The sequence below is a fragment of the Staurois parvus genome, unplaced genomic scaffold, assembly GCF_062004578.1.
Source record: "Staurois parvus isolate SC_StPar_1 unplaced genomic scaffold, SC_StPar_1.0 ptg000165l, whole genome shotgun sequence".
Lineage (NCBI taxonomy): Eukaryota > Metazoa > Chordata > Amphibia > Anura > Ranidae > Staurois > Staurois parvus.
In genome coordinates this window covers 19,523,388-19,650,075 of record NW_028317961.1, presented here as the reverse complement: position 1 = coordinate 19,650,075, position 126,688 = coordinate 19,523,388, and the positions used below count along the sequence as shown (strand labels likewise).

General features: G+C 42.7%; 1 protein-coding gene and 1 long non-coding RNA gene across 3 annotated transcripts; one reads left to right on the top strand and one right to left on the bottom strand.

Annotated features, from left to right (window-relative positions):
• Window positions 1-19,743: 19,743 nt before the first annotated feature.
• On the bottom strand, window positions 19,744-31,543 carry LOC149462940 (uncharacterized). Its single transcript, XR_016312559.1, has 3 exons — window positions 31,465-31,543; window positions 30,996-31,107; window positions 19,744-20,127 (listed from the first exon to the last, which is right to left on the bottom strand). It is a non-coding gene; the product is annotated as an uncharacterized LOC149462940 (long non-coding RNA).
• On the top strand, window positions 29,276-117,082 carry LOC149462939 (cyclic GMP-AMP synthase-like). 2 transcript variants are annotated; one of them, XM_089676285.1, is made up of 5 exons: window positions 29,276-29,600; window positions 52,855-53,080; window positions 98,413-98,655; window positions 105,559-105,655; window positions 115,976-117,082. In XM_089676285.1, the coding sequence occupies exons 1-5, from the start codon at window positions 29,364-29,366 to the stop codon at window positions 116,385-116,387; spliced, it is 1,215 nt and encodes a 404-aa protein (XP_089532411.1). In that variant the 5' UTR covers window positions 29,276-29,363; the 3' UTR covers window positions 116,388-117,082. The 2 variants fall into 2 exon arrangements, with proteins under 2 accessions (XP_089532411.1, XP_089532410.1); XM_089676284.1 differs by having other exon boundaries at window positions 98,410-98,655.
• The last annotated feature ends 9,606 nt before the right edge of the window (window positions 117,083-126,688 follow it).

The following is a 126,688-nucleotide window of genomic DNA, read 5'->3' as shown; positions in this document are numbered from 1 at the left end:
CAACTTTTTTTATAATTATATATCCAATCTATAGTTCTTGCCAATATTACCGCTTTGTAATATCTTTTAAAGTCTGGGAGCCCTAAACCCCCTCTTTCTTTCCTCCTACTCAACAGTTCGTATGACAGTCTTGGTTTTTTATTCCTCCATATGTATTTTGTTATCAGTTTCTTAATTATTTTAAAAAAAATCTCTGGGAGTTTAATTGGGATCATTTGATATCTATATATGATTTTTGGTACTATTATCATTTTTACCAGATTAATACGGCCCATCCATGTCGGGGTTCCTCCCTCCAATCTTTTTAACTCGTCTCTAATCTCATTTATCAACGAAATATAGTTTAATTTATATAGATGTTTATATGAGGCTGTAAGCTTTACTCCTAGATATTTTATATCTCTGTCTTTCCATTTAAATGGGAATTCCTTTTGTATTTTTTCTTTTTCACTTTTTAAGATGTTTATATTTAGAATCTCCGTTTTTGTTGGGTTTATCTTTAAGTTTGATAGTTCTCCATATTCCTTTAATAATTTCATTAAGTTTGGAAGTGTTATCCTGGGATTTCCTACATAGAACAGCAAGTCGTCTGCGAAAGCAGCAACTTTATGTTCTGTGTCTCCTATCAGGATTCCCTTTACATCTCTATTCAGCCTTATTGTTGACAACAATGGTTCTAATGATATAACATACAACAAAGGGGACAATGGGCATCCCTGTCTTGTTCCATTTGACATCTCAATGGGTTCTGAACTCTCCCCATTTACCGCAATGACCATAGAAGGGTATCTGTACAACTTCCCTATCCACTCTCTCATCCTAGGCCCAATACCTAAGGCTTCCAGAGTATCTGTCATGAATCTCCAATTCACTCTGTCGAACGCTTTTTCAGCATCTATAGAGAGTAACACCACCGGTTCTTTTCCCTTTTTGCTCTTTTGGATTAACATCAATGATCTTAACCCATTGTCTTTTCCCTCCCTCCCTGGGACAAAACCCACCTGATCCTCTTGTATCCATTCTGGCATTAGCTCTTTCAATCTATTTGCTAGGACTTTTGCATATATCTTGATATCGGTGTTCAATAATGAAATAGGTCTATAGCTCGAACACTGTGAGGGATCTTTTCCCTCTTTTTGTATGAGCACTACTTGGGCTTGTAATGATTCTCTTCTTATTTCCATCTCTCCACCTAGAGCGTTCATATAATTTCTAAGTTTTGGTATTAAAATTTCACTAAATTTTTTATAATATCTGGCTGTATATCCGTCTGGCCCTGGGCTTTTCCCCGACACTGACCCCTTCAGAGCTAATTTTATTTCCTCCTGTGAGATATCTACATCTAGGGAGTTCAGTTGGTCCTCACTTAGTTTTAGTAACCCTGCCATTTCCAGATATTTCTTTCTTTTTTGATTTTTCTCACTTTGTATGTTTTCTACTCCTTCCAGGGGACTTATATTATACAGTTTCCTGTAATATTCTGTGAAGGCTTTGATGATATCTTTATTTGAATGCAACATATTTCCTTTAGCATCTTTTATTTTTTCTATATAATTTCTATTTTTCTTTTTCCTCAGGGCTCTCATCAGATATTTTCCAGGTCTTTCTCCCCATCTATATCTCTCACTCAAAACTCTGTTATATACTTTTCTCCTCTCCTCTTCTATCACTTCTTTCAATTCTTCTTGCTTTTTTTTTAACTTCGGCTCTATTTCTTTTGTTATCCTGTTCTTATGTATTTGTTCCATTTTACTTATATCTTCTAAGAGGTCACTCATTTTCTCCCTTCTTTCTTTTTTCTTTCTTGCCCCAATTGCCATTAATATTCCTCTTATATATGCTTTGTGAGTTTCCCACACTGTGGCTGTTGATACCTCACCTGTCTCATTCTCCTTAAAAAAGCGTTCGATCTCCTGCCCTATTTTCTGAGCTATTTCCTTTTCCACTAAAAGTGTCTCATTCAATTTCCATCCCAGCCCTCCGATTTTCCTCCTCCCCCATTCCATTTTCATGATAACTGGGGCATGGTCTGATAAAGATATTGGCTCTATTTCTACTTGGATCAGATGGTCAATTGATTGATGTTCTATTAATATATGATCTAGTCTTGAATATCTCTTATGCATATTTGAAAAGAAAGTATAATCTCTATCTTGCATATGTGTAATTCTCCAGGAATCTACCAATTGACTTATGTGTAATTCTTTTTTCAATAATTTCAGGGCCCTATTTCCCTCTCTTTTTATATGGGAGGTGGCGTCCCTTTGTGGATCCATACAAAAGTTAAAGTCCCCTGCCAGGATCAAACGTCCTTTTTTAAAGTCCATCAACTTCCTCAACACTTTTTTCAGATACGCCTCCGGTTTTTTATTAGGACAGTAGATGTTGGCCAGTGTACACTCAATCTCTTGTAACTTGCCCTTTAAAAACAAGAATCTCCCATCTGGGTCTGTCTTTCTATCTTCCAACTCAAACCTAATATTCTTTGCCATACCTATTGCTACCCCTTTTGCTCTTTTAACCGGGGAGTCTGCGTAGTACCATGTTGGGTGATTTCTAGACCTCAGCCTAACATTTGACTTTATCTCAAGATGTGTCTCCTGTAGAAATATCACTGAGGCAGCCCTATGGTGTAGTTCTTTAAATACTCTATATCTTTTCCCAGGGCAGTTCATCCCATTTACATTATATGTTATAAACTGAATCTCTTCCATCTTCCTTAATTTTCCTCTTTTTTCCTCCATCTATATTTTCCTTTTCTCTCCCCTTTTCTCATTTCCTCTTCTTCTCCCTTCTTCTCCTCTCCTCCTTCTCCCTTCTCACTTGCTTTTATAACTTCTTTTATCTTGCAGAAATAACATCCCCCCTCTCCCATTTCCCACCCTTCCAACCTCCCCGCTCCCCCCCTCCCCCCTCCCCTACCCCCTCTTTTTAGGCCCATCATTTGCCTACTAATCATTTATGGATTATAAGATCCACTTTTGATTTAATCCTTGGGCTAAGACTCCGTCCATGGGCGACTTCCCCTTGTCTAACCTCCCCATAACCTCCCAGGTCCCATCCAGATTTATCTCAGACACAATAAAACGAGGACGGTGGGGGGAGGACAAAAAAAAAAAAAAAAAAAAAAAAGGGTGAGTGACCATGACTGTACTTTATATTGTCTCGATGTGAAGTTCTGAATGGACCCCTAAAGAGAAGCATGGAGTAAGGGAAAGGGGGGCCCCCAGAGACTGTATAAAAGGAGGAAGAGGCCCGAGGGAAGGGGAGCTTGGGGAAAGGAAAAGAAGGGAGAAAAAAAAAAAAAAAATCAGTAGGGTGTCAGGGAGGAGATTTGAAGGTGAAAGAACTGTTTTATCCCTCCTTACATACAAAATTCTATAGGAGTATAAGAAGAATATAAGCCACGGAGGAAAATGAAAAATAAAAACGTGAAAGGAAGTGGGCTTAAAGGGTCCCAGACTGGTACAATTAAAAAATATACCTTCCAAGGAAATGTAACCCCAGAAAGATCCCAGAGCAGGACTGAAAAAGGAGAAGTAGACCTTAGTATGGAAAGTAGTCCCAGAGCATCATTAGGCCTAGATACTAGCAACCAACAAATATCAGGCAATATAGAGATGGGAAAAGATTTACAAATACCTAACAAAAAAGAAATGGCAGAAATGTTTAAAGAATTGGAGAAAACAATAAAACAAGAAATGGTAAATATCCGTAGCGATCTGGGACACCTGTTGGAGAGAGTTGAAGAAACGGAGGAGAAGGTTAAGAGTCAGACCCAGGCGATCCTTGAACTAGAAAAAGAAATAACTAACATAGGGAAAGCCCAAGAAAAACTGCTATATAAGGTTGAGATACAAGAAAACAAAGACAGGAAGAGAAATATCCTGATACGTGGGGTCCCAGAGAACTCAAAGGGAGAAAGTCTGCAAGAGGTGGTTTGTAAAATACTTAATACTATAACAGACAGCCCTGAAATGGATAGGACTAAAATAGAAGGAACTTTTAGAAAAGGAAAAATTCAAAGAGTCCAGGGGAAAGAAAGGCCGAGAGATATATTAGTACAATTCTATGAGCTCCGGGATAAAGAAAAAATCTGGAAGAAGACCAAAGGAAAATCAGTAATTAAATATGAAGGAGGAGACATACAGATATATGCGGATCTGGCCCCAGAGACTCTGTGGAGAAGGAGATCTTTGAGACCCCTATTGGAAAGATTGAAAGAACAAAATGTGCAATATAGATGGGGGACCCCTGAATGCTTAATAGGATGGAAAAACGGGACTACAGCATACCTCAGGTTTCCAGAAGACTTGAAAAATTTTTTTGATAGTTTAAAAATTCAAAGAATGGAAATCCCTGGCTGGGAAGAAGAACAATGGGAAAATAGAACGAAGAGAAAAGAAGACTGGCAGCTTGTGGGGGGGAGGAGGCGGGGGGTAGGGGGGAGGGGGAGAGGGATGGAGGAGGAGAAATAGGTAAAAATTTGTTGTGTACAGAAACTGAAAAGAAAATTAAAATTGTGGATAACAAGTGCAACTAGAAAAGCTACAATTTCTGGGGAAATTGTGTGAAGTGTTCTTGCCTCCACCAGTAGTCTACAACTGGAGTGGGCGGAGTAACTGGGTGGAGTGGCTTGATTAACTGTTGTGTGGTTGGAGTAACTGTGAAAAGGTTTGACTGCACTCTAGCTTTTGTCACTCTGCTGCCTGCTCACACACCTGGGTTCCTATGGCAACTCACTCTACAGCAAGGGCGGAGAAGAGCAGTTAAAAACAAACTGCTCCAACTTGCTCACTTCACTGGTGGTTGCCATCTTCAAAAGGTTGTAGTTTAAAAATTATAAATCCTACACCGAAGAGCTTTATATTGTGAGAATCACAAGACTTAGCCCTACATTTTGATGTATAGTATGTCTCTGAAATATTAGAAAATGAAGGCACAGTCGCAGTTTAGAAATTGCCCTTCAAATTTGAGGTGGCTAGAGTGGAGTTTCAATGAATGTCAATGGGCGGAGTGAGTTGCAAACAAATTGTCATATTGTGAAAACTATCAGGACTGAATGTTTTTATATAAGATTTGTGTAGGTGGGCTTGAAAATGAGGGAGTGATGGCAGTTTAGAAATCATGTCCTGATTTTTCAGCTCACACTCTAGTTTTGAACATTCCGCCATTCATCCCTATGGGACCAATTTCACCACAAAAACGCCCATATTTCGTGAACCATTTGGCGAAACGTTCCACAAAGTAATAGCACACCAATCGGGAACAATCCGCACGTTTCGGTATATTACTGTCTATGTAGTGTAAAAACTGTGGGAGGAGTTAGGGTGGTAAATTTGGCTATAATAATAAGAATATATATGTGAGATAACAGTGAGTGGTCTTGCCATTCAAAAACACTTAATAACAATATTACAATGTATCATGTCCAAAATAATCTGTGGTAAAATCCACAAAAGAGCTGAATAGCCTGTAATTGCACCTTCACTTGATGATGTCATACTGACAAAACATGAATTACAGCGATCCAGGAAAGTGTGAGACCTACTGTGAGGGCTGCCTGCATCTGATCCATCCCTGTGCAGTTTCCTTGTGGTAGAGCGACCCTGGGATTGCAGCAGTGCATTGACACAGTGTTTTTGGTTTCCTTTATCTATGCAGTGTGGGTGCATATTTTACCTGCTTTTCGATAAAACAGTTTTAGTAGTAAGCACTATGAAATATTTTTTTCCTATGAGCCTCTGGTACACACTGAGTAACCCATGCTGCACCGAGTATAACGCCCCTTTTACACGGGGCAAAGTCTGTGCAGGTTACGTTCCGATGAGCAGGAGATCAGCTCCCAGATCACCTACTGATCGGAGCAGAGTGAGTGGATGACACATTCATGTCTGCTCAGTTTCTGCAGAAACAGAACAAATGCAGCACTAACTAACCAGCCAAGTTTCATGTCTTTTAGATCTTGTAAGGGGGGCTGAGTGATCTTTGGTGACCTTTAATAAATAGTAAATAACTGAAAAATAAAAAAATCGATAGAACTGAGATTTACGCAGGCCATAGATGGGTAGATAATCGGCTGATTTTTCGGCCGAAAATAAAATTGGCCGATTTTTGGATCGTTAGTGGGTTAATTGTTCGGCCATTTTTCGGTATTTTGGCAGATGTTTATCGGTAAAGTTGGAAAAAGATCGGCCGATTTTCGCGGCAATTATGGGCAAATCGGCCGATCTTTTTACCAATAAAAAAATCTGCGCATGAGCAGTGACCTGCAAGAGGAAGACAAAAAGAAGAGGATGATGATGATGAAAAAGAAGAGGATGGTGAAGAAGAAGAGGATGAAGAAGAATTCCAGTCCGGCAAAAAGTGTCCCTGCAGAGCGCTTCGCTATTTCTTTGACAGTGCTTTGACATTTATAGCGGTTGCAACAATGTATCTATTTGTTTCCGAATAAAAACATCTGTATCCAAAATGGATACAAATAGATACATTGTTGCAGCCGCTATAAATGTCAAAGCACTGTCAAAGAAATAGCGGAGCTCTCTGCAGGGACACTTTTTGCCAGCTGTAGACGGGATGAAAATTGGCCGATTTTTTTTTTTTTTTTTTTTTTTTTACCATTCCTGGTAACGTCGGCCGCTTGAACGACCGATTTTACGTTTTTTTCAAGAAAAATCTGCTGGTTTTCTCCCCATCTATGGCCTGCATTAGCCCCAGTTCACACTGATGCGGTGCAGGATTCAAAACGATTCCTGCACTGCATCACAATCGCACGTTGTTCATGTGAACCGCTGTGGGTGTCAGTGTTACGTTAATGACATCACACAAACGGTTTGCAGTGCCGTTGGCTGAATCAGATTGCATGGGTGTGAAAAACTGCGATCTGATTCCAGTGCAGCAAAAAAAGGTAGATGCACCTTTTTCGTGTGGGTGCAATGCAATTTGAACCATACAAAATGAATGGGCATAGGTCGCACTGCAAAGAATTGCATGTGATTTAAACAGGAATGCGGTGCGATTCCTGTCTGAATCACATGCAGTTCCCCACACCGCATCAGTGTGAACCTAGACTTAAACAGCACAAATACGGCACTAACCAACCAGCCCAGTTTCATGTTTTTGTCTCTTGTAGGTGAGCTGGGTGAGCATTGGTGACCTTTATTAAGCAGCTTAATCATTTGACAATATGCTGGGCGGGACACGATGGATGTTACATAATATCCTCCACAGGCCGCACTGCTCCACTTGACACAGCGGATGACTGATCAGTGTACTGGTCACTGCCAGTAGCATGTGATCACTGTGACCAGTCAGTTGTACACAATAGATGGCGTTCATTCAAGAGCAGGGCCCTCCATCCCCTCATGTTTTGCATTGTATTGGAATTGTTCTGTCACATGTTCTGTCACCCTTTGTAATGTACAGCGCTGAGCGAACCATTGGCACTTTATAAATACTGTATAATAATAATAATAATAATAATTCATGCCGTCCATTGTGTAGTATTGTGTTGATCTCTGTGATTGGTCACAGTGATCACATGGTACAGACAGGGCTAATCACAGCCCATCTGTACCATGTGATTAGCTGTAGCCATTCAAAGCTAACAACAATAAACACTGAATTAATCATTATAGTGTATAAAAAAAAAAAACAATCCTATTCACTTACCCAGAGTAGTACAGTGTTACTATAGTAACACTTTATTGCTCTGGTGACCGTATGTTAACCACTTCAAGTCCGGGCACTTTCACCCCCTTCCTGTCCAGGCCAATTTTCAGCTTTCAGCGCTATCACACTTTGAATGACAATTGCGCGGTCATGCAACACTGTAGCCATTTGAATTGTTTTGCATTTTTTTGAGACAGATAAAGCTTTATTTTGGTTGTATTTATTCACCACTGGGATTTTTTTTTTTTGCTATATAAAGTGAAAAAGTCCAAAAATTTTGAAAAAGTGTTTTTCTTATAACATTTTGCAAATAAACAATATTTCATATTAAATCTTGGCCAACATTTATTTAGTTATCTTTTTAGTAAAAAAAAAACAAATTAGTTAATAACCAAAAATTATAATTTTTAAAACTTTTTTTTACATTTTTATTTTTTTTTCTATATTATTATTTATTTTTTTACATACTGTCACCCTACCATGGTGACACCGTACTACTTGTGGGGGGGGGGTGAAGAAGATTTTTTTTTTTTTTCACTGATTGCTTTTACACCCATAAAAGCAATAATATCTCCTTCTCTCTGGCTGTATTCTTGCAGCCATTGAGAAATACTGTGTGAGCTGTGATTGGTCACAGCTTGTCACATGGTACAAGGCTGGTGTGAATAGCCTTGTATGTGACCTCTGTGATCATTCACAGATTTCACATGTAGTAAGCAATGATGTCGAAGTGCCATCTTGCTTACTACTCTGCAGTGATCACATGATCAGGACCTCACACAGAGGTCCCGTACGACGATCGGTGTTGCACTGTGTCCGGACGCGCAGTCCAAAATGACGGGCACATTTTATGAACGGCAACACACCCCTGGATTGCCACCGTCCAGCCGTTTATATACACCGGCTGAACGGCAAGTGGTAAAAATAAATCTTAAAGAAACAAAAATGTAATAGAACAGAAATAAATATTTAAAAAATAAAATAATTTTTTTTTTCATATTGTCACCAGTCAGTGTCCATAATCACTGCTACACCAGTTACATGATGACGCTGTACTGCACTAGTGACAGTATGTACAAAAAAAAATTAGGAAAACTATTTTTTTAAGCACCTCAATACGGGCACTTTTACCCCCTTCCTGCCCAGACCAGTTTTCAGATTTGAGCGCTCTCACACTTTGAATGATAATTAGTCATGCAACACTGTACGTATATGAAATTTTTGTCCTTTTTTCACACAAATACAGCTCTCTTTTGGTGGTATTTAACCACTTGCCCTCCAGAAGATTTACCTCCCTTCCTGATCAGGCCATTTTTTGCGATACAGCGCTGCGTTACTTTAACTGACAATTGCATGGTCATACAATACTGCACCCAAATGAAATTTACGTTCTTTTTTTGGCCCAAAAAAACTTTGTTCCCACAATTCTTTGGAAAATGAAGAAAGTAAATAAAATGTGTTTTTTTTTCCCCACATAATTGTTATATTAACAGGTTATTCCTCTCACACGACATATGCATACTTGCAGCTTCACCTCAAAACATATTCTGCTGCTCCTCCTGAGTATGGGGATATCACATATGTAAGATGGTTCCACAGCCTGGCCACATACAGAGGCCCAACATCCATATAGTACCTACAGGTGTTTTGAAGGCATAAATTACACATCTCATTTCCTGACTACCTATCACAGTTTTTTAAGGCCCTGGAGCACCAGCATAATGGAATTACTCACAAAATTACCCCATTTTGGAAGGTAAACACCCCAATGTATATTCTATGAGGAATAATGAGTATTTTGAACATGTATATCTCCAGAAGTTTTTGGAAAATGTGGAAAGGAAAATGTTTTTTTTTTTTTTTCCACAAAGTTGGCCATTTATAAAGATATTTCTAACACATAGCATGTACATACCAAAAATGAGTATAAGGATACCACATGTGTAAGACTTTTCCACAGCCTGGCCACATACAGAGGTCCAACATCCAAGTAGCACCTACAAGGGTTCTAGAGGCATAAATGACTCAATTTCCTATCACATTTTTGAAGGCCCTGGAGCACCAGGACAATGGAATTACCCACAAAATGACCCTATTTTGGAAAGAAAATACCCCAATGTATATTCTATGAGGCATAACAAATCTTTGGAACATGTCATGTTTTTCTACGTGTTTTTGTAAAATTATTTATTTATTTATTTATCGTGTTTATATAGCGCCAAAGGGTTTGCTCAGCGCTGTACAATAGGGGGGGACAATACATGAAACAGAACAGTAACATCAAACAGTACACAAGGGGTTAGAGGTCCCTACTCTTTCGAGCTTACAATCTAGGAGGGAGGGGAAAAAATGTGGAAAGAAAATTAAATTTTATTTATTTATTTATTTTACACAAAAAGTTGTCCATTTATAAGATATTTCTAACACATAGCATGTACATACTAAGAATTACACCCCAAAATACATTCTGCTACTCCTCCTGAGTATAGTGATACCACATGTGTAAGACTTTTCCACAGCCTTGCCACATCCAAAGGCCTAAAATCCAAGTAGCACCTTCAGGCTTCTAACACATAGCATGTACATATCAAGAATTACACCCTAAAAATACATTCTGCTGAGCAAAGGATAAACAAAAAAATTACCTGTGGTTTTAGTAGTGCAGTTGTCCACAGAGGAGAGCTTTGGTCCAGGCAGCAAGCAGGGACGTGGTCAGCGACAGTGAAATAAATTGCTCAGGCAGCAGAAAGGCATATTGTCCATAGTCACTACAGGCAGCAGGCAGAGATATTGCCAGCACAGCCAAAGCATTGGTCCAGGAAGCCATGTGCTCAGCAACAGCCAAATGAGTTGTCCAGACAGAAACATGGTCAGCACAGCCAAATTATCAGTCCTGCTAGTAGGCAGGAACAAGGTCCATAGTACAGGTAGCAGGCAGAGGTGTGGCGAGTTCATGCAGAAGGCAGAGGCATGATGGCAGTAAGTCGGCAGCAGGCAGAAATATCAGGCTTAGGGCCTTGGTCAGATAACACCTGGGCACAGGGGTAGAGGCTTCGTCTCACCCAATCTCTTTAAAGCCTCCAGACTAACAGACCCTTTTCTGGGAATTACAAAACCCAGAGAAAAACCAAAAAGTTTGTTTTCTACACTCAGAAAATCTATTCTGGAGCCCATCATATACATGTGACGTTGTTTTGTCTTGAATCAAACTAATATAGTGGCAGGGCATAAGATCAGTTCAAGAGGCAGGCAAAAAGCATGGTTGATTGACAAGTTGAGGTCAATTAATGTGGAAGGCAGAAAGGAGGTTGATAGTTCAAGCGGCAGGCACAGGCATCATCAATAAACAGTCCAAGGTCAGTTCAGGCAGCAAACAGCGGCATTGTTGATAAACAGCCCAGGTCATACAGGGAAATAGCAGATAGTGGACACTGGAAAAATATCTTGACTAATAGTGTAGTGATGTGTGATAGATCCGGAAGCACTCTCCAATACAGAGTCCTGGCTGGGAAGGACATTGGGGACAGTAGTATTGGGTGTCATGGCAACTTTGGGTATTGGAACATATACAACATTTTTGGGGGGGTTTGTGGCCTGTTTGGATAAGAGAGAGGTTATGGAGGAAATGCCTCTCATGTTTCAATGAATCAGAGTGAATTTGTTCACGGGCATGGCCATGTGGATAGAGAAGGGCTGTAACAATATCCTCTTGACACTTCAGGTAGGTTAGGGATTTTTGTGTGCACAAGACAATGGAAAAAAGTTGCTTAGTGGCCAAATTGTGAATAGCTTATCATAATCAGGATGATTTCGAGCAGGGCACTGGGTATTATTATTGAAATGCAAAAACCTCATTATCATCTCATGGCGTGTTCTGGGCATACAAGATGAATAGACTGGCATATGATGTATAGGTTGGGTAAACCAGTAGGCATGGACTTCATTTTTTTTGTCAGTTCCATGTTCAGAGTAAGCCCAAGAAAAATGTTAAATTCCTCCACGGTGAAGGGTTTCCACACAAATGGGCAGGCATATGACGAATTGGGATTGCTGGCTATATATTGGCTGGCATACAGGTTACACTGCTCCACAATGTAAATTAGCATTAGTATAAAATAAATTAAATAAAATAAAACAAATTGGGGTATCATTTTCTGTTTCTATCTGATGGCCTGGCTGTGCTGTAAAAGGGGGAATTGTAGGTTCTGCCAAACTAGCAGGCAGCCACATGAGATATAAAAGTACATCTGGGAGGCTAGTATGGGCCCATACCATGCGGCGTTGCTCTGGGATCCCTCGATCACTAACCTTGTCCTGAACTCCCACGATGTCCCTCCTGCAGTGTCCCCGGAAATGTAATCCGGCGGATGCTGGCATCTGTTTTCTGGGTTCCGTCCCCTGCGAGTGTCGGGACGTACGGGGGACGGAAGGGTGGGAAATTTGAAAATGACAAAAAGTGACATTCACTAAAATCACATAGTAAAACATTACTGTATCAAAGCATTTCACATACATTTTGTCCCTAGTGCTTTGTCCTGTGCCCTGCCTGCATTTTGACTGTTCTTTCTGCCTGTAAACTGAGAAACGTCCATGGCGTCCAAAAAGCGTCCCTTTAGGTCAAAAGCGGTTTTAGACCAGCTAGAGAACAGCGATAGTAAATCAGAACCACTTGCAGAATTGAGTGATGATTCGTGGGGAAATTCGTCATCAGACACTGAAAACAATTTTGCGACTTTGCTCAGTGATGTGCAAACTTGGCGCTATATTTCAAATTTCAGTGTTTTTGGTTTGATTATATTATTGAATTAAATTTATTATATTATTATTTTTTATGATTATTAAATTATAATTTATGATTTCATATTCCAAGTTTTATCCTACCCGGGATATTCACTAGACTCTTGTTCAGACAAATTTCAGTGAGATATTCCTAAGAATTACAGGCCTACAATATAAAACGCCAAATTTCCATGCAAAATAATGGTACCGCTTTCAGCACCAAAAATCTGAAATAATCATACCGCCAGGGCGGCACAGTTTTTGTTTTCTTGCAGTTGCTATTTTTCTTTTTATTTATTTTTCTATAGTGCAGCACTTTTTATATATTTTTTTATTGATTACACCTTTTAACGCGTGTGGCTTAACCACGTCAATACCTGCCACTTTTACCTCCTTCCTTCCGAGGCCAATTTTCAGGTTTCAGCACTCTCACACTTTGAATGACAATTGCGCGGTCAAGCAACACTGTACCCAGACTAAAATTTTATCATTTTGTTTACAGAACTTTCTTTTGGTGGTATTTAATCACCTCTGGCGGTTTTATTTTTTGCTAAATTAACAAAAAAAAGGCAAATAATTGTTCTTCATAAATTTAGGCCAAGATGTATGTTGCTACATAATGAAAAAACCCAAATCAGTATTTATTATTTAGTCTGTAGGAAAGTTATAGAGTTCACAAACTATGGGATAGATCTGAAAATTGATCAATCCTGAAGTACTGACAGCCAATCTAATTTCTTGAGGCCCAAAAATGTCAGAACAGTACAGATATCCCCCCAATTACACCTTTTCACAAAGTAGACAATCCGATGTATTTCATAAGAGGCATGGCGAGTTTTTTGAAGTAGTAATTTTTTTGTCATAATTTTCGGAAAATTAAGAAATTAAAAATATTATTTTCACAGTTTTTTTTTTTTACATACTGTCACCAGTGCAGTACAGCGTCAGCATATAATTGGTGTGGCGGTGATCAGGGATACTGACTGGTGACAGTACAAAAAAAAAAAAAAAAAAGATAATTTATTTTCAATTTCTTTTGATTTTTTTATTATTTCTTTTTTTTTTTTACACAATATGATTGCTTATAGCAAAATATTTCTTTGCTATAAGCAAGCATTTGGATTCATTCATGTTGTTTTTGTTGTGATTAGCTGTGATTGGCCATGGCCAATCACATGACACAGATGGGCTGTGATTGGCCCAGTCTGTGCATGTGATCACTGTGACCATTCACAGCTAGACACAGTTGTTTACAATGGATTTCATTAAAGGAAGCATACATACATACATACAACTGTCATGTGACCTGCTGTGATTGGTCACAGCAGGTAACATGGTACCGGCAACGGGGGCCGGTACATAGATCTGTCAAAGGTACATGGCCGGTGACAGATCTCGCCACAGCGGGGACCTGCGAGCACGCACACAGTGCAATCCAGGAAGGACATGATATGACGCCCTCCCGGAGGGACGAAGTGTTCGCCCGGCCATCATTTGACCATAGGCCAGTCTGCAAGTTCTTACTTTTGAAGGCTTGCATGCCGAATTTTTGGCACTTTACGTGGAAAGAGTTGACAAACTTCACCTTCTGCTAGACTCGAAATGTAGCTTCATTTTTGCTGCACAACAACAGGAAGTGACACAAGTGCTACATGCTTTTCAAATGTGAACAGCTCTGTCCACTTTATACATTTTAATCTGCTTTACTAGGCATCCAAGGTGCTGCAAAAATGCACCCCAAATGCTTATTTCTAATGCCAGTGTGAGTAAGGCCGTAAAGTTTGAACCAAATAAAATGTTGTAATTTGAAGTATAATTAAACCCAAAATTAGTATCACATAGCTTCAATCGCTTACATTATTGTATGCCTATTTTTTTTCTGCTGGCAGGGGCATCTGCACATCCCAAGATCTGTCTAATTTGTTTCCCAACTTGACATCCTCCTTTGTGGTGGCCACCTAGTAGGGTCTTTATAGAGCCCTCACGTTGCCGTCTGCAGTCTTTGTGCTACCCCTTCTGGGACTACAGATTATTGTGAAGCAGCGACACAGCAAATGAGAAGCAATGCACCATAAGGCCTCATTCACACCATATGTGCATAAAAAATGATGGAAAAACTGCACAGATTATACAGAGACTACAGTTTACGTGAGATTTCATATGCATTTTGCCAAGTCCTGCTGGAAAATGAAATTAGCATCTCCATAAAGCTGGTCAGCAAGGGGAAGCATGAAGTACTCTAGAATTTCCTGGTAGAGGGCTGCACTGACTTTGGACTTGGTAAATCACAGTGGACCAACCCCAATAGATGACATGGCTCCCCAAATCATCACTAACTGTGGAAACTTCACACTGGACCTCATGCAACTTGGATTCTGTGCCTCTCCTCTCTTCCTCCAGACTCTGGGATCTTGATTTCCAAATTAAATGCAAAATTTACTTTCATCAAAAAAGAGGACTTTGGACCACTGAGCAACAGTCTAATTCTTTTACTCCTTAGCCCAGGTAAGACTCTTCTGACGTTGTCTCTGGTTCAGGAGTGTCTTGACACAAGGAATGCAACAGTTGGAGCCCATGTCCTGGATACGTCTGTGTGTGGTGGCTCTTGAAGCACTGACGCCAGCTGTAGTCCACTCCTTGTGAATCGCCCCCAAATTCTTGAATAGCCTTTGCTTCACAATCATCTCAAGGCTGCGGTTATCCCTGTTGCTTGTGCACCTTTTTCTACCACACTTTTTCCTTCCACTCAACTTTCTATTAATATGCTTGGATACAGCACTCTGTGAACAGCCAGCTTCTTTAGTAATTACCTTTTGTGACTTACCCTCCTTGTGGAGGGTATCAATGACTGTCTTCTGGACATCTGTCAAGTCAGCAGTCTTCCCCATCATTGCATAACCTACTGAACCAGACAGAGAGACCATTTAAAGGCTCAGGAAACCTTTACAGGTGTTTTGTGTTAATTAGCTGATTAGAGTGTGACACCATGGCCATGATTTACTAAGAATAGTGTCCAACAGCAGAAGCTGAACATTCAGCCAGACCTAATTAAATCAATTAAGACCTTTCAGTGTACAAAAAAAATGTCTACAGGCAAATAACATCTGCAATATAAATATAAATAAACAGCGCAAATTTAGATAATTAATCAATATAATAAATCATATAAAATAGGTGCATAAATTATTCGTGTTTGCCCTTAATCTTAAACAAAAACACCCAAAAGTCCATGTGCTGAAAACATAATTAAATTGTAGAAATAAAAGTGCAAACTTCTTTTCTTCAGAAAATACTTTCACCTTCCACCAGTGCACAAACCAACATCGAATACACTCACCAGAACTTGGTGAGTAAAAGACCTTTAAGGAATTTTTAGGGATCCTAAACCCTCTTTGGTGCCACGCTAGGGAAAATCTTCACCCTCCGAATAGACTCCACCATCCAACCAAAAGAAAAAAACTCACATAGCATAATATTGTCACACAATAGTAACTTTTTCCAAATGGAGATTAAGGCCACTCACATGTTAAACACTTGCTAAAGGCATGTTTGTTATGTATAAAAGGCTTCAGTTCCAGCAGATATACAAACTTTTCCTTCCAGGACTCTCACATCCACAGTGGAACAAAGACAGGACTCCTCTTAGACCAAACAGTGAACCAAGATGGCCGCTGGAACGCACCGCTCAGCGTGCGTTCCACTCACCGGAAATGACGTCAGGCGCATGGAGTGTGGACTGGAAATGCGTCAACGCGTTTCGCCCCTCCCATAGGGCGTTATCAAGTCTGCAGGCAGACTGAAAAACGTCTGTAAGCAGGCTGAATTCTCTTTGTAAATCTCTGACCAGAGTAGATGCAATTGTAGGAGCAATGCCGAATATGGTCCCTAGGTGGCGCACAAGCACGGGCTTTGTCCCGTTCCTGTTTATTTGTATGCCAGGTGAGAAAACTCATAGGTGTGCCTTGTTTTAATGGCATTTTAGTTATTTTCTGTGTTTGCTGCTATTATTGTTGCCTCTATTAATTTTCTTGCCTTTTTTTCTCCAAAAATTATCAGCCAACTAATGCATTTCTTAATGAATGTTACGAAGTCATACATCCTATTTTCAAATGTCAAACATTTTCAAACGTATATTCTTTTTAACCGCTTGCCTACCGGGCACTTAGACCCCCTTCCTGCCCAGGCCAATTTCCAGCTTTTAGCACTGTTGCACTTTGAATGAAAATTGCACGGTCATGCAACACTGTACCCATATGAAATTTTTATCATTTTTTTGTGACAGATAGAGCTTTATTTTGGTGGTATTTAATCACCTCTGGGTTTTTTATTTTTTCTTAAACAAACCAAAAACCACTGAAAATTTTGAAAAAAAATAGTTTTTGTTATAAAATGTTGTAAATAAGTGAATTTTTCTCGTTCACTGATGTGCGCTAATGAGGCTGCAGTTATGGGCGCTGATAGGCTGCACTGATGGACACTGATGGGTGGCACTGATGGGCACTGATGAAGAGGCACTGGTAGGCAGGGGCGGACTGACAACTCATGGGGCCCCCGGGCAATAGGGGATCATGGGGCCCCTGTGTCCTTGCCCAAACTAAAAAAAAAATATGAAAAAGGTACCAGGGGCATCTCATGGGGCCCCCTACTGACCCCGGGCCCTCGGGCAATGCCCGAGTTTCCAAATAGTCAGTCCGCCCCTGCTGGTAGGTGGCACTGATGGGCATTGACAGGCATCACTGATGGGCACTGAAAGGCAGCACTGATACATGGCACTGATAGGCGGCACTGACAGGTGGCACTGACTGGCACTGATCAGTGACACTGAAAGGCAGCTCAGATAGGCACTGATATGTGGCATTGATGTGCACTGGTAGGCACTGATATGTGGCATTGATGTGGCACTGGCATAAGGCACTGATGGACACTGACAGGTGGCACTTCTGGGGCTACACTGATCATCAGGGCACACTGATCATCAGTGTACATATCCTCTCCGCGGAAAGCCGATTACCGGCTCTCCTCACGAGCTGTGAGCATGACAGCTCAAGAGGAGAGAAATGCCGATAACCGACATTTCCCTGTTTACATGTCATCAGCTGTGATTGGACACAGCTGATCACATGACCGAGCCGACATCTTTGGCTCTTTCCATTGATCAGTGATCTGCTGTGTCCGAGGGACACAGCGCACCGCCGATCACTGCGTCACATGACGTCCTCCCAGAACAAGAGAACCACCTTACGTCCGTCATATTACTATATGGCAGGCGGGAGGTGGTTAATCATCTTACTATTCTACATTCCAGCTCAAACTCTGTCTATTACAGTGGCTTAGTGGTTGTACTCATGGCTTGCAGCACTTGGGTCATGGGTTCTAATCCCAGTCATGGCCACACCTGTCTGGAGTTTGCATGCTTTCTCTGGGTGTGTTTCTGCCAACACTCCAAAGACATGCTGTTAGGTAATTGAGCCTAGTATATGTCTGAGTTTCTGGCCTTAGATTGTAAGCTCCTTGACATTACAGACTTTTGTGATTGACCAAAGTATGGAGGTCAATTTCTAGGGTTCTGTCAGTGCTAGGAATATTGATCGATAAATTAAGATTTTGCTACTGACTAGAAAGTGGAGAGGGAGTAGAAGAGCTGACTGGTGTATGCAGGGTCACTGATAAGGGGGTACCCCAGGCCCTCCTGTACGGGGCCCTGATGGCTGACAGGGCCATCTACAGCTGCTGCATTCCATTGTTAGCCTCCTGTCATTCTATCACACAGCGGCTCAGGGTTGTGATGTTACAGGCGTTCCTGTTCTTCTGACAAGTTTGACACTTTCAAGCTTCTTTCTGGTTACATTTGATTGCAACTTTATTTCTTTCCTCTCCCCCAGACTGCTAATCCCTTTCTGTTCACTGCTACAAACCTCTCTCCTTATACAACTTGACCCTCCCTGTCATCACATGTTCCATCTGCAAACCTATGTATCACCGCTCAACTCTTTTTATTTAACTCTTTATATACTGATCTTATTAATGTGTCTCATTTCCTATCCCCTACAGCTCAGATCTCGCATTATTATAAGATTCCTAATTGTATCTCACCACTAGTGTGATTGCATTCACAATTCCTGGTTAGTCCCATTCCCTTACCTATAATAACCTTTAGGGCCAGTTCACACTACATGCATTTCAGTTGCTTTTTTTTTCTGCATCCATAACGCACAGAAAGTAGGTTATATGGTTGTCAATGTCATAGTTCACATCAGTGCTTGCAGTTCCAGTGCGTTCCGGGTGCAGAAAAAAAAGTAGAACAGGCTGCATTGTTTCTGCACAGGAACGTGGTAAAACGCACCAAAAAGGCCCTGAAACACAACAAAAGTGCACCGGAAAGTACATGTCCCTAATTAGATTGAAGAAAAATAGAGGGGGAAAAAATTAACTGGAATGCATAAAAAAAATGCAGTAGAATGCATCAAAAATGCCTTGGAACACGCTAAAAATGCATGAAAAACGTGCATGCATAAACACATCTGGTACACATCTAGACTGCATTTTTATAGTGGGAACTGGTCCTTGGGACTTGTTCACACCATTTGTGGTGCAAAAACACATGCAAGAGAATGCATTTTCCTGCACAGCAAAGAAAGCCAATGCCCTTTACAGATGTGTGCAGGTACCATGATGAATACTTAATTGCACCTCCACACATCTGGTAAACACAGATGCATTCACAGCCACCAAAACGCATGTTACCACATTACTACTGTGCGGTTAGGTGTAACACACTTTTAAAATAATATGTCTGCAGTATTTTTGCATGTTCCCACACGTTAGGCAGCCCATTGAAATTAATGAAAAAAATTAACTGGAATGCATCAAAAACGCATCACAAACGCACTGGAAAATGCTAAAATTTTGTCAAAAATGCTCAGGCAAAAACGCATCTGGAACACATCTAGACTGCATTTCTATAGTGTGAACCAGCCCTTAGGGGCTGATGTATGTTGAGCTGTAATAGTCAATACGTTGCAATGGCCAGAAATATTTGGACCCAAACCACATGAGCTCAGGTATCCAAACGTGAAAGTTCCTTCATAGCAAATCTCCATTATGTACTGTATGGGCCTGGCCCACTCTAAATGAATGCATTGTCCCGGTAGGTCCTTCTATTACAGACTTTAGGTACATGTTGAGGAAATTGCACTGACTTTTCATCAGATTGCATATTATCTGGCCATCTTAAGTCTAGGAAATAGAATCAAGAGGATATGACACAGTTTTTAGTAACAAAAATAGTCTTTATTCAACAAACCAAAAAAAAGGCAAATACATGGCCTGATGTAAAGACATGGCTGCCAGCTCCCAGTTGTTCGGAAAAGCAAAACCAGGCTCCGCTCTTTGCCAGCACACGGCTCAAACATCTGGAAAATATGGGGACTCTGAAATCCGTTGCAAGTTTGTTCAGGAACGAGAAGCAATTATGCACCTCCAAAAGCAGCATAGAGGAAAGGGATGGTCAAGTTGCTGTGCTGCTTCCAAACCACCTCTGGTATGCCAGGGTGTTTATGCAGGTCCATGATGCCAGTTCTTGCCTGGTGCCACAAAATATCCACTGGCCACAAATGAAGGCTAGTGGAGGACATGAAGGTGGCTTTCTCCCAGCTTGAACCACAAGCTGGACCACTCCTGTAAAATGAGAGCAAAGAATCATTGACATTTCATCATGATAACCACTTCTCAGTGCAGGCTAGCTAGAGTGTCTTTTTTATTCTTTACCATTTCAGGAGTTGAAGTAAACATTCTTGGAGAAATTACAGTGTTGGAAAGGCACAAGGTCCCCCTTCCCCAGGCACACTAATGCTTACTTGAGCCCAGGGGCGGACTGACCATTTGGGCATTGCCCGAGGGCCCGTTGTCAGTAGGGAGCCCAGTGAGAGGCTCACTGGGCACAATTCACTAAGCGGTATCTTACTGTAAGTAGGATACCACATAGCATTTTTTTAAAAAAGTTTGAATTCACAAAAAAAATGCTACTAAAATACCACAAGTTATTTTATCAAGTCATGCAGTATTTTAGTAGTGAAAAACATGCCGTAATTTTTCAGCTGTCAGAGGGGTTCCCCGCTGACAGCTGAATGTAAAATAAAAAATTGTCAGCAATTAAAAAACTAATTTAAAAAATGGTGTGGGGTCCCTTCTCCATCCATACCAAGCCCTTTGGGTCTGGTATGGATTTTGAGGGAAACCCCCACGCCAACATTTAAAAAAAAAAAATGTCGTGGGATTCCCCAAAATCCATACCAGACCCTTATCTGAGCATGCAGCCCAGCAGGTCAGGAAAATGGAGACGAGCGAGCACCCCCCCCTCCTGTTCCTGAACCATACCAGGCCACATGCCCTCAACATGGGGGGTGCTTTGGGGCGGAGGGGGCTCCCCTCCAAAGCACCTTGTTCCCATGTTGATGGGGAAAAGGGCCTCTTCCCCACCACCCTGGGCTGTGGTTGTGGGGGTCTGCAGGTGGGGGGCTTACCAGAATCTGGAAGCCACTTTAGCAAGGGGGCCCCCAGATCCTCCACCCCCATGTGAATGAGTATAGGGTACATGGTACCACTACCCATTCACAAAAAAAGTGTAGTGTGAAAAAAGACAGGAGACAGTCTTTGACAAGTCCTTTATTAAAAGAAGGAAAATAAAAGAATGTCCCCGGAAGTAGATCCAAAGTCAATCATGATGCCTGCCGCCGCCAACATTGATGTCACATGGGGCGGGGTCACACGGGTGATATCCCTGGGTGGCCCTGTCCCTTACATATTTAAGACCTGTCAAACCACTGGAGCAAGCAGAGGCTGGAAGTCATCCTCGGGTGTGGAACTTTTTTTTAAATTCCTTTTTCGGACCGGCGGCAGTGGCAGGCATTGTGATTGACGTTGGATCTACTGCGAGGGACATTCTTTGAGTTTTTTATTTTAATAAAAGGTGTCAGGGATCGCTGCGGTGCATAGGTCTGTGCATGCGCAGATTGCCAAAACGCACTAACACGCGGGCGCTAGGACCTGGGCGCCCGCGGCGGCAGTTGTGGCCACGCATGTGCACTTGCGCACACGGGCGCTCGCTTGTCACCAATGACAGCGCAGGGCGCTCTATTTAAAGCCGAGTCTTGCAATGCTCCAGTGCCCTATGGTCTTATTCCTGTAATCCTGTTCCTAGTCCTGAGATTGCCTTGTTGCCGAACCTGCCTGACCCGGATTATCGTGACCCTCTCCTGCCCTGATCCCGGGCTTGTCTGACCATTCTTCTGCCTTCTCCTGTTTACCTGTCCTCCTGTTGCTGAACCTGGCCTGTGACCCGTTTATCCTTTTGCCTGCCGATCTGTACCGTCTGCCTCTACTGTTACCGACCTGGCCTGTCTGACTACGCTACACACTACCTCTTCACATCTGGCTCTCACCTGCCACCTACCACTGGCAAAACCACCTCTAGCACAGCTGGTTGTACTCGGGAGTCACGACCTGGTCTCAGGCTGCTTCAAGTCCATCCCCACCATCAGGGGCCCTGGTGAAACAACAGACTGAGGCTTAGACTCCACGCCCTGAGGAATTCCGGCCTGTGGGTCGCTAGAGGCTACTGCCAGTCAGTCCGTGACAGAAGGACTTGTCAAAGACTGTGTCCTGTCTTTTTTCACACTACACTTTTGTTTTTTTTGTGAATGATTATGGGGTACAGCTCACTCACGCCCCTCCCATTTCTGACCAGACGGGCTGCATGCTTTTATAAGGGTCTGGAAAGGATTATGGGGAGACCCCCACACCATTTTTTTTTTTTAATTTTGGCGTGGGAGGTCCCCTCAAAATCCATACCAGATCCAAAGGGCTTGGTATGGATAGGAGGGGGGGGGCCCATGCTGTTTTTGTATTTATTATGGTGCTGGTTTTTAAATGTAATTACTGCTTTTTATTTTCTTTACCATAGCTCAGAAATTCAGCTGTCACTTTCCCCCAGCTAAAAGAGAGAAAGTTTTTTTTAGTTTATTTCCCCAAGTTAAAAGAAACAATGTTTACTTTTAGTTTGTTTCCCGAGATATAAGAAACAAAGTTTTCTGTAACTCCAAGAAAAGTGACAGCTAATTTTGTGAAAGATAAAAATGTGTATACAAGCACTAGATCCATATAATTATAAGCAGCTGGCATAAAAAGGCAAAACCTCTGTACCTTCAGTACATAACTCGTTAACGCAGCGCTGAAACGCTATAAAAGGAAAGAATACGCAACATAAAAACCAAAATATAAAACATGCACTGTCGAGCGCTCAAATATATAAATGTGTGGAAAATGTCTTAAAGATGACGTTTTTAAAGTGCAAAGTGACATAAATGGCTGCAAACCAATATATAATAATATTTTTAAAGTCCATAAATAGATGAATAAATAATTAAGTGAATTCCGGCACTCCAGTGATTATGAATGAGTATATATTGCACTAACCAGAGAGCGCAAAATAATGCGCATTTGAGTAATCAGACCACTCCTGGTCACCTGGATCTGGGAAGGAGAGGATCAAGGGATCATCTGGTAAACTACCAAAAGACAGGTAATCAGCATGTCATCACTCTCCAGGTATCAGGGTTACTCATCCATCCAGCAGGGGATCACTCCCAATAGTAGTCACAGAGCACACAGGAATCCACCTTAAAGGGGGGCCTCGCAATAAACCGAGCCCAAGCAAAAAGCTTTGATAGTGTAGTAATAAGTGTAATAAGTGTAGTGTAATACTACACTATCAAAGCGTTTGCCAAAGTGTTGACCTGGAGGCCAACTACAGGAAACGTCTGACCTCTGTGATTGCCAACAAAGGATTTGCCAGCAAGTACTAAGTCATGTTTTGTGAAGGGGATCAAATACTTATTTCCCTCATGAACATGCAAATCAGTGCATAATTTGTTAGACATGCATTTCTTTTGAATTTTTTGTTGCTATTCTGTCTGTTAGAATACACCTACCATTTGATTTTTAGACTGATCATTACTTTGTGAGTCGGCAAACATTCAAAATCAGCAGGGGATCAAATACTTATTTCTTTCACTGTATGTCTTGGGTTTTCTGTACACTCTAACGTGGTATTAATTAGCCATGAATTGGTTAGTACAAGTTTTATACTGTAATATTTCTTGATTAGGATATTCATACAAGAGAGAACTTTACATTACGTAATTGATATATGAACTTTTGGGAGCATTCTATACATACATAAATATGAGTAGAATGTATATGGAACACTCCTCATCCCCCCTGACGTATGGAATGTTAGCATAGCTCTGACCTAGGGGCCTCTTCTCCAAGAGGGTTTCAATTTACTTGATTTTCAGGTGTGCATAGAACTACTGCACCTAGCCTCTGTGAGGGAGGGGACATGGAGAGTCTTGAAGCTGCTTGAATTCGCAAAACAAAGACCTTTTAGGCAGACTTACAGTACATGAGACTATGAGTGGGGCAGATGTGCCCACAGCTACACACATGAATATTACTTACAGTATTCTAATACTTTACTTGTAATATATACTTTCTGTATTCTAATACTTTACTTGTAATACCATATTTCTGTAATATACATTTACACAATATTGAGCCAATACCGATGTTTTATCACCCGTCAAGTCAAAGACTCGGGAAACACATTAACCCTCACCCTTCTGTCTGTGGCAGCACCTAACTATCTCAATTGCAACCCGTTTATAGGTGCAAAGGGTCATCTCATCGCTAGTGTTTGCTACTGATCACAATATGTGCCGAATTGTATTACTACTTTTATGCTTTCTCTTGTATCTACTACTATCCATATTGTGTGATAATATAGTAAGGCTCCATGCACGCTAACTTTTTTTTACGCTCAAAAACCACTGGAGAAATGCTGGATAAAAAACAAAAAAAAAAACACAGCATTTTTTAGTAGCATTTAGGAGAGTTTGCATTTTAATAGCATTTATACAGTAGATATAAGGGGAAAAAAGCTGTTAGGAGTGTTTTAGTAGAGTTTTAGAGTTTTTTTTTCTGTCAGAAAATGCTCCCAGAAACTCTAGAAAAAAAACTTTATTTCTGCTCCTAAATGCTACTAGCTTAAAATAATGTGCATGGACACAACACTATTTAGCTTCTAAAAGTAGAAAAAAAAATTCTGATGACAGCTTCTAGGAGCTTAAAAAAATGCTACTGTGCATGGAGCCTAAGATTTGCTTTTGCTAACTTGTTTATTGCCTGTTTCTTGACATAGTACTGGGCATCAGGCATTGCCTTCAGTACTTTTCTGTGATATAGTATGCTTTGTGTAGTCAGATGGGATTACATTCTAACCAGTGCCTCCTACTGTGGCAGTGCTACAGGGAGGAAGTGCCCAAGAATGGTGAACAACCCAGATTGTGCTGTACAAATGTGTCCCTGACCTGCAAAAAGACCATAGGAGTCACATTGATTAAGGTGAGAGCACATCTTGCAGTTTGGAGTATAACATTGGCTGCAGTATGTTGGTCCATGAATGCACTGAAGAGCATATTGGGCTTGCAAGCTAATGTAGGTCCTACTTATTAAGATGAGCACTTAGTGGCACAGATTGGAGTACTGTGCATGAGGTGGAGCATTATTTTTAATCTGAATATACAGTGTAACCACTTCCCCTCCACCCTATAGCAGAAATACTACTACAGGGCAGCAGGGGTGCGCACAATCACATATATATATACATATACACACACATATACATACTCACACATTATATATATATATATATATATATACACACACACACACTGTATATATACACACACACGTGAATTTGCATCTCCGGGTAGGGGGCGCACGTGAGCCGCGCGTGCGTCCTACCTGCACCACCATTTGCGGACTCGGCTGTTAATCACCGGGTCTCAGCCAGTGATACTCGCCGGCACCCAGTGTTTGCCGAGTATGTCCAATGGGGGAGAGACCTGTGTATAAACACAGATCTATCCCTTGTCAGCTCCTGCACACTGCTTTGTTTGCTTACAGTGAAACACACACACACAGCCCACCTAGTAAAACAGCACACAGTTTATCCTTTGATCACCTCAGATGTTAACCCCTTCATGCCCAGTGCCATTAGTACAGTGTTAGTGCTTTTTATTAGCACTGATCACTGTATTGTTGTCACTGGGGATGTCCATGATACCATATCAGTTCCCCCCAGTGTCAAAATGCCCACCGCAGTACCGCTTTAATTTGCTGATCGCCACCATTACTAGTAAAAAAGAAATTCCAGTATCTATACCGCCATTTGTAAAAGCTATTAAAAAACTTTCATGTGAACCAATTCATTTACATGTTTTCTACCAAAAAGTTAAAAATATTGGTTTTTTTTCTTAAAATTGTCGGTCTTTCATTTATAGAGAAAAAAAAAATAAAAAAAATCGCACAGGCGAAAGAAAGCTCTATTTGTGGGGAAAAAAAGGACATAAATTTCATTTGGGTGCAGCGTTGCATGACCGCACAATTGTCAGTTAAAGTAATGCAGCGCTGTAATGTAAAAATGGCCTGGTCAGGAAAGGGGGTAAATCCTCTGGAGGGCAAGTGGTTAAGGTGGAGTTAAAGTGTCCTGGTGGGGGGTTAAATGTTTTATTACAACATAAAGCACTAAGATGTTCTCTATTGTTTGTTTCTGACTATATCCTGCTGGGAAGTGTGGAATTAGATTATGAGAAGCTCCTGGATGATGTCTGTAACTACAACTTGATAAATAGCTATCTTTGAACCTGAGTTGGTGGAGTCCTGGAGGCACAGTGAGCCCTCATGCACGCGAGGTGTTTTGATAACGCTGGTAACGTTAGCTGTGTAAAGTCACGTTAAAAACGTGAGTTTCAGCTTTTTTTTAGCATTTTTACATTAGCGTTTAGCAGCGGTTTACCGCGCTTAGCAGCGGTTTCCCACATTTCTTAGGATTTTTTTTTTTTTTAACAAAAAATTATTTCAGGGGGTCAAAAAAACCATCCAAAAATGACGGTTTGTTAGCGTTTTACAGCTAAAAATCTCTACTAGAAATCCACTAGTCCTGGGTTTTTTTCCAGCCAAAACACACATTTTCTTAAAGGGACTATATTTAAAAAAAACAGAGCTGAAAGTGAATGTTCAATTATTGGTGGATTTGTAGGTGGAGAATGTCATTGAATAATGGGATCATAGTAATACTAGTCATTTTTTATGGTAATTCTTTTTTTTTGGGGGGGGGGGGTTCACTTTGGACATTACTAAGTTCGCATTTGATTTTCAAACTTTGGTGGAGCAAACGTTGTTTGTTAAACCGTGGATGTTAAACTATGGCTGTAATGTTCTTGTACATTACTCAGGAGAAAGGCATGAAGCAAGGTGCTTGGTATATTGTTTCTGGTGTACATTCTTAGCTCTTAGAAACATTTCTTTGTTGCTTTTGACACTCTTAACCAGGGACTGACTGACCATTCGAGCACTCTGGCACTGCCCGAGGGCATGGGGTCAGTAGGGGGCCCCATGAAATGCCACTGGTACCTTTTATAGGCTTTTTTGAGTGTGATTGAGTGTGGGCAAGGAAACAGGGGCCCCATGATCCCCTATTGCCCGGGGAACCCATGAGTTGTCAGTCCTCCCCTGCTCTTAACCACGTGTGGGCCACCCGCCCACAATGTACTGCAAAGAGGTGAACCATGCAGGCACAGTGACATACTGGTAAGTAGCTGCCTGCTTCCGGCTAGGCTCTCACCCCCGCCAACACGTCCGTCTGTCAGCAAGTCCTGGCCAATGATTCATGGCCGGGACCTGCTGGCGGCTGTGTACAATATCAGGCCAGAGCCCTGTGTTGACATTCAATACAAGGCTCTGTACTGAGGGATCAATCGCACTGCTTCGAGATCTTTGTAAAGGCAGCACATAATACACACATTACACATTGTTAGGCACACATCTTAGCCTCTGATCACCCTAGATGTTAATCCCTTCCCAGCCAGTGTCAATATTATTATTATACAGGATTTACAGTATATAGCATCAACAGTTTGCTCAGCGCTTTACAATAGAACGGGAGACAATACAGCAACAATACAAGAGGATTAGGAGGGCTCTGCTCCTTGGCGCTTACAATCTAAGGCTGGCCATAGACGGGCCGTTTATCAGTCAAAAAACAAAAAAAATAAATAAAATCGGTCGTTGCTGCCATGGAGCCACCAATACTGCCGAAATACAACCATTTTTCGTGGATTTTCGAGCATGACCGATAAAAAGAAATGAGAAGATCCCCGAAAAACGGCCGATGGCATTGCCCCACTAACGGCATGAATATCGGACGATTTTTCGTTCGGACGAAAATTCGGCCAATAAACGACCCGTCTATGGCTTGCAAAAGAGAAGAGTCATTAGTACAGTGACATTGTATATTATTATCAGTGTATTAGTGTCACTGATGATGTCAGTAGCCGTTAGTCAGTTTTCCCTTGTGTCAGTTAGCCCTGGTTCACACCAATGTGTTTTTTTGTGCTTTTTACAGAAACTAACTACAGTCCATTTAAAAAGTTTTTTTTTTTATTTTTGAGCTGTTGGGTTTTTGGAAAGGGTCAGGGACTTTTTTGAAATGCAAAACTTTGCATTTTTGGTTCAGACTTCAATGGAGATGCTGCAGAAAATGCATGTAGTGCGTTTTTGACACATTTATGCATTGTGTTTTTAATCTGCCTGGCAACAACTTGGCCCAAAAAACCCTAAGGAAAAGGCATCAAAAACGCATTGCAAAAAGCACTGCGAAACAGACAAAATGCAAACTGCATTGGTGTGAACCAGGCCTTAGTGTTGGAATGCTTGCACTATCACAGTCCCATTATAAGCCACTGATCACCACCATCAGTAGCAAAAAAATAAATCAATAGAAATTCCAGTATATTATACACAGTACCACAGTTTGTAGACGCTATAACTTTTGTGCAAACCAATTAATATACACTTATTGGGATTTTTTTTCCAGACATGTAGCAGAATAGATTTTGACCAAAATTTATGAAGGAATTTGTTTTTTTTTTTTTAATTTTTGAATGGATATTTTTTATTTTTTTAGCAGTAAGTAAAAATATTGTTTTTCCTCAAAATTTTCAGTCTGTTGAAATCGCAAAAAATTAAACAGCAGTGATCAAATACCACCAAAAGAAAGCTCTATTTGTCTGAAAAAAAATGCTATAAATTTTGTATGGGTACAGCATTGCATGACCATGCAATTACCAGTTATAGTAGCACAGCTCTGTACAGCAAAAAATGGACTGATCATGAAGGGGGTAAAATCTTTCAGAGCTTTAGTTAAATAGGGATTTCAGCTTAGGAACTGCAACAGTAAAATAATTACCAAATTCTAACCCTAGGTTCACACCTAAGCGTTTTCTGCAGCGTTTGCAGAAACACAGTACAGTCCATTTAATATGATTTCCTATGGGATGGGTTCATATCTCCACGTTTTCACCCGGTGCATTTTTTTGAAAGTGTCAGGGACTCTTTGAATGCAAAACGTTGCGTTTTTGGTTCTGTAGACTTTAATGGGAATGCTGCAGAAAAGCATTGCGTTTTTGATGCGTTTTGCATTTAAAATCTGCCTAGCAAGAAGAAAAATTAAAAAAAAAAATAACGCAAAACACATAAAAAAGCACGGCAAAAATGCAAGTGCAAAAATGCAAAACGCAATTCAAAAATACAACCAGCATAGGTGTGGTCCTAGACTTAAAGTATTTTTGCAGTTAACTTACTCCCTTTCAGTTTCGTTTCTTTCTTTCTACATCTCTGAATTGGGAGTGACCTTTACCTGAAAATGAATATAATAGAGGATGTGTTGTCGTGTGCTTGTACACTTATCAGGAAGAAGAGAGACTTGAAAAAAGGTGCCAATAAGACAGACAAAAATGGCAACTTGTCCAAAGAAACCTCGTATCGATTCGACAATACCTGCCGGTAACCTTTGCAAGCACTTGGGAGACACAGCAGACGGGTTGAAACTGAAGACGGTTGACATTTCCAAAGCAGCAGAGAAAGTTAACGAGTTCATAGACCTAATTGTCAAGTCGCCATTTATTAAAGATGACCCTCTGTTTAAGAACCTGGAGAGAATGTCTACAGGGAGCTACTATGAACGCTGCAAGGTAATAAATATACTTTATTTCATAAATATTTTGACACAAAATATTCACTTAGCAGCAGGGAGATGTTTGGAAAGTAATCACTGCAATCCTTGAAGCAGCACATTTATAGGCTGGAGTCCCAGAGGCTAACACTGTGGCCTTGCTGAGCCCAGGTCCTGACTTAAAGGGTTGGTTCACCTTTCCAGAAAAAAAAAGAAAAGAACGAGAGCGATTCTGATGGTTCAGGTGCTGGCACATGATCAGTTTGATCATAATCGCTCTGATCCATGTTGGAAGCCCCACAGAAAGAAGGGGAAGAGGAGCGGGGATCTCAAATCCCCAGATCGCTGCAGTGGCTGTGCGGGCAATGACAGATAATCACAGCAGGGAATGGGGGTGGGGAGGATGTAGAGTGTTAGTTCACCTTTTCATTTTTTTCTGAAACTTACACGTTAAGGGCCGGTTCACACTATAGAAACGCAGTCCAGATGTGTTCCGGATGCATTTCTGCGTTCATGTTTTTTATGCATTTTTGTCATGTGTTGGTGCATTTTTGATGCGTTCTGCTTCATTTTTCCCCTCTTCAATTTAAATAGGGACATTTTGGTGTCTTTTTGGTGCATTCCAGTGCGTTTATGAGTTTTACCATATTCCAGTACAGTTCTGTGCAGCAAAAATGCAGCCTGTTCTGTTTTTTTTCTGTGTCCGGAACGCACTGGAACTGCAAGCACAGATGTGAACTATAACATTGACAATCATATAACCTACTGTGTGTTGGATGCAGAAAAAAAAACCCAACTGAAAACGCATGAAGTGTGAACTGGCCCTAAAGCAGTATGAAATGCTGCAAATGTTTATTCTATGGCAGTGTACCCATTCTTAGATGTGGGGACTGCATACGTTCTCATTTTCATCTGATGATCCAGCCAGAAAGTGTGTTGCATTTCAACAAAACAGGCTCTTACCAGGGATAAGAAACCATTTACCGCTGACAGGGGTGCTTACAATCTTCAGAGATTGTTTTTTGTATCTAGTATGTAAATATATTTGTTCTGAGTTGTTTATTGGCTATGAATAAGGTTTTTTTTAACCAAACACCTAAGCTGCTGTAACAAGAGAATGAGTTGCCAGCTCTTCACCTGAATAGAGAATATTCAGACACAAATAAGGATATTGTATTCCTAAAAGTGCGCTGCCTATATTATAGACCACTGATGAACCATCAGTATTATAGTAAATGGTAATATGAACTAATGCGTCGCAATAACAAAGTCCAATGGTAAAATAGTCCATCCACTCATGGCAGCCTCTGCTTGGATGTGAAGCTCAATCCAGTGTGTATATAAGAAGAGAGAGAAGCGCCTTGAAGTGTAAAACTTTAAACAGATTTATTGCACGCCACAATCGGCAACTTACTTTAAAATAGATCATAAAAGGGCACATCTATCCGTCAATGGGTGGGATATCCATGGGAGAGGTCTTCATACTGCTGTGTATCTCTCAGTTCTGCTGTCATCGGCTCCAAACGCTGTTTGGGAAGATGGAGGGGATCCATGTAATATTCAATTCAATTTTTTAATTCGGTCTCTAATAGATTTAATATATGTGTTCTGTCCTCCTTATGTGTGAAGGTACATAGCTTGACAGACAGCTAAACCTTTCTCGGCAATGAGTTGACAAAGAAGCAACGTCCAACTTTGTCTTTATTGCAAAGATATAAGAGGTGAAACTGAGGAACAGAAAATAAGGCGCTTAGTAACACTGTCTGCCATGTGACAAAGCATATTATACATTACAGTAAGGCAATGCACATATAAACACATGTAAGACATGTAGGTTACATAAAACACAGATGCATAAGATATAGACATGTGTGTAGACGTACCGACGATGCTATTGTGAACCTGAATGTGAGGGCTGAATCCTACCAGCATACCACAGGAATGGAGTCTGTGATGAGGAAATGGCTGCTATGAGCATGGCTGATGATGTAATCAGAGTTCATAGGCTACAAGGTATGGAAGCTGAAATGGGTCAAACTTCTACTGTGAAAAGATGCAGTGTATACAAACAGCCACTAGATGGAGCAGTTACACAATGAACAGAGAATTACAAACTGATAAAACATACTAATAATGCCTAATTAACAAAGAACAAATTGCTAAAGGCATGACACTCCCCGTCTGGTATCTAAAGGATACCACATTAAATCACCCCTGGAGAGAGCAACAAAACCAGTTCAGTAACGGGTCTGAGGAAGAGTTTGGGCTCCTGTTGTCTGCAGACCTTGACCTCCACTTTTCTGACTTTCCCATCTTCACTTGGGAACACCTTGGTTATCAGTCCCAAAGGCCAGTCATTTCTTCTTGACTGAGAGTCTTTGACAAGAACATTACCAACCTCCATGTTGGGTTTGCTGGTTTGCCATTTTCAGTGACACATTTGAAAATAAGACAACTCACAAGTCTTTTCGCTCCCACTACCCAAAATCCAGCTGTACGTAAAGCTCCTTCAGTGAACAAACGTCCCTGATGTTTAGTCTTCTCATGGTAGTGTTGCACAAGTAAAGATGCAATGTGATTGCTTGGAAGTATTATGGGATTACATTCTTTACTCTCGAACTTTGCATTTGAAATACGTCCCCCAACTCTCAACAGTCCATTAGCATCTATGAAGGGGTCAAGCCTCTTGAGGGAACTGTCTTTAGGAACACTCTTTTGATTTTGGATGAGTTCAAATTCTTGAGTATAAACCTCTTGTTGGATACAACGGATGATAACGTCTCTGGCCTGTGTGAGCTCATCCACTGTATGGGCCTTGTGACAGTAATGCCAACCTTTGCAGTGATCTGATCCTGTAGGTGTGGCTCTAAAGGATCTGGCTATGTGGATCAAGCCGGCTATAGCTCTGTTCAGTGATTTCCACGTAGAAAACTTGTTGAATCGTTTGGATCCAAGCTCTTTGTGAGAAACTCTTGTGGTGAGTACAGAAATATGAGGACGAATCTCTGCATCAGCATTTGGTTCTAATAGCTGAAATGAGTATTTCTCCAGGGTGTCAAGTACAGGTTTGTAGAGGAATGGTGGCCCTGTGAACCACGTAGTATCTTTAAGGTGAGCTGCTGGAACAGCTCTTGTAGCATGGTCTGCTGGGTTGAGGTCAGTTGGTACATAGCACCACTGGGTAGGCTGTGTTGACCTCCTAATTCTTTGAACTCTGTTATGAACATAGACATAGAATCTCCTAGTCTCATTGTAAATGTAGCCTAATACTACTTTGCTGTCTGTATGAAACATTGTACTGACAAGTTTTATATCTATTTCTGACACAATGAGATCTGCCAGCTCTACTGCCAGAACAGCGGCACAAAGTTCCAGTCTTGGTATGGTAATCTCAGGGCTTGGTGCCAGTTTTGCCTTGCCCATTACAAAGCCAATTTGGACTTGACCTTTAATGTTTATAGTTTTAAGGTAAGCGACTGCAGCGATTGCTTTTACCGAAGCATCACAAAATATGCACAGCTGCCTAGACTGAACTTCTGCAGGGGAGAAGTGGGCATATGGCCTATAGATATGTAAGTTAGATAATGCCTGTAGAGAGTTTCTCCATGCTATCCATAGTGCTTCTTTCTCTGAGGGAAGTGGCGAATCCCAATCACACGTATCTGTGGTTAACTCTCTGAGCAGAGTCTTACCTTGGATGATCACAGGAGCTGCAAATCCAAGTGGATCATATAGACTGTTAATGGTAGATAACACTCCACGTCGTGTGAAAGGCTTTGGCTCTTGGTCGACCTGAAAGGTAAAGGTGTCAGATTTGAGGTCCCAGCTGAGCCCTAGGCTGCGCTGCATGGGTATCGGGTCTGTCGCTAAGTCTAGATCTTTCAAATCACTGGCATGATCTTGAGTAGAGAAGGCTTCCATAACAACTTTGCTGTTTGAAGCTATCTTATGAAGTCTGAGGTTTGAACAGGAAAGCATACTCTGGGTCCTTTTGAGTAGACTGATTGCAGCCTCTGGTGAGGGAAGCGACTTTAAGCCATCATCTACATAGAAGTCTCTTTCAACAAACTTCTTAACGTCTTTCCCATAGTCTTTTTCACCTTCTTGAGCAGAGAGTCTGAGCCCATAAATAGCGACAGCTGGAGATGGGCTGTTGCCAAAAACATGGACCTTCATGCGATATTCTATGATGTCTTGAGTAGGGTCATTGTCCTTGAACCAAAGAAATCTCAAGAAGTTCCTGTGCTCTTCTTTTACTAGGAAACAATAGAACATTTGTTGTATGTCGGCAACTATAGCGATGGGTTCTTTACGGAATCTGATGAGGACACCGAGAAGTGTGTTATTGAGGTCTGGTCCTGTCAAAAGGACATCATTGAGAGAGACTCCCTCATACTGCGAACTGGAGTCAAATACCACTCGGATTCGTCCTGGCTTCTTAGGGTGGTAAACGCCGAAGATTGGTAGATACCAGCATTCTTCTTTTTCTTTTAGGGGTGGAGCTACTTCTGCATGATTGTTCTCAAACATCTTTTTCATGAATAAGAAGAAATGTTCCATCATCTCTGGTCTTTTCTGAAAGTTGCGTCTAAGTGAACAGAAGCGTTTTAAGGCCTGATACCTGTTGTTGGGAAGATGACGTCTCTGTGTTTTGAAAGGTAGTGGTGCAACCCAGGTGTTTGTTTTATCCTTGAAGAATCCTTGTTCCATTATGCCCAAGAAGGCCTCATCTTCAATAGAGGGAGCTATCTTGTGGTCTTCCTTTGTCCTCTGGAACACCGTGCACCCCAAGTGATCTTGGTCTTCACTGCAAGAGTGGTTCTCGGTTTCTGTAAAGTCAGGATATAGCACACTTGCCGGCTTCTCTCTTAGAAGGAATCTGTTAGGACAAGGCTGAAAGAGGGATGGACGTCCATTCTCCAAGGTATTTGTGTAAAGAGAATTCACTGTGGTTGGCTTGTGAACATTTCCTAGGCAAACATCACCTATGATGACCCACCCCAGGTCAAGCTTCTGAGCATATGGAGAACTATGAGGACCATTTATTTGTTTTCTTACCTTGTGGACTCTTATGATATCTCTCCCAAGGAGAAGTACTATTTGGGCCTTTGGGTCGAGTGCAGGTATGAGATGCGCTATGGTCTTTAAATGTTCATGATGTAATGCTGCCTCAGGTGTAGGACTCTCTTCTCTATTGTTTGGGATCTGATTGCATTCAATCAAGGTAGGTAGTTGCAGGGATGCTTCACTATTTATGGATTCGACTTGGAAACCAGTAGCTCTTCTGCCTTTTTCTTCACTCACACCAGCGCAAGTTTTAAGTGAATATGAAGAGCAGTGTCCTTTAATACTGAAGATATCAAAGAAGGCTGAGTTTGCAAGAGATCTATTGCTTTGGTCATCAAGGATGGCATACAACCTTACCGCTTTCTCTTTATGACCGATGGGGTAAACTGTAACAAGACAAATCTTGGAGCAAGATTTGTTACTAAGACCTTCTCCACAGACTTGGGTGCACTGGGGTGTCACTTCAGGAGGTACTGTGTCTCCCTCCTCCCCGCCGTGCTCTACAGCCTGGTCTGGGGGTGTGAGAGTCCATGGGGCTGGCCCAGGGTGTAAAGCTGTATTGTGCGCTTCACTGTTGCATTCCGAGCATTTGATGTTCGCTGTGCAGTCCTTTGCAAGATGAGAGGTTGAGGCACAACACCTGTAGCAAATGTGGTTTTCCTTGAGGAAAGTTCTGCGATCCCTGAGAAGTTTTCCTCTAAATCCTCTGCATTTCAACAATGAGTGTGGTTTCTTATGTAGAGGACATTCTCTGCATGGGTCCTTTGTGGAGATCGTCTCAGACTCTGTAGTACTGTAGGTTTTGTTTGAGGAGTCTTTAAGAGACACACTGGTTTTGTGTACTGCAACCGGTGTACCTTTCATGTTACGAAGTGAGATAGGTTTACCTGATTTGGGGTAAGCAGTGTCAAACATCGAGAAGTTAAAGCTGGGATCATTCCTAGTTTTTGCTTGTTGGTGCACGAAGTCCATAAAGAAAGAGAATGGAGGGAACGAGACATCGTACTGTTGCTTGTACCTGGAGCCTTGAGCAATCCACTTCTCTTGCAGGTTGTACGGTAATTTTTGTACTATGGGGTTTACACCACGTGCAGTATCTAAGAATGCCAGACCTTGTAAGTCTCCTTCAGTTTTGGCAACTTGTAGCTCTGTTAACAGATCACTCAGTTCTCTTAGCTTCTGGGAATCTTTGTTTTGGATCTTAGGGAAATCCTCAATTCTTTTGAAAAGTGCGTTCTCTATCACTTCTGGTGAGCCGTAACACTCCTCAAGTCTCTCCCATATCATGTTTAACCCTCTGATTGGGTAGTTAATATTAATGTCTCTAATCCGCCTTGCATGCTCTGTCGACTCATTTCCTAGCCACTTGACAAGAAGATCTATTTCTTCACATGCAGACAGATCCAGATCTCTGATATTATTCCTGAATGATGATCGCCATGACCTATAGCTTTCAGGTCTGTCATTAAACTTGGAGAGTCCCTTGGTTATTAACTCACGTCGGGCAAAGAATTTTAGAAAATCTGACATACCTGTATCTCTGTTTGACAGATTGTTGCTGTAATAGGCACCATCTACTTGTTCTTCCTTAAAGGGTTTGACCATACTGCGATCATTTGTGGGTTTGAATGCAGGTTGCATTGAGGGTTGATGTTCTATGGAACCGTCGACTTGTTCCATGCAGGGTCTTTGGTTAACTGAGGTCGCTTGTTGTATGACTGGAGTCTGTTGGAGCTCCTTAGCAGGGGTTGATGTCGCTCTTGGACCTGGATTTAGGCCGTCTTCTGACTTAGCATGTTGCAGTACGTAATCTGAAGTGCGTTGCAAGTTATTGTGAAGACTGGGTTCGGGCCTACTTATGTAGCTGAGTCTATCGCTTGTGAAGTTTGCTGCTTCCTCTAAAGCCTCTGCTTCTGCTACAGCAGCTGCAGCTTCTTTTTCCACAGTTAGCTTTTCTAGAGCTGCTTCCGTGCATGCTTTCTCTATTTTTAATTGTCTTTCTTGTTCGGCAAATGTCGCGCGGGTTTTGGCGGCTTCGGCCTTCGCGCGGGCAATGGCGACGGTGGAGCTGCTCAAAGATCTCCCTGAGCCTCTGGAGTTAACTGAGATGCGAGACCTTGTCTCGAACTGTCCGGATTCCCTTGCTGACATGATGATGCTGTGAACGGGTTAGCACACTTGCAACCGCTGCGGGTGGCGATGCTGCGTAGTTCCTCCTATCCAGCTTGTAAGAAGCCGTCGTTTCACTGCAGTCAGGACTTCAGGAGTCGCAGTCCTCGTATCCAGCTTGTAAGAAGCCGTCGTTTCACTGCATTCAGGACTTCAGGAGTCGCAGTCCTCGTATCCAGCTTGTAAGAAGCCGTCGTTTCACTGTTCTGTCCTCCTTATGTGTGAAGGTACATAGCTTGACAGACAGCTAAACCTTTCTCGGCAATGAGTTGACAAAGAAGCAACGTCCAACTTTGTCTTTATTGCAAAGATATAAGAGGTGAAACTGAGGAACAGAAAATAAGGCGCTTAGTAACACTGTCTGCCATGTGACAAAGCATATTATACATTACAGTAAGGCAATGCACATATAAACACATGTAAGACATGTAGGTTACATAAAACACAGATGCATAAGATATAGACATGTGTGTAGACGTACCGACGATGCTATTGTGAACCTGAATGTGAGGGCTGAATCCTACCAGCATACCACAGGAATGGAGTCTGTGATGAGGAAATGGCTGCTATGAGCATGGCTGATGATGTAATCAGAGTTCATAGGCTACAAGGTATGGAAGCTGAAATGGGTCAAACTTCTACTGTGAAAAGATGCAGTGTATACAAACAGCCACTAGATGGAGCAGTTACACAATGAACAGAGAATTACAAACTGATAAAACATACTAATAATGCCTAATTAACAAAGAACAAATTGCTAAAGGCATGACAATATGCCTGGCCAAAATATGTCGTTCTAATTGGGTGTGAATGAGTAAGGTTTTGAGCTAAAGTAATAACAGGTGTGAATTATTTGTGTCTGAAGTCGATAACTTTAGAAAGGTAGTTTAGATAGGATTGATGGCTTTAAGTTGATCCTTTCTTCCGATTTAATGTATAGCTTGTTATGATTTAATTTAATGGATTGAGAGGTTATGCATTTCTTCTTTCAATGTTCAATCACATTTAACTGGACAGCTCAATTATGCTATGTAACACTAGAACCTTCCTCACCTCTCCCAACTCCCTCTTGCTGGTCATGTTAATTAGCTAGGTGTCTTGAGATGTCTTAACTCAAGTTACTTGCTGACAACCCGCATAACTAGTTCAGAGAGGGAGGTAAAAAAGGGAGCCGTTAATGAGCCCACATTTTTTTTTGTTAAAAGCTTTTTAAGCTGCTGAGTTTGGGAGCCATTTTAGCTCACAGGACAAAGGCCACAAACACACACAAGGGATTAGCAAATACGATCCAAACAAAAAAGCCATTGATTCCTTGTTAGAGAGAAAGGATCTTGTAATACGCCCAGCGGACAAAGGTGGTGGAGTAGTGGTCCTAAATAAAATGGATTATGTGAAAAAGGTCTACAATATTCTAAGTGACAGAAGCACATACTTACCACTACCCAAAAATCCGTTAGGACAATATAAAAAAAACTAAAATCAATCATACAAAATGGTTATAATGATAAAATCATAAATAAAAAAGAGAAAATGTTCCTTTGTCCTACAGCACCAAAACTCTCTGTTCTATATATACTACCTAAAGTACATAAAGACCCTCTTAACCCCCCAGGAAGGCCAATTATAAGTGGCATCGGGTCAAGAATAGGAAAATATGACTGCAAGAATAGGAAAATATATAGATCACTTTCTACAACCGCTTGTGACCAAAACCCCAGCGTATCTAAAAGATACAAAACAAGTTCTCCAAGATGTTAATGACATAACCACAAGTTCATCCACATTTTTAGTCCCAGCGGATGTGACATCTTTATACACAAGTATAAACCATTCAGACGGTATGGAGGCAGTTAAGTTCTTTTTAAATGATTTTAGTGATATGCCCGATTTACAGAAAGATTTTATCTTATCACTTTTAGATTTTGCAACGACAAGAAATTACTTCTGGTTTAATAACCAATTTTATTTACAGACTAAAGGTGTAGCTATGGGGTCAAAGTTTGCCCCCAGCTTAGCAAACCTTTTTATGGCAGGATGGGAGGAGGATGTTATTTATGCCAGAGATTGGCCTGAACTCTCTTTTTATAGACGATATATAGATGACATCCTCCTCATATGGAATGGTGATGAACAAACTCTTTTAAATTTTTTTACTACTCTGAATCTTAATACACTTAATATCAAACTTACTTTTAACTACAGTCAACATAATATCAACTTCCTGGATCTGACCCTAATCATATTTTAAACAAACCGATAGAAACAGCTACATTCCCCTGGATAGCTGCCATCACCCTATATGGTTACAGAATATCCCAAAAGGACAGTTCTCCAGGATTAGACATAATTGTACAGACATCAACACATATCAAAAACAAGCTACCATCATCAAAACAAAATTTCTTGAAAAGGGTTATGATGAAAATATCCTTAATCAAGCTAGGAAGGATATTGGAAATTCCAATAGAGATACGATGTTGAATAATAACGCCATCCAAAGGCCTAAAAGAATTTGTCCTTTTATCACTAATTATTCCATTCAACATAAATCTGTAACCAAAATAATTAGAAATAATTGGAAGATTTTAATGTCAGATCCAGTACTAAGACAACTCTTACCAGAAAAACCAGAAATCACTTTTAGAAGAGCCACACCGTTGAGGAACAAAATAGCTCCTAATGTTCCAGATCCTCCCACACGTTCCTTTTTTTCCTAACATGAAGGGTTTTTACCTGTGTAAAAAATGTATGATCTGCTTAAATAGCAAATTCACAAGTAAATATACATGTTTTAAATCAACAACAAAGGGCAGTATACACAAGATTGAAGATTTTATTACATGTACTAGTAGATATGTGGTCTACTTATTACAATGCCCATGTCGTTTACAATACATAGGACGAACAACCAGACGTTTGAGAGATCGCTTAAAAGAACATGTTAATATTGAAAAGGGATATAAAGACCACTCTTTGTCTCTTCATTATAAGACCCACCACAATAAAGACCCATCTTCATTTATATTCATGGGCATAGGGGTCATAAACGCACATTGGAGAGGACTAAATAAGAAAAGAGCTGTGTCACAACTAGAATCCAAGTGGATTTATGAGCTTGGTTCCTTACATGCCAACGGACATAACATTGATTTTGATTTAAACTGCTTTATAGACGATAGTTAATATACGTTTATATATTAAGAACTCTTGAACATTTTATATGCTATTTATACATTTTATGTACACAATACATCTATATTATTTATTGTCATTGCTCTGAGATTATGTGGCCCTCTAGAGAGTGATGATTTTACCAATATATCATTATGCTAATTTTATAGTATTTATTACATATGTTCTTGTCATTGCAATTCTGATATGGGTTATTTTAATTTATTTTATTTATACACTTATGATATTTTAACGCATTATTTTATGTATGTTTTACTGACCTTATATATTTTACTGACCATGTTTTGCTTCTATTTTAATATTCAAATTTATTGTATACTTGCTATTTATATTTTCTCAAATGGCTATCACGTATATATAATTAGACATCCAAAATAATTGATGTCACCATGGAGGTACTTATAATACCCTGCTAATGTAGGTAATTATTTGAAATGCACATATTTTTACAAATGTTGGCTAAACCATATTCATTTATATGTGCATATGGGTGGGTTACGCATATTTTAACATTTATGCATTTTTTAGATCTTTATATACTTATATTTATACCCCCTGAGGCTAATAAAGGTGTTATTGGTTTTCCCTTATAGGCCTCTATATGTGGTTTTAAGATCCTTATTTGCACAGCTATCCGCTGTATATATACCCAGTTTTTCATTGCGGCACGAATACAATAATCTCTATCCTTCTGACACATGAATAAAGTATTCAGGCCTCTTCTCCTGTCAAGAAAATGGCACCGCAATGTGCATACAATGTCACTAGAGTGAATGCAATTATAAGCAATCGCGATCCACGGCAAAATGGCGCCGATGTACTGCACATGCGCCGATAGCCGGCAAAATGGCTTTATAATACGTTAACTAGCGCTCGCTATATTCTTTATACAAACACACATATGCTTTAACACAAAGAAGGCACACATTTTTCCTGACAGCTCCATGTCAGCAAAGCTGGGTAAGGACCTACCCCCCCCCCCCCTCCCATGCTTCCAGGACCTAATTCACAAATTTGAGCCCACCTGCAGCCTCACTGTGCCTCTTTTTTCCTCAAATTGTGTAGGACCTAGGTGTGCACCACTACCTGGCCGGTCATCCATTCATGCATGTGGGTTTCAGCTGGATGCGGTCCCTGGTGTACCGGCTAAATGACCCATAATCCAGGGAGCTCTGCTGCTGGTCCTTAGGGTGGCTTTTATCATGGCTAACAGCCTTGTCTGAGGTCCACGTGAAGTGGGTAGTGGTGCCAGCAGAGTCTCCCCTAGGCATGAACACACACTCAGTAACAGTGTTTACAGACGGATGGTGGAGGTTGGGTGAGCTAAATGTAAAAATGCTTTGTATCCAAATGAATGCTGCATTGCTGGCTATTGTTGTGCCTTGTTCCCTGTGCATACCCTGAGCTCCTCCACAGATCATACTCTGCATAACAGGTGCACAAAGTAATGCTTTCTCTGTTCACACATGGCATTACCTGTTGGTGGCTTCTCATATTTGCTTTACTATTGTGCCCAGGGGTGGACTGACAACTCATGGGGCCCCTGGGCAATAGGGGATCATGGGGCCCGTGTCCTTGCCCACACTCAAAAAAGCCTATGGAAAAAAAAAGTGTACCAGGGGCATTTCATGGGGCCCCCTACTGACCCTGGGCCCTCGGGCAGTGCCCAAGTGCTCAAATGGTCAGTCTGCCCATGATTATACCATTATGCCAACCCCCTCTAAAGACCAGCATACCCAGAGAAGGTAGAGGAGTCACCTGTGGAAGACTACTGTAGCCAGCATTGCCTGTTGGAGTATAGGACATCCTTTTAAATATTTGTGCTCTCCAGTTTCTCAAAAAAAAGAGGTCTTTATGATCTCAACAATTCCCTTGGATGGTTTGTGTACATTACAGAATATTATTGTAATTCTGATGCAGATTCCTACCTTTTTGTTGCTTTTCTTAACCTTTTCATCATATCCTGTTCTCTGGCAGGCAAGGTTTGGTTCATTAACCACCTGGTGACTTCAGGGCTATTGTTGGAAGCTGAAGTATTGGCATCCTTCTAGCAGTGATTAACCCTTTGGGGTTTGTTACCAAGCAAGCTATTTTCTATTTCATTAAATTATTTGAGTTGTTTCCACTCACCCTGTGAAAGGGTTAATGTTCTGGTGATTAGAAGTCTCATAGCTGTGCCAGGCAAGACAACCTCTAAAGACTATGAAAAAGGAAGATGCAGACGAGCATGACTATCCTGCTGGTTTAAGCAGCCAGGGATAGAGATGACACCTAACAGGATATCACATTCAATAAACACCTTGTCAATACAATAAAGGAATGGTTTCCACTTTCCTTTGAAAGGGTTATCTGCTTTAGCAATGAGAAGCTGCCTAGTCTTCCAAGGCGAAGCATCCCTCTTCAGAGTTTCCACAGAGGACAATGTGAACGGACATTAATGTATAAACACTGCTTTGTTTGAGCAACCAAAGATAAAGATGACACCTTACATATTATCACATGAGGTTAATACACTTTGAGGGCCAGTTCACACTATAGAAACGCAGTCCAGATGAGTTCCGGATGCATTTCCGCATGCACATTTTTGATGCATTCCAGTTAATTTTTCCACATCTTTGTCTTCAATTTAAATAGGGGCATATGCGTTCCAGTGCTTTTTTGGTGCATTCCAGTGTGGTTGATGCATTTTACTGTGTTCCAGTGCAATTCTGTGCAGAAAAAAAAAATGCAGCATGTTCTACTTTTTCTTTTTTTGTGCAACCGGAACACACTAACTGCAAGCACTATTGTGGACTATGACATTGTTAACCATATAACCTACTTTCTGTGCATTTTGGATGCAGAGAAAAAGCAACTGAAATGCATGTAGTGTGAACTGGCCCTGAAGGAATGTTTCCACTCACTGAAAGAATTCTGTTCTATCAATGAGCAGACTCCTAGCCTTCCAGGCAAACAATCCTCCTCAGAATCTTCCAAAAGAAGATTCAGGTGAACATGACTGTATGAGCCCTGTTGGTTCGTGCAACCAGGGATAAAGAAGTTGACACCAACAATTTATCACATTGATTGACTATGTGGTCAATACATTCTAAAGGAGTTGCTTCCACTTACCTTGTGAAGGGGTTATATATTCTGCCAATCAGCAGTCTCAGAACCTTCTCAGTCAAATCAATCCAGATTCATCCAAAGTACATGTGGACGAACATGAGTGTATGATTCCTGCTTTAAGTTGACAGTGATTAAGATGGTGACCAAGTTGTCACAATTAATTAGGCATGTGGTCAAGCCACTCTAAAGGAATTGCTGAATTCACCTTCCGCAAGTGCCACCTATTCTGGCAATGTCCAGTGTTTCTTTTAGGGCAATTATAACTGGTCTCAGAGCCTTCTAAAGCCAATCAGTCCCTTCTGAACAAGAAGATGACGACCTTTGTCCAGGTTGTTGATTCCTCCTTTTGTAAGGTTGATGAAATTCCTTTAACTAGAAGCAAAGCTTTGGAAGTATTTCAAGTGTCTCCAGAGGACGGCTTGACAATTCCTTTATGGTGACTGAATCAAGTGCCTGTTCTAATAGATTGAAGCATGTTGTCACAGCAGGATGTCAAGGGTTTTGAATCACCCCTTTGGTCAGTGTGTCCCTTATAGGATTGGCCAGATACATGACTTCACCATTAGAAGATAATTCAATAACTGCATTGTTCTTGATCTTGGAAGGTGAAGTCTGAATTAATAGTGGTCAGTTTGGCTTCCTGCTTCAAGAGGAATATCTGTTGAGTAAAAGAGACTGAAGTTCAAGAGTCCATTTCCACGCACACTCCAGAAAGGGTAGCTTCTGCATTTCTGGCTGGGAGTCAAAGAAAAAGTCAGCACATAATCCAAGAAGTCAGCGAAGAGCTTCATATCAGGATGCTTTCTGGTATTTTGGGAATTGTGCCATCCATACATGTCTTATGGTCACTTGGTGGTTCCTCTTTGGACACGGGTACAGCTTTGGTGATGGACACAGTCACTCAAGGCAAGCGTTTCAGGACATATTTGGGAGATCTTTCATGCTTCATGTCTCAGATCCAGCAGGTTAGGTAGACTCAGTTGAACTCTCACCCCTATCAAGTTGGGTTTCTGGACTGGTAGCAGTCAGAAGGCCTATGTCAGAAGATATGGATTACGCCCTGTATGGAAGTGAGCCAAAACTTGTAGTTGGAGAAGCAGAATCTTCTGTGATTTCATTCCCATCTGATGATCTAGCGGCTGGTGGTGCAGTACTTTGCACCAGCAAAGTAGGAATTAAGAACTGAATTTCAGGCTCTCCTAGCCTTCAGTGACCTCATCCTGGTGAAGTTAGACAGCAAAACAAGAGTGCACCTAGTGTCTCCCTTCTGAAGGAAGTTTCTCTGATTCTGGGGTTGACCCAAGTAAATACCCTGCAGCTACCTGCTGCCCATGTGCTTGGTCGGAGGAATCTTTAGGCAAACAATTTGTCCAGGACAATCCTGGATGACAATGAATGGCCCAGACCGCCACAAGTCTTTTGAGAACTAACAGGCTTGGTAATCTCTTCCAAAGGTAGACCTGTTCACATCCTTGGTCAACACCATGTTGCTTTCTATTCCAGGGTCCAGCATCAACAAGCAATTGGGGTGGAGGTGCTGATCACGGAGTGGATCTCCAGGACAGCTTATGCCTTTCTGCCTCTCCCTCTGATTCTCAGCTTCCTGCTGAGGCAGGGCAGAGGAAGGTGATAGTTTTGGTTGTGATCCCAGATTTGTTGAAGGGGCCTTGGTACCCTATGCCCCCCTCCTAATGAGGGCCAAGGATTCACTCCCTCTGCCGGTAAGATTGGATTCTCCAAAGTCACATTCATCCAACACCTGACAGGCTCAAGCTCATGGCTTGAGTCTTGAGAGGCAGCAGCTAATAGATCTCGGGGGCTCTGTAAAGGTTTGAATACTCTTATGAAAGCAAAGAAGAACAGCACTAACAGTACCTATAGTGAAATATGACAAATTCACAGGATTGCTGCTGATCAAGGTTTTACACTGGGCTCTTCACAAGTCTCACATTCTGAAGTTTCTGTAGGCGGGGCTTGATTTAGGTTTATGCATAAGTATGCTATGGGACCATATTTCAGCTATCTTCCTTCACCAGCATACAATGGGCATCCAACACTCAGTTATACTGTCCTTCAAGCTGCAACTTTGTTGAAACCTACCTAAGGGATTGTTTGTGAAGTGGGATCTCCCATTGGCGTTGGACTTTTGCATTAGGTGCCTTCAATGAATGGCCACTTGTGTTACCTCTTGCTGAAAAATGCTTTCCTGGTGGCAATTACATCAGCCAGAAAATTGTACATATTAGCGGCCCTGGGGTTTAAAGAACCCTTTTACATTCATCCTGGATAGGGTGATACTCATGCTGATGATCATGATTGTGCCAAAGTAGCCTTCATAGTCCATATCACACAGAAAGTTGTCCTTTCTACATCCCTATTGATGAGTACCCAAGAAGTTAGCCCATCAGATATGGGTCAAGCTTTAAAATTTAACATCAAAGCGACATCTGGCATCAGGAAGTCAGAGCACTTGTTTGTCATTCCAGGTAGAGAGTGTAATGATTTTATGGCTTCCAACAAAATTATTGCCTGCTGGTTGGGAAGCTCATCTCCTCCTACAAGTTGAAAGGGTTGGCTGTGCCAGGGGGCATCACTTCACTGGCCACTCAAAGGGTCTCGACTTTGTGAGTGGCAGCAGGCCGAGTGTGCCCAGATAGCTGCAAGGCAGCTACTTGGGGGTCAGTATATACAAGTTCATGGCTCATTACTGTATAGAAGCAGTCTTAATGACAGTTGAGTTTGGCTTCTGCTTTTTAGCCAGAATTGAGGAGTGTGTAGCATTATTCCTCCCCTCTGTGGCTAGTTGGTTCCCAGCTGTTCTGACATGAAGCTGTCAGGAAAACAGAAAATTGAATGACAGATACCTAAAGTACTTTTCCTTTCCTGACAGGCTCCATGTCAGCACAATTCCCACCCAGCTTGGTAGGACAAGTTACAGAACACTGAGGCTGCAGGTGGGCTCAAACTTATGAGTTAGGTCCTAGAAGCATGGGGACGGGGCCCTTACCCCAGCTGTGCTGACATGGAGCCCGTCAGGAAAGGAAAATTTCGGTAAGCACCGGTCAATTTTTTCCATTTTCTTGCATTCAAGGAACAACCAACTTGTACTTTTTTTAAGCTACATTTCTTTTTCTATTTGAAACAGAATTTTGTATCTTTTGTGTGATCAAATAGTCACACTAATTTTTCTTAGCTGGCTCTTGAAAAGGATTTATTCCTACAATCCCCAACAGACACAAGATTATTAGTGTCTTTTCACAACCTTATATTTCTTTTACAAAAAGCTTTATTGAATAATAAGCAAAGATGAACAGACAATCGTAGCAAAAATTCAATGACCAACAGTTACATATTACAATAAATGCAAGGAAGCTGGTGCAAGGCATGTATCGATAAAAGCAAAATCTGAAAAGTTTACATAGGTGCCCTGAGGGAAGGGATGGGGAGGGAGATTGGGAGGGAACGGGTAACAGACCTTTGTGGGTCAATGATAATGTAAACTCCAAAGGGAAGTATTGCTACATCAACATTATAATAAACAGGAAAGGCCCGAGAAATGGCCACATCAAAAAAAAAAAAAAACAGTACATATTCATGACCTAGAATTTAAAAAGAAATCTAGATTGCATAAATAGCCATACGGATGCAGCGCAGAGAACAGCAGGTACAATCCGTAAATTATGCTTAAGGACAGAGTAGACAGAAGAGTAGAAAAAGACAAATAGTAGAGAGACATGGACAACACACACACAAAAAAAAAAAAAAAAAAAGGGGGCGAGGGAAGGGCTCCGAGGGGATCACAGTAGAATTCATCCTCATATCGATAAAAGGGACTGGTCGAATCTCGAGGGCTGAGCTATATCCAGCCAAGGACGCCATATCTGCAGAAATTTTGTATTGGTATCCAATAATATGGCCGTCAGTTTTTCATTGACCATTATGAAGTTCATCTGATTTTTGACAGCCTCAAAGCTAAGGACAGGAGTTTTCCAAGCCCTTGCAATCGTCAATTTAGTTGCCATAAATAAATGTGATGCCAGCTGCCGTTCAGAGCGGAGAAGGCCCTCAAGCGGTTTAAATAGAAGAGCTTCATACGGATTACGCTTAATGTCTGTATGAAGAATAGTGCGGAGGAGGGCATATACCCTAATCCACAACCTGCGTACCTTAGGGCAAGTCCACCAGATGTGTGCCATGGTACCCAATTGTTGACATCCTCGAAAACAAACCGGGGAATAGGTAGGGATAAAGCTAGCTAGACGAGCAGGCGTATAGTACCATCGGTATAGAATTTTATAGGCATTCTCAAGAATAATGACATTCCTGGAACATTTAGATAATGTTTGGGTCATGAGCTGCCGGTCTTGTTGATCCAGGGTTCCCCCTAATTCCGACTGCCAACGCTGATGATAGGAATGAACCGGAGGGGTTCTAGAAGACATAATGGAAGAATAAATCAGGGAGATCAGACCTGGAGCATGAGGTCTATGTCTACACTGGCTTTACAACCTTATATTTCAAACAATCTAAGAATGAGGGCTGGAGCGGAGTGCATCGTGATGATGTCACCAGGCGTAATGCAACACTTTTCCTGAGCATGCGTACTGCAGTTATCCTAAATAGGCACGCTCCTATCTCAACCTGATGGAGGATTGATAGAGCCTAAATAAATAGTCCCAAATTGATACAAATTAACTTTTAAAAGGGCTCGTTTCTACTTCACTGGGCACGTACACTGTGTAATACAAATAAAATAAACGGTTAAAATTAATATTTGAGAAAAAAATATATATGGTGCTGTTCATACTCCCTGCTCTATTTGTAGGTCCACCACCCCTAATCATACGCCACCCCATTAAAAGATTAAAATTATATTTAAAGACATGATCCTTTAATAAATGAAAATTAAATTAGGGAAATGTGTAAACAATTAAATGATTTAGATATGACATTATAGGTTCCTGGTTATTATAAAATTATGGAAATTTTTAGATCTTCATTTAAGCCTTCTGGTGACAGGGTGTAAATCCAGAGTCTCCCTGGCACACAAGTTGTGAAATCATTCAGCTTCAAGGAGCAGTCTGGACATCTCTTCTATAACCTAGACTTGTAGTCCTGCCGTAGATTTCCGGGGATATTCAAGGAAATGTCAAAAGCTAAAGTACTAGGGTCTTGGACATGTGTAAATGAGAGCCTGTAGGGGTTTGTACAGTAATAAGCAAATTTGCTAACCAGCGTAGCTGGGCCATCTCGGATTATATCATCATCAATATATCTTCCAAAGAATATTAGAATGACTGCATAGTGATTGTTGTTCCATATGTAATGGGTTTCCCAGAAGTTCATAGCTAAATTATTGTAAGAAGGAGCAAAACTTGCTCCCATAGCTGTTCCTTTTGAAAGTAGAACTCCACATTTAAAAGTAAAATAATAATGTATTAAGCAAAAATTTGTAGCTTTTAAGATGAATGTGGCTGTCTTGGGTTACAATTTGGGTCAAGAGATAAGAAATATTGTAAGGCTTCTAAATCAAATTGGTGATGGATTGAAGTGTGTAATGAGTTGATGTCTAGAGATACCCATCAATAGGTGGGTGCCCACTTGTAGGGGGTCAGTAACTCCAATACATGGGTACCATCTCTTATGTAGGATTGTAGGTCTTGTGCCAACAGCTGTAAGAATTGATATATATATAAATATGAAAATCATGTTATGCTTTCCATGGCAGCATGCTGCACTGTGTGAATGGTCTCCTGGAACCTGGGACTTGTCCCAAACGGTTTGTAGGTGGGGAAGTTAAACTTCCGGTGGAATTGCCTGGGGTTAAGTTCCACTTTAAGATTGGAAATGTGAAAATAAAGGGAAAACACCAAAAACAAGTAACGCAGCCACAGCATTTAAGGATTGGTAAGATACAATATATTAAATTTTGGGTTCTGGGAATAATAATGCTTTAAATTCTAACAAGGATATATATTTGCATAGAGGCACATTTCCCTGTTTGGAATTCCTCCTACAATCCAAAAGCAAAGAATGCACCTTTATTTAGGCAAACGTATGTATATTTTTGTGACTTGGAAAAGAAAACAATACTGCTAAATACAGGAGGGATTTTTCAGTCTTCATTACAAGGTATTCATAAAATAAGGCACCCATATAACAGCTATGAATGCTGCTTGTAATTCTGCATGAACATATACCCTCACTCGGCCACTTTATTAGGCACACCCTGCTAGAATCGGGTTGGACCCCTTTTGCCTTCAGAACTGCCTTAATTCTTCATGGTATAGAGATTCAACAAGATGTTGGAAACATTCCTCAGACATTTTGGTACATATGGACACGATAGCATCACACAATTGCTACAGATTTGTCCACTGCACATCCATGATGCAAATCTCCCGTTCCACCACATCTCAAAGGTGCCCTATTGGATTGAGATTTGGTAACTGTGGAGGCCATTGGAGTACATGGCCATGTTCAAGAAACCAGTTTGAGATGATTTGAGCTTTGTGACATGGTGCATTATTCTGCTGGAAGTAGCCATCAGAAGATGGGTACACTATAGTCATAAAGGGATGGACATGATCACAAACAAAACTCAGGTAGGCCATGGCATTTAAACAATGCTAAATTGGTACTAAGGGCCCAAAATGTGCCAAGAAAATATCCCCCACACGATTACACCCCCACCACCATCATCAGCCTGAACAGCTAATGTGTTCATGCTTTCATGTTTATGCCAGATTTTGACCCTACCATCTGAATGTCGCAGCCGAAATTGAGTCATCAGACCAGGCAACATTTTTTTCCAATCTTCTGTTGTCCAATTTTGGTGGCCTGTGTGAATTGCAACCTTTGTTTCCTGTTAGATGACAGAAGTGGCACAATTGTGTTCTTCTGCTTCAAGGTTCGATGTGTTGTGCATTCAGAGATGGTATTCTGCATACCTTAGTTGTAATTAGTGGTTATTTGAGTTACTGTTGCCTTTCTCTCATATCGAACCAGTCTGCCTATTCTCTGACATCAACAAGGCATTTTCAGCCACACAACTGCCGCTCACTGGATAGTTTATTTTTCAGACCATTCTCTAAACCCTAGAGATGGCTGTGTGTGAAAATCTAAATAGATCAGCAGTTTTTGAAATACTAAGACCAGCCCGTCTGGCACCAACAACCATTCCATGTTCAAAGTCACTTAAATCCCCTTTCTTCCTCATTCTAATGCTTGGTTTGAACGTCAGAAAGTCATCACCACATCTAGATGCCTAAATGCTTTGAGTTGCTGCCATGTGATTGACTGTATAGGAATTTGTGTTACCAAGCAATTGAACAGGTGTACCTAATAAAGAGGCCAATGAGTATTTATGCCTAGTGATTGTTTAACGGACCATAGTAACTGTAGCAAGAAGTATACTGTACAAACTTGACGAGCGTATATTTGCAAACCAGTTTCTCTCATCAAAACTGTCTATGTCTAAAGCTGGTCATAGATTGATAATTTTTTTTTTTTCTTTCAGCCCACAGACTGAAAAAAAAAAAACACTGATTCCTCCATCCATGCAGTTGAGTTGGATGGAGAAATCCTCCCCTCTCAGACATTGGATTTGGACAGTGGGACTTCTGCTGATATAGAAAAATATTGCAACAAGTCCATTTAACATTGATTGTCAGATATCAGCCAGAATGTGCAGTTGTGTAAGGCAACCAATTAGGTTCTATCAACTTGTTCCATTACGCTATAAAAATGAAATATACTGTAGAAGCCAACTGACATGCACAGCTGCTCCAGATTCCCGCTATCCCAGTCTTGATAAATTCCACCAAGTGTCTGTAGTGCAGGGGTTAGACGTGCTGAACACACAGGCTACTTTTATAGAGTTCAACCAAAATGACCTTCTCTTCCCAGTGCAAATCATTCCCCCCCCCAAGCACAGACACCTCTTCGCAGACTAACCCCACCATTAGTACAGACCCCTCTGCACAGATGGCCCCCTAGCACAAAACTCAATACAGATTGACCTCTCATCATTTTGTAAATCCCCCCCCTCCTTGCCCCCCACTCCTCATAGACCCCCCCCCCAACACAGCCCCCTGAGTACAGACCAACCTCCCCTGCACATATCAACCTCCTCCCTGCTCAGACCCCTCAGTACAGACACCCTCAGCACAAACCTCTTAGTACAGGCTGTTCCTCCTAACATTCCTAAATCAACCCTCCTTGCCCCACACTCCTCAGTACAGACTCCTTAGTACAGACACCCCCCATAACCCCCTAAGTACAGAACCCTCAGCACAGATATTTCCCCCCAAGTACAAAATCCAGAGTACAGACCCCTCCCATTCCCCCACCCAATTGAAGAATCCTAAGTACAGACATCCATTATCGCTCCCCCCCAGTACAAAATCCTCAGTACAGACATCCTCCCCTCTCCGTAAACGCATTCAGCAGACTGGGTGGGAGCTCATAGTAAATGGAAGTCCTCAACGCCGTCATGTGAGTGGAGAGACGAGGAGACTTCCTCAGAGCTGTCACTGAAGCAACAGTTACCGACTCGGCCGGGGGGTGCTGCGGCCAGCAAACATTTGACATGCATGGCACTAAGATGAAAAAAATGGCAACTCCAAAATAAGTCAGGTGGCTTCAGCACCCCCAGTCAAGTCTGCACCCCCCACACCCCATTTAGTACACCACTGCAGCTGCTCCAGATTCTGTTTGCTTCAATTTTAGTAAATTCTCTCCCGTCAGTCCACAGAAAGTAGGTTGAAAGACTGCAAACATCAAGTGACCAAAAGGATATACTGCGGGGGACAACTCCGGATTAAAATGGATTATTGTAGAAAAAGCTTCCATCATTTTTACTGTCCTAAAACCAGAGATGAAAGGAAATCCCTGGCTGTCACTAAAATGTCTTTGTTGAAAGATTTCCCCTCCTATTTCAGTTCTGGTGACAACCCGAAATTTGGGATTTTGTTTCACTTTCGCTCTTGTTGATAACAGGTGTAAGGTTTGGGGTTTTCTAGCTCAAGTGTTGCAGTGAGTACAATCCATGACATACAGTATATTGTCCGTAAAAGGGCTTGTTAGCCCACATTTATTTTAAAAAAAAAGTTCCTGAAAACACAATCAGTGGGTCCTAGTTCCCTTTAGCCAAGAAATAGATATTCAACTTACACATACAGCATTGCAGCTCTGGTCTTCCACTTCAGGCCCTTGTCTGTCTCCCACAGACCATTTTCTTACTAATACTGTCTGCATAGCTAGCAAACCCTTGCTGCTCTGGCCCTCAGGCTTGGATCTCTGCCTATTCTAGTGCAAACATGCACCCCTCTGGCTGCTCTCTTGCGCATGGACTGGTGGAGAAGAGTGGAACCCAGACTCATGGTCAGGTCTCCACAAAAAGCCTAGCACAGACCTGACCAATTAGTGTTCTGATGGTTCTGAAAACCAGGACCCTGGACTAAAGATTTCATCTAACCCAGATCTCTAAGAAATCTCTAGGCTTCAGGTCCCAAAATGGATTTTCCTAAACAATGAGGAAACTGAACACACAGGACAAAATGATAGTCCGAATCTTTGACAAGGGCATGGGCAGCAAAAAAAAAAAAAAAAAAAACCTGACTGGTGTTCTCATCTCTCCTCTCCACTTAATCTAAAAATAAGGTTTTTTTTGCCTTTTATTATACTTTAAAAAGTAAACATTGAAAATAAAAGACCTACCTTTTTTTTCTCTCCAGATATCAAGACCAAATGAATTTGACATCATGCTGAAATTTACATTTGAGAGTTACCAAACAATTGAGCCAAAAAGTATGGATGAGAGTGATGCATACTACACGCTAGCATTTAAAAAACACATTCCACTAGAAATGGCTAAATACATTGGAGAAGGAGGAAATATAGAAGCCCAACAAGTCTTGGTTGCATTCAGAACTCTGATTGAGAAAATCCTCCAAAACTCAGGTATGATACATTTCTATAACCTGTACATGTATGTCTGTGCATAAATCCTGACAATATTATTGAAAGCAAGAAAGAATAGTGGGGACATAAACAATTTCTATTTACATTTCCAACTGGATAAAGTTCCAAAAAAAGTAAACAAACTAAAAACTGTTTGGAAAAAAGACAGTGTGTGCGTGTGTATATATATATATATATATATGTGTGTGTGCGTGTGTGTATGTGTATATATGTATATATATATACACAGTCAGGTCCATAAATATTGGGACATCTACATAATTCTAACATTTTTGGCTCTATACACCACCACAATGGATTTGAAATGAAACGAACAAGATGTGCTTTAACTGCAGACTGTCAGCTTTAATTTGAGGGTATTTACATCCAAATCAGGTGAACGGTGTAGGAATTACAACAGTTTGCATATGTGCCTCCCACTTGTTAAGGGACCAAAAGTAATGGGACAGTTGGCTTCTCAGCTGTTCCATAGCCAGGTGTGTGTTATTCCCTCATTATCCCAATTACAATGAGCAGATAAAAAGTCCAGAGTTCATTTCAAGTGTGCTATTTGCATTTGGAATCTGTTGCTGTCAACTCTCAAGATGAGATCCAAAGAGCTGTCACGATCAGAGAAGCAAGCCATCATTAGGCTGAAAAAACAAAACCAACCCATCAGAAAGATAGCAAAAACATTAGGCGTGGCCAAAACAACTGTTTGGAACATTCTTAAAAAGAAGAACGCACTGGTGAGCTCAGCAACACCAAAAGACCCGGAAGACCACGGAAAACAACTGTGGTGGATGACCGAAGAATTCTTTCCCTGGTAAAGTAATCACCCTTCACAACAGTTGGCCAGATCAAGAACACTCTCCAGGAGGTAGGTGTATGTGTGTCAAAGTCAACAATCAAGAGAAGACTTCACCAGAGTGAATACAGAGGGTTCACCACAAGCTGTAAACCATTGGTGAGCCTCAAAAATAGGAAGGCCAGATTAGAGTTTGCCAAACGACATCTAAAAAAGCCTTCACAGTTCTGGAACAACATTCTATGGACAGATGAGACCAAGATCAACTTGTACTAGAGTGATGGGAAGAGAAGAGTATGGGCATGTATGGCTTCCAATGGAACTGGTTCTCTTGTATTTATTGATGATGTGACTGCTGACAAAAGCAGCAGGATGAATTCTGAAGTGTTTCGGGCAATATTATCTGCTCATATTCAGCCAAATGCTTCAGAACTCAGTGGACGCCGCTTCACAGTGCAGATGGACAATGACCAAAAGCATACTGCAAAAGCAACCAAAGAGTTTTTTAAGGGAAAGAAGTGGAATGTTATGCAATGGCCAAGTCAATCACCTGACCTGAATCCGATTGAGCATGCATTTCACTTGGTGAAGACAAAACTGAAGGGAAAATGCCCCAAGAACAAGCAGGAACTGAAGACAGTTGCAGTAGAGGCCTGGCAGAGCATCACCAGGGATGAAACCCAGCGTCTGGTGATGTCTATGCATTCCAGACTTCAGGCTGTAATTGACTGCAAAGGATTTGCAACCAAGTATTAAAAAGTGAAAGTTTGATTTATGATTATTATTCTGTCCCATTACTATTTGTCCCTTAACAAGTGGGAGGCACATATGCAAACTGTAATTCCTACACCGGTCACCTGATTTGGATGTTAATACCCTCAAATTAAAGCTGATAGTCTGAAGTTAAAGCACATCTTGTTTATTTCATTTCAAATTCATTGTGGTTGTGTATAGAGCCAAAAATGTTAGAATTGTGTCAATGTCCAATATTTATGGACCTGTGTCAGGGCTCCAGGTATGACCAGAGATGTGTGGACTGACACAGGGAAACGCAGGCTTCAGGTATAGTAAACAATACAATTTATTAAAGACTAAACAATACATAAACACAGTGCAAACAAACCAAACCTCCAACAGATCACAATAAGAACAATACTAAACGTAGTCGGGCAGGCCGGGTCGGTAGCAAACGGGCAGGCAAGGTACAAGGAGCAGGCGGAAGAGTAGTCAGGAATAGCCGAGGTCAGTACAGGCAGAGTTCGTGCAGAGTCAGGATTCAAACAGGCAGGATCAGGATACAGGGGCCAAGGGAAACTATACACCAAGGCCCTGACTGCAGGCCTGGCTACTCCTTAAATACACCTCCTGCAATCAGCCTCAGGTGATGACTTGATTGCAGGAGTGAGCTTCTGGCTGCTGAGAGCACCCACTGGCCAGCCCTGGTACTGCAGCCCACACGGCAGGTGAGTCCCGCCACCATTGGTGAGTCCAATCCTGACAACCTGACTGTAATATATATGTGTGTGTGTATGTATGTATGTATGTATGTATGTATGTGTGTGTGGCAGAGGTACTGCTAACCAGCAGTGCCGATGAGGAGTAGCCAGGAGGCTTGTTAACTTTTCATTTGTATTTACCATTGGAGAAGAACCCCTGTGTGGGAAAGCTTATTTTGGACTTTTGTTTCTTGCCTTTCAGTAAAAGTGGGCTACCAAGCCCTGAAAAAGAGTTTGACTAGCGTGGACTTACTTGGAAAGCATCTACCACTAGAAATAATCATCCGCCATGTCACAATATGTGTGTGTGTGTGTGTGTGTGTATGTGTATGTATGTGTGTGTGTGTATATATATATATATATATATATATATATATATATAGTGTGTGAAACTCGAAAAATTAGAATATCGTGCAAAAGTTCATTTATTTCAGTAATGCAACTTAAAAGGTGAAACTAATATATGAGATAGACTCATTACATGCAAAGCAAGATAGTTCAAGCCGTGATTTGTCATAATTGTGATGATTGTGGCTTACACCTCATGAAAACCCCAAATCCACAATCTCAGAAAATTTAGAATATTGTGAAAAGGTGCAATATTCTTAGTTCAAAGTGTCCAACTCTAATCAGCTAACTAAGCCATGACACCTGCAAAGGGTTCCTGAGCCTTTAAATCGTCTCTGTCTGGTTCAGTAGGAATCACAATCATGGGAAAGACTGCTGACCTGACAGTTGTGCAGAAAACCATCATTGACACCCTCCATAAGGAGGGAAAGCCTCAAAAGGTCATTACAAAAGAAGTTGGATGTTCACAAAGTGCTGTATCAAAGCACATTAATAGAAAGTTATGTGGAAGGGAAAAGTGTGAAAGAAAAAGGTGCAGAAGCAGCAGGGATGACCGCAGCCTGGAGTGGATTGTCAGGAAAAGGCCATTCAAAAGTGTTGGGGACTTTCACAAGGAGTGGACTGAGGCTGGAGTCAGTGCATCAAGAGCCACTACACACAGTCGGATCCTGAACATGGGCTTCAAATGTCGTATTCCTCTTGTCAAGCCGCTCCTGAACAACAAACAACGTCAGAAGCGTCTTACCTGGGCTAAAGAAAATCAGACCTGGTCTGTTGCTCAGTGATCCAAAGTCCTCTTTTCTGATGAGAGCAACTTTTGCATCTCATTTGGAAACCAAGGACCCAGAGTATGGAGGAGGAATGGAGAGGCACACACTGCAAGATGCTTGAAGTCCAGTGTGAAGTTTCCACAGTCTGTGTTGATTTGGGGAGCCATGTCATCTGCTGGTGTTGGTCCACTGTGCTTCATTAAGTCCAGGGTCAACGCAGGCGTCTACCAGGAGATTTTGGAGCACTTCCTGCTTCCTTCCACAGACGAGCTTTATGGGGATGCTGACTTCATTTTCTGGCAGGACTTGGCACCTGCCCACACTGCCAAAAGCACTAAAACCTGGTTCAATGACCATGGGATTACTGTGCTTGATTGGCCAGCAAACTTGCCTGACCTGAACCCCATAGAGAATCTATGGGGCATTGCCAAGAGAAAGATGAGAGGCATGAGACCGAACAATGCAGAAGAGCTGAAGGCCGCTATTGAAGCATCCTGGTCTTCCATAACACCTCAGCAGTGCCACAGGCTGATAGCTTCCATGCCACGCCGCATTGGGGCAGTAATTGCTGCAAAAGGGGCCCAAACCAAGTACTGATTACATATGCATGCTCCTACTTTTCAGAGGTCCGATATTGTTCTATGTACAATCCTTGTTTTATTGATTGCATGTAATATTCTAATTATCTGAGATTGTGGATTTGGGGTTTTCATGAGCTGTAAGCCATAATCATCACAATTATGACAAATCACGGCTTGAACTATCTTGCTTTGCATGTAATGAGTCTATCTCATATATTAGTTTCACCTTTTAAGTTGCATTACTGAAATAAATGAACTTTTGCATGATATTTTTTGCATTAAATTTTTTGAGTTTCATCTGTGTGTGTGTGTGTGTGTGTGTAATATATATATATATATATATAATGTGTGTGTGTGTGTGTGTATGTATGTATATATATAATGTGTACCCCCAAAAAATTATGGGTATACAATCTGATTCACACTATCCTTAACAAGACTCTTACCTGTAATTCATGAGCGCCACTATTCCATATCTCAAAAGATCTGAATGAAAGCTGGTATCTTTTATCCTTCTTGTAACATGCCAAACTATTGCGATTCATCACTCCAGAGAACACGTCTCCACTGCCCTAGAGTCCAGCGGCGGCATGCTTTACACCACTGCATCAGATGCTTTGCATTGCACTTGATGTAAGGCTTGGATGCAGCTGCTCGGCTATGGAAACCCAGTCCATGAAGCTCTCTATGCACTGTTGTTGTGCTAATCTGAAGGCCATATGAAGTTTGGAGGTCTTTTAGCAGAGTTGGCAACTTAGGTGCACTTCAGCATGTGCTGAATTTACATAGCCTACCACTTCATGGCTGAGTTGTTATGATACCACTAACAGTTGACCGTGGAATATTTAGTAGCAAGGAAATTTCACGGATGGACTTATTGCACAGGTAGCACGCTTGAATTCACTGAGCTCCTAAGAGCGACCCATTCTTTCACAAATATTTGTAGAAGCAGTCTGCGTGCCTAGGTGCTTGATCTAAAACACCTGTGGCCAGTGGTGTATTTAGTTTTTGTGCTGCCCTAGGCAACTCAAAAACTGTGCCCCCCCCCCCGCCCCTTTCCCAGTGAGAAAGAGGTTGCATGGTGACAGTAGCAACTAGGGTGTAAAAGGTGGTGACAAAGAAGGGGTGTATACAGTGTATTATGGGGGGTGATGGGGGAGCCATAGCTGTACGAAGGGTGTGATGGGTGTAAGCAGGAATTGTGGAGTGTGATGGGTGGTGAGAGGTGCAGGAGGGTTTACGTGATTGGCTTATGCAGAGTATAGTAGGGTTGGATCTATGAGATATGCTGGCAGGGTATGTTGGGGTGTAATGGGGAGTGTTGGGTGATGTCAGGTCTCTGCGGGGAGTGGAATGGTGTATGCAGGGTATGGTGGGATGTAAATTCCCTCCGACTCAGACTAAACCCCCCAGAGTGATCTCCCCCCCCCCCCCACAGAGACTGCCCCATATACACTGACCCCCCAACAGACTGCCCCATATACACTGATCCCCCCACAGACTGCCCCCATATACACTAATCCCTCCTCACAGACTGATCCCATATACACTGACCCCCCCCCCCAACAGACTACACTGATCCCCCACAGACTGCCCCTATATACACTGATCCCCACACAGACTGCCCCCATATACACTAATCCCTCCTCACAGACTGACCCCATATACACTGATCCCTCACAGACTGCCCCATATACACTGATTTCCCCCCTGCCCCCATATACAATGACACACACATACACAAAGACACACAGAGACGCACACCCTCTGATGGTTCCTAGCACTTATAAATTCCGGCTGATAGGAACACCGACAACACAGAGTATGACAGTGATCATCGTACATTTCCAGCCTCGTCTCTGTGTTTACTTTCTCCGAACTCCTCACCTCACCTTCTGACCTCCTACCACTCCAGCAACCGCAGGACTGTACGCTGGATTTCCTTCTTCCGGTACTCTGAGAAGGCTCACCGCACTAACACACCAAGCCTAACATTTCTCCATCCTCACCTCACCTGCCGACTTCCCATTGCTCCAGCAGCCGCACCATGTCCGCAGGACTGTACCCTGGATGTCATTCTTCCTCCTCCTTGGCGGCGGCCGGTGCACTGGGAAGGCTCACCACACTGACGCACTGATCCCAACATGTCCCCATCTTCACATGTGTCCCTTCTTCCAGGGGGCGGTGCCGCCCCCTGAAAAATGCTGCCCTAGGCAAACGCCTTGTTTGCCTTGCGGCAAATACGTCCCTGCCTGTGGCCATGGAGGTGATTGAAACAACTGAAACCAATTTGGAGGGGTGTCCCAATACTTTTGGCAATATAGTGTATGTGCCCTAGACTGTGCCGAGCTGTACCATATATTAATACTCCACTAGTGTGTGGTAGCGACGGAAGCAGTCCTTGAGGCAGAGACCAGGTTGGCCATTACAGAAGGGACAAAAAAAAGCGGATGTTATGCCTACAAAAGGGCTGTGCTGATCTCTTCCTGGAATTTTAGGAAGGAACTTCATACAGTTGCTTTGTAAAGCACAAAAGCACTGTACAGAGCCAATTGAAATAAATATACAGACACGTTTTTTGTACCAGCGTCTGGCTTTATGGGAAACTAAGTACGTCTTCCTCATCTCGTCATTTTCTCGTCAAGTCCACCCCTCACATGTTAAGTTTTTATAGTCATGGACACAGAAGGGCTTTTCAGGAACACCAGCTGCCATGGAAATTTGGATGGTCGTGTCTGCGTGAATGGAAGACAGAACAACAACATCCTGTTTGTCCTTCCACTTCACTGTGAGCAATTCATCATTTTTCAAGCAGGCTTTCTCCCCCTTTCTAAGATGGGTATTTACAAGTCGTTCGAGGAAGCCCCAGTGATTAGGTCGCACGGTGCCACATGCACCAATGCCAAGATTGTACAAATGTCTAAATGGTGGCACACTTGTATAAATGTGGGGTGAAGTGGACAGCTATGAGAATATCATGCATGAAAGTGAGCATAAAGGTGAATATTGTCCTTAGTGGATAAACATATGGTGAATAGTGTCCTTAGTGGGTCACACAAACTTCATGCAGCATTTTATATGTGGTGGTGTCTGCCAATTGTAGATTCAATTCCTTCAAGTACTGGTCTTTAGATAGGACTACTATCCCACCACATATAAAATCTTACAAAAGGATCCTACCGCCAACTATAAACAAGAATTAGAGTCCTTGGTGAACAAAGGAATGCAGGATAAGATCCTAAATAAAAAAGAAGCAAGATTTCTAGTACCTGACACATGCAGGATACCGGTCATTTACTTAGTCCCTAAAATCCATAAGGACCTCCATAATCCCCCAGGGAGGCCCATAGTGAACGGCATCGATTCTATCCTATCTAGATTGGGACAATATGTAGACATCTTTTTACAACCCTTAGTCAAAGAGACACGTGCTTACCTTAGGAACACTAAACATCTGATCCAGTTACTTGATACCATCCAGAATACGGACAATCTAAGAATAGCCACTGCTGATGTCTCCTCTTTATATACCATAATTGACCATGATAATGCAATTTCATCTACAAATTGGGGTTTGAATAAATATAGTAATCTACAAGTGAAACAGCAGAAGTACATTATTGACTGTCTAGATTTTTGCCTCACCCACAATTATTTCTGGCATGGACACCAATATTACAAACAAATAAGAGGAGTTGCCATGGGTGCCCGTTTTGCCCCGAGTGTGGCTAACCTGTTTATGGCCCATTGGGAACAATATTCCATCTACCCCCAACCACCTAAGGAGTTGGCGTTATACAAACGCTATATAGATGACGTGGTAATTTTTTGGAGGGGTGATGAGACCTCCTTACAGTTATTTTTACAAACACTTAATTCCAATGACCAAAATATCTCACTCTCATGGGAAACCAGTGAAGAGTCCATTCACTTTTTGGACCTGAATATTGCAATCAAAAGAAACAGATTGATTACCACCACTTATTTTAAAAACGTTGACCGGAATGGCTACATTGCGCTGGACAGCTGCCACTATCCTAAGTGGCTCTTGAATATTCCCAAGGGTCAGTTCATTCGCCTAAGGAGAAACTGTACCGAGATAGAGGACTATAACAACCAGGTCCAAAAGCTAGGGGATAGATTCGAACAAAAAGGTTACAGTAAACATCTTATTTCTAAAAAAATCGAAGAAGTGGGGAAAATGGACAGAACCCAATTACTGGCAGATAAGAATAAGGAGGCACATCTAGATGACCGTGTATCTATCATCTTAGATTATAACATGCACTATAAGAAAATCGAGAAAATATTTAAGAAGTACTGGCCCATCCTCCAATTGGATCCTCACTTAGAGAAAGTCCTACCCGCCAAACCATTGTTTATATATAGGAAGGCCCCCAGCATCAGAACTAGTATAGTCAAAAATGTGATCGACCCCCCTCAGACTAACCGTAGCACCACACTTTTCGATCTAAAGGGTTTCTACCCGTGCAATACTTGCTATGCATGTAAGGCCACAAAGGGAACTAATAGGAAAATGAGAGAATTCCAAGCAACCACTACAGGTATGACATATACCATCAAGGAGTTCATTACATGTCATACAGAGGGGGTAGTATATTGCCTCCAGTGCGAGTGTGGGCTGCAATATGTGGGACGAACTAAGAGGCCCATGTGGAAGAGGATTAGGGAACATATCCAAAATATAAAAAAGGGCCACACCAAACATAGTGTTCCCAGGCATTTCACCACCCACCATCATAACGACCCCTCCAAACTCAAATTCTGGGCAATAGAGAAATATAAAAGACACTGGAGGGGGAGTAACAAAGTTAGATCTATTAGCCAAATGGAATCCAAATGGATTTTCCTTCTGAGGTCACAAGCCCCGAGGGGCCTCAACGTTGAATTCGACCTGAATTGCTCTATCAGCAATTATTAATCAGGCATTTATCACTCCCTATTATTTCTAATATCTCTACATTCTGCATTAGGCTCTGCATTGTTAATTCTAACTTCATGTCATGGTCATTGACCAACCCTATGGTGTACTGTATATATGGGCGATTCGGTTTTAATATACATACTTTTATACTTAGTAATCTTTTGCAAGCAGGCATTACTAGGGGTTCTTTTTGATCTATAATAGATCCCCGAATTTTTAAAAAAAAATTTTTTTAAACTTTTTTATCCTTTATTTTTATATCATTTTTTGTTATTATATGGTGGTTGGTGAGGTTAGAGTGCCGCCTTAGGTTGCCTAACTTCGAGACCGGAGCGTGCACCTGAGTTATCTTAATCCACCTACACCTATATCCACCTTATATATAATTTTTGTTATGACCGTCCGGTTTGAGATTTGATTGCCATCAAGATATATAGAAGATTGTCCTCCTCATTGTACTTCATTTCAATGGCGGCCGGCACCGCCCATTAGCAATGCTGATTGGCTAATTGACCAATAAATTAAGCTCCACCGGTAGTAGGCGTATATCCTGATGAAGTCACGTGTTTGAGTGACGTAACGCGTAGATACGCCAGTGGGAGGAGCTTCCTACGATCGACGGCTTGACGTCATATCCGGCGTGGGCGCCATCTTGGTGCTCCAAGTCCTGAACACAGTACACCCTTGGAGAGGTGTAAAGGCCTACCTATATACAGATCCGTGTAAGTAGGCTCTTAGTTGCTTTTAATTCATAAATAAAAGGTTTTACACTATGTAAGTCTCTCTTGCCTCACTGGTGACCGTACTGGAGAGCCTTCATCGGAGAGACATCACGGGCATGAGCAAGTGCTGAGGTTACTATCCAATGCTAAGACTTACCAGGAGGAGCGAGTGACATCATTATTACCAGCAGGATCCACCGGTTATCTGGAGGATCATTACAGTTACCATTCTAAGCTCTTTGGTCCCTGGGGGCCTGAGCAGGAAGGTGAGGGAGCACCCCTGCCTTAGAGGATTGGCACATTGCGGTCCACACCTGCATGAAGTTTGTGTGACCCACTAAGGACACTATTCACCATATGTTTATCCACTAAGGACAATATTCACCTTTATGCTCACTTTCATGCATGATATTCTCATAGCTGTCCACTTCACCCCACATCTATGTCAGTTATTTTATATTGTATATATTTGTTATTCTATTTGCCAGCTTAGCGCCGTATTAATTGGTTTTAATTTAGTTGTTGATTTTGGTGCTGTGGCTGTGGCACTACTAATACATGCTGCTTCAATCATTTACATCCACATTGTGGCGCAGGAGATTATCTTTTCTATTTTACACTTGTATAAATATTGTCCACGTATAACTAGTACCCGATATGGACAAAGGGTGACACCAAGTCCCAAACTATCTTGCCACTGTTCCCCATGTTGTCTGTGCATCCGGGGGCTCTACGTGACTATCTTTTCCCTCCTAAATCCATAAATTACACTTATAGTCTGTTTCCCTCTCACATGTCTTATACATCTTGATCCCATATCTAGCACACTTGCTGGGGAGAAATTGTTTGAATGCAAGTCGGCCAGAAAAATTAATGAGGGACTGTTTTGCTGGGGAGTATACACATCTGCAAATTTCTGGCTAAGGTAATTTACGAGGGGCCGAATTTTGTGGAGCCTATCATTTTCAGGGTCATCCCAAGGACCACAGAGTGTGTTATTACTGAAACGCATAAATCGCATTATATTTTCATATCTATGCCTGACCATGCCAGCAGAACATGGGCATATGATGAATCGGGTCTATCGACCAATACAACCGCAATTCATTATTATTATTATTATTTTTTTTTTCAGTAATGCCCGTGTTGAAGGTTAGGCCCCCCAAAAAATCTAAATTTGGAAACTGTAATAGGTTTCCATGCAAATTGTCTGGCAAGGTTTGAATTTGGGTGGGCGGCAATAAATTGTTGTGTGTATAAATTGCTTTGACCCAAAATCCATTCCATACTGTTGTGGTGGTTTATGTAAGGATATATATTATTTATAAAGGGCGTGTCCCTTTCCCTTAGATGAAATATTACAGTGCCTCCAGCCGTTAAAATACGGCAAATATTTAATAAACCAATAATTTGGACACTTTGATAATTTGATCACCACTTATTATTATACCTTGAATTCTTTTAGCCAATATGATTTCGTACCATACACACAAAATTTGCCTTATAATAGATAAATATAAAAATTTATTTATGTACAAAAATTATATATATATTAACACGAAACGCAAAAGACTGGTGATAAATGAATATTGGTACACACAATCAAAGATATAACCTACCAATGTAAGACACACTAATCAAGCTTCTAACTAATTACATCAATTACAATTTTTAAATGATATGATTATTTATTAAATTTATTAATAATTAATAATTTCGAATATCTCAAAGGTTATATTCTCGCACGCCGTGGCCATAGGATTGCAAGAAGTAAGCCCTTGATATGTGATACTCTGGTTATTAATATTCAATAAATTATGAAATATGGAAAAATTTATAATATGGCAATAAACAATTTTTTTAACAGTAACACAGTATCTGACTACAGATATCTAACTACCCAATATTGTTGTAATACACTAAGGTAATTTTATGATTCTACACAACAGAGAAAGTAATTAATACAAAATCAAATAAACATCTCACCACACCCGGAATTCAGACTAGGCAACTCTCCCGTGGACTTAGCTGGCAGTGGAACGCCTTTAGACTGATATATAGGGCAAGTGAAAGATTCTCAGTAGGGGAGAATGTAGGAAGTTATAAGATTAGAGGTTTAGGAATTGAGTTAAAGTTTTTAGGAAGTTTTAAAAGATGGAAGAGTAGTTATTCAGCAGATCTTCTTCAGATGTCAGGTCTTTCCATGAGGTTTTTATGAGGGATCTTTTTTCCTTAAAGCACATGGGCTTTTATATCCACTAGTCCATTGTTCTAAGATACCTTCCCACCAGGCTTCCTGATTGGCTAGTTGAGAAATGTGTGTACATAAGCTATTTCTCACCTGCCCGCCAGGTGGCGGTCATGTATCACAGAACAATGTGAGTATTTGAGATGACTCATACCTTGGGTGGAATCTTCAGGTAATTTCAGGAATAAAATATACGGCTCTATCCAGATATAGCAGTGATACCTATATTATTCTAAATAGGGACCATGGAATATAGGTGTATATTCGGTTATTCCTCCTTGAAGTACCATCCTGTTTGTTTCCTGATAAGACATGTAACTAATGCTAGTCTATAATACATCTTACTTCCCATCATCTCAATACTCAAATTAGTGATATATAGTTCCCATTGCTGAGTATTTAGTGGTGTTTAAAATCTATAACATCTTATTTATGATATGTTTTTGTAGTATATTTTTGTCATGATATACAGTGAACTTTTAAACTTAAATGTCCTGAATTTCACCCCTTTGTTTCAGAATCAACATTTTCTCTGTGTAGGGAAAAAACTCTCTATTTGCATGGCCCTTGTAGTATATGGTATATGGTAATAGTTTCAGAGGTCTGTTGGTTCATCACACTCTACAGGTTTTGGTTAAGCTTTCAACCAGTTGAGTTCCCGTCTCATTATTGTTGAAATGTTTAAAAGTCAAAGTCCTATCTGGCTATGTGTTTGACTTCTCTGTATGTGCATTCTTCTCAACCTCTATATACAAATAATCCTTGTTGACAGTTCAAACAGGCTTATTGTCTTGGAAAAGACTCACTTCCCCCATTCTCTATATTTCTTTAACTAGAATTCTTGATGGTTCAACCAAGACAAAGTTAACTCTTAGCATTCGGCTATGCTGAGCTGTTTGCCATATAATATTATGTCTTGATAAAAGTCATATTTTTGAGACATGATTCAAAAGCCCACAACAAATCCCCCTTTGTTTTTGGGGTATAGGCACGCGTAGAGGGGTGTCTGTATCGAAAAACATGAGTGGGACTTTTGGTTAGAGTGATCGTTCGTCTTCTCCGGTGAAGTGAATGAAATTAAAAAAATTTTTTTTTTTTTTTTTTTTTTATAATAAAATGGCAGCGGTGATGCTGGTTGGTCCTCAACTTGACTCGGCGTCTTTAGATGGACACTTCCGATGACGATCCTGGTCTTGTGATGAGGCCGGCCTGGCCTGGCACATCCACCTTGGGGTCCATGGGTCCTCCGCACGACAGGTCTCTTAGACGGTCTCCTAGGCGGGTCTTTTCCTCTGGACTGGCCCTTGGTGGCCTGGGACATCAGGTTATCGTCTCCGGATCGATCTCTGGCATCTGGTCTTTCCCACAGGACATTATAGCTTCCTTCTAGGGTCCGGTCATTGACACCTCCGATCGCCGGTCTGGTCATAGTCTGGGCCTTCCTTTCTAAATTATTAAATGAACAGTTTAAGTATTGGATATACATAAAATTATATTACTGGATCCTGTAAGACAAAAGATGAATTATATGTTCAAAGGAAATTTAATGATGATCTCAATATCTCCAGATAGGAACTGGTGGGTTAGTCTTCCAACAACTGCAATTGAGACTTCGGATGGCAAGCACGCAATTGGTTGATGTGCACCCATCTATCACTGATTTCACCATACCGGGTAACCTGCAATTTATATGCGACCGGAGAGATTTTATCAATGATAGAGAACGGACCTTTCCAAGATGGAAGGAATTTCCGTTCCTTGATCTGGTCTCTTGCAAAGTTGTATAGATAGACCTTGTCACCAATCTCATATTCCTTCTTGGAGGTTTTGAGATCATAGTATGTCTTAGCACTAGTTGCAGCTCTTTCCAAATTTCGCTGGGCAAAGGCAAAAGCATATTGCAGATGTTTACGTAAATCCTCTATGTATTGGTGTGTGGTGGTAGCATTGATCAAATTTTGATCTGTAGTGCGATACAATAAGTGCTGGGGCAGTACCATCCGTCTACCTGTCATCAGTTCAAAAGATGACATTTTTGTAACTGTATTCGGAGTAGCCCTCAACGCCATCAGGACCAGCGGAAGTTTAACATCCCAATCTTTGCCTGTTTCCTTAACAAATTTCTTAAGGACATTAACGATGGTCTGATTGTATCGTTCTACACCACCACTAGAGGCTGGCCGATAGGCGATATGCAATTTCCTTTTAACCCCCAAAATTTTCCACAATTTGGCCATCACTTCGCTAGTGAAGTGCGATCCTCTATCAGACTCTATCCTCTGAGGTAAACCAAAACGTGAAAATACATGATTTATTAGCAATGCAGCACATGTCTCGGAGCTGTTATTTGGTGCTGGTATACATTCGACATACTTGGTGAATAAACATGTAACTGTTAACATATACCGATTTCCTCGTGAAGATTTTGTTACTGGCCCAATAAAATCCATTTGAAGGTCTGACCAAGGCATACATATCCCCCTCTTCTGGAGAGGTGCTCTGTGAGTTGGCTTGGTAGGTTGAAATTGGGGACATATTAGGCAACCTTGGCAGTACTCCTTCACATCGCGTAACATATGAGGCCAGTAGGCATAATCCCGCAGGATCTCATACGTGATCTTCTCTCCACGATGACCGGAAGTGGGAGCATCATGGGCATGCTGTAGCATCAAACCTCTAAATTTAAGTGGGACGACCCATTGTTGTACGCCACCCTTTGAGGTTCGTATCAACAATCCCTGGTATAAAGAGAATTGGGATTTGGATTTCATTAAGATACGTAAATCCTCCTTCCCACTACATACTTCCTTATTTATGGGATTTTGGTTGGGATCTTCCATATGACTATAAAACAAGCCAATTATTGGGTCTTCTTTTTGGGCAGTAATTAAATCCTCACTAGGAGAATCGTGACTCCACTGTATTGCATTTGGATCACCAGCTGTTCTGGCCTGTTGCCTGGTGACAGCTTCAACCTGTACGGTACCTAAAAATTGATCAATGTCTAACAGTTCACCGGTGATTGCCCCTTCCTTGGCTAGAGAATCGGCCAGATCGTTCCCTTCTTTCTCGGCACCTAGAACCTTGGAGTGGCCTTTGGTCTTCTTGAAGTGCAGGGTGAGATCATTGGACCTTACCAGTTCATCGATGTGACAAAAGAGCTTACCATGTTTCACGGGTTTGTGATTACTCTTGTTCATGTTGTTTCGCTTCCACCTAGGGAAATACTCCACAAAACTATTCCTGACATAATTGGAATCGGTTATGATGGCACACTCTCTGATGTTGAACTCTATAGCCATCTCAACTGCTCTAAGAATTGCAGTAAGTTCAGCAACCTGACTGCTCTTTGGTCCAAGTTTGTATCCCACAGAAATTGGGGTGACACCTTGGGTCCAAACGATTCCAATACCTGCCACTAGTTGGAGCTGTTCCCCATCCTTGTGATGAAAAGCACAACCATCCACATATACACACGGCAGCTGTTTACAGTATTCTTCATCATAAACCTTGTAGGGAGAGAACAGTTGTTCTTCCAGAAAGTCAGTGTCCGGGGCCTCCATAGCAGGCGTAGTTGCGGAACAATCATGGAGCTCGGCTAGGCCCTGGGCTACTGGACTTTCCTTGTTCTGTTTGTACTGAATTTCAAGAGGCCACCCTTGCAAAGACAAAGTCCAAGCAGTGATGCGGCTATTAGACACATTTCCTCCCTTGATACGTTCACTCTTTAAATACTGTAAAGGCTGGTGTGCCGTTTCAACAATGATTCTCTCTCCCTGAATGTAACTGCGAAAATTCTGTAATGCCCACACGGTGGACAATAGAGCTTTTTCACAGTCACTGAACTTTACTTCAACCGGGGACAAAGTTTTACTGGCATAGGCAATCACCTTACTGACATCATCACGTTTCTGGTAAAGAACAGAACTCATACTTACCTGCGTAAACCCTGTCTCTAGATAGAAATTTTTTACCCCCTTCGGGATATCCGAGACACGGAGCTTGTGTGAGACGTTCCTTTAATTCCTTCATGGCGTCCTCTTGTTTCTTACCCCACGACCATTCGACATCCTTCTTCAGTAGGTGAAGCAACGGCTTGCTTATCTCGGCGTAATTATCAATAAACTTACGCGAGTAGTTTACCATACCTAGGAATGATCTCAATTCTTTAAGGTTAGTAGGGACTTTACAATTCAGAACCGCCTCAACTTTCTTCTTTTGTGGGTTCAAACCTTCAGCAGTAACTTCATGGCCTAGGAAGTTTACCTTCGTGCGACACCACTGGGCTTTTTGTAAGGACAGTTTTACTCCTGCTGCTTTTAATTGGCCCAGGACATGCCGAAGTTCTGTAATGTGTTTGGCCATTTCAGTACTTTTGATCAGGATATCGTCCACATATGCCAACGTCCCCCTTTCGAAGGCGTCTGGCATGGCCTTGTGCATGAACACAGCAAATTCATGTCCGGAATTTATGAATCCGAAAGGCATTCTCACCCAACAATATTGTCGATTTCCAAAACTGAAAGCCAGTTTGTATTGGTCTTCCTCACTCACCTTTATGGTCCAATACCCTTGTGCACAATCCAAGGCTGTGAAAACTTGGGATCCTTGGAGCTGGGCGAGACATTGGTCTATGTATGGGACAGGCCATCCTGACATGTACACACGTTTGTTTAGCTGACGGAGGTCAGCGCACAGACGCCATTGTCCATTGGGTTTTAAGATACCCAGGATCGGGTGGTTGTAGGAGCTGTGGATGGGCCTAATTATACCCCTTTCATGTAACTTCCTGATAATCTCAGCTAGAGATTCATAGGAAGCTAATGGTAACCTATACTGTCTTACGAATACTGGTGGGGCATCTGGATCTGTTTGGATCCTAGCGATGTGTAGGTCAGTAGTCCCACAATCGTAAGAATCCTTGGCAAAGATTTCTTGGAATTCAAGGAGAAGCTCTCGGAGCAATTGTCGGTCGAGATCATTGGAACACGCATCGGCGAGGGCCACCATCTCTTCCACTAACTCCTTGAATCCAGGAAAGCTTTCCGGCTGACCTATCTCATATGCCTCTTCAAGTTTTGTAGTGAGGTCATTGGGTATGTGATGTGTGTGTGTGTTCTCCTGCCATCCAGGTTCTTTGGGGTACTCTTGTTCTTTGATTGGGTGATCAAAGACAATTGATGTCTCTTCGATTCGACAGGTGCCATCTTTAGAATCAAATGGATAAATGGACTCTATGGTGAAAATACCCTCTGGTAATGAATGGAATGTTTGTTCAATTAATTGTTCCTCCGACAAATATTCATCGGGGATGAGTCCAATCACCTGGTTAGTGACCCCAAAGGTGTAATATTCAGTCTCTACCGCTAGACCAATAAGGGTCTCTTTGGGTAAGACGATGTCCTGATTGGACAGATTATGTATGTAAATGTACATCGGGGATTGATGTGTGTTGACTAGGGGCGTGTGTGTAATGTTCAGTCCCTCCCCCTGCATTTTATGGGAGAGGCATACTAATGCATCTGACCCCTTCAGTCTATGTCCCTTTTTAACTTGGATGGGGAGTATGAAATTATTTATGCCCTTAGGAATTGTAATCTTTTGGGCTACCTGGACTTCAACAGCATAAGGCATCTGTTGCTGGGATTTTAAAGCTAAGTCCAGATTTTGGTATTTTTCGGGGTCCCCCTTTAGTCGACTCCATAAACAGTCATTAATTAGGTCGACTTGTATTGCAAAGCGATGTAATACATCGTTGCCAAAATAAATTTTAGTTTGGGGATTATCCAAGACTAGGAACACATGGGTGGCTGTTTTGTTTCCTACAGTGACGTTTAAGAGACACCTAGCCATTGAATTGTGATCATCAGAGTCATCAAGGGAGTCTGAAATCCAATGACGCTGAGGTGTGGAGAAACGGATCATTTCCATTTCGGTCAGGTGTTTTATCAGCCCATGGCTTACAAAGCTGTGTTCCTGTCTCAAATCTAGTTTGGCATATTTTGACCTATTAAGACTATTTATCCGGATGGGGATGAACAAGTCGCTGTTAACCCTTTCAATGCCTGTCAAGAATTGGGTATGATCTCCCCCTTTTCTTGGTTTATCCTCCTGATGAAAAGATATCGTAAGGATGTCATCTTGGAGGGAAATATCTTTTATTTTATCTTGGGGAATTCTAAAAATGTGTTCCTCATCTATTCTGATAGGGTTATGGTCATCAGGTTTGATAACCGTTACATCAGGAAGTTGGCTGTTCCTGAAATGGATTTCTAATGATCCAGGCCTTTCTTCCACCAGGTGGCAGTGTTGTCGGGAATGGGGAGTTTTAAGTTTCCCATATTTAATCGGGGTATTTACCTGTGACCACAGTACTTGGTTCACACAGTCAACTATGGTGTTCAGCCTTTTTAGGAAGTCCATCCCAATTATCATGTGGTGCCGGGAGATGCTGGCAATGATGATGGGGTGTCTCAGTTCCTTATTACCCAGTTTCAGTTTAAGCCAGGCAGTACCCATGACTTGTAAAGGGTCTCCACCTACACCAATTAATGAGCTGTCAAAACTTTTAAGTCTCGGCTTGGTGGGCATGACATTCGCCACTTTGTCAAAATGTTCCTGTGACATGATGGTTGCTTGGGATCCAGTGTCTATTAAGCCGACAATAGAAAGATCACTGGCATCCTGCACCTGCACCGTGGCATAATATCTCCCATCAGATTCAGTCAGCTCACACATGAAATTAGTGTGGTTGAAGATCTGTGGGCCCTTCAATAACCTATGACTGGCTCTTATCTCACCGCATGTGGTGGACACATTACCCTTATCCTCCCTGGTGGGATTCTTGGACTGTCTCAAGACAGAAGCACAACTAGAAGTTGGTGCTCCGTCTGGCTTGTCAATCCTGATGACTTCCGATGTCGCGACTATATTAGGGGCAATAGATGGACACTGAAAAGCAGGAGAATCATTAATAACCAACAAATGGTCCCCCTTTGCCTGAGAACTAACTTCTCCATTAGTAGGCGTGTCAGGGACGGGGCACACATCTCCTGTCATTTGACTCAGTGTCCTTCCCTGTTGGTTTAAGGCTTGGTTGCCTGTTAATTCCGTGACCCTTGGTTGGTCACAGGAGCTGCTCCTAAAAAAGGATTGGATGGAAATTGAGTGACAAGCCTGTCCATTTGTTCAGCCATTTTGCTGACCTGTGCCTCTATTTGTCCAATACGCTCAGAGGAGTCATTCTGTTGATTCTCCCTTTTCCTATACTTGCGCTTGTATTTTGGACGAGACTGGTAATGAGACTCAGAGTCAGAACTACTGCTCTGGTCCCGATGCCATTGTTCTCTCTGAGGTTTTGGGGTCTCCCTGTTATTAAAAGGAGCCTGGGGTACTGTATCCCCCCTTTGAGCTTGAGGGTGTTCTTGGCGTGGAGGAAATCTTTGGAAGTCGGAGTTTTTATTAAAATTGGGATTCTTATTGTAATTATGGGGCCTGTTGAAATTGGGGTTCCCATAAAAATTCCCATGTTGGTTTTGGCGAGGATAATAGAACCTCTGAGGATACCATTGCCTCCTTTGATTCTCATCACTGTACTGACCCTTACCATACTTTTTATTCTTCTCACTTCCACTACCGTAGTTCCCTGGCTTTTGTCTATCCTTTCTCACCCACTGGTTTTGGGGTGCAAAGTTATGGACCTCCTTCACTTGCTGGGTTTGAGGTACAAATCTAGGGGAACCATTGGTTTTACCCCCACGGACTACTTCCGCATATGATTTCTTCTCTGCCTGCAAATTTGGATTTGGAGGGGAAACGGTAGTGGCTGCTACTATCTTGGGGCTATTTTTGGGTTCTCTTTTTATCCCGCCCTCACTGGACTGTTGGATCGAGAATAAATAGTCACTCTCTCTCACCAACCAATCAAGAGAGCATCCCTTTCTGTAATCCTTTGCAAGTCCCAATTTTATGTAAGCAGGTAATGCTTCATAGAATAGTGTCTTGAATTCTGGCTGGTTAGGATTGGGATCCTTTTCAGCCAGGAAATAGGCATTTCTGAGGACAGCCAGAAATTCTGCAGGGCTTTGGTGAGGACCACACTTTAAATTGTAGGCCGCAGCCTTGGCAGAGGTTACAGTTTTATAAGGCCCAAATTCCATGTGGCACTTATGTTTAACCTCTCTCCAGGACTGATTGGAATAGGCCCTCAAGGTCTCAAAGAATTGCCGGTATTTCTCTTCAAACACCCATGGCAACAATTCTATTTTGGTGTGGTCATCTCTAATGCCCAGAATCTCTAACGTCTGTTCATATGTTCTCATGTGTTTGGTGATCTCAAGGGACCCTTTCTTAGAAAACATAGGAACAGTGTCCTTCAGGAACTTAATGACCTTTGGGGTGTCATATCTCCTGAATGACCCCTGGGATTTCCCTTCCTGCCTATATGAAACCTCATATTTTTCTTCTGAGCGCTCTGGAGTATATCTTGAAAGCTTAGGAGGTGACCTATATTCTGACCCTGACTCACTATCAGATACTTCGCTGTGATGCGGGTATCTCCGCTCATCAGCCTCTGGCTTGACTGGGTTGGTCCGTCTTTGGACCCCAGAATTTATTTGGGCCGTCAACCTTATAATCTGCTCCTCCAGAGTTTTCTGCTCAGATTTTATCAAGGTAAGTTCTGACTGGTCATGCTTATCCCCTGGGTGAACTTTAATTTTAACAGGAGATAACCTCTCTGATCTGAAGTACTTCACCTCATCTTTTAAGTCCTGATACTTCTCTTGAAGTTGTTTTAATTCCTGAAAGTTTCTTTCATATAGGTCCTGAGCACTTCGAAAGTCTCCGACCAATCTATCATAATGTTTCTCGGATTCGTCTAAACGAACACCGGCATGACCAAGCTTCCCTTTCAAAGACTCAATGTCCTGATTTTTGCTTTCTAACAAGAGGCGGGCCTCTGACAACTCTTCCCTTAGAGTCCTGGTCTGCTGGGCAGCTCCAGCGGTCATGAACCATAACATGGACCAAGCTTCTAGGAGAAGTCTGTCACGGCTTCTATCACTTTCTGCTCCAGCAAATGCTATTAAAAACCCAACAACCTGGCCCTTTTGGTTGAACAGGTCCTCAAAGGTACTCATGGCCTGCTCTTTCTCTTCATCCACAAATTCATTATTGCTATCCCCCAAATTCAATCTCTTGCGGAGATAATTTATTACTTCATTTTCAACATACTTCTGCCAAGCACCGGCAGCTTTCCGAGCTGGCTTCATAACTTCCTGCTCAATGCCTTGAGCCGCCATATTTTCCTCGTTATGCTTGGAAGAGGTGGATCCGTGATTACTGGATGCCATTTTGATACAAAATATATGTTTGATAAAGTGTACAAATATACAATCACCAGTGCGTTTTGTGTTATGGTACGATTTCTATGGATCTCAGCAGTGCCTCCAAATTTATGTTGTGGTGGTTTATGTAAGGATATATATTATTTATAAAGGGCGTGTCCCTTTCCCTTAGATGAAATATTACAGTGCCTCCAGCCGTTAAAATACGGCAAATATTTAATAAACCAATAATTTGGACACTTTGATAATTTGATCACCACTTATTATTATACCTTGAATTCTTTTAGCCAATATGATTTCGTACCATACACACAAAATTTGCCTTATAATAGATAAATATAAAAATTTATTTATGTACAAAAATTATATATATATTAACACGAAACGCAAAAGACTGGTGATAAATGAATATTGGTACACACAATCAAAGATATAACCTACCAATGTAAGACACACTAATCAAGCTTCTAACTAATTACATCAATTACAATTTTTAAATGATATGATTATTTATTAAATTTATTAATAATTAATAATTTCGAATATCTCAAAGGTTATATTCTCGCACGCCGTGGCCATAGGATTGCAAGAAGTAAGCCCTTGATATGTGATACTCTGGTTATTAATATTCAATAAATTATGAAATATGGAAAAATTTATAATATGGCAATAAACAATTTTTTTAACAGTAACACAGTATCTGACTACAGATATCTAACTACCCAATATTGTTGTAATACACTAAGGTAATTTTATGATTCTACACAACAGAGAAAGTAATTAATACAAAATCAAATAAACATCTCACCACACCCGGAATTCAGACTAGGCAACTCTCCCGTGGACTTAGCTGGCAGTGGAACGCCTTTAGACTGATATATAGGGCAAGTGAAAGATTCTCAGTAGGGGAGAATGTAGGAAGTTATAAGATTAGAGGTTTAGGAATTGAGTTAAAGTTTTTAGGAAGTTTTAAAAGATGGAAGAGTAGTTATTCAGCAGATCTTCTTCAGATGTCAGGTCTTTCCATGAGGTTTTTATGAGGGATCTTTTTTCCTTAAAGCACATGGGCTTTTATATCCACTAGTCCATTGTTCTAAGATACCTTCCCACCAGGCTTCCTGATTGGCTAGTTGAGAAATGTGTGTACATAAGCTATTTCTCACCTGCCCGCCAGGTGGCGGTCATGTATCACAGAACAATGTGAGTATTTGAGATGACTCATACCTTGGGTGGAATCTTCAGGTAATTTCAGGAATAAAATATACGGCTCTATCCAGATATAGCAGTGATACCTATATTATTCTAAATAGGGACCATGGAATATAGGTGTATATTCGGTTATTCCTCCTTGAAGTACCATCCTGTTTGTTTCCTGATAAGACATGTAACTAATGCTAGTCTATAATACATCTTACTTCCCATCATCTCAATACTCAAATTAGTGATATATAGTTCCCATTGCTGAGTATTTAGTGGTGTTTAAAATCTATAACATCTTATTTATGATATGTTTTTGTAGTATATTTTTTGTCATGATATACAGTGAACTTTTAAACTTAAATGTCCTGAATTTCACCCCTTTGTTTCAGAATCAACATTTTCTCTGTGTAGGGAAAAAACTCTCTATTTGCATGGCCCTTGTATTGGGCTCATGGTAAACAATTGTTAATGCTTTCACCCTTGGTGAACAATAGTATATGGTAATAGTTTCAGAGGTCTGTTGGTTCATCACACTCTACAGGTTTTGGTTAAGCTTTCAACCAGTTGAGTTCCCGTCTCATTATTGTTGAAATGTTTAAAAGTCAAAGTCCTATCTGGCTATGTGTTTGACTTCTCTGTATGTGCATTCTTCTCAACCTCTATATACAAATAATCCTTGTTGACAGTTCAAACAGGCTTATTGTCTTGGAAAAGACTCACTTCCCCCATTCTCTATATTTCTTTAACTAGAATTCTTGATGGTTCAACCAAGACAAAGTTAACTCTTAGCATTCGGCTATGCTGAGCTGTTTGCCATATAATATTATGTCTTGATAAAAGTCATATTTTTGAGACATGATTCAAAAGCCCACAACAATACAGATCAAAAATAGCTACAAAAAATCAAGGGGAGTAGTTAAATTTGCTGTTTCTACCTGAATTCCAGGTTGGGGGAAGTACAGGTGCTGCAGTAATTGTGGGATGCCAATCAGGATTCGCAAGCCCATCCGTAAGCATACTATGGGCCTGTGTTTGAATTCTTGGTGGCTGCGGGACACTTGTCAGGAATGGACTCGCCAATCGTGGTGGGACTCACCTGCCTTGTGGGCTGCAGTACCAGGGCTAGCCAGCGGGTGCTCTCGGCAGCCAGAAGCTCACTCCTGCAATCAAGCCATCACCTGAGGCTGATTGCAGGAGGTGTATTTAAGGAATGGCCAGGCCTGCAGTCAGGGCCTTGGTGTATTGTTCCCATGAGCCCCTGTACCTGCATCCTGTCTGCTTCCTGCCTGGTCCTGACTCTGCTTGATCCTGACTCTGCCTGCACCGACCTCGGCTACTCCTGACCAATCTTCTGCCTACTTCTTGTACCTTGTCTGCACGATAGCTAACGACCCGGCCCGCCTGACTATGTTGCTCTCCATATATATATGTATGTATGTGTGTATATGTGTGTGTGTGTATATATATATGTATATATATGTATATGTGTGTGTGTTAAGGTTTGGGTTTGTTGTACCTTGTACGTATATGTGATAGTTTTGGGTTTGGTTCGTTGCACTGCGTTTGTTTGTGTTGCCCTTAATAAATTATGTTGTTTTACACACTATACCTGAAGTCTGTGTTTCCCTGTGTCGGTCCACACACCTCTGGTCATACCCGGAGCCCTGACAACACTATTTGTGCTAGCCACCGCACCAGCTTGTACTGCACTCATGGGACTCACCAAGTCACCAAGTGATACTTCAATGCTGGTATTTATAAGACCAGGATGTACTAGGCCTCTGGTGCTCACCTGTTTGCCAAAAGGTAGAACGCTACTAGTACTGGCACTCTGCTGCATATGAGAATCATCATGCAATTGTAACATCTCAGCAACCTGGAAATGGGGAAGGGAACACCTGACCTTAGCAGGAACCTCTACTCCATCATCTGAATTATCTGTCAGGGTGCCGCTGATCTCTACAGGTTCATATTTTGAGCCTGATTTTGTCAGTGAGGCTTCCCTTCACTCTCATCTGACATGCTCAGAATCCTGTAGGCCTCTTCACTAGAGTACCTTTCACTGGACATTTTGGCCACTAAACCTAGTGCAACTCATGGGAAAAAGAGCACCTGGCTGTCAGACTGCTTGAACCGCTACAAAAAAAGTACCTGCTAGTGCTAGCAGAGATCAGGCCTGATCTTGCTAACCCTGCAATTTTGTGTGCAATGTATCAAGTGACAGTGATCTACTGACACTGAACTTGCTGGGGGAGTAGGGGGGGGGGTCTAAGTTTAGGGGCTAAAGGCAGGTGCTGGCAGGTGCCAGGGCTGATCCTGCAAACGCTGTGTTTTTGGGGACACAATACTATTGTGAATGCTGGTATAGTATTGATCCGTTCAGACACTATACTAGCAATGGAGGTTTATTGTATATGTGAGCATGTTCCTGGCAATTAAAGAGTTAAATGTGGTGATTTATGTAGTGGCAGGCAATGTGGCGCTATCTGGGAGGGACACTAACTGATGCAAACGCTATCCGAAGTTGCCTGTGACACTAATACAGTGATCAGTGAAAAAAAAATCTGTACACTGTACAAATGACACTGGTAACAGGGCAGTGAAGGGGTTAACTTGGGGGCAATCAGGGGATTAAATGTGATCTAGGTGTGCTTTTACTGTAAAAGTGTAGTGCTTTGACTCACATGGATATGCTTTTTTTTTTTCTCTCTGGAACGGAATGTGCTCCAGGGAGAGAAGATTGCATCATGTTCTGTGCCTGTGTAATGTAAACACAGGCACAGGCTGAGCTCTGGGTACAGCCAATCAGCAGGTCCAGGCCAAACATCATTGGCCTGAATCTGCTGAGTGATCTGTGCCGTACCAAATGACAGCATCGAGTGTGGATCACATATATATGGTAAAACTGCTATAGGACGGATGGAAACTTTGTGGAGGTGAAGCAGTGGATTATGGGTACCATGGTTCACGAAAAACTCACTTCCATACTAAATGATACGCACTCAAAATTTCTGAAAATATGGTCCACTTGGTTGGAACACAATCACAATATTGATCTTGATCACTCATTACACTATCTTTGACAAAGCAAGGCACATACAGTGGGGAAAATAATTATTTGACCCCCCCTGCAGATTTTGTAAGTTTGCCCATATACAAAGAAATGAATGGTCTATAATTTTTATCATAGGTATATTTTAACCGCCTGCCGCCCGCCATATAAGTTAATGACAGGTGCAAGGCGGTTCTCTCATTCTGGGAGGACGTCATACGACATCCTCCCACTCTAACCACGCGTGCGTGGCTCCGGGAGCGTGCAGCGCGGTGATCCGTGGTGTGCTGTGTCCTTCGGACACAGCGGATCACCGATCAATGGAAAAAGCCAAAAATGTCGCATGTAAATAGGGAAATGCCAGTTATTGACATTTCTCTCCTCACGAGCTGTCATGCTGACGGCTCGAGAGGGGAGGAGAGCCGGTAATCAGCATCCCTCATTGGGGACATGTACACTGATCATCAGGGCACTGATGATCAGTGTGCCCTGATGATCAGTATAGCCCCAGCAGTGCCACCTGTCAGTGGCTCATCAATGCCACATATCAGTGCCTACCAGTGCCTCTTATCAGTGCTGCCTATCAGTGCCACCTAACAGTGCCCATCAGTGCCTCATCAATGCCGCCTATCAGTGCCCATCAGTGCCGCCTAACAGTGCCAGTCAATGCCACCTAGCAGTGCCAGTCAGTGCTGCCTATCAGTGCAATATGAGTGCTGCCTTTCAGTGCCCATCAGTGATGCCTGTCAATGCCCATCAATGCCACCTACTAGTGCCTCCTCATCAGTGCAGCCTATCAGTGCCCATCACTGTAACCTCATCAGTGAAAAAGAGAAAAATCACTTATTTGCAAAATTTTATAACAAAGACTAAGAAAAAACTTGTTTTTTTTTGTTTGTTTTTTTTCAATTTTTCAGTTGTTTTTGGTTTGTTTAGCAAAAAATATAAAAACCCCAGAGGTGAATAAATACCACCAAAAGAAAGCTCTATCTGTCTCAAAAAATGACAAAAATGTCATATGGGTATAGTGTTGCATGACCGCGCAACTGTCATTCAAAGTGCGACATCGCTGAAAACTGGCCTAGGCAGGAAGGGGGTATAAGTGCCCTGTAGGCTAGTGGTTAAATGATAGAGACAGAATATCAACCATAATCCAGAAAAAAACACATGATACAAATGTTATAAATTGAGTTGCAGTTCAGTGAGTAAAATAAGTATTTGATTCCCTACCAACCAATAATAATTCTGGCTCCTACAGACAGATTAATTGTCCCCAAGCAAAACATGACCTAGTACTTGGAGAACCCTTGTTGACAAGCACAGGGGTAAGACATTTCTTGTAGTTGGTTACCAGGTTTGCACATGTATTAGGAGGGATTTTGGTCCACTCTTCTTTACAGATCTTCTGTAAATCCTTAAGGTTTCTTGGCTGTCGCTTGGCAAATCGAAGTTTCAGCTCCCTCCATATATTTTCCATAGGATTTAGGTCTGGAGACTGGCTAGGCTACCCCATGACCTTAATGTCCTTAATGTGCTTCTTCTTGAGCTACTCCTTTGTTGCCAGTAGGTTTTGGGTCATTGTCATGCTGGAAGACCCATTCATGACCCATCTTCAGTGTTCTGGCTGAGGGATGAAGGTTCTCACCCATATTTTACAATACTTGGCCCCTCAATCTGGCAAAGTTGGCCTATACCTTTTAGCAGAGAAACCGCCCCAAAGCATAATGTTTCTACCTCTGTGCTTGACTGTGGGGATGGTGTTCTTAGGGTCATAGTCAGCATTTTTCTTCCTCTAAGCACAGTGAGTCAAGTTAATGCCAAAGCGCATTTTGGTCTCATCTGACCACAGCACTTTGTACCAATCCTTCTCTGAATCATTTAGATGTTCATTGGCAAACTTCAGTTGGGCCTGTACATGTGCCTTCTTAAGGAGGGGGACCTTTGTAGCACTATAGGATTTCAATCCATGACAGCGTATTGTTACCATTGGTTTGTTTGGTGACTGTGGTCCCAACTGACTTGAGATCATTCAAAAGCTCCTACTGTGTAGTTCTGGGCTGATCCCTCACTTTTCTCATGATCATCCTTACCCCATGAGGTGAAATCTTGCATGGAGCTACAGATAGAGGGCGATTGATGTTTTTTTTTGTATTTCTTCCATTTTGTGAAGAATTGCTCCAACAGTTGTCTTTCTCACCAAGCTTCTTGCTGATGGACTTTGTAGCCCATTCCAGCCTTGTGCAGGTCTACAATCTTATCCCTGACATTTGACAGCTCTTTTGGTCTTGCCCATGATGGTGAGGTTTGAATGGAAGAAAGATTCTGTGAACAGATGTCTTCAATGCACATAACAAGTGGTCATTAGGAGCACCTTCTTAAATTGACAGGACTAATCTGTGTACCACATGAGCATATAGTCAGTCTGTGGGAGCCAAAATTATTGTTGGTTGGTAGGGGATTAAATACTTATTTTACTCACTGAATTGAAACTCCATTTATAACATTTGTATCATGAGGTTTTTTTTTTCTGGATCTTTGGTTGATATTCTGTTTCTATCATATAAAATACACCTATGATAAAAAAAATTATAAACACTTAATTTCTTTGTAAGTGGGCAAAATCAAAAACTGCAGGGAATCAAATAATTTTTTTGCCACTGTATGTAGTAGATGAGCCCAACCGGGGCCCCCCCCCCCCCATTACCCCTCTCCTCCTCATACAGATCCCTCCCTCCCTGCTACACTTTCCCTTTCTCTACTTCTCTCACTTCATTCTCCCTTTTCTTGGCTATTGAGCCTTCAGCCTTATCACCCCCATACCCTAAACAAAAAAACTTCCCTTTCCCTCCTACCTCTTAATGATCCATTTCCAATTCCCCTCATTCCTTTAGATGTGAACAATATAATTCCTGAGGACTGGTAACTGAACTCTCCAGCTCAGAAATCTACAATGAATTATTGCAGGGACTTCTTAAAGGATAAGTTCACCTTTTGGGAACATGTTCTATGTTCTACTCATTTTTAGGATTCCCACTCCCGGAGCCTCTGGCCTCTCCACCACATCTAGTGGGGGATCTTCTCCGCCTGCCCCACCCAGCCATGTCCTTCATTCACAAAGTTCTGTGAATGGAAAACTACAAGTATTGACAGTCTTTGCGGTTGTCGGCTTGTAGTTCTCAAACTACCACGGCGCTGATGAGCGCTGAGAGAGTTCATAGTATCTTCCTGTCAGTATGTTTTTCTCTGCCCGTACAAGCCGAGAGATACACTGACATGTCTGCAGGAGTCCTGCGTGGTACCAGCAAACTGCTGACCATAGGTGAAATGCTTTCTAAGTTAAAAAAAAAAAAAAAGGCACTTTTTTTTTTTTTTTTTTTACCTGCAAACATATGAGCATATATATATATATATATATATATATATATATATATATATATATATATATATATATATATATTATTTTTTTTTTTTTTTTTTTTTTTTTTATTTATTTTATTTTTTTTTAACTTGTCCTTTAAAATCAGTAGGTAGTAAAATGATATCCTCACCTAATCTCCCCCCCCCCTTTTTTTTTTTCCCAACCACCTCTGGAGTCATCCTGTTTAGTTAGCCACTAATAGATACACTTTATATTTCCAAATATGTAATTGGACTTAAGATCTGCACGTTACTGTAACACAATTGTTTACTAACCAAAAACCTTTCCTACATTTCAAAGCAAAAGTGGGGAGGGGGAAACCATGAACAGTTGTACAATGAACCCATTCATCTGCCATATCCCTTTGCCATACTTCTGCAAAAACTTGCAAAAATCTTATAACAATCTCTACATATCAAGTTCTTTTTGTAACAACTATTTGAATGCATTACAATGGTAGTGCAGTGTATTTGTATGAAAGAATAACAGTAGAGATGAGCGAATCGAAGTATCCGAAGTGGAATTCGAGTCGAATATCGGAAAAATTTCGATTCGTGCCGAATCCGAAAAACAGCCTAATTCGGACGCGCGAATCGAAATTTTTCCGAAAATGGCGGCTGACATGTGCGGCGACGGAGCGGGGATGTCGGGGAAGGCGCGCAGACAAGGCGCGCTGCCCCATAATGCATTCCTCAACGACATGTGATCGCATCAGCCAATCAGCAGCCAGCCAGCCAGCACTGTGTAATGGTCGAGGTATATATAGCGGCCATTTTGGAAATCTTCATTTGCCTGCAGTCATTGAACAGAGGCAGACCGCTCTGTACTAGGGACAGGGACAGAGTTAGGGCCACAGAAACGAGAATTGGGGACAGAGAGAAGTTACTTAGGGACAGAGAACCATTACTCAGGGACACAGACTTGTTAATGAGGGCCACAGAATCGTTATTTAGGGACAAAGAAACGCTAGTTAGGGCCACAGAATTCATACTCAGGGACAGACAGAATTGTTACTCAGTGCCAGAGAATTGTTACTTAGGGCCACAGAAACGTTATTAGGGCCACAGAATTTTTACTCAGGGACAGACAGAATTGTTACTGAGTGCCAGAGAATTGTTACTCAGGGACAGACAGAATTGTTACTGAGTGCCAGAGAATTCTTACTCAGGGCCACAGAATTCATTCTCAGGGACAGACAGAATTGTTACTCAGGGACAGACAGAATTGTTACTGAGTGCCAGAGAATTGTTACTCAGGGACAGACAGAATTGTTACTGAGTGCCAGAGAATTGTTACTCAGGGACAGACAGAATTGTTACTGAGTGCCAGAGAATTGTTACTCAGGGACAGACAGAATTGTTACTGAGTGCCAGAGAATTGTTACTCTCACAGACACAAAATTGTTACTTGCACAGACACAGAATTGTTACTTGCACAGACACACAATTGTTACTCAGGGCCACTGAATTCATACTCAGGGACAGACAGAATTGTTACTGAGTGCCAGAGAATTCTTACTCAGGGCCACAGAATTCATACTCAGGGACAGACAGAATTGTTACTCAGGGACAGACAGAATTGTTACTGAGTGCCAGAGAATTGTTACTCAGGGACAGACAGAATTGTTACTGAGTGCCAGAGAATTCTTACTCAGGGACAGACAGAATTGTTACTGAGTGCCAGAGAATTGTTACTCTCACAGACACAAAATTGTTACTTGCACAGACACAGAATTGTTACTCGCACAGAGACAGAATTGTTACTCAGGGCCACAGAATTCATACTCAGGGACAGACAGAATTGTTACTGAGTGCCAGAGAATTGTTACTCAGGGACAGACAGAATTGTTACTGAGTGCCAGAGAATTGTTACTCTCACAGACACAAAATTGTTACTTGCACAGACACAGAATTGTTACTTGCACAGACACACAATTGTTACTCAGGGCCACAGAATTCATACTCAGGGACAGACAGAATTGTTACTGAGTGCCAGAGAATTCTTACTCAGGGCCACAGAATTCATACTCAGGGACAGACAGAATTGTTACTCAGGGACAGACAGAATTGTTACTGAGTGCCAGAGAATTGTTACTCAGGGACAGACAGAATTGTTACTGAGTGCCAGAGAATTGTTACTCTCACAGACACAAAATTGTTACTTGCACAGACACAGAATTGTTACTTGCACAGACACACAATTGTTACTCAGGGCCACAGAATTCATACTCAGGGACAGACAGAATTGTTACTGAGTGCCAGAGAATTGTTACTCAGGGACAGACAGAATTGTTACTGAGTGCCAGAGAATTCTTACTCAGGGCCACAGAATTCATTCTCAGGGACAGACAGAATTGTTACTCAGGGACAGACAGAATTGTTACTGAGTGCCAGAGAATTGTTACTCAGGGACAGACAGAATTGTTACTGAGTGCCAGAGAATTGTTACTCAGGGACAGACAGAATTGTTACTGAGTGCCAGAGAATTGTTACTCAGGGACAGACAGAATTGTTACTGAGTGCCAGAGAATTGTTACTCTCACAGACACAAAATTGTTACTTGCACAGACACAGAATTGTTACTTGCACAGACACACAATTGTTACTCAGGGCCACAGAATTCATACTCAGGGACAGACAGAATTGTTACTGAGTGCCAGAGAATTCTTACTCAGGGCCACAGAATTCATACTCAGGGACAGACAGAATTGTTACTCAGGGACAGACAGAATTGTTACTGAGTGCCAGAGAATTGTTACTCAGGGACAGACAGAATTGTTACTGAGTGCCAGAGAATTCTTACTCAGGGACAGACAGAATTGTTACTGAGTGCCAGAGAATTGTTACTCTCACAGACACAAAATTGTTACTTGCACAGACACAGAATTGTTACTCGCACAGAGACAGAATTGTTACTCAGGGCCACAGAATTCATACTCAGGGACAGACAGAATTGTTACTGAGTGCCAGAGAATTGTTACTCAGGGACAGACAGAATTGTTACTGAGTGCCAGAGAATTGTTACTCTCACAGACACAAAATTGTTACTTGCACAGACACAGAATTGTTACTTGCACAGACACACAATTGTTACTCAGGGCCACAGAATTCATACTCAGGGACAGACAGAATTGTTACTGAGTGCCAGAGAATTCTTACTCAGGGCCACAGAATTCATACTCAGGGACAGACAGAATTGTTACTCAGGGACAGACAGAATTGTTACTGAGTGCCAGAGAATTGTTACTCAGGGACAGACAGAATTGTTACTGAGTGCCAGAGAATTGTTACTCTCACAGACACAAAATTGTTACTTGCACAGACACAGAATTGTTACTTGCACAGACACACAATTGTTACTCAGGGCCACAGAATTCATACTCAGGGACAGACAGAATTGTTACTGAGTGCCAGAGAATTGTTACTCAGGGACAGACAGAATTGTTACTGAGTGCCAGAGAATTGTTACTCTCACAGACACAAAATTGTTACTTGCACAGACACAGAATTGTTACTCGCACAGAGACAGAATTGTTACTCAGGGCCACAGAATTCATACTCAGGGACAGACAGAATTGTTACTGAGTGCCAGAGAATTGTTACTCAGGGAAGACAGAATTGTTACTGAGTGCCAGAGAATTGTTACTCAGGGACAGACAGAATTGTTACTGAGTGCCAGAGAATTGTTACTCTCACAGACACAAAATTGTTACTTGCACAGACACAGAATTGTTACTCGCACAGAGACAGAATTGTTACTCAGGGCCACAGAATTCATACTCAGGGACAGACAGAATTGTTACTGAGTGCCAGAGAATTGTTACTCAGGGACAGACAGAATTGTTACTGAGTGCCAGAGAATTGTTACTCTCACAGACACAAAATTGTTACTTGCACAGACACAGAATTGTTACTTGCACAGACACACAATTGTTACTGAGTGCCAGAGAATTGTTACTCAGGGACAGACAGAATTGTTACTGAGTGCCAGAGAATTGTTACTCAGGGACAGACAGAATTGTTACTGAGTGCCAGAGAATTGTTACTCAGGGACAGACAGAATTGTTACTGAGTGCCAGAGAATTGTTACTCGCACAGACACAAAATTGTTACTTGCACAGACACAAAATTGTTACTTGCACAGACACAGAATTGTTACTCGCGCAGACACAGAATTGTTACTCAGGGCCACAGAATTCATACTCAGGGACAGACAGAATTGTTACTGAGTGCCAGAGAATTGTTACTCAGGGACACCTAATCGTTGAATTAAATAGTATGTCAGACAACATGCAGAGGAGTGGCAGAGGAGGCAATGTTTTAGGAGCGAGCAGACGTGGCAGCAGAGGAAGGGGTCGAGGCAGCAGTATTCGCAGCCAGAGGCCAGTGCTCCCGGTGTCATCCAGCGGTCGTGTCTCCACCGACAACCCTGCCGTCATTGATTGGTTGGCTCGGTCGTCTTCCTCTTCCCAGGTCACCTCTGACACCTACAGCCAACGGTCGGTGGGTACGTCAGACACAACCGTTAGTTGGCATGGCCCGGGACCAAGCCCACTGAAATCACGTGTCCTCTACCTGCCCCTGTCCTTTGCTGTTCCCTCACCAAGCGAAGTATCGCATGCTGTGGGCTCAGCCCCACTGTACAGTGAGGAAGAGCTAACAGAGGGCGGTCAGGAACGGGGGGAGACATCGGCCTTTTCAGCAGCCAAGCGAACAAGTACTGGCGAGGAGAGTGGCTCGGTAGCCGGTCTAGAGACAGGTCTGTCTCCTGACCCAGACGCAGCCGAGGGGGCTAGTAGTGAGGCGGAGACCCTACTTGATGATGAGGAGGTTGATCGCACTTGGCAGCCTCGTCGTCATCAGGCAATTTCTTCCGCATCATCAGGAGAAGAGGGTGGCAGCTTGGCAGCGAGCAAAACAGTCGGTGGGTTGCCCAGGAGACAGCAGCAGGGTCGCATCAGTGTCAGTGGAGCCAAACGTCCACGGAGTAGAGCACCAGCTCCACTGCAGCCTACCACCACGGCCAGTAGTGGTGCCGGTGCGCACGGAGGAAGTAGCAGTCAGCCAGTGAAGAGTAGCGGGGGCAAAGTTTCCTACTCGGTGGTGTGGCAATTTTTCCTCAAGCCGCCCGAGGAAGTAAATGTAGCCGTATGTCGACTATGTGGCCAGAAATGCAAGCGTGGCCAGGGGGCCCATGTTGGGACTACAGCGTTGCGTCAGCATATGCAGCGTCACCATTCGGTGGCCTGGGAAAACCGTGATAAACATACGGCGGTTCTGCCTGCCCCAGCCCCCGCTCCATCACCCGCTCCGTTACTTGCTCCGTCACCCGACGTCGTCAATCGCCCTCTATCAGCCAGTCAAGGCTCCAACACCTCTGCTGAGGGGAGTTGTCGCTCATTGGCATCTTCCGCTCGTTCAGATGCTCCTTCTCCTGCTACTCCTCTTCTCGGATTCCGTCAACAGTCTTTCTTGGAATCCGTATCCAAGAGACAACAGTTTGCGAGCACGCACCCGACGGTGCAAAAGCTGAACGTCCTCCTGTCCAAGTTGCTGGTGCTGCAGTCCCTCCCTTTCCAACTGGTGGACTCAGCACCTTTCCGAGAAATGATGGCTTGTGCCGCGCCGCGGTGGAGAGTGCCAAGCCGTCATTTCTTTGCCCAAAAGGCAGTGCCAGCCCTGCATTCACATGTAGAAGAGATGGTGGGCCAGTCTTTGAGCATGTCGGTCTCTGCCAAAGTGCACGGCAGCGCCGACGTGTGGAGCTGTAACTACGGTCAGGGACAGTACATGTCATTTACGGCCCACTGGGTGAACGTGGTGCCGGCACAGCCGCACCAGCAACTTGGACAGGTCACGACGCTTTTGCCTCCACGTTTGCACGTCCTTGGTCCAGCAAGCATGTCCGCCTCTACCACCTCTTTTTCCGCCGTGTCCTCAGCCGCCACCCCCGTGCCAAGTCCCATTACCCGACCGGCATATCACATGTGCAGGGCGCAACGGTGTCACGCTGTGCTGCACCTGGTATGCCTTGGCGAACGTAGTCACACAGGGGAGGAACTGCTGAGTGTAATGAACAGAGAAATCGACAGATGGCTGTCTCCGCGCAAACTAAAAATCGGAACCATGTTGACTGACAACGGAAAGAACATGGTGTCTGCTCTGCGTCAAGGAAGGTTGTGCCATGCGCCATGCATGGCTCACGTGTTCAATCTGGTTGTCAAGCGGTTCCTAAAATCCACCATCCCACTGCAAGACATCCTTAAAATGTCACGTAAACTGTGCATGCATTTCAGCCATTCCTACACCGCAAAGAACACCCTCATTGAGCTGCAGCGGCAGAACGGAATTCCACAGCATCGCCTGATCTGCGACGTTGCAACAAGGTGGAATTCAACCCTACACATGTTAGACCGCCTTTACGAGCAGCGAAAGGCCATCACCGATTTCCTGATGTTACAAGCGGATAAAGGTACTCCCCTGTGTAACTTAGATGTCAGCCATTGGCAGCTCATGCGTGACACCTGCCGCTTGCTCAGGCCCTTTGAGGAGGCCACGCTATTCGTGAGTCGGCAGGACTATGGGATGAACGACGTCATTCCTCTGTTGCACGTCCTGGAACAAATGCTGTTAACAATGGCTGGTCAGGGTGCGGTAGACGTGGCGCACAGATCTCAACGCCACATGACCCCTGTGGGGGCAGGACAGGAAGAAGAGGAGGAGGTAGAGGAGGACATTTGTGCTCAGGAATTATTGAGTGAAATGGGTGGTTTTTCCACTCAGCGGACAGGAGTGGAGGAGCAGGAGCATCTGGTAGAGGAGGAGGAGGAGGAGACAGAGGACCCAGACGCACCGTGGCAGTATGCTGTGGAGATGGAGGCAGGGAGTCCCTCGCATTCCTTGGCACAAATGGCCCATAGCATGCTCGGTTGCTTGCGTAGCGACAGCCGAATAATAACCATCAGACAGAGGGATGACTTTTGGCTGTCCACCTTGTTGGACCCTCGCTACCGGTCCAAAATGGTGGCCTTTTTCACACCTGCTGAGAGGGAGGCCAAAATTACGTACTATAAAAACCACCTATGTAGTCAGTTGGTCTCTGCCTTTGTGCGCCATCGTCCATCCTCAGACACTGTGGGCCCTGTGCGCTCGCGTTCCGCTGGCATGGCAGCAGGGGAGGGGTGGGGTGGTAGGAGCAGTGGCAGCTCCACCAGCAGCGGCTGCCTCAGTCTGCAGTCGATGATGAGTAGCTTTCTTCACCAGCGCAGTGAGGAAACTACTAACCAGCCGCAGCAGCAGCAGCAGCATCAGGTGGACCTGGAGCAGGAGCTCAAACAACAGGCTTGGGCCTACTTGGACAGCACCCTGCCAACCGAGGTAGACAATCCCCTTGACTACTGGGCAACGAAACTTGACCTTTGGCCCCAACTAGCTGAATTTGCCCTTGAAAGGCTGTCATGCCCGGCCAGTAGCGTGGCATCGGAGCGCGTGTTTAGTGCGGCAGGAGGTATTGTAACTCCGCGGAGGACACGACTGTCCACCCAAAGTGTGGAGAGACTCACGTTTGTGAAAATGAATCAGGCGTGGATTAGTCTGGATTTCAAACCACCAGTTCCTGACACAACTGACTAAATCCGCCATGAATCATGCCTCAAACATGTGCCACTTTCAGGTCTCCTCACACTGCTGGTGTGTTGAATTTTTTGACATAGGGTGCTGGCAGATTACGGGCCTCCTATAGCTGCTGCCAGGCCCCTAATCTGCCATAGGCCCCTATATACCACCTCCTCCTGCTGCTGCCAGGTCCAGAGTCTCTCATGGGTCCCTGTACGGCCTCCCATTGCTGCTGTCTCCATCGCCACACTCTGCTGCCATGTGCCACTTTCAGGTCTCTTCACACTGCTGGTGTGTTAAATTTTTTGACATAGGGTGCAGGCAGATTACGGGCCTCACATAGCTGCTGCCAGGCCCCTAATCTGCCATGGGCCCCTATATACCACCTCCTCCTGCTGCTGCCAGGTCCAGAGTCTCTCATGGGTCCCTGTACGGCCTCCCATTGCTGCTGTCTCCATCGCCACACTCTGCTGCCATGTGCCACTTTCAGGTCTCTTCACACTGCTGGTGTGTTAAATTTTTTGACATAGGGTGCTGCAAGATAACGGGCCTCACATAGCTGCTGCCAGGCCCCTAATCAGCCATGGGCCCCTATACCGCCTCCTCCTGCTGCTGCCAGGTCCAGAGTCTCTCATGCCATGTGCCACTTTCAGGTCTCTTCACACTGCTGGTGTGTTTAATTTTTTGACATAGGGTGCAGGCAGATTACGGGCCTCACATAGCTGCTGCCAGGCCCCTAATCTGCCATGGGCCCCTATATACCGCCTCCTCATGCTGCTGCCAAGTCCAGAGTCTGTCATGGTCCCTGTACGGCCTCCCATTGCTGCTGTCTCCATCGCCACACTCTGCTGCCATGTGCCACTTTCAGGTCTCTTCACACTGCTGGTGTGTTAAATTTTTTGACATAGGGTGCAGGCAGATTACGGGCCTCACATAGCTGCTGCCAGGCCCCTAATCTGCCATAGGCCCCTATATACCGCCTCCTCATGCTGCTGCCAAGTCCAGAGTCTGTCATGGTCCCTGTACGGCCTCCCATTGCTGCTGTCTCCATCGCCACACTCTGCTGCCATGTGCCACTTTCAGGTCTCTTCACACTGCTGGTGTGTTAAATTTTTTGACATAGGGTGCAGGCAGATTACGGGCCTCACATAGCTGCTGCCAGGCCCCTAATCTGCCATGGGCCCCTATATACCGCCTCCTCATGCTGCTGCCAAGTCCAGAGTCTGTCATGGTCCCTGTACGGCCTCCCATTGCTGCTGTCTCCATCGCCACACTCTGCCATGTGCCACTTTCAGGTCTCTTCACACTGCTGGTGTGTTTAATTTTTTGACATAGGGTGCAGGCAGATTACGGGCCTCACATAGCTGCTGCCAGGCCCCTAATCTGCCATGGGCCCCTATATACCGCCTCCTCATGCTGCTGCCAAGTCCAGAGTCTGTCATGGTCCCTGTACGGCCTCCCATTGCTGCTGTCTCCATCGCCACACTCTGCTGCCATGTGCCACTTTCAGGTCTCTTCACACTGCTGGTGTGTTAAATTTTTTGACATAGGGTGCAGGCAGATTACGGGCCTCACATAGCTGCTGCCAGGCCCCTAATCTGCCATGGGCCCCTATATACCACCTCCTCCTGCTGCTGCCAGGTCCAGAGTCTCTCATGGGTCCCTGTACGGCCTCCCATTGCTGCTGTCTCCATCGCCACACTCTGCTGCCATGTGCCACTTTCAGGTCTCTTCACACTGCTGGTGTGTTAAATTTTTTGACATAGGGTGCTGCAAGATAACGGGCCTCACATAGCTGCTGCCAGGCCCCTAATCAGCCATGGGCCCCTATACCGCCTCCTCCTGCTGCTGCCAGGTCCAGAGTCTCTCATGCCATGTGCCACTTTCAGGTCTCTTCACACTGCTGGTGTGTTTAATTTTTTGACATAGGGTGCAGGCAGATTACGGGCCTCACATAGCTGCTGCCAGGCCCCTAATCTGCCATGGGCCCCTATATACCGCCTCCTCATGCTGCTGCCAAGTCCAGAGTCTGTCATGGTCCCTGTACGGCCTCCCATTGCTGCTGTCTCCATCGCCACACTCTGCTGCCATGTGCCACTTTCAGGTCTCTTCACACTGCTGGTGTGTTTAATTTTTTGACATAGGGTGCAGGCAGATTACGGGCCTCACATAGCTGCTGCCAGGCCCCTAATCTGCCATGGGCCCCTATATACCGCCTCCTCATGCTGCTGCCAAGTCCAGAGTCTGTCATGGTCCCTGTACGGCCTCCCATTGCTGCTGTCTCCATCGCCACACTCTGCTGCCATGTGCCACTTTCAGGTCTCTTCACACTGCTGGTGTGTTAAATTTTTTGACATAGGGTGCAGGCAGATTACGGGCCTCACATAGCTGCTGCCAGGCCCCTAATCTGCCATGGGCCCCTATATACCGCCTCCTCATGCTGCTGCCAAGTCCAGAGTCTGTCATGGTCCCTGTACGGCCTCCCATTGCTGCTGTCTCCATCGCCACACTCTGCCATGTGCCACTTTCAGGTCTCTTCACACTGCTGGTGTGTTTAATTTTTTGACATAGGGTGCAGGCAGATTACGGGCCTCACATAGCTGCTGCCAGGCCCCTAATCTGCCATGGGCCCCTATATACCGCCTCCTCATGCTGCTGCCAAGTCCAGAGTCTGTCATGGTCCCTGTACGGCCTCCCATTGCTGCTGTCTCCATCGCCACACTCTGCTGCCATGTGCCACTTTCAGGTCTCTTCACACTGCTGGTGTGTTAAATTTTTTGACATAGGGTGCAGGCAGATTACGGGCCTCACATAGCTGCTGCCAGGCCCCTAATCTGCCATGGGCCCCTATATACCACCTCCTCCTGCTGCTGCCAGGTCCAGAGTCTGTCATGGTCCCTGTACGGCCTCCCATTGCTGCTGTCTCCATCGCCACACTCTGCTGCCATGTGCCACTTTCAGGTCTCTTCACACTGCTGGTGTGTTAAATTTTTTGACATAGGGTGCAGGCAGATTACGGGCCTCACATAGCTGCTGCCAGGCCCCTAATCTGCCATGGGCCCCTATATACCGCCTCCTCATGCTGCTGCCAAGTCCAGAGTCTGTCATGGTCCCTGTACGGCCTCCCATTGCTGCTGTCTCCATCGCCACACTCTGCCATGTGCCACTTTCAGGTCTCCTCACACACTGCTGGTGTGTTGAATTTTTTGACATAGGGTGCTGGCAGATTACGGGCCTCCTATAGCTGCTGCCAGGCCCCTAATCTGCCGTAGGCCCCTATATACCGCCTCCTCATGCTGCTGCCAGGTCCAGAGTCTCTCATGGGTCCCTGTACGGCCTCCCATTGCTGCTGTCTCCATCGCCACACTCTGCCATGTGCCACTTTCAGGTCTCCTCACACTGCTGGTGTGTTCCATTTTTTGTCATAGGGTGCTGGCAGATTATGGGCCTCCCATAACTGCTGCCAGGCCCCTAATCTGCCATGGGCCCCTATACCGACTCCTCATGCTGTGACGTTGCAACAAGGTGGAATTCAACCCTACATATGTTAGACCGCCTTTACGAACAGCAAAAGGCCATCACAGATTTCCTGATGTTAAAAGCAGATAAAGGTACTCCCTGTGTAACTTAGATGTCAGCCATTGGCAGCTCATGCGTGACACCTGCGCTTGCTCAGGCCCTTTGAGGAGGCCACGCTATTCGTGAGTCGGCAGGACTATGGGATGAACGACGTCATTCCTCTGTTGCACGTCCTGGAACAAATGCTGTTAACAATGGCTGGTCAGGGTGCGGTAGACGTGGCGCACAGATCTCAACGCCACATGGCCCCTGTGGGGGCAGGACTGGAAGAAGAGGAGGAGGTAGAGGAGGACATTGGTGCTCAGGAATTATTGAGTGAAATGGGTGGTTTTTCCACTCAGCGGACAGGAGTGGAGGAGCAGGAGCATCTGGTAGAGGAGGAGGAAGAGGAGACAGAGGACCTAGACGCACCGTGGCAGTATGCTGTGGAGATGGAGGCAGGGAGTCCCTCGCATTCCTTGGCACAAATGGCCCATAGCATGCTCGGTTGCTTGCGTAGCGACAGCCGAATAATAACCATCAGACAGAGGGATGACTTTTGGCTGTCCACCTTGTTGGACCCTCGCTACCGTTCAAAAATGGTGGCCTTTTTCACACCTGCTGAGAGGGAGGCCAAAATAACGTACTATAAAAACCACCTATGTAGTCAGCTGGTCTCTGCCTGTCTGCGCCAACGTCCATCCTCAGACACTGTGGGCCCTGTGCGCTCGTGTTCCGCTGCCATGGCAGCAGGGGAGGGGTGGGGTGGTAGGAGCAGTGGCAGCTCCACCAGCAGCGGCTGCCTCAGTCTGCAGTCGATGATGAGTAGCTTTCTTCACCAGCGCAGTGAGGAAACTACTAACCAGCCGCAGCAGCAGCAGCAGCATCAGGTGGACCTGGAGCAGGACCTCAAACAACAGGCTTAGGCCTACTTGGACAGCACCCTGCCAACCGAGGTAGACAATCCCCTTGACTACTGGGCAACGAAACTTGACCTTTGGCCCCAACTAGCTGAATTTGCCCTTGAAAGGCTGTCATGCCCGGCCAGTAGCGTGGCATCGGAGCGCGTGTTTAGTGCGGCAGGAGGTATTGCAACTCCGCGGAGGACACGACTGTCCACCCAAAGTGTGGAGAGACTCACGTTTGTGAAAATGAATCAGGCGTGGATTAGTCTGGATTTCAAACCACCAGTTCCTGACACAACTGACTAAATCCGCCATGAATCATGCCCCAAACATGTGCCACTTTCAGGTCTCCTCACACTGCTGGTGTGTTCCATTTTTTGTCATAGGGTGCTGGCAGATTACGGGCCTCCCATAGCTGCTGCCAGGCCCCTAATCTGCCATGGGCCCCTATACCGCCTCCTCATGCTGCTGCCAAGTCCAGAGTCTCTCATGGGTCCCTGTACGGCCTCCCATTGCTGCTGCCTCCATCGCCACACTCTGCCATGTGCCACTTTCAGGTCTCCTCACACTGCTGGTGTGTTCCATTTTTTGTCATAGGGTGCTGGCAGATTACGGGCCTCCCATAGCTGCTGCCAGGCCCCTAATCTGCCATGGGCCCCTATACCGCCTCCTCATGCTGCTGCCAGGTCCAGAGTCTCTCATGGGTCCCTGTACGGCCTCCCATTGCTGCTGTCTCCATCGCCACACTCTGCCATGTGCCACTTTCAGGTCTCCTCACACTGCTGGTGGGTTCCATTTTTTGTCATAGGGTGCTGGCAGATTACGGGCCTCCCATAGCTGCTGCCAGGCCCGTAATCTGCCATGGGCCCCCGTACCGACTCCTCATGCTGCTGCCAGGCCCGTAATCTGTCATGGGCCACTGTTGTCGCTTGTTGGCATATTCCGCTCGTTCAGATGCTCCTTCTCCTGCTACTCCTCTTCACGGATTCCGTCAGCAGTCTTTCTTGGAATCCGTTTCCAAGAGACAACAGTTTGCGAGCACGCACCCGACGGTGCAGAAGCTGAACGTCCTCCTGTCCAAGTTGCTGCTGCCAGGCTCGTAATCTGTCATGCGCCCCTGTACCGCCTCCTCATGCTGCTGCCAGGTCCAGAGTGTGTCATGGGCCCCCGTACCGACTCCTCATGCTGCTGCCAGGCCCGTAATCTGTCATGGGCCCCTGTACCGCCTCCCCATGCTGCTGCCAGGTCCAGAGTGTGTCATGGGTCCCTGTACGGCCTCCCATTGCTGCTGCCAGGCCCGTAATCTGCCATGGGCCCCTGTACCGACTCCTCATGCTGCTGCCAGGCCCGTAATCTGTCATGGGCCCCTGTACCGCCTCCTCATGCTGCTGCCAGGTCCAGAGTGTGTCATGGGTCCCTGTACGGCCTCCCATTGCTGCTGTCTCTATCGCCACACTCTGCCATGTGCCACTTTCAGGTCTCCTCACACTGCTGGTGGTTTCCATTTTTGTCATAGGGTGCTGTATGGCCTCCCATTGCTGCTGCCTCCACCGCCACACTGTGGCTCCACACTCTGGTTTTGGCCCCGTGACTGCCCAAATGAGTGAAGTGTGCGGTGATTCTAAGATCGACGGCACTCATCTGCATGTCATACTGACTGACAGTATTATTTCTCTTCCCCAGCAGACTCCAAGGGCATTTAAATTAAAGGTACAGTGTTCTGCACTAATATTAAGTCTCTCTGAAGCCTAGAAACACCCTTTTTTAAGTTAAATTCACAGCGAATTTATTCGACTCGAATCGAATATTGTCCACGAATTCGCCGAATCAGTCGAATCGAATTTTTCATTTCTTCGCTCATCTCTAAATAACAGCTGTGAGATATATTTTTTTTGTTGGTGGATATCCTAAAGATTGATGTAGTTTTTATAACTGTTTGTGAGTTTCTGGGGAATATATTGCGGAATTATTTTTACAATTTGATATATTAACGCAGAAGCATGGCCAAAACTCTTTTGGCCATACTTCTCCTCTTGTGGGTCCCTGGTGTGCACTTAGTTCTACACTCCTGTGACCCAGAATCCGCCAACAGTAGGCAAAAGTCACAGAGCCAGTTCAGGCTCTGCAAGGATCCTAACAAATAATGTGTTGGGACCTGCCCAGAAGCATGACTGGCAGCTGACTCTGCCTCTCAGTGTGGCGATGAGAGTCTGAGACAGCCACTCCTACCCCTTCCACAGTCCAGTGTTCCAGTGAGCACTGGAGGGGCAGAGCACAGAGTGGTGGTCAGAGGGGATCCAAGATTTGAGTGACCAGTGGTCTTTGCTTGGTTCTCAATGTAGAGACAACAGGGGACAGTTGCAACCATCCCCTTTTTTTTTTTTTTTATTCCCACACTTCTTTTTTAATCTGGAGGTGGTAAAAACAACTTCCCCATTGTTAAGGCTGGATTGGAAGTCCACCAAGCTGCAGAGGTCTTGGGTGAAGAGCATAGGGAGGTTGAGAAAAGGAGTGTTTGTTCCAGACCAGCAGGATGTTATGTTGCAGAAATACCTATGTACCTTTTTATAAGAGGCTTTAGGGTTAAAGTGGTGGATAAATGTGCAACCTGTGGTGTGATGTACCACCTAGTCATCCACCTGAGATTATGCTCTGCATGAAAGATTTAGCGCAAAATTGGAAAATGTAATACTCCCATAAGTGAACAAATTTCAGGCACATGTCTGGATTCCTGATAGTTTTTAGTAAAAACTAATACTTTTCAAGGGGACACTGCTGTAAGACTACAGAATCGGCTCAATAATGGAATGATTCTGTCTTACCTGTCCATGTCGATGGTCCCTACTTGGGTCCAAGCTTCACCCATCGCGGTGGACATACCCCCAGTGAGTTCTTCGTTCTGTAGGGATAGACAACAGCACTGGACCTCGATAGCACCCTGCGGTTGACTACATGTGTTGCATTCAATGCTGAGGTTAGAGACCAAGCAGGATTCAGTACCTGAAGCAACATTACAAACCTTCCCCACAGTGCAGGTCTGGGTATGCCTCCCAAGGTTTTACCAAGAGTGCACTGCTTCTATTGCTGTAATAGAAAGCAGTAAATAAATGGAGGAATTTGAAGTAAAATGGTAAACCAGCTCAGGTTAGAAGGATTTCTCCATTGGGGAGGCGAGGTCCATTATCTTAGGACACAAAGCAAAAAAATGAGGCATTGCAGAGTTTGGTATGGTTACAGAAGTACACCCAGGGTGTACGTCCGGCATTGCCAGTGTCCAATTACTGAAGGGCTAATGCACACATATTGTGGTGACAGATGGTTTACTGCATTGTAAAACATCTGTCACTGCAAGGACACAAAGGAAACAATTGTATCCTATGTCTCCCATTCACACTGCAATGCAAAAAAGGAAGTTGTGTGATGCACTTAAATGCGCACGACACCGCCCCCTACCGCAGCTGGGAATTGAGAGCTGCTGGAGCGGAACTGCTCCAGCAGCTCTGCATTACTGTATGAACCCAGCCTGAAGGTAGCAGCCTATAACCCAGGGTATATTACCTTTTCAGCCTGTGTCCTGTACTGTATGATTACTATAAAAGTTTTACTTTAAGGAGCCACAAGTCTCTTACCACTCTACTTCTTCCTGGGTCATCTTTTACTAGTTAAAAACAGTTGTCAATACTGATGTGTTGTCCAGTGAACAAGGAGAGGTAACATAGGAAGCTACACTGTTAAAGCAAAAAATAAGCTATCACTTGCCTGACAGTGCAGCAGAAGGCCTAAATAAAAAAATAAGTTCTTTTGGCAGGTAAAACAACAAACATACTGTATGTGTCCCTTCTGGTAAGCCTCCATTCACACTTGTGCAACTTCAAAATTGTGCGATTTTCATTGTGACTTTACAGTGTGACTCGATGCAACTTTGATACAACTTTGACATGGCTTTGATGTGACTTTGGTGCGACTTTAGCTTTGACCAAGGATAAGTGTTTGTGCTGTACAAAGTAGCACACAAGTTGCATGTATACCATTGAAGCACAACTTTGGAGTGTTTACATTGAAGTCTATGGCCCTCAAGTCACATGAAAGTCAGACCAAAGTAGTGCAGGAACTACTGTCAAGTCGCTGCAACTTGAAGTCATACAAATATGGTACTCATTGGGAAACATGGGGTGAGACTTGTCATGCGACTTAGGACTCCAAACTCACATGACAAGTTGCACAAGTGTGAATGGGCTCTAACTGCCAATTTTTGATATGTTCATTTATGTGATTATCAGTCACCACTACACAAGCACAAATAAGTCTGTTTTAACAGCAGATGGATCCATCTTCCTGACTAAGAAAGAAACTACAAGCCCCGCAGTTACGCTCACTATTTCTAATAAACCTGAAGATATATCAGTGGATCTGGTTCTTGCTCTTGAAATACAACAATGGCCTAAAGAAGCAAGTAGTGGAATGAAGATTGACAGCTGGCTTGGCAGAGAGCAAAATGTGAGCTATAGAAAACAGCCATGCTACATGATAGCCAAAAAACTACAGGGGAAGACTTCCAATAAAGGTAAGATTTATGATTGCTTGCTTAGATGTTATGTAGTTAGGGGTATTGTGAAGATGAACTTCAGTTGAACAGCTGAAGACCCAGCTGAAATACATATGAGAACTAATTTGAAAAAAAAAGTTGCAAAGTTAATGCCTGTGCTCTTAGGTGCACTGATAAATATCGACTGGTATTATGTTCATACATTTCCAAATAAATGTTCAATTTTCAAGAACTATTTTTCATACCAAAGTAAAGCCAGTCTTGTGAATCAGGCACTTTTGAGAGATTGCATAGCCAAGTTGTTTACTTCACTTTTCTTTAATTCAATAAAGCAATACAGTTGGTCACCAACTGGTTCCCAGTTGATAAATGGACAATGAAAGAGAATAGACCCACTGGGGAAGTTATGACTCTGCTCTCTCTTCTATGTACAAAGGTTACAAGGTTGAGACAAATCATTCACCACTGACAGGAGTGCTTACATTGATCAGCTTTTATTTATTCAGGTAAAACCTTTATCCAAAAGGGAAAAAAACTGTTTGCTGTGACTCCCTATAAAGTATTAACATGAATGTGGTTTCAATTTGTTAGTTTATTTAAATCTGCTAGTGTATCTAACACCCCCCTCCACCCAGACTGACAATGCTGCTACCCAAAGATGTCCCTGTGCTCCTTCCTCCTGAGTAGGGGCACTATTATACAGGAGGTGTGTTACTGGCCGGATTACCAGGTGAAAACCAAGGGGGAAAATCCTGAAAAAGAAAACCAATGCAGCCACCACATTCAAGGATTGGTAAGCTGCAATATATTATATTTTTAGTTTTGAGTAAAGTACCACTTAACTTATGTTTTTTAAGTGGGTGTTAGGTTTTTTTTCTGCTTTTAAACACCCCTGCATGTTAGCCTATGTGTCCATGCACACATAGGCATTTAGAGGAGTTTAGAGACAGACAAAAACCTCAGTGACGGCTCATATAGGAGCAGCTGCATTTTGGCAGAAAAAAACACGATGTGTGTAAACGCGAGTGTTTGTTTAGCACTTGATTATTAATTATTTTTAATGGCCAGAATAAATTTAGTAGTAATGAATATAGTTTAGCTCCTCTGTAGTCAGTAGAGTGGTTGAATGGTCTAGCTTGCTCTGGCTGCTGATATAATTACTTTTGCCTGCATTCTAGAGGATTCTAGAATCATCGTGGGTGGATGACTATAGAGGCAGCTTTATGGGGATATATTTATGGGGATCCAGCCAATCCCTGGGGAGGTCTGTCCAGTAGGTGGCTGGAGAGCCCATAAAAAGTCTAAGCCTGAGCCAGAGTGGTTGGATCTTGGGTCCAGTCCTGCTAGGACATCCTTGTCTAGGGGCTTGGCCCCTGAGAGCAGACTGTTGGAGACGCTCTTCAGGAGTCATCACGTTCTCAGCTGGAGCTTAAACTGAAGGGGCCTATTCGCAAAGTCTGGTCCATGAGTTTTTTGGGTCTGGACAGCTCACTGACTAGTGCCTGGTGGAAATTGGAGGAAGAGTGTCCAGCTGTCCTATGGAATTGTTACTCTGTGGGGTTGATTTAGTAAAACTGGAGAGCGCAAAATCTGGTGCAGCTGTGCATGGTAGCCAATCAGCTTCCAACGTCATCTTGTTCAATTAAGCTTTTTACAAAACCTGGAAACTAATTGATTTCTATGCAGAGCTGCAGCAGATTTTTCACTCTCCAGTGCCTCCATCACTGAAGAGTTTCCAGGGATACCAGAAGCCGATGGTGCTGTGGCAATGTGAGTAAGTGTCCCAAGTGTTGTGCCTTAGTGACTGTGTGCAGTTCTGTTTTTTAATGGAATTCATAGGCACCTTTCAGCCACTTGTGACTTTTTGTGCATATCCGTGTAAAGAGAAGAGTCCTCAAAGAAGTCAGTTCAGCAAATTATGGAGTATCCCACACACCCTTTACCCTAACCAAGTTTATTTCTGCAATAAAGCATAAAAAGACACCCCTAGACTGTTCTGCTTGAACCAGTGGAAAGGAGAAAATGCTGTGTGCCTAGCTGTGTATACTAATCTTCGGGAAAGGAATCCGTTATCACCAGTGGCTCTTGTAGGGGTGTGCTACATCTCATTTGCAAATAGTCTAATCCTTTTATGCCCTTGACACTGCCATCCACTACAAATAACTTGGCAAAAGCTCTGAAAGTGTAACGCCCTCCAAGTTAGTTAGGTTTGTTTTAATTTTTTAGATAGAGGCTCAGTAGCAGCTTGGCATGAGTTAGCCTGGGAGTGAAGTAGGGAGGTCACCTCAGGACAGACTGGGAGGTTCTAACAGATCAGGGTTTCTGGAGCCCTCCCACCTTTCTAGAACTTTGTGGAATAGGGGAGAGGAGGGGAGGATCCAGATCTGCATGTTTGAGGGACCTTGGCCAATCCCCTGGCAGGAGGCTGGGCATGGTGACCAAGGTAACCCTCAAATATTAGAGAGCCTAGTGGGCAGCAGGTCAGGGTCGTGTGGCAGATGGATTGAGGAAGGCTGGAGTGCGGAGCCTGGGAGGGGGCCCCAGGGAAGGGGCCTAGCTGCAGGCTGGTTGCTGGAGAGGAGGCCCTTACGTGGGTAGTGCTACAAAAGCAAACTAGTTTGTAATCTCATTCTTCAAAAGAGAACAGTGGGGAATTGTCTAAATATATCAAACCATAAAACTTGTTTCAATGCAACAATGAATGGCCAGGGTAACTTTAGTGATTATGTATCCCTTTTGCTCTTAGGGGCCTATTTTCACCTAACTGTGTGCATTATTCACATTTTAAAATGCAGTGTAATACTTTGTGTTTATATGTGCCTTCATTCATTTCAAATGGTGCCTCGTTTCATGTCCACACATAAAGTGTGTTTAATGTACTTTGTTTTTTTTTTTGGATGAAGTCAATACATTGCATATATCTGAACAAGTACTATTCAAGCACTATTTGATGCTATCCTAATTTGAGATGCACCTATATATGCACATTTGGACAGAACAATGCTTAAGTGGTTAGTGCTTGCACTTAGCAGAACTAGAGTCATCGGATTGAATCTCAACCACAACACCATCTGCCTGGAGATTGCATGTTCTCGCTGTGCCTATGTGGTGTTCCTCCGTGACCTCCCACACTCCAAAGACATGCTGGTAGGTTAATTGGCTCCTCTCTAAATTGGCCCTAGTATGTATATGTATGAATAGGAGTTAGGGACCTTAGATTGTAAGCTCCTTGAAGCACTGATGTGAATGTATAACAAAGTGTCCCAAACATTACCATACATAGGGAAAATATGAAATTGTAGCTAAATGTACCTTTTCTTTACAAAATATTCACTACAAAAGTTTACTAAATGTTTACAAAATATTTTCTACATGTTGGCCTCCTCTTTCTATGCACACACAGTCTTCTCTTCAACTTATGGTAAACACGTTCCAAGATATCTTTTGTTATGCACGTAATTGCATTTTGATTGGATTCCTTTTTAAATGATCCATGTTTTTCCTCACTTTTTTTTTGTATACCATGGCTTTTAAGAGGCCCCACAACTAAGCAAATTTGGGAAAGATTAGGTGATCTTGCAGGTCATTCCACTGGTCCTTTTTTCCTATGTATGGAGACTTTTGGGATATCCTGTATATTGAAGCGCTGCATAAATTGACGACGCTATATAAGCAGCTGAAATAAAAAAATAAACTACATTTTGATGAAAACTGCATTATAAAATTGCCTGAACACCAATTTTTACTGCACCCAAAACACACTAATGTGAACTGAAATCTGAAGCCATATTTAACCACTTGCCCTCCTGAGGATTTACCCCCCCCCCCTTCCTGACCAGGCCTCTTTTTGCTATTCGGCGCTGCACTAATTCAACTAATAATTGCACGGTCATGCAATGCTGCACCTAAATGAAATTTACGTCCTTTTTTTCACACAATTAGAGCTTTCTTTCGGTGGTATTTGATCACCTGTGCGCTTTTTATTTTTCACGCTATAAACAAAAAAAACAAACATTTTGAAGAAAAACAATATTTTTTACTTTTACGTTCAGCTATAAAAAATATATAGTAAACTCAAAGTTGGTTATAAATTTAGGCCAAAATGTTTTCTGCTACATGTTTTTGGTAAAAAAAAATCCCAATAAGTGTATATTGATTGCTTTGTGTGAAAGTTATAGCATCTACAAACTATGGTATAGATACTGCAATTTACGCCATTTTTTTGCTATACATGGCTGCGGTAGTTAAATGGACAATTGCGCAGTCATGCAATACGGTACATAAATGAAATTTATGTACTTTTTTCCACACAAATAGAGCTTTCTTTTGGTGGTATTTGATCACCTGTGCACTTTTTATTTTTTGGCACTATAACCAGAAAAACGTTTGAAGAAAAAAAAATTTTTTAAAAAACAATATTTTCTCATTTCGTTCATAAAAAAATCCAAAAAAACTAAAATTTCGTCATAAATTTAGACCAAAATTATATTCTGCTACATGTTTTTGCTTAAAAAAAAAAATCTCAATAAGTGTATATTGATTGCTTTGTGTGGAAGTTATAGCGTCTACAAACTATGGTATAGATAATGGAATTTACACAGCTTTTACTTTCTGAATGCCCATCACATTTCTTGAGGTCCTAAAATACCAGGATAGTACAAACACCCTCAAATGACCCCTTTTCGGAAAGTAGACACCCTAAGCTATCTGTTGAGAGGCATATTGAGTCCATAGAAGATTTATTTTTTTTCCGCAAGTTTCTGGAAAATGACAAAAACATATATATATATATTTTTTTTTTAACACGAAGTTGTCATTTAATTGATTTATTTCTCGCACAAGCCATGGGTATATGTGGAATTACACCCCAAAATACATTCTGCTACTTCTACCGAGTATGGGGATACCACGTGTGTGAGTCTTTTTAGGAGCCTAGCCACATACAGGAGCCTGAAATCCAATGACCACTTTGAAAGCCTGAAGGTGCGTAACTTCCTCATTACACTTCCTCACTACCTATCACAGTTTCGAAGGCCCTGACATGACAGGATAGCACCAAACCCCCCCCCCCCAAATGACCCCTTTCTGGAAAGTAGACACCCCAATGAATTTAAAAAGAGGCATGGTGAGTATTTTGCAGATCTAATTTTTTCTCACAAGGTTTTGAAATATAAAAATAGAATAGAAAAAATGTTTGTATTTTTCTTCATTTTCCAAAAACTTGTGGCAACAAATGAGATCTGCTAAATACTTACCATGCTTTTTATCAAATGTGTCTACTTTCCAAAAAGGGGTCATTTGGAGGGGTTAGGTGCTATCCTGGCATTTCAGGGCTTCTGAAACTGTGATAGGTAGTCTAGAAGTGTAATGAGGAAATAAAGCCCTTTAAAAGACTGAAAGTGCTTATTGGCTTTTGGGGTCTTGCACGTGGCTAAATTGCCAAAACGTCTCTCATGTGGTACCCCCATACTCAGGAGAAGTAACAGAATGTATTTTGGGGAGTAATTCCACATATACCCATGGCATGTGTGAGCAGTAAATCATTTAGGTGACAATTTTGTGTAAAAAATAAAAAAAAAAAAAAACATTTTTTTTTGTCATATTTTCCAAAAATTAAATTCTTCTATTGATTCAACATGCCTCTCAGCAAATAGTTTGGGGTGTCTGCTTTCCAAAAAGTGGTAGTTTTGGAGGGTGGGGGCATTCTATGCCCAGCATTAGAAGTTTATGCCACACATCACTGACTCTTCTAACCACCTGAAGACCAAGCCTTTTGTGACACTTTTTGTTCACATGAAAAAAAAAATCTGTATTTTTGCTAGGAAATTAATTTAAACCCCCAAACATTATATATTTTTTTAGTACTCGCACAGCGATTTTTTTCAAAAGCAAATTTAAAAAAAAATACTTTTTTTACTTTTAATGCACAAAAACACAATATATTGGCCAATTATTTGTTAAAATATAAACGATAATGGTATGCCAAGTAAATAGATACCAAACATGACATGCTGTAAAACTGTGCATGCCTCGCGCGCGCCCCCTACCTGTTTTGCACAGCGACGTTAAAAGACGGCGCTGTGCGCACAGGTGCCGCCCTGCGTCAGTAAAAACACTGCGGCGGGTCGGCAAGCGGTTAACATACTTTAAGAATCACTCTATAAAAAATTTTGTCTACAGTTACAGCAGACTGTTTAGGTCGCAACATACGCGCCAGCTGACGGCCGTTCTTGTTACTATGTTCATAGAAGAATTTCTGACCTAAGATAATTCTGCGATCCAACTTTATTGGTGTTATTGTTGAGTGAACTCAAAAATTGGAGTAACTTGCTTTCTGATCCTGCCCAAATAAAGAACAGGTCATCAATAAATCTTTTGTAAAGCAATAATTGGTTAAAATTGTGTTTTTAAACATAAATATATCCTCCCATTCAGCCATGAAGAGGTTTGCAATGCTAGACGCAAACCTCGCGCCCATCACCACTCCCCTCTTCTGAGAGAAGTCACTATGATACCAAAAGTATTTGTGAGAAAGCTAAAAATCAAGGGATTTCCTCAGTTTTTTTTTTTGTGTATGATGGATATCCTCCCTCTTACTCAATGCCCAATTTAAGGCCAATAAGGCATCATCATGCTGGATAATAGTATACAGGTTTTAGTCTTCTTTGATTCACTAGTACAGAAGTGTGTAGCCTATACACTCTTATGAGTGTTAATCTGTTTATATATTCTATACATGTTTATGCGGTTTCCTCAGGTTCAGTAAATGTTACTTTGGCACTTTTTGCTGGGGACACCATTTACCAGCATATCACAGCTCTCTCTCCATTTCAGTCTATATCATAGTGCTAAAAACCTCCCATCCCACAATTCTAGCATCATTTCTTTCTGCTTACGAAGATTACTGCTCTCTTTTTACAGATACCTGGCGTATTTCCTTTTCAAATATTGAAAAGGATATAATGAAAAATCATCATCAAAGACCAAAGACCAGCTGTCAAGAGGCCATGTGCAGCAGGTTAGTAATGGAAATCATGCTACACACTTTATAACAGATCATCACAGTGGAACTCCAGCTTTTGTTTTAAGCTCTGAGTAAAATGATGCAAAATTTGATAGTCTGCCAGGCAACTGCTATGTGTGACCTCGATCTCACTGTGAAATACGTTGTGGGCTAAAATTCAGACTCTCCACACATTCCTATTCTATAACAGAAGTGTAACTAGAACCTTCCGGGCCCTGGAGCAAGAAACCATGAAGTGCCCCCTTCCCATTGGTCATGGGATTCTCTTAACTCCCACCACAAGGCCCTTTGTTACAGTTCTGCAGCGGGTAACCCTTTTGCATGTTCTGCAGGGGGCCCCCTTCCTACCATCTTGACAGCCCCCCAAGGTGGCAGACAGCAAAAGATATGTCAGCAGTACACAAGGGAACAAGGGTCCAATGCAGTAGCAGAACTACCAGGGTCACAAAGGTTGCACTTGCATCCAGGCCGTGGTGTTTTGCCACTGGGGTGGTTCCCAGCCTTCTCTTACTGTCCTGTTATTGACAGTGTAGGTCCAGCTTTTCTGTCTGCATGGCAGCTGTAGCAGCACATTAGGACCCAGTGCTATTTACATTATGGGGCTAATGGGGTGCATGTGCGCGAGGGTCGGCACTATTGGTTGTAGACAGCTGAGTCCCCTCCTGGTCACATAGCAGCAGTCTGCATCGCCCTTGCTGTTGACATGCCAGTCAGGATGCAATCCGGGAGATGCTCCCAGTCGGATCTAATAAACACAGTATTTATTAGACTTAAAAGTATAATAAATACATATATATATATATGTATGTATATATGTATGTATGTATGTGTGTGTATATATATATATATATATATATATGTATGTATGTGTGTGTATGTATGTATGTGTGTGTGTGTATGTATGTATGTATGTATGTATGTGTGTGTATGTATGTATGTATGTATGTATGTATGTATGTATGTGTGTGTATGTATATATGTATGTGTGTGTATGTATGTGTGTGTGTGTATGTATATATGTATGTGTGTGTATGTATGTATATATGTATGTTTGTGTGTATGTATGTGTGTGTGTATGTGTGTATGTATGTATATATGTATGTATATATGTGTGTGTGTATGTATGTATGTATATATGTGTGTGTGTATGTATGTATGTATATATGTGTGTGTGTATGTGTATATATGTATGTATATATGTATGTATGTATGTATGTGTATATATGTATGTGTGTATGTGTATATATGTATGTGTGTATGTGTATATATGTATGTATGTGTGTATGTGTATGTATATATAGCAACCATATGTTCAGCAGCCATGTGGCCTCCATACTAGTAAGGTGGGGGCTCTGATCAACAAAATCACTATCATATATTAGATCCAACTAAGAGCATTGCCTAGATGACATCTTGATCAGAATATCAACAGAGGTGACTGGCGGGGCACAGCTGTCTACAACCAATAGTGCTGGCCCTCCTGTGTATGCGCCCAATAGGCCCTATAATAGAACCATTCCTGGGTCCTAATGCACTGCCGCCATGGAGATGGAGACACCAGACCAGCACTGTCAATAGCGGGGGAAGAACAGCGAAAGGCTGGGAATCACCTTGGTGGCGGAACACCAGGGCCCAGCTGACCTTTGCGACCCTGGTAGTTCCGCCGCTGCCCCAGTGGGAGGTTCCTCCACCTGGAATGTATGGATGGGGAAATTGGAATATATATATATATATTGTAACTGAGCACTTTTGTGAAGCTCTTGGAAGAACAGGGGATGGGGGTGCAGCAGATTGGGGAGAGAAGGAAAGGAGATAGTGACACTGTACTGCACTGCTCGGTGTTCACTCACCAGAGCATCGAGGCTGGTGGCTGGTGGCTGGTAGCGCAAGCGTCATTCACACAGCCAGGAATCCGTAGAATAGAAGTCTGGAAAGGAACTGGGCAAAGTAGCGTTCTGGGAAGAGGCTACCTCTATGCCCAAGACTCATGCAAAAGCAGAAAGATGGTGACTTCCTTGGCTTGAAGATCAACTTCAGAGTGAAAGTCAGGTTTCTCCAGTGGAAGAAATATTCTGGCCTGAGGTAAGTCCTGGCCTATACCAGCTACTCCAAATAAAGATCCCAAACTGTTGCAACATCTGCACAGTCAAGACCCCATTGTTTGACAGAAGCCTGTGTCAATTGTTCTCTCAACAGGAAAGTGTCCAAGAACTCAACAAGGGAAGGCTAGAAAGTCAGGCAGGGTTGATACTAGAGAATAAAACTTGTAAACATCAGAGGTGCAGATGACAGCACAAAGTGAGGGCAAGAATTGGAAGTGTAGTAAAACCTAGAGGTGCTGAGACAATTGGAATATGCAAGCACACACGCTTCATGTAAAAAAAAAGTTACAAAAAAACTGCTTCCTCTAGGCAAACTGGGAGGCCGCCTAGGGCATACTGTCACCTGGGCATAGCACAGGCCATCACGCTCTGTGTGGGATGCCAAGTCATGAATGATCCTCCAGCTGAGGGGAGGGGTGGCAGAGGAGTAAGAAAGGACAGCGAAAGATGCCGAGGTCTGGGACAAGTGTAGCAGCTGAGCTGCTGCTCCTTCCAGTGTTCCTCTCAGACTCCTAAAGCCTACGTCTTTCAGAGAGTCTTATTGAATAATGGATTTGACCTGAACCAGATTTAAAATTTCAGCAATGACTGAAACTGAAGTGCTAGAAAGAGGGGCAGCCAGCAATAAGCATGGTGCTGAGTGTGAGGGGCTTTGCGCATAAGTTCCTAAGGCCCGTTAACATACCATTAGTACTAGAATGTGGCCAGTTGTGGAGATTGGAAAAGCAAATTATGAAGGTGCAGAGGAATGTAAATTTAGAACTGGAGCACCACAACAGTGTATACACACACTGCCTGTAGTACAGACCCCAAACCGGTCTTGCCGTTTTTGTCCCAGGTTCTATTCCCTATTGGGTGCACAGCAGCCAGGCACATAGCAACTCCACAATCTCTCAACACAAATGATGGGCAGTAAGGGGTGATGGGCAGTAAGGGGTTACTGGATGGAGATGGGGGTTTCGTAAGGGGTTAATAAGGATGTAGAGAGGTCGGGCTAGGCTCCGAAGCAACAGCTGGATTTAGCCTGACTCCATCTAGGCTTTGCCCCCAAAGCATTTTTCCCCACCCATGGAGATTATTCATGGAGGACCTCCATGATTAGGCCTCACGGGCAGGGTGAAATGTATCAGGGTTGTGGCCTGGGTGGAGTCAGGCTGAAGCCAACTTGTTGATTCACCTTTCAGGCCAAGTTGGTGTGCGGTGGTGTTTCTCCCTTTCCATTAAATGCTACAGAGTAGATGGATGGGCTTCTTAGTTGCCTGCACCCATGAGTAGGAGTAAACTGAGTTGAACAATGTTTGTCTGGAGTACCATCCTAAGTGTCTTAGGGTTACTGTAAGAAATACATTTTGTAAATTTGAAATTTTGAGAGCTATAGGAAGTCTTAAGCCATTCATGTTCTACTGCCACCGACAAGATGATTGCACATTGGCAAACAAAAAAAAGTGTAAGTCACCCAGGATAACCCCTCCTACTACCAGCAGGCATCAGTTCTGTTGCAAAGCAATACCGAAAGTATGATCATAAACAAACGGGGTTGTGTCCCCCAATAGACTCCAGGAAAAGGATTTTACAGTGAATACAAAAGTCCTATTTTCTTTATCATCCATTATCCAAATATTTTAAGCAACAGACAGCATGGATTCATGAAAGACAGAAGTTGTCAAACAAATCTGATTTCTTTTTATGAGGGGGTGAGCAAAACCTTGGACAGAGGGGTGGTGGTGGACGTGGTATACTTGGATTTTGCAAAAGCGTTTGACACAGTTCCCCACACACGGCTAATGTGTAAGGTAAAGTCTACAGGCTTGGAAAAATCTGTATGCAAATGGACAGAAAACTGGCTAAAAAATCGTATTCAAAGAGTAGTGGTTAATGATTCATACTCTGAATGGTCTGGGGTCACCAGTGGTGTACCCCAAGGTTCAGTGTTGGGACCCTTACTTTTCAATATATTTATAAAAGATACAGCGTCTGAGATTAAAAATCCCATTTCAGTCTTTGCAGATGACACCAAGCTGTGCAGTGGAATATGGAATAACATCCTTACAGGATGTCTGCAACTTACAAGCCGACCTCAATGCACTGTTTAATTGGGCAACTATGTGGCAAATGAGGTTTAATATTGATAAATGTAAGGTTATGCACTTGGGGGCTAAGAATATGCAAGCATCATACATATTGGGGGGGGGTACAACTGGGAAGGATCTGGGAGTTCTGGTAGATCACAAGCTTAATAATGGCATGCAATGCCAAGCTGCGGTTTCTAAAGTAAGCAAAATCCTCTCTTGTATTAAAAGAGGTATAGACTCCAGAGAGAGAGATATCATATTACCCCTGTACAAATCATTAGTAACACCTCTTCTGGAATATGCAGTTCAGTTTTGGGCACCAATTCACAAAAAGAACATTGGGGAACTTGAGGAAGTACAGGCAAGATACGAGGCATGGAGGAGAATGCGCTATGAGGAAAGATTAGAGGAACTGAATTTATTCTATCTTGAAAAGAGAAGTTTAAGGGGGATATGATCAACATGTATAAATACATCAGTGGTTCATATAGTGAACTCGGTGTAGAGTTATTCACCCTGAGGTCATCACAGAGGACAAGGGGGCACTCTTTACGTCTGGAGGAAAAGAAATTTAATCTCCAAACACAAAGATTTCTTCACAGTGAGAGCTGTGAACATGTGGAATAGACTCCCTCAAGAGTTGGTTCTGGCTAGCTCAGTGGATTGCTTCAAAAAAGGCCTGGATTCTTTCTTAGATACACAGAATATAACTGGATACTAACCTTTATAGGTGAAGTTGATCCAGGGAATATCTTATTGCCTCTCGGGGGATCAGGAAGGAATCTTTTCCCTGCAGGAGCAAATTGGATCATGCTTTGCTGGGTTTTTTTGCCTTCCTCTGGATCACCTGTGGGTATAGGATTCTAACTTTTTTTTTTTGTGGTTGAACTGGATGGACTTTTGTCTTTTTTCAGCCGGACTAACTATGTAACTATATATCTATTAAAGGATACAGGAAGTCTTAAACTTTCAGAGCATCCAAAAGCAGTCTGACTAAAGGGTGGGATACAGGCCCAACGTAACAAGAACTGGAGACTACTGGTAGTTCAAAAGCCATCTGAAAAACATTGCTCCTGAAGTTGGCATCAGTTGAGGAAGAAATGTTAATTTGGTAGAACACAGAGAATGTGTAGACAAAAGAGCAGATGGTTGCCTTAGAAGTCTGAAAAACAGTTGTCTGATGCTGAAAAGCCTATGATGCACTCACAGGTCAAGTAAAGTGAGCCATAACCGAGTAGGCGGGAACGAGAAGCCAGGGTACCCTTACAGGGCTCATCCTAAATGACAAAAGTGCAGTCAGTCTTCTGAAAGAAGCAGTGCCTGAGAGAGGGACACAAACAGCCCAAACCATATTCAGACAATGGAGGAAAATTTTCTTTTGATGAATGGGAGAACCATGACGAAAGAAACTACCTTAAGCAAGAAGGAGGCCCAGGCCTTTATATGCAAGACCAAAAAGGTTTTTTGCAAGACAAGGCCACTGTGTTTAGATACTCCTTGCAATGGTGATAGCTACAAGGAAAACCACCTTTGGGTGAGAGTTGAGAGAAATGTGTCTGAGTTCAAATGGTGGCTCCTAAAGTGTAGAGAACTATATTTAGATCCCACTGAATCACTGGGAAATAGAGGAGGGAGCCACATCAGAGATCACTTTTTAAAGGTATTAATCACATAGAGGCCTACGGTTTCTAAAACAGGATGTACAGTAAAGGGCAGAAATCTAAACCTTGACACTGGGAAGTGCCAGACACTAGTTAAGAACTAGCTGCAGGAAGGAGAGGATTAATTCATCTCATAGGTTGGGACTACATAAATAAAACCTTACAAAAAGTAAGGGATCTCCAAGGGGCAGTGGGGAACTTAGATGGATTCCAGTATGGTTTAGACCATGATAGAAATGAGATTATTTCCGTGCGATGGTACCTAAGCAAATATAATATGTAGCTGCTAGAACCACAATTATATCTCAAAAAGGATATAACCAAATATACATTAAACGTGGGTGTGCTGCTACAAAATACCTCCCTCCCCCACCAGTTGGCATTAAACAGGTGTTATGCGCACATTGATTACGTAAACCAAAACAAAAAACTAATTAAATACAAATACCACATTGTGCAAGGGCTTTACAATACCCCTCCCTCATGCTATCAGTGCTTCAATATCTTTGTTAAGGTATCAATAAAGTGCTGAATTAACTAAACTGACATTAATCTGATCAATGCTAACAATATCAAACATAGATTTGTATAGCACTATAATACACCTCCCCCATATTCAATACAAAATAAATATACATACAGTATACACAAAGTCCAGTAAAGTGCTGAATGAAAAGTCAGTGAAAAAAGAGCTCTTTAAAATAAAGTGTTTCTTCTGTAGTAAAGCACAATAATCAAGCCAGTGTCTATTTTTCCATGCTCCCGTGCAAAATGCACTCCTCATCTGATAGTGTGGCTGTCACTGCATCTGCATGTGAAACCGCATTAGAAGCTGGAATATTTTCATACTGCACTGCCGCTACCATGCCCTGATCTCTGATCCTCTCTGCATGGTCTAGCACAGACCTCTCAGTGCTGCTAATAATGCTACTGCCATATCCTGATCCCAGGTCTTCCTGTGTGGTCTGACTTAGTGATGGGTCAAAGATGGGTCCAAACACCCCCCTGTTCGATTCTCGGTCAAACATTTGAACACAATGAAAGTTTGACCGCGAACTTCGAAAAGAGGGGACAATTGACTGAGCGGTACCTATCATCTGAGATACCGCACAGCTACTAAAAACATTCACAGCTGAATGTAAAAAGAATTGCCGGCAGTGCCCAGCAATTAAAAAATGGCATGGGAGGGGTTTCCCCCAAAATCCATACCAGACCCTTATTCGAGCATGTAGCTCTGCAGGTCAGGAAAGAACCATACCAAACCCCATGCCTTCAGCAAAAGGGGGGGGGGTGCTTTGGGGCAAAGCCCCCAAAGCACCTTGTCTCCATGTTGATGGGGACAAGGACCTCTTCTCCCCCCCCCCCAACCGTGGCTGGTGGTTGTGTGGGTCTGTGGGCAGGATTTTTTTAAATCCGGAAGCCCCCTTTAACAAGGGGGCCCCCAGATCCTGCCCCCCCTATGTCATTAAGTATGTGGTACATGGTACTGCTACCCATTTACAAAACAAGTGTAGTGGAAGGAGACAGTCTTTAACAAGTTACCGCCAACTGGAAAAAAGAAAAAAAAGAGTTCTTAAATAGTGTGATGATGTCACAAGGGAGCTGGCCCCCCGCCCCCTTGTGATGTCAATGCGCTATGATTGGCCACAGCATTGCACCTGACCTGTGGTCAGGTGCATTACTTTGGTCCATCACAATGCACTGTCAGGGCTCAATGCATTGTGTGGCGTGGTGGACGAACAGCCTGCTGAACGCCCTTGCCGTTCACGTGTTCACTGAATGTCCATGCTGTTCATGTGTTCGCAAAATGCCCATGCCATTCATGTGTTCACCGAACGCCCATGCTGTTCATGTGTTCTCCAAACACACAAACAGCCGATGTTCAAGTCGAACTAACGTTCGATTCGAACATACAGTACAGTCCATCTTTAGTCTGACTCAGACCCTTTTGTGCAGAGGGTTCTGAAGGCGCACAAGCCGCTGCATGAGGGCCCATTCACACCATTTTTGCACGTGCAATGATGTGCATTCAACATGCATTTTTTAATGTGCGTTTGTGGTGCATTTTTCCTAAGCTTGCATTTCCTTTGAGGTCACCATCTTCTTTCTTCTTTGGTCTTTTATGTGCACTGCATTGCATTTGCATGCATTTTCACACATTTTTGTGCAGTTGCAGTGCAGAAAAATGCAGCTTGCTGTACTTTTTTCACCTCACTGCACTGCAATGCAATATTGTGAACTATACCCATAGGATAACCTGGATTTGGACTGTCTATTTAGAGTACAGTCAAAAATGCATCGCACTGCATCAGGTGTGAATGGGCCCCAAATATCCTCGCTGCTACTCTGGCCTGATAACAGATCTCCATTCAGCTTTCTTAATAGTGTGCTAGTAGCAGGAAAGTCAAGAGGGTATCTGTTATCAGTTTGTGCTCTTTCCACCAGTAGCCACTTTGATAATACTGTCTATTGGTGAATCCTCCACTGGTATGGTAGTTGCCTTGATATGGTGAAATACAGCAAGACCCATCATGTGAACAGACCATTTCTAAAGCAAATCCCCACAAGAAGATACAAAGTCAGTAGAGAAATTAGGGGAAGCAAAAACTAATGGGTCTCCTTTGACTTAGGGGTAATAGAAGTAGGCAGCAACTCCTCAAGGGTAAGCTTATCAGGTAAGGATTTGAGTGTTTCAGGATCAGAGTCTGTGCAGCCGATGGCTAAAAGCTATGCAGGTAAATCAGATATAGAATCTGTTGGAAGGGTTGAGAAGCACTTTTATGGCCTCTGGGATCAGAATACTCAAACAGTCATAAAATCTTGCATGACTGGTAAAAATCTCAGTTGAAAGGGTAGAGGAACCAGTCACACCCGATGGAACTAAAGCAGACAAAAAGCAGGGGAGAGAAACATCAGAGGTCAATATAACTCTATTTATGTTAATAGAAAGTGAGTTGGGAGAACCTGGTACAGCAGAAGACTGCCCCCCCACCCTCATGTTTAGAATTGGAAATGCTGTGGCCGTAGCTTTGTTAGGCAACATATAGGCTCAGGGTAAGAGAAAGGGCCTCAAATATTCAAGAAATCTAGACAGCTGGTAGCAGATGAGGATCAGTGATCATGTCACGTACCTTGGTTGAAAGTGACAAGAGTGCTTCCCTTGCAGCTCTGGTCCGAGCAACCATGAATGTGGTGACAGAAGCACAAGGCTCAAAGAAGCACGTCTGCCGATTAGCTTAATAGCAGGATATTGCCACGGTCAGGGATGCAGTCATGGTGAGCCAGGGTCATACACAGTGAGACAGCAGAATGGTCAGGAGGCAGACTGGGGTCAATACCAGGTTAGCAAGCAGAGCGAGGTCCAGTAGCAAACCGAGGTCAGCACCAGGAGATCAGGCAGAGAGTAGTCTATGGCAAGCCAAAGTCAGAATCCGGAATCTACTATTTCTACTAGTCTATTAGCCTGGACTGGTCCGTGTGCTGGCACACATGCACAAGCATTAGCTGCATGGGAATTAGCATTACCTGAATGGGAATTAGCATTAGCTAGAGAAGAATTCACATGAGTTGCAGAAAAATTTGCATGAGCTGCAGAAGAATTAATTAAGCGTTAATTGTAGAAGAATTAGCTTTAGCTGCACTAGTTTTCTGACAGATAAGGTTGGATGGCCAGAGGTGATCAAAGTCTCTGTAGGGGGAAGCATAAACAAACTGAAGATACATGTGCTATTTTTGAGCAGGAGCAGCATGGAAAGAGAGCCAATAGTGCGCGCAACACTTTACCGAATGGATGTGGTGATAGCTTTAACCTTTTCCAAAGCCAGCACATATAGAGGATTATGGCAACTATTGACCAGTAAAAATGAGGGAGCTCCCATTGCTTGGCCTGACTGGTCTACTCACTGAGTCTTTATAGACAGGGAAGTGCTGAGGCAATACCAGAAGCTCTAGACTTGGAAAGAAGTTTGCCGGTAACATAACAAGAACTGGGTCTGGAAAGCATAGAACCCCATGCTTGAAGGCCACTTCCAGGCTAGTGTGCAATGTCCAGTCTGGCAGAATTCAGGCTGACCATGATCAAGCTGCTATGTCCAGTCTGGCAGAATTCAGGCTGACCATGATCAAGCTGCTGATTGAAGGGGAAGCCTCCATCAGTGGTGTGGGAAGAGATCAAAGTACAGAAAAATGTGCTAGTAAAAAGTAGGCTAGTTTTTACAACAGCTGAGGTGAAGATGAGACATCCATCCTTCTATAAACCAACAAATTTCTGAGGCATGCTGGTAGTAGGGGAAATTACCTTGGGTTGTTCTGGCCTGCCCATATCCAATCCTCTTGTAGGAAGCAGTATATCCCAAAGGTTTAAGGCTTTTTGTGTCTCTCAATGGATGAAAAGATATATGTGCCTGCTTTTCACATATTTTTGTACATATAGTCCTAATTTGTTTCTAGCATGCTCTCACTGTACAAATTATCCCTCAGGAAACCATGTCTTAAACTGATGAAGTATCTACTGGAACAATTCAAGAAGAGTGGAATTATAGGAATTAATGAATTTGTTTCATACCATGCTAAGACCGCTCTACTACACGCATGTACAAAATACCCAAGCGATAAAGATTGGAACCTAGAAAAGCTGGATGATTGCTTTAATAGATATGTTGAGTTCTTTCAGAAATGCCTGAAAAATTATTCTCTTTATAATTTTTTTATACCTTCCCACAACCTATTTAGTACAGATAATATTCCACAAATGGCCTGTGACAACCTTTTCAAAGCATTAGAAGATCAAAAAACAAAAAGCTATCCAATATTTTTAACCTCAATACCAGTGCAGTCTACAAGTGCTAGCATGCTGTCATTTTATTTTTGTACATATTACAGCCACTGGTAAAAGTCCTCTTGGAACATATCCAGGGCCAACAGGATGTTATATAAACAGTGTGCTTCTGTTGTGCATGCATAGCTTCTCAGCCCAAGGCTGACATTGTATCTAATTATTTGGTCTGGGTGCTCAAGGGATTTTTTCTTGAAGAAAAAAAACATGGTATACTTTTCAGTTACTTTCTATATTATCTCTCTTATTGCAGCAGATATTAAAACAAACTGTTAAATGGTATAAAAAAAAAAAAGTTTTTCCTGTATCCCAGTATCAAACTATATTAAAGGTACAGTTATAACTTGATGAATTTTGAAAATTATTAATTTTTAAGTTAATTGAATAGGTAGTTCCAGCTATTACAAGAAGAAAAAGTGCTAAACTGTTAAAATACACTTGCTTATTGACCATGGTATATTGGTATGCATAGTAAAACCTACACATGTGGGGTCAATAGAAATGGGGAGAAAATATTTTGATGTAAATAGCTACACCAGTACCAAGCTGGAATTAAAAATGCATTGTTTGTTTATTATTAATCAGAAATAAAAAATATCCAGTTTGCCTGGTATGGAATCGATCCTGTGTTTTGGATATATTAAGAAAATAAAAGGAAAAGAAAACCAACCTAGTAATATTGTTTAAACGGAAATACAGTTCTGGTGCAATGTTTCATGCTGGCATTAAATCCATTTTTATACATCCAAAAATGCAGTGTTCTCTTGTTTCTCCTGTGATTTGTCCCAGGCCAATTATACACACTTTCATTATAAGCGATTCAAGGATAAAAGTTTACAAAGAGCTCTATACCATTTGTGTCATAGGCAGTGGGAGAGATGTGAACAGTGCTATTCACTGAAATGTCATCACAATATGTACATGGGGAGTTTCACATACATTTAAAGTGGAAGAAAAGCTTAACTATATCCTTTCTTAAGGAGAAGGGAAGTTTATGGAAATGGCTGTATGTCATATCACATTTCAATGCAAACTTAGAGTAAAAAATAGAGAACAAGAATTAAAATCAGTGTCTTTATTATTATATAAATAAACTAAACGCAAACCTTTTTAGTTTAGTGTTAGAGTAAAGACGGATTGGAACCCTGTCAGGTTTATATTACTGTCTGCGCCCCCCTGCAGTATGGACATTCACCCTCTCAAATTGTCCTGTTTACCATAACTATTGAAAGTGAAAGAACATCCCAAAGTTTGGGTTGTCCCCAGAAAAGTAATAGAGGAGAAATCTTCCAATGGTCCCCAAGGAATTCCCTTAACTTGCAGTTTGACTGTGGGACAGGAAGTGAAGGAAAATCTCTGAAATGGGACACATATGGCAAAACAGAAAAAAAAAAATCTAACGGGTTTTTACCTGTCCTTACTCTAAAAAGAAAAAAAGTTTTGCCTATAGTTCTACTTTAACATCCAATTTAAAAAAATACTATACATGGCTGTCAGTGACAACAGAAAAAAATACTATGAAGAGGCTCTATTAAGGACCAATATATATACAAGTGAACAAAAAATATATTCAATATACATATCACACTATATAAACAGAATTAAGCTGGTAACTTGATGAAAGATTGCCTTCTATGGGCATGTTTCACATAATGGCTTCATCAGGAGTTAAATACAATAAATCAATGAATAAACTAAAAACCATAAAGGTGTAGTTATCAGCAATGCCAAACACAGTGCAGGGGGCTCACAGCGTCCTTACAGGGAGCCTTAAAAAAAAAAAAAAAAAAAAAAAAGCAGGTCAGGGGCATGACCTGCACATGGACAGAGAAGTAGCACGAGAGATTAGCTCCTGCTGAGACCTGGAGAAGTCCTTTCTCTTCATCCAACAACGTTACCTTTTTCCGCTGCATTTGGGTTGCAGAGGATGCAGTGGTTCCAGCCATCCCTCCTGTCCGGCTCCAATGCCTGCTCGGCACAGACTGCAGGAGTTTTTCACTTCTCGCTCTGCTTCCTTGATAGCCATTGCAATGGTGCACAGTGTGCCCCTGGCCTGCTACTGCTCGTTGTCCCTGATGCCTAGTCCAGCCATCTCAATCACGAGCTCCAATGGCCAACCCCTCACTCTCCAGTAGACAGCCATGGGCAAATAGAACCTCCATGACTAGCTTCGGGCACTGCCTACCAGCACGGAAATGGAGGCCTATGTCCAGTACCTGGAGCAGGGATACCGCACCGAGCTTGACACCATCAAAATTGATCTGCAGACAGCTCACTCTAAAACATCACAGCTGGAGAACACCTGCAAGGATTTGTCTGAATCCCTGGAGGCCCAGGAAAAGCATTTGGATGCCCATGAGGAACACCTACACACGCTTTTCCTCTTGATGGAAGACCAGGATAACTGCAACCACTGGAATAACATATAGCTGTAGGGGCTGTAGGAGGCAACAGGCATGTAAGATCTCATGCACATAGTTAAAGGCATCTTTGCCAACCTACTCAGCACCTTGGCCTTAGTGATTTACAATGCCCACAGAGCTCTGGGCCCATGTAACCTGGATCCTACCAAACCCAGGGATATAATTTGTAGGGTCCATTTCTATCGCACCAAGGAGGATATTATGAGGAAAGTGAGGGAGCGGGGCTCCACTGGATTTCGATAGTGCCACTATTACCCTCCTGCCAGATGTCTCTCATCACATCTTGGAGAAGAGGAAAGCACTCAAACCCCTACTTGCCCTGCTGCGATAATGGAATATCTCCTACTACTGGGGCTTCCTATTCCAGCTTCATATTTGATGAGGGGGCAAGCTGCATACCATACCAGGTATCCCACTTGTGATTGTTGCGATCTTCTGCTTGTTGACTGGCCTTGGACTTCCTCTTTACCACCGGGATTCAGGCATACTCCCACCCCTGTACCTGCTCTTTCCACCAGCCAGAACTCCAGGCCACTGGACAAAGTGGTCTGATTTGGTTCCAGAATGTCAAAGGAGCCTATTTCTCCTTGTGTCCATTTTTTTTTACTTCTCTATTGCTCATACTCTACTGCATTAGGACGCTATAACATTTTGTAGGCCTCAGAGTATTCTCTAGTTCTCACCTTTATGATCTATGTATTGATATCATGAGCTCAAAGGCATCTTGTTTGGTCGGAGGTTCCACCACTCCCTGCTGTCCTCCCATTTTGAGCGAAAGGGATCCACTATCAATGCTGATACTGCATGTAACACTCCTGTGGGATACATGTTATTTTCATATGTTTCTTTATGTCTACTTTACTGTTTCAGTTTGCTTATATTGTAGTTTGCTCATGCTGTTGGGAGGGTATGTACAGATTTTGCTTTTTTCCTTTCTACAGTGGTGATGCTACACCTTGTTGTACAAAGTACCGTTTGATGGGGCTTTGCTCCCCCACCCATCAATGGGGTTTATATTTTGTCCTCTGTCTTTTTTCTCCCCTTTTGCTAATATTACACTGTGTGGACTTTTTTCTCCTTTCATGGCACCTACCGCTGGTTCTCACTGACATTATCTACCTTATCTAGCCTTTACTTAGATCTGGGGCTCAAGTTTCATGGAGGACCTAGTTACTATTGATTGGTTACTTCTCATGTGGTTGCTCAGTTGAGACTCCATACCAATTCTATTTTTCTCTCATTGTTTTGGGTTGTAATGTGCTTTGACAGGGAGTGGGGCTGTTAATTGCACTGTTATGCTCCTTATTATGTTTTGTGTGCCCTTTGTTTAGAATTTTTGTATTTATTGTATTATTGCGACTCCAGGTAGCTCTTGGTCATGGGTGAGTTTATCTCCCTGCCCTCACTTTTTTTTTTCATCATTTTCTTTTTCCTCCTCTACAGTTTCTGTCTCTGCATTTTCTGCCCCTTCCTGGCCCAAGGATGGCACCAAGAATGCCTCCTCCTACCCTGCTGAAGATCTGCACATATAATATTAATGGACTCAACCACCAGTACAAATCTTGTACTCTCTCCACAAGGCTCGTGTGGAGATTGTGCTTTTCCAGGAGACCCTAGTTTAGCACTGCAAACATCCTATCCTGCCCTCTGCAATATTACTTGAGATGGTCCAACAGTACAGTACCATCTGCTAAAATCATAGGAGTCTCGCTATTCACAAACATTTTACCTAGTATGGTTATTTCCTTTTTTTGAAATTCCAACTCTGGACTGAACTCTACACTGTGGCTAATTTCTATATTCCAAACCAAGATCAAGCTACTTTGGTGTGTCCCTATTTGCATCTCTTAGCTGAATTTGCAGAGGGTACAGTTCTTATAGGAGGTGATTTTAACTTCACCCTCCTACCTCATCTTGATTCCATCCCTCAATGGTCCCAGTTTTCTTATGTCTGCCTTTGGCTGCTTAAGAAACAGCTCCATGATCATCATTTCCTAGACTTGTAGAGGGTCATATATAGAAAAAACTGATCATCTGCCCAAGTCTATAACTGGCTTATTAAACATTGAACATGGAGGGGCGTCACTATGTGAGCAATTCAAAAATTAAGGATATCCAGTTCAATATATCCCTCTGCTCGCAATTACACTTATTTCTCCCCAGGGCACCAGTTCTGCAGTTGACTTGACAATAATTTTTTTAGTCATCCTGTCCTCGAATAGTTGACTTCCAAGGACATTGGGTCCCTCATCTGGTCCGACCACTCTCCTGTACCCTCTCCAGAACCCCAGATCTGAATGGATATGGCACCTTAACGATACACTCCTTGCTGATTCTCTCTAACAATCATGGCAACTATCCGTAACTTTCTCTTTGACCATGCTGTGGATGATACTTTGTTACCTTTTCAGTGGGAGGGCCTTAAGGAAATTCTGCATGGCGTGTTTATCCAGCATGGTACAAGGGATCAAGAAAGAGCACTCAGAATGCATCCAGCAAGTACTGGCCAAACTCAGGGTTTTAGAGACCCAACATAAATCTTCCCCTTCAGGGGAAGCCCTGGCAGATATCTCTGCCATCAGAATGTCCCTCTTACAGCTGTACGGTGTCCTACAGCTCCTACCAGCGTCATCTGACATTTTGCAGATACCATTCTTTGTGGAAGCCAGTTCCCCTCCTTCCAGGCGTCTTGTACTTTTACCAGGCCGTCACCCATCCATTGGATGGAATATAAGCAATGTTGATCATATTACCAGTCCCTTTGGAATTCAGATTCCCTGAATAGAGACCCAGACTCTCTTTTTGTAGCTTTGCTCCTTCAGGAGTTCCCGCCCTTACAGCCGCATTCAGCAGTATACAAAATCCTCACTTCTAAGGTCTATACGGACCTTCAGAAATACACATCTGAATGGGCCTCTGATCTTGATTCTCAGCTGTCTGATGAGGACTAGGAGCAATCATTTGCTTTTACCCATCGCCTGTTGCTGGCCAGTAAGGCGCAGGAGACTAATTTCAAACTGCTTTCTCTGTGGTACAGATATCTCAATATGTTTCATAGGATTTACCCCTCAGTCTTCAACCGGTGTTGACATTGCATTACGGGGGTTGGCACTTTGCTACATGCCTGGTGGGCATACCCCCTCATACATACATTTTGGGACTTGGTTCTTAGTATATACACTGCTGTTACTGATGTGACCATACCTAACACACAACAGATTATTCTACTCTCTACCTGGCTACTAAAAACTTAAAAGGTGCATTCTCCGTCATTGCTTATCAGCCGCAAGGTTGGTCATCCCTCTCCACTGGTGCTTGACTGCTGTTCCAACCCTAGAGGAGTGGGTCGAGGAAATGGATTACATTGAACAGATAGAATCTCTTCTGGCACAAGAACTGTGTACTCAGGAATGTTGTCATCGCACCTGAGTTTCCTTTAATATGTACAAAGAATCCTCTGAGCTTTGAGACATGCTGGCGGGTTGATGGTGATTCCAGTCTTTTTGGTTCACTTGGTGGACCCTTCTTGTACTTATTGGTGCCCTCCTTGGTCTTTGCTGAGCCTTTCTTGCTTTTTACTTCCTTTCAATTCCTATAGTCTTTCTTTTTTCCCTTTTTTCTCCTACCAACCCCCCCCCCCACCCCCCCTTTTGTCTATAATGGGGCTATGGGTGATTTAGTGACATCAGGAAGGTCCAGTCAACAGAAAAATGTAGGTTAGATGGTATGAGGTTGCACTTCTTACAGTATATATGGCGATTAACCATTAATAACCAGGATAAAACTGTAAGGGTCATGTTTTTCCATTGTCTATGTTCTACATGCAGCTCCCACACACTGGTCTAATCATTTTCTGGGTCAACCTTACTGGCTCCAGTGGCTTATAAGTAAATTGGAATATGGTTTTTTTATTTTCTTTGTCCATTGTATTGTACAATTTCTTGTATTACAATTCTGTATCTGGGTTGTATTATTGTTTTACCTCCCCTTTCACCCAGATTGTGGGCTTGCTTGTTTTGAGTATTGCTACTTTGTATGTTGAAAATCTATTTTTCAATAAAATAAGGCTGAACACAAACAAGGCAGGTCCACCACTTAGGACAGGGGTAAAGCACCCATATAGTAATACTGGAAATCATGAACTGGATGAGGGCTGGGATGAGTAAGACCCAGAGAAAAAATATGGCTTTCCCAAGGTCCAAAGAACCACAGTAAATTCTATAGTAGGGTAATGTATTTCTTGCATTTGATCTAGCCGGTGCTGATAACTGCACCTCTGTTGTTTTTAATTTATTAATTGATTTACTGCCCCCAACTCCTGATGAAGTGATTAATTCTGGTATCACCCAACTCCTGATAAAGTGTTTATTTCTGGTGTCACTGACAGCCATGTATTGGATTTTTTAACTTGGATTTTAATGTTTATATAATAATATAGACATTGATTTTAATTCTTGATGTATTATTAATGTAGTGCTACCCCTTTAAGAGCCACTTTGTATTTTTGGGTCCCCGGTTCACTCTGAGCCTTTTTTAGAGTACAGCCCCTGCTGACACTACTGTATACCCTTGACTGGGAGAACCCCTGGCTGTGAAACACAAAATAATCATACAGTTTAAAGTGAACCAATGTTATGATGGTATTGAAATTGTAAAAGTGATGCAAGCACAAAAGAGACAATGGTAAGTGTGCACAAAAGATAATTACTCTGGAAAACTTCAAAAGGAATATACACAGTACCAACTTTAAATAGAACCAATTGTTCTATTATTTAGCCCTCAGATGTTTCTTCTCCAAGTGAGCTGAAACAGAGAATAAAGAATCAAGTTAACTCGTTATGGGTTCTCAATGACTAGACTAGTTTATCTCTCAAAATGGATTTACATGTAACAACACCTTATTTAGTATTACCCCTAAACATAGGAACAAATTTCTTCTGCATGCTTGATGGGACCCTAGTTGGTGCCCATTAGTGTTGGAATTCTTTTAGATGGAAACAGGATCTCCTGAAAAGGGTACAGTAGCAGGAAAAACTAGACAGAAATTGATGGTGACAGAACTGGGGAGGGTCCTTTTGTTGAGGAAGGCAAGATGTGTTATAGTTGAGAAAAGGAAAGGAGTAGACTCCAATAGAATTGAATTCCTATAGGTGGGGAATTGGCCTGCTGAAAGAAGTGCTCATCAATAAGATGGTCAGTATGCCACATCACCATGGTGATATGCCGCTGTAGGGTGCTAAGAGTCCGTATGGATGGATGGACCCTCCAGCACTTTTTCTGGACCGAGAGGCCCACTGTGGAACGTAATCGAGGACAGCAGCGTCGGCACCTGACGTCACCTCAGTGCAACGCATTTCTGAGCAATGCACCAGGTACGGTGTAGACCCACGTGCTCCTTTCTCAAGCATTTATTATATTGTACTTTGGATCCTTATATGGGAGACGGGGAAGTGGTGGGAGGGGAAAGGGGAGTGGTTTGAGGACAGACAACAATCGGGAGTGACATAGAAGGTAAGTTACATACAAACAGAGTAAAATATACAAGAAAGGGCGGAATAACAAAATATAAAATATAAATTGTAATATGGCATACCTTAGTCAAGCATACTGTCACAAAAGACTCATGAGCAACAACATGTGAACAATGGATTCTGTACAAATGGCTGGGACAATGCATGTTGATGATTGGGAAACTATATAAAATAATGTTACAAAAACTATTATGAATCTAATAATGAGTATTTATGGAAAAATATTTAGGATTAGGAACATACACTATATTGCCAAAAGTATTGGGACGCCTGCCTTTACACACATATGAACTTTAATGGCATCCCACTAAATCCACAACAATAAAATCAGCCTGTATATGCAGTAAAACGTGCTTGTTATACTCACTGTGGAACCTAAGGGGTTAATCCTTTGCATTGTGTAAAAAGGCCATTTGATCCTTTCTTCTCTGTTCCTCCCCTTTTTCAAGCAACCACCTCGACTGAACCGTAGGAATTTGCAGATGCTTGGTTTGGTGTGTATTGCTAGAGAGGGTTTTTTTTTTTTTTCTTGGGAGAGTGCATGTGATCAGCACAGGGCCAATCAGCACTTGTCAGCTAGAGGTCAGGGGTTTTGCATCCTCCTAGAGCAGAAAGAAAACTCCTCCTACAAGCTTTAACCAGTGCTCAGCTGAAGACTGTTCTAACTGCTGATGAGAAAAGGTATTTAGCAGTTTATATTTACTAAAATAATTGCATTTCCATGTTCTGTGTACTGTGGGAGACCAAATGTAGTGAATGTAGGGTCCTGGGTTTTGTAACACTTTAAGTTGGCCCACCTTTTGAAGCTAAAACAGCTTCAACTCTTTTGGAAAGGCTGTCCACAAGGTTTAGGAGTGTGTTTATAGGATTGTTTGACCATTCTTTCAGAAGCTCATTTGTAAGGTCAGACACTGATGTCAGACAAGAAGACCTGGCTCACAGTCTCCTCTCTAATTCATCCCAAAGGTGTTCTATTGGGTTGAGGTCAGGACCTGTGCAGGCCAGTCAAGTTTCTCCACCCCAAACTTGCACATCCACGTCTTTATAGACCTGGCTTTGTGCACTGGTTCGCAGTCATGTTGGAACAGGAAGGGGCCATCCGCAAACTGTTCACAAAATTAGAAACATGAAATTGTCCAAAATGTCTTGTTATGCTGATGTCATTCACTGGAACTAAGGGGCCAAGCCCAACCCTTGAAAAACAACCCCACATCATAATCCCCCCTTCACCAAACTTTACACTTGGCACAATGCAGTCAGGCAAGTACCGTTCTCCTGGCAACCGCCAAACCCAGACACATCCAACTGATTACAAGACAGAGAAACATGATTCATCACACCAGAGAACACATCTCCACTGCTCTACAGTCCAGTGGCTTTACACCACTGCATCTGACGCTTTGCATTGCACTTGTTGATGGAGGGCTTGGATGCAGCTGCTCATCCATGGAAACCCATTCCATGAAGCTCTCTATGCACTGTTGTTGTGCTAATCTTAAGGCCACACAAGGTTTGGAGGTCTATAGCTATTGAATCTGCAGACAGTTGGCGACTTCTGCGCACTGTGTGCTTCAGTATGCACTGACCCCGCTCTGTCATTTTATGTTGCCTACCACTTCATGGCTGAGTTGCTGTTGTTCCCAGTTGCTTCCACTTTCTTATAATACCACTAATAGTTGACCGTGGAATATTTAGTAGCAAGGAAATTTCACGGATGGACTTATTGCACAGGTGGAAACCTACTATGTTACCACGCTTGAATTCACTGAGCTCCTGAGTGTGACCCATTCTTTCACAAATGTTTGTAGAAGCAGTCTGCATGTCTAGGTGCTTGATTTTATACACCTTTGGCCATGGAGGTGATTGGAACACCTGAATCCAATGATATGGAGAGGTGTCCCAATACTTTTGTTAATATAGTGTATGTACACTGCAAAACAAAGGGTGAACAGATAATTGTATATACACAAAAAAATGTCAAACCCACATACCTGTTCATGTATATGTGTGTGTATGTATCTCCATTACTGTGTATATGTACTGTATATGTGTATAATCAACTATGTGGATGAGGCACATAATGGTTTAATATGGATATATTGGTAAGTGACGATGAACAGTGTCCTGTGAGGAGGACTGCTGTGTAAGAAAAGAAGGATAAGTCTCTGGTGTACACATATGTGCATTCATTTGCACACATATGTACACTTTTACCCAATATTAATCGGGGGACTTACTGGACCAGACCACCTACAAGGATTATGAGATATATGTAGACCAGCCACAAGAAGATGAAAAACATGTAAATAAGGATAATAATGTTATTAATATTATATATAGGAGGCCATATTTGCATGTAATGCAATAGACTACGAAGCTGGATAAACAATTGTAAAAGTGGTTC

Excerpts from the sequence above, each read along its gene's own strand:
- LOC149462939 (XM_089676284.1), top strand. The coding sequence starts at position 29,364 with ATGGCAACTTGTCCAAAGAAACCTCGTATCGATTCGACAATACCTGCC. Across the intron at positions 29,601-52,854 it reads GCTACTATGAACGCTGCAAG|ATATCAAGACCAAATGAATT; the intron begins GTAATAAATATA and ends TTTTCTCTCCAG. Across the intron at positions 98,656-105,558 it reads GGGGAAGACTTCCAATAAAG|ATACCTGGCGTATTTCCTTT; the intron begins GTAAGATTTATG and ends CTCTTTTTACAG.